Source organism: Oncorhynchus kisutch, linkage group LG25 (genome assembly GCF_002021735.2).
Source record: "Oncorhynchus kisutch isolate 150728-3 linkage group LG25, Okis_V2, whole genome shotgun sequence".
In the NCBI taxonomy this organism is placed as follows: domain Eukaryota; kingdom Metazoa; phylum Chordata; class Actinopteri; order Salmoniformes; family Salmonidae; genus Oncorhynchus; species Oncorhynchus kisutch.
The window spans coordinates 4,002,776-4,124,660 of record NC_034198.2 but is presented as its reverse complement, the minus strand read 5'-3'; the positions used below and the strand labels follow the sequence as shown (position 1 = coordinate 4,124,660).

General features: G+C 43.6%; 1 protein-coding gene across 1 annotated transcript; it reads left to right on the top strand.

Annotated features, from left to right (window-relative positions):
• Window positions 1-23,647: 23,647 nt before the first annotated feature.
• LOC109869940 (potassium voltage-gated channel subfamily C member 1-like) lies at window positions 23,648-105,674 on the top strand. The gene is made up of 4 exons (XM_031805062.1): window positions 23,648-24,275; window positions 84,008-84,980; window positions 86,981-87,166; window positions 101,968-105,674. Exons 1-4 carry the CDS (start codon window positions 23,739-23,741, stop codon window positions 101,979-101,981), a joined length of 1,710 nt encoding a protein of 569 aa, XP_031660922.1. The 5' UTR covers window positions 23,648-23,738; the 3' UTR covers window positions 101,982-105,674.
• The last annotated feature ends 16,211 nt before the right edge of the window (window positions 105,675-121,885 follow it).

Below are 121,885 nucleotides of genomic sequence, written 5' to 3'. Positions count from 1 at the left end.
GCAGTCAGACATGTTGTTTCTCACAAAATCAAAACAAGCAGGGTGCCTCCTATAACGTCACTAGAGGGACCTACTGCTCCTTCTGTGGTGATAGGCCACATAAGCGCTCTCCCGCTGCGAGCCAGCCGGACATGCGCAGTGCGTCGCGGCCTGTCGTACACCCTCCCATCAACAGAGGGTGCTGCTGCAAGAACTGTCGAGTATGCGCAGTGTCAAACTTGGTACAGGGCACAATAAACAGGTGATACAGACTACATTTCGCTGTCACCCAACAACAATTCAAATCATACACACTCAGGCTCAGGAGGAATCAGCGTGTGTCCTCCGGGAGGAAATCACATCACTAATAGGGAAAAGGGCAATAAGAATTGTTCCTCCCGAGCAAAGCCACTGTAGTTTTTATTCAAGATATTTCCTGGTTCTAGGCGTATGCGCCAGGGCGATTGGTTTGTATCTGCCGACCTGAAGGATGCTTACTTTCACATCTCAATATACCCCCTTCACAGGAAATGTCTCAGATTCGCTTTTCAAGGAGTAATCTACCAATGTCTGGTACTCCCTTTCAGCCTCTCACTGTCACCTTGTGTTTTACGAAATATACAGAGGCAGCCATAGCCCTACGCAGAGAGAGGGGCATTTGGCTGATGATGTACATAGACAATTGGCTGCTGTGCACGCAATCAAGACAAGCGGTCTTAGAACACAGTCAGCTACTATTGGAAAACCTGACATTTCTAGGTTTCAGAATAAACACAGTAAAGAGCGTTCTGATTCCCACGCACACAATCTCTTTCCTAGGTTTAATCCTAGATTCAGTTTCATTCAAAGCTCACCTTTCAGTGGAGCGTATAAGAACATTCCAAGATTGCCTAGGCATTGTTTCGCAAATGGAACCTGGTCTCTTTCAAAAGATGCCTGAGGCTGCTAGGTTTGATGGCATCGGCTTTAGTAGTCTTCCCATTAGGACGTTTTGAATATGAGAGGGTTTCAACGCTGGGTCTCTTCCCTAGGTCTGAGCCAAATACGTCACAAAAATCACTGTGTACAGATCTCCATAGACTGCATGGTAGCACTGCACTCCTGGAGACACTGGACATTTCTGTCACAGGGTGCCCAGATGTTTTATCCAGAAATGTAGTCACGACGGACGCATCTCTCTCAGGTTGGGGTGCGATCTACGGAGGCAGAACAGTCAATGGGGTGTGGGGATCCCATCTCCGTTCTACTCACATTAAATGCCTGGAACTCCTTGCAGTGTCCCTAGAATTAAAGTCGTTCCTTCCATTCCTGGAGGGTCGTCAGGCAATACCACTGGTGTGCCTTACAAATAGACAAGGTGGACTGCGATACCCTCACTTACACACACTGGCACACAGACTGATTATGTGGAGCAGTGTGCATCTCCTGACACGGAGATCTTCTCATGTACCGGGAGTACTGATTCTGGGGGAAGATTTACTTTCCAGAGGGAACCCTCTGTACTGAGAGTGGAAGCTCCACCCAGCGGTAGCCAATCATGTTTGGATGCACTTCGGCATGCCTGCAGTGGGTCTTCATGCATCAATGGAAAATACTCGGTGTCCACTGTTCTTTTCCCTGAGGGGATAAACCAATGGGAGTTGATGCATTGGTGCACGAGTGGCCACGCGTCTTCCTGCATGTATTCCCCCCACTGGCCCTGATTTCCCCCACCCTAGCCAGAGTATATTTCTGATACTAATAGCACCACATTGGCCAGAGAAACACTGGCTAGCGGAGATCACTCAACTGCTATGCGGTCATCCGTGACCCCTCCCCCTGCGTCAGGACCTACTGTGCCAGGCGCAATGGGTGATTTTCCATCCTCACCCGGAACGGTTGTCACTCTGGGCCTGGCCCATGAATGATTCAACTTGAACACTGTAATTTGTAATTTAGATGTAATTTGTAATTTAGACTATTCAGAGTGATAGAGCCTCATCCACCAGGTCCCTTCATAATTTGTAAATGGCGGGTGATTGAGGAATGGAGCTCTAAATCAAATCAAATGTATTTATATAGCCCTTCTTACATCAGCTTATATCTCAAAGTGCTGTACAGAAACCCAGCCTAAAACCCCAAACAGCAAGCAATGCAGGTGTAGAAGTACAGTGGCTAGGAAAAACTCCTTAGAAAGGCCAAAACCTAGGAAGAAACCTAGAGAGGAACCAGGCTATCAGGGGTGGCCAGTCCTGTTCTGGCTGTGCCGGGTGGAGACGATAACAGAACATGGCCAAGATGTTCAAATGTTCATAAATGACCAGCGTGGTCAAATAATAATAATCACAGTAGTTGTCGATGGTGCAGCATGTCAGCACCTCAGGAGTAAATGTCAGTTGGCTTTTCATAGCCGATCATTTAAGAGTATCTCTACCGCTCCTGCTGTCTCTAGAGAGTTGAAAACAGCAGGTCTGGGACAGGTAGCACGTCCGGTGAACAGGTCATGGTTCCATAGCCGCAGGCAGAACAATTGAAACTGGAGCAGCAGCACGGCCAGGTGGACTGGGGAGAGCAAGGAGTCATCATGCCAAGTAGTCCTGAGGCATGGTCCTAGGGCTCAGATCCTCTGAGAGAGAGAAAGAAAGAAAGAGAGGAAGAGAGAATTAGAGAGCATACTTAAATTCACACAGGACACCGGATAAGACAGGAGAAGTACTCCAGATATAACAGACTGACCCTAGCCACCCCGACGTATAAACTACTGCAGCATAAATACTGGAGGCTGAGACAGGAGGGGTCAGGAGACACTGTGGCCCCATCCGATGATACCCCCAGACAGGGCCAAATAGGAAGGATATAACCACACCCACTTTGCCAAAGCACAGCTCACACACCACTAGAGGGATATTTTCAACCACCAACTTACCATCCTGAGACAAGACCGAGTATAGCCCACAAAGATCTCCGCCACGGCACAACCCAAGGGGGGGCACCAACCCAGACAGGAAGATCATGTTAGTGACTCAACCCACTCAAGTGATGCACCCCTCCTAGGGACGGCATGAAAGAGCATATGAAAGAGATATTAGGTTCCAGAGTAACGCCGAGGTCCTTCACAGTTTTATTTGAGACGACTGTACAACCATCAAGATTTATTGTCAGATTCAACAGAAGATCTCTTTGTTTCTTGGGACCTAGAACAATCATCTCAGTTTTGTCGGAGTTTAAAAGTAGAAAGTTTGCAGCCATCCACTTCCTTATGTGTGAAACACAGGCTTCTAGTGAGGACAATTTTGGGGCTTCAGCATGTTTCATTGAAATGTACAGCTGTGTGTCATCCGCATAGCAGTGAAAGTTAACATTATGTTTTCGAATGACATCCCCAAGAGGTAAAATATAAAGTGAAATCAATAGTGGTCCTAAAACGGAATCTTGAGGAACACCGGAATTTACAGTTGATTTGTCAGAGGACAAACCATTCACAGAGACAAACTGATATCTTTCTGACAGATAAGATCTAAACCAGGCCAGAACTTGTCCATGTAGACCAGTTGGGGTTTCCAATCTCTCCAAAAGAATGTGGTGATCGATGGTATCAAAAGCTGCACTAAGGTCTAGGAGCACGAGGACAGATGCAGAGCCTCGGTCTGACGCCATTAAAAGGTAATTTACCACCTTCACAAGTGCAATCTCAGTGCTATGATGGGGTCTAAAACCAGACGGAAACATTTCATATACATTGTTTGTCTTCAGGGTGGCAGTGAGTTGCTGCGCAACAGCTTTTTCTAAAAGATCCGATCGTTTTTTATATTTTCTGGGTCAAGGTTTGGCTTTTTCAAGAGAGGCTTTATTACTGTCGCTTTTAGTGAGTTTGGTACACATCCGGTGGATAGAGAGCCATTTATTATGTTCAACATAGGAGGGCCAAGCACAGGAAGCAGCTCTTTCAGTAGTTTAGTTGGAATAGGGTCCAGTATGCAGCTTGAAGGTTTAGAGGCCATGATTATTTTCATCATTGTGTCATTAGATATAGTACTAAAACACTTGAGTGTCTCTCTTGATCCTAGGTCCTGGCAGAGTTGTGCAAGACTCAGGACAACTGAGCAACTGAGCTAAATCACAGACAGTGCCATTCCAGTAGTCTGTCCTGGTAATCCTGTCATTTCTACAGGAATTATTAGAACAAGGAAAGGCTTTTTCTACTATTAAGGTATATCTAACAGCTTTTTGGCTTGTCATGTGGGTTTTGGGAGCACGGCAGTGGGGCAACACCACTTTGTCGCCCGTTTTATGAAGGGTACACGTCGTTTGCGTCCGGCGTCTAAACAGTTTGCCCCATCATGGGATTTATTCATTGTTTTGGATACTCTATGCCAGCTATTCCCCAAACTGGGGTACGCCAAATAAAAATGTGATTCACATTTAAAAAATATATATATATATTTATTTAAAAAAATATATATATATATTTATAATAATAATAATAATAATAATTATAAATCAAATAATTATACATATATAAAAACTATACTATATATATATATATATTTCTTCACATTTTCAAACAGTCCATTTAGTAAGGCTCACGTCCATAGAGACACATACTGCTCTACTGGTAGTACTGCTATTACCAGCAGTAGTTCACCTGCACCTGTCGACGACACAAGTTGTTCTGCTTCCACGAGCACATCCAATGCTAGCATCAGTATTTCTACATTTGTTGTTAGCCCAGCTAGCATGGACACTAACAGTTGTGAATCTGATGCAGCCGAAGAGCTACTGCCCCCTTACCCGGGAAATCTCAGAATGTCACGTCCTGACCGTAGTCCCTTTTGTATGTCTCTATTTTAGTTTGGTCAGGGCTTGAGTTGGGGTGGGCATTCCATGTTTTTGTTCTAGGTTTTGTATTTCTGGTTTTAGCCTGGTATGGTTCCCAATCAGAGGCAGCTGTCAATCGTGGTCTCTGATTGAGAACCATACTTAGGCAGCCTGATTTCCCACTATGATTTGTGGGTAGTTGTTTTCTGTCTCTGTGTCTGCACCAGACAGAACATGGACACGTACCACGCTGCATATTGGTCCGATCCATCTTATTCCTCATCAGAAGAGGAAGAAAACCGTTACACCAAACAGGCATGGATGTTGGACCATTGAAAATTGTGAGAACTACATTGATTTGGGGTTCACTTAAATTGGGAGTAGTGCCTTTCTTCAGCCACAGTGTGCTATATGTGCAAAAGTACTATCTCACAACTCGATGTAACCTTCACTCCAGTGGAGACATTTAGAAACAAAACATGCCAATTTGAAAAATAAGCTACAGGAGTTTTTTGAACAAGAAAAAGTTAACTTTCAAGTAGTAAGACATGTATAAAAGCAACAGATAACCATTAATAAGAAATGGCTAGAAGCGTCTAATATGGTGAACGTCCGAGTGGCTAGGACAGGCAAGCCCCATACTATTGTGGGGAACATAGTTCTTCCTGCCACCGCGGATATGGCTGGGACAATGCTGGGGGAAAAGGCCAATAAAACTATAGAGGACAACGCCTTCATCAAACAACATTGTTTCACGATGCATTAGTGACATGGCAGGAAATGTTTTGAAACAATTGCTGCTTTGAATTCTATGCATTACAGCTGGAGGAGTCAACAGACATAGCTGGCCTGGCACAGCTTCTGTTATATGTCCGTTATGATTATGGGGGGTCAATTCAGGAAGACATCCTCTTCTGCAAACCACTGGAAACCAGGACAAAAGGAGAGGATATTTTTTAAGTACTGGACAGATTTGTGACGTAAAATTGACTTTGGTGGTCAAGATGTGTTGGTATCTGTACTGATGGCGCAAAAGCCATGACAGGGAGACATAGTGGAGTGGTAACGCAAGCAGTTGCTTCTGACGCCACTTGGGTACACTGCAGCATCCACAGAGAGGCTCTTGCTGCCAAGGGAATGCCTGACAGCTTGAAAGACGTTTTGGACACCACAGTGAAAATGCTTCACTTTGTTAAAGCAAGGCCACTGAACTATCGTCTATTTTCTGCACTATGCAATGATATGGGCAGCGACCATGTAATGCTTTTAAAACATACAGTAATGCGCTGGTTATCAAGGGGCAAAGTATTGACACATTTTTTTGAATTGAGAGATGAGCTTAAAGTTTTCTTTACTGACCATCATTTTCACTTGTCTGACCGCTTGCATGATGACGAGTTTCTCACAAGACTGACCTATCTGGGTGATGTTTTTTCTCGCCTGAATGATCTGAATCTATAATTACAGAAACTCTCCGCAACTTATTCAATGTGCGGGACAAAATTGAGGCTATGAATAAGAAGTTGGAGCTCTTCTCTATCTGCATTAAAAAGGAAAACACACATTGTATAATTTTTGTGTGTGCAAATGAACTCAAGTTTACGGACAATGGTAAATGATCCAAAACCAGCTCAGTTAATCCCTACCATTGTGCCAATGAGTCATCATAATGCTGTGTCAAATGTACATGATCTTAGGGGCATTGGCAAACAATGTAAGTAATATAATTTATGTACCCCTAATTGCACCGAATACACCTGTTTGTCCTACAGATATTGTAGGCAGTAATCATGAGCCTATAAACCAGTTACACTGTTAGTACTGAGGCGGTGTGCAATAGTAGGAAAACCACTTTATGCAGCTCATCCTGCACTATCTGCTCCAATGTAAATAACATGAGTAATTCTACCTCTGTTTTTAATGCTTCACTGTGAAGCTTTACAATCAAGCAACCCTGAAAAGGGCTTAAAATAGCCCATATTAACATATACAGTGGGGCAAAAAAAGTATTTAGTCAGCCACCAATTGTGCAAGTTCTTCCACTTAAAAAGATGAGAGGCCTGTAATTTTCATCATAGGTACACTTCAACTATGACAGACAAAATGAATAACTTCTTATTTATTTATTTATTATGTTTTTAAGTACTGGTGACAAATCATGCATTCCGATTCTTGCATAGATTGTAATAGACACGTTATGTGTGTAAAATACTTTTTTAAAGGTTGTACTGATTATGATGAATTAAGCTAATTCCAGCTATGTGTGGAGCCATGTTTGTTGACATACAATGCTTTCTAGACCAAAGATTTTCTAACAAAATGAGATGAGGGAGGATTCACTCATTTTTTGAGTAAACTTCCGGAATTGAATGATGTGAACGATGGTAGATGACACACCCTCTTCAACATGCATACTCTTCTTGTCTCCTCTTATTATCTTTGGTTGATGCGAGAAAAGAAAACATGGCGGTGCGCACAGTCTACCCATCGTTGGTTTATTTTCGATTTCTAGAAAGTGTTTTACTCAAATATTTTGATCAATAGTGAGCTCACCCGTGATGTTATTAATTATAAATAGTAATTGCTATTAGTTAATTCGTATTGTGGTTTCTGTCAGCCGAGAGTTATAAAAATATGACCACTTGTGTTACGTCAATCTTTCCTCAATTAGCGCTAGAACAAATGTAGCCTACATTATCCGGTGTGGATGATTGTGTTATCCTGTAGCTACTTCTGTGAATCTCTGAACATTGCATCCAAAAATAAACTGGTCACATTCTGGACATAACTTTGTAAGGACTGTGTTTGCGCAAAATGTTTCTGTGAAAAAACAGTGTGGCCAGCTCAAATGCTGATTGTTGCGTCAATCGAAACTGGACGTTCCAATCAAGCGTTCTAATCACACCGGTTTGATCGTATGCTACAGGGACCACTGTAGAATGATCACATCCGTTTGTTGGTACGTGTGAAAATGTTCAACTCTGTGAAGCATTTATTTGGGCTGCAATTTGAGGCTGGTATCCTCTGCAGCAGAGGTAACTCTGGGTCTTCCTGTCCTGTGGCGGTTGTCATGAGAGCCAGTTTCATCATAGCGTTTGATGGTTAATGCTACTGCACTTGAAGAAACTTTCAAAGTTCTTGAAATGTTCCGGATTGACTGAACTTAAAGTAATGATGGACTGTAATTTCTCTTTTCTAATTTGAGCTGTTCTTGCCATGATATGTACTTGGTCTTTTACCAAATAGGGCTATCTTCTGTGTACCACCCCTAACTTGTCACAACACATCTGATTGGCTCAAACGCATTAAGAAGGAAAAAGATTCCACCAATTAACTTTTAACAAGGCACACCTGTTTATTGAAATGCATTCCAGGTTACTACCTCATGAAGCTGGTTGAGAGAATGCAAAGAGTGTGCAAAACTGTCATCAAGGCAAAGGGTGGCTACTTTGAAGAATCTCAAATATATTTTGATTTGTTTAACACTTTTTTGAACCAGACTTGTGGAGGTCTACAATTTTTTTTCTGAGGTCTTGGCTGATATCTTTAGATTTTCCCATGATGTCAAGCAAAGAGGCACTGAGTTTAAAGGTAGCCCTTGAAATACATCCACAGGTACACCTCCAATTGACTCAAATTATGTAAATTAGCACATCAGAAGCTTCGAAAGCCATGATATCATTTTCTGGAATTGTCCAAGCTGTTTAAAGGCACAGTCAACTTAGTGTATGTAAACTTCTGACCCACTGAAGTTGTGATAGTGAAATAATCTGTAAACAATTGTTGGAAAAATTACTTGGGTCATGCACAAAGTAGATGTCCTAGCCGACTTGACAAAACTATAGTTTGTTAACAATAAATTTGTGGAGTGGTTGAAAAACAAGTTTTAATGACTGCAACCTAAGAGTATGTAAACTTCCGACTTCAACTGTATATATTAACTCGACTATCCGGTGCCCCCGCACATTGACTCTGTACTGTTATCCGCCTGTATAAAGCCTCGCTATTGTTATTTTACTACTGCTCTTTATTATTTGTTAATTGTTGATGTGTCCCAAAAGGATTGATATTATGTATGTTTCTGACAGGATTGTACATCAGCAAAAAATGTTGTGCAGTGAAAGTTTTCAAACACATTACAACCAACCAGAATCAATTTGGACACAGTAATACATAATGCAGCTTTAATAAATGTATGATTTCTTAGAGTGGGTAAACTGAGCATTATGGAAAGTAGTTAAGTCATGTATGCCAAGGGACTATGTTACAATAAATCCATTTTACAGTAAATATGGACATTTCATTTACATGTGCGGGACAACTTCTGGTGAGACTGGAGGGTGTAAATAAACAATCATAAAAAATAATCATAAAATTATGAATATTAAACATTTAGGTACATACAAGTGTCTTACATCAGTTGAAAGCTTAAATTATTGTTAATTTAACTGTACCATCCGATTTACAGTAGCTATAACAGCGAAAGCATACCATGCGATTGTTTGAGGATGGCACACCACATCAAAATATTTTTCCACAGACACAGGTTTCATAAATTCACAAATAGTGATTAAATATTCACTTACTTTTTGAAAATCTTCCTCTGATTTGTCATCCAAAGGGTCCCAGCTATAACATGTAGTGTCATTTTGTTAGATAAAATCCTTCTTTATATCCCAGAAAGTCAGTTTAGTTGGCACCAGCGAACACGGATTTCCAAGCCAGGGTCCTTGTACTAAAACTGTAATTTCTTATTCGTTATTCAAGTTACAAGCCTGAAACATTGAACATAGACTGCTGACACCCAGCAGAAGCCATAGGAATTGCATCCTGGGAGGTTTGAATTGAGTATGCCCTTATACTCGCCATTGGAAGAGCATGGTCTCTCTCTCAAAACAATTCTGGTTGGTTTTTCTTTGGATTTTTATTATGTTATTCTCTCCTACATTATTTACATTTCTACAAACTTCAAAGTGTTTTCTTTCCAATGGTACCGATTATATGCATATCCTGCTTCCGAGCAATTGTTGTCACGGTCGTCATAAAGAGGAGACCAATGCGCAGCATACTTATTTAATAGAAGAACAAACACTGAACAAAACTCACAAAACAACAAAACGAACCGTGAAGCAAGATGGCTAATGCAGAACAGGCAACTAAACATAGAATAACAACCCACAAAATAACCAAGGAATATGGCTACCTAAATATGGTTCCCAATCAGAGACAACGATAAACCGCTGCCTCTGATTGAGAACCAATCTAGGCAACCATAGACATATAAACACCAAGCCTAGAAAAACCCCTAGACATACAAAAAATCTAACAAAAAAAATCAAACAAACCACCCTCGTCACACCCTGACCTAACCAAATAATAAAGAAAACAAAGATAACTAAGGTCAGGGCGTGACAGCCTGAGTAAAACAAATATCTGGTTTGGTTTTCTTTTGATTTTTTCCTACCATATCTATTGTGTTATTCTCTCCGACATTATTTACATTTCTACAAACTTCAAAGTGTTGTCTTTCCAATGATACCAATTATATGCATATCCTGGCTTCAGGGCCTGAGTAACAGGCAGTTTACTTTGGGCAAGTCATTCAGACAGGAACTGGAGAAAAAAGGAGCCTAGCCTGATGAAGTTAGAGTGGGTAAACTGAGCATTATGCAAAGTAGTTAAGTCATGTATGCCAAGGGACTTTGTTACAATAAATAAATCTAACAGTAAATATGGACATTTCATTTACATGTGTTATGGGAATTTTTGTTTTGCTTACGCTGAGACTGTTGTCCAATCACCTTTATGTCAGGTCCCACAGCTCCTTCGTGTACTCATGATCACTGGTGATCAGGTATGTAAAGAGAACCGTAAGAACAGATTTTTTTTTTTTGGTCATCTTTACTGGCACAGTGTTTTTAAAACCATTTCTAATTGTAGTCACTTTCAATTGATTCATTGACTCCAAGAACCATAGATTGTTTGTAGTTCATAACATTAACACACAACTGACATTAAACGTTGCTTGACTGTAGAGGCTATATACAGGGGGTACAGAGTCAATGTGGAGGCTATGTTTTAATAACATTGGATATTTGATTGGGCTTAATGTTGCATACCATGCGTCGTTGTGCATGCCAACCAGGTGAGAATCACCAGAATTAACTGATACTTGATGAATCAGGTCTTCTCTACTGCTTTATCAGCCTCCCCCTTGCCCACTCCAAGCTCCTCTTCATGGTTCCCTTCTGCAAGACACAATGTGAAAATAAAGAGGAAGGAATGGGAACCCTATTCCTTTGAAGCAGTAATATATAGTACTTTGAAGTTATTTTACCCTAATAAGCTTCAATAGAATATAAATATTTTACAAAACAAAGTGAACATGCACATTAAAGTCTACTGTGTTGACATGTTGTAGATGTTAGCAAAGGTTTTAGAAGGTTGACACTAGCCACATTTGCTTTGTGAGCTTTTCAATGTCTTCATGCTAATCGCGAGCTAGCGTGGCTAATGCTAGCATTGAAATGACAGCCAGTCAGCCTGAAGAAGTTCATTACCTTCAGCTGTTGTTTTGCTTAAAAACAAGGCTTTGGGCTAAAAACATAACTCAAAAACATGTCCTGCTTCAGTACTAGCCGATAAGTCACATTTAGGTAGCTTGTCTTCCTTTGGTTAATGATAAAGCAAAATAAAGACAATAGTCCAAAAATCCAGAACAACCAGGATTTTGAGTTGTCTAATCTATGTATGCCTGGCCCTGCATTCTTGCTAGTATGTAATTTACCTTGATAGTATTAACACAGTCCAATGTGTTTCCGTGGCTGTTATAGTTGACATGTTCTTTTAATAAAACACAAGACTGCTAGCAGTATGACCGGGCAAAGTTTGAGGCTAACTATTTTATATAATATGGCCGAGGTTCGAGACTACCGACGTTAGCTAAATTAGCTAGCAAGTATCTGACTTAGCTTAAGCACTGCTGATCCTGGTGCTAGATTAATGTTAGCTTACTTCCAGTGCCGACAGAGATGGCCGCCTCGCTTCGCGTTCCTAGGAAACTATGCAGTATTTTGTTTTTTTTACATGTTATTTCTTACATTGGTACCCCAGGTAATCTTAGCTTTTATTACATACAGTCGTTAGGAACTACTGGATAAAAGAGCAACGTCAACTCACCATCTAACTCACCACTCACCCTCTAACCACTAGGCAGGGTAGCCTAGTGGTTAGAGCGATGGACTAGTAACCGGTAGGTTGCAAGTTCAAACCCCCGAGCTGAGAAGGTACTAATCTGCTGTTTTGCCCCTGAACAGGCAGTTAACCCACTGTTCCTAGGCCGTCATTGAAAATAAGAATATGATCTTAACTGACTTGCCTAGTTAAATAAATAAATTATTACTTTCCCGAATGGCTCGGATCCCAGCCGGCAAACCAAAACAACGACGCCGTAAAATGGGCAGACGAAGCGGTCCTCTGGTCAGGCTCCGGAGACGGGCACATCGCGCACCGCTCCCGAGCATACTACTCGCCAATGTCCAGTCTCTGGACAACAAGGTTGATGAAATCTGAGCAAGGGTAGCATTCCAGAGAGACATAAGAGACTGTAAACGTTCTTTGCTTCACGGAAACATGGCTCACTTGAGACACGCTATCGGAGTCGGTAGAGCCAGCTGGTTTCTTCACGCACCGCGCCGACAGAAACAAGCATCTTTCTGGTGAGAAGAGGGGCGGGGTGGTATGCCTTATGATTAACGAGACGTGGTGTGATCATAACAACATTCAGGAACTCAAGTCCTTCTGTTCACCTGACTTAGAATTCCTCACAATCAAATGTCGACCGCATTATCTACCAAGATAATTCTCTTCGATTATAATCACAGCCACATATATTCCCCCCCAAGCAGACACATCGACGCATATAAGGCCCTCCCCCGCCCTCCTTTCGGAAAAGCTGACTACGACTCCATTTTGTTGCTCCCTGCCTATAGACAGAGACAAAAAAGGGAAGCTCCCGCGCTAAGGTCTGTTCAACACTGGTCCGACCAATCTGATTCCACGCTTCAAGATTGCTTCGATCACATGGACTGGGATATGTTCCGCATTGCGTCAAACAACAAAATTGATGAATACGCTGATTCGGTGAGCGAGTTTATTAGCAAGTGCATCGGCGATGTCGTACCCACAGCAACTATTAAAACATTCCCAAACCAGAAACCGTGGATTGATGGCAGCATTCGCGTGAAACTGAAAGCACGAACCACTGCTTTTAACCAGGACAAGGAGACCGGAAACATGAACGAATAAAACAGTGTAGCTATTCCCTCCACAAGGCAATCAAACAAGCTAAGCGTCAGTATAGAGACAAAGTAGAGTCACAATTCAACGGCTCAGACACAAGAGGTATGTAGCAGGGTCTACAGTCAATCACGGATTACAAAAAGAAAACCAGCCCCTTCGTGGACCAGGATGTTTTGCTCCCAGACAGACTAAACAAATTCTTTGCTTGGTTTGAGGACAATACAGTGCCATTGAAACGGCCTGCTACCAAAACCTGCGGACTCTCCTTCACTGTAGCCGACGCGAGTAAAGCTTTTTAAACGTGTTAACCCTCGCAAGGCTGCAGGCCCAGACGGCATCCCCAGCCGCATCCTCAGAGCATGCGCAGACCAGCTGGCTGGTGTATTTCCTGACATATTCAATCAACCTTATCCCATTCTGCTGTTCCCACATGCTTCAAGAGGGCCACCATTGTTCCTGTTCCTAAGAAAGCTAAGGTAACTGAGCTAAACGACTACCGCCCCGTAGCACTCACTTCCGTCATCATGTGCTTAGAGAGACTAGTCAAGGACCGTATTACCTTCACCCTACCCGAAACCCTAGACCCACTCCAATTTGCTTACCACCACAATTGGTCCACAGACGACGCAATCGCAACCACACTGCACACTGCCCTAACCCATCTGGACAAGAGGAATACCTATGTGAGAATGCTGTTCATCGACTACAGCTCAGCATTTAACACCATAGTACCCTCCAAACTCATCACCAAGTTCGAGACCCTGGGTCTCGACCCCGCCCTGTGCAACTGGGTACTGGACTTCCTGACGGGCCGCCCCCCAGGTGGTGAGGGTAGGTAACAACATCACCCCGCTGATCCTCAACACTGGGGCCCCACAAGGGTGCGTTCTCAGCCCTCTCCTATACTCCCTGTTCACCCACGACTGCGTGGCCATGCACGCCTCCAACTCAATCATCAAGTTTGCAGACGACACTACAGTGGTAGGCTTGATTACCAACAACGACGAGACGGCCTACAGGGAGGAGGTGAGTGCCCTCGGAGTGCGGTGTCAGGAAAATAACCTCACACTCAGCGTCAACAAAACAAAGGAGATGATCGTGGACTTCAGGAAACAGCAGAGGGAGCAAACTATCCACATCGCCGGGACAATAGTGGAGAGGGTAGTAAGTTTTATGTTCCTCGGCGTACACATCACGGACAAACTGAATTGGTTCACCCACACAGACAGCATGGTGAAGAAGGCGCAGCAGCGCCTCTTCAACCTCAGGAGGCTGAAGAAATTTCGGCTTGTCACCAGAAGCACTCACAAACTTTTACAGATGCACAATCGAGAGCATCCTGCCGAGCTGTACCACCGCCTGGTACGGCAACTGCTCCGCCCACAACCGTAAGGCTCTCCAGAGGGTAGTGAGGTCTGCACAACACATCCCCATTGGCAAACTACCTGCCCTCCAGGGCACCTACACCACCCGATGTCACAGAAAGGCCATAAAGATCATCACGGACAATAACCACCTGAGCCACTGTCTGTTCACCCCGCTATCATCCAGAAGGCGAGGTCAGTACAGGTGCATCAAAGCTGGGACCGAGAGCCTGAAAAACAGCTTCTATCTCAAGGCCAACAGACTGTTAAACAGCCACCACTAACATTGAGTGGCTGCTGCCAACACACTGACTCAACTCCAGCTCACTTTAATATTGGAAAAATGTATGTAAAAAATGTATCACTAGTCACTTTAAAAAATACCACTTAATATCTTACATTACTCATCTCGTGTGTATATACTGTACTTGATACCATCTACTGCATCTTGCCTATGTCGTTCTGTACCATCACTCGTTCATATATCTTTATGTACATATTCTTCACCCTTTACACTTGTGTGTGTATAAGGTAGTTGTTGTGAAATTGTTAGGTTAGATTACTCGTTGGTTATTACTGCATTGTCGGAACTAGAAGCACAAGCATTTCACTACACTCGCATTAATATCTGCTAACCATGTGTATGTGACAAATAAAATTTGTTTTGATTTGAGCGGAACAACAATTTTCAAAGACAAAACCGTTACCTTGTAAAGGTTCATACTCTGCTTGCAGTGGAAAAGGAAGTTCCTTCAAACTCTGAAATCTGGTTGAAAGGAGGAGAAGGGGAATTGTCTAGTAAAATTAGCATATTAAAGAACGCTTTAAGTTAGCGTGTGTAGGTGTATATTTAGCAGCTGTAGACGTTAATTTGAGTGTGCAGGACCGCCTGTAGACATTTATTTAGCACGTCGGATCGCCTGAAAGCATTTTTTGCACAAGCTTTCATATAGGCGTTAACTTAGCGCGTGAAGACGTTAACGCGTGAATGGGTTAATTTGGCGCCTGCACCTGCTTACTTTACACGCCTAGCATTATGAAAGATCGCGTTTTGACCACGTGCTTTAAGACCCAATTGGCGTTCCATAACTGCATTCCAATTTAGGCGTTTCTGCCATTTTCAACCCGTTTACGGGTACGAGTGTAATGTACCCGTTAATGTCCTTTGGACTGTTACTGGTGTCTTTTCTTCTTACCCACCAAGGGGTGCTAAAACATCCTCTCTCATAGAACGCTACATTATTTTTACTCCGTAGTCTCCACACGTCCTATGGGATGCTAAAGGGTTCTCAATGCCACCCACAAGGCTTTGCCGTTATTTATCTACTTATCTACTTAAACCTTTGTTTATGCACTGAGACCAATGTCCCTTTCGAAAGTAAGCTCTGCTCTGCTCTGGAGGGGGTTTTAGTTTACCAATATAAACTAGAACCACTGCCCCCGGTGCTCGGGGTTCTCTGATGCTGTGGTTCTCCATGGGGATTGGTCATGAGAGGCACACCCCCGAGGTGGATGCACTGGTGTCACGTTATAGATAAGCTGGGGCCTCTGGGATATTTCCCAAAATTAATTTCCCTCATGCACCATTATTTGTATATTTTTATTTTACGCACAGTATCATTCCTTACAACACCTCTTGTCTTTGTGTAGCTTGACTTTGTGTTTCTATGCTGACCCAGTGGCCCACTCTTTCAAAAAGGTTCTACGTAAAACAATAAAGGGTTCTTCGGCTTATCTTTTTACCCAACAAATAATATGTTTCTAACACTTTCTTTCACCCATATCCCTTGTCCCTGTCGAACACTCCTTTTAGATGCTTTTTTTTCTGACAGTGTATATTATTCTCTCTCCTCTCTCTATCTTTCTACCCACCTCCCTCTTTCTCCCCCAATGCTTTCTTGTCCGTCCTCATCCATTCATACTATCTCCCGCTCTCTTGTTTCCCCCAAACACTACCCACACACCTCTCTCTTACTTCTCTGATAGGGAAATACAGAATGTAGACCATTAAACACAATGACAGTTGGAGGCAGAGTGGACACTGAACTGTGACACTACACTAAAAGGGGAGGTGACTGCAGCACTTTCCTCTTTCTGCAGTGCCTCCATTTCTCCTGATGGTGTCTCACCAGTACTGGGGATTGTGAGGGAGGGAGAGAGCGAGAGGAAGAGAGAGAGAGGGTGGAGAGAGGCAGATAAATGATGAGGGAGGGTAAAAATGTAGAGAGAACAGCGAGAAACCTTGTGATGAGGAGACGGGTGGCAGAAAAAATGGCTGAACACACTCACACAATGTTTTGAAAATGTATTGAAAATTAAATACAGAAGTATCTAATTTACATAAGTATTCACACACCTGAGTCAATACTTGTAGGAGCACCTTTGGAAGCGATTACAGCTGTGAGTATTTCCGGGTAACCCTCTAATAGCTTTCCACACCTGGATTGTGCAACATTTGCCCGTTATTCTTTTCAAAATTCTTCAAGGTCTGTCAGATTGGTTGTTGATCATTGCTACACAACCATTTTCAAGACTCAGAAGTATTCAATCCCTTTGACTTTTTACACATTTTGTTGTGTTCCAGCCTGAATTTAAAATGGATTAAATTGAGATGTATTGTCACTGGCCTACACACAATACCCTGTCATGTCCAAGTGGAATTATGTTTTTAGAATTGTTTACAAATTCATAAAAATGATTATCTGAAATGTCGTGAGTCAATAAGTATTCAGCCCCTTTGTTATGGCAATGCTAAATAAGTTCAGGAGTAACAACTTGCTTAACAAGTCACATATTAAGATGCATGGACTCATTCTGTGTGCAATAATAGTGTTTCACATGATTTTTGAATGACTACCTCATCTCTGTATCACACACATGCAATTAACTGCAAGGTCCCTCAGTCGAGCAGTGAATTTCAAACTCAACCACAAAGACTTTTCCAATACCTTGCAAAGAAGGGCACCTATTGGTAGATGGGTAAAAAAGAACAAAAGCAGCTATTCAAGATCAAATCAAATCAAATCAAATTTATTTATATAGCCCTTCGTACATCAGCTGATATCTCAAAGTGCTGTACAGAAACCCAGCCTAAAACCCCAAACAGCAAGCAATGCAGGTGTAGAAGCACGGTGGCTAGGAAAAACTCCCTAGAAAGGCCAATACCTAGGAAGAAACCTAGAGAGGAACCAGGCTATGTGGGGTGGCCAGTCCTCTTCTGGCTGTGCCGGGTGGAGATTATAACAGAACATGGCCAAGATGTTCAATGTTCATAAATGACCAGCATGGTCGAATAATAATAAGGCAGAACAGTTGAAACTAGAGCAGCAGCACAGTCAGGTGGAAGTTGAAACTGGAGCAGCAGCATGGCCAGGTAGACTGGGGACAGCAAGGAGTCATCATGTCAGGTAGTCCTGGGGCATGGTCCTAGGGCTCAGGTCAGTTGAAACTGGAACAGCAGCATGGCCAGGTGGACTGGGGACAGCAAGGAGTCATCATGTCAGGTAGTCCTGGGGCATGGTCCTAGGGCTCAGGTCCTCCGAGAGAGAGAAAGAAAGAGAGAAGGAGAGAATTAGAGAACGCACACTTAGATTCACACAGGACACCGAATAGGACAGGAGAAGTACTCCAGATATAACAAACTGACCCCAGCCCCCCGACACATAAACTACTGCAGCATAAATACTGGAGGCTGAGACAGGAGGGGTCAGGAGACACTGTGGCCCCATCCGAGGACACCCCCGGACAGGGCCAAACAGGAAGGATATATCCCTTTGAGCATGGTGAAGTTATTAATTACACTTTGGATGGTGTATCAATAAACCCAGTCAATACAAAGATACAGGCATCCTTCCTAACACAGTTGCCGGAGAGGAAGGAAACCACTCAGGGATTTCACCATGTTGCCAATGGTGACTTTAAAACAGTTACAGAGTTTAATGCTGCGATACGAGAAAACTGAGGATGGATTAACAACATTGTAGTTACTCCACAACAATAACTTAATTGACAGAAAAGCCTGTACAGAATACAAATATTTCAAAACATGCATCCTGTATGCAACAAGTCACTAAAGCAATACTGAAAATAAACTGAATACAAAGTTATGTTTTGGGCAAATCCAATACAACTCATTACAGAGTACAACTCTCCATACTTTCAAACAAAGGGGTGTTTGCATCATGTTATGGGTATGCTATTAATATTTAAGGAATTGGGATGTTTTCAGGATAAAAAGAAACAGAACAGAGCTAAGCATAGCCAAAATCCTAGAGGAAAACCTGGTTCAGTCTGCTTTCCAATAGACACTGGGAGATGAATTCACCTTTCAGCAGGACAATGACCTAAAAACACAAAGCCAAATATATACTGGAGTTGCTTACCAAGAAGAAAGTGAATGTTCCTGAGTGGCCGAGTAACAGTTTTGACTTAAATCTGCTTGAAAATATATGGCAAGACTTGAAAATGTCTGTCTAGCAATGATCAACAACCATTGAATATGTTTTGCAATTATTGTACAATCCCAGTGTGCAAAACTCTCAGAGATCCAGAAAGACTCACAGCTGTCTGCCAAAGGGATTCTAACATGACTCAGGGGTGTGAATACTTATGGAAACAAGCTATTTCTGTATTTCATTTTCAATACGTTTGCTCAAAATGTTTTCACTTTGCCATTATGGGGTACTGTGTGTAGATGGGTAATCAATTGAATCAGTGTTAAGCTCATGCTGTAACAACAACAAAATGTGGAACAAGTCAATACTAGGTGAATACTTTCTGAAGGCACTATACATTTCCCTTTGAAAATGAGCTTTAAGCTATATCAAGCAGCAATTAACTTATATTGGGCGGCAGGGTAGCCTAGTGGTTAGAGCGTTGGACTAGTAACCGGAAGGTTGTGAGTTCAAACCCCCGAGCTGACAAGGTGCAAATCTGTCGTTCTTCCCCTGAACTGGCAGTTGACCCACTGTTCCCAGGCCGTCATTGAAAATAAGAATATGTTCTTAACTGACTTGCCTGGTTAAATAAAGGTAAAAAAAAAATCTACAAAAATGAAATAATGTTCAAAGTAGTTAATCACTTCCATAGGAAAGGTATATGGATTTGATAGTAAAAGTCTATAGGTCTTCTCTGCTTTCTATTCTGTCATTAAGTATCTATAATGGTTAGATGTCTTTAATTACAATGATAAAATCAAAATGTTCTCACCATGTGGTTGTATTGCGGAGAACCATCTTGGCTAGATAGTGTTTAGGATTTATCTGCAGTCTTAATGTTGAAGATTTGTTACTGTTCATGTAGGCTATTAATTATGACCAAATAGTGACCAGATAAACCAAAACTCTACATAACGTAGTCGAATACTGGGACGTTAAATAACAAAGTGGGCCCCATAAAGTAAGCTAACTAAATATGACCAAATAGTGACCAGATAAACCAAAACTCTACATAACGTAGTCGAATACTGGGACGTTAAATAACAAAGTGGGCCCCATAAAGTAAGCTAACTAAATAGGACCAAATAGTGACCAGATAAACCAAAACTCTACATAACGTAGTCGAATACTGGGACGTTAAATAACAAAGTGGGCCCCATAAAGTAAGCTAATTAAAAGTCCCTCCTTTTGAGAAATAGGGTTTGAAAGAAAAACATTGGTCTATGAAGATAGTTCAAGATTCATTGGGTGCCAGGACTAGAACCACTATCTCATCCTATGCATAAACAGTGCCGCTGTCCATGGTGCTGAAATATGATCCCTCAACAATACTGTACATTGATCTACGCATATAGTTCAAGATTCATACTCCCCCTTGGGGTTTGGGTGCAGTAGAGTCTCTATCCCATCCCATGCAAATGTCAGCAGCGCTACTGTCCATGGTACTGAAATCCTATCCCTGAAAAAATCATTGGTCCATCTATGCAGATAGTTTAAAAATGTTTGTTTCCCCCTTTGACTTTGAGTGCACTAGAGTTGACTGGAGCCCCTATCCCATCCCATGCATAGGTAAACAGTAGTGTCTGCTTTCCATGATGCTGAAATGTGATCCCTTAACAATACATTGGACTACTCACATACACTGTAGTTCAAGATTCTTTGTTTCCCATTTTGAAGTTTGGGTGCACTTGACTCAACTAAAACCTTTATCCTTTCCCATGTATTGCAAAAAAACAGCATTATCTGCTGTCCATGGTTCTGAAATGTGATCCCTCAACAATACATTAATTGATCTATCTATTCCATGCGGATAGTTTAAGATTCTCTATTTTGCACCCTAGGAGTTTGGGTGCAGTAGAGACACTATCCCATCCCATGCATAAGCAATGCTGCTCTCCATGGTGCTGAAATCTGATCTCTCAACAGTACAAGCACAGATAGAACAATGAGATAGATATTTCACTGGATGTATAAGTGTGAAGCATCCGGTTGGCGTTTCCACTCACTACCAAATATGGAGCCCACTGGCGGGCAGTGGGAGAAGATGGAACAAGATGGATTTTGGCCGACATTCTGCAAATCTTCTCATCAATTAAACATCTAATCTCAATACAGTTTTCTGTTCCGAACAAAACGGACTAAGTTTTGTAGACTTCACCCTTTGCAAAAGTTTTTTAAATTGCGCTGTTTAGGAGGCGGATTGAGTTACTGCACGTGTGCATCTAACAGAGTTGGTGTTCCCTAACAGAAATATGCAGATGTATAGTAGAACGCGCCAACAGGATATCGCTAGCGCGTGCTTGGCTCTGCCCACCTCCTTGCTTGTTCTGCCCACTATGACTCATTTGTCCCGATTAGACCAGAACTTGTCATTTCCATCTTGGTTTTACCAGTGCTGCTCTGCTGGAATCTCCCTCAGTTCTAAGCTGACCTTTGGTTAGATCTTATTTCTGTTATCATTTTATTTTGGGGGGGGATGCTTATTTGTCAAAATATTTTATTTTAAGTAATTTCATTTCTCTTTCTATCTTGCTTCAAATGTCCTATATATTTACATTGTCATTTGAAATAGTTCATTTCCAACTGCAAGAAACGCAGTAAACACAGAAAAACACTTTGATAGGATATTGGGGTGTTCCTAAATTCAAAAAGCTCCTGGCATTTTTTTGGTGAGCAAGCAAAATAAGTACTACAGTGAAGACTATTGCCATGTTTTACTTTGACATTCAAGACTAAGGGGACTATTAGGGGCTCCAGTGGTGCAGCAGTCTAAGGCACCGCTTCTCAGTGCTAGAGGTGTCACTACAGACCCTGGTTCGATTCCGGGCTGTATCACAACTGGCCATGATTGGGAGTCCTACAGGGCGGCGCACAATTGGCCCAGCGTTGGCCTGGGTAGGCAGTCATTGTAAATAGCGGTCGGTCTCTAATTATTCTACGTAATGTTCTCAGATCTATCTGTGTAACTGAAAAGCCTGTGTGTGAATTTGAGAGAGTAAACATAAAGGTAAAGTCAAAAAATGGACAATGTTGTTGAAGAGAAAAAAAATGCATTAAGCTAAATGTGAATGGGTAAGAAAAAGTCCCAAAAATGAACAGGGGACAAAAAATTAAAGAGCAAAGTGAGAGAAGCTTACTTTGTGAAATAAATACAAAATTAGGGGAAATTAGTAAAAATGGGAAAAAGGATATGAAAATAAGAGTGAGGGAAAAAAGAGAACACACAAGTAAAATGCAGTGAAAAGGAGGAAAAGATAAGAGGAGTGCAGAGATGGGAGTCCAAGTCCAGATTCCCCTTGAATGGAATGTGAATCCTTTATGCGGGATATGAGATTGAGTGAGCGTGGTGGGGAGAGAGAGAGAGCAAGAAAAGGAGATTAGTATACAGCATGTAGAGGTTTTGCAATGAAGAACGCCTCCTTTTTGGAAGCAATGGAGCTGTGCTGATCTAGCGAGGAGAAGGAAAGAAAACACATAACTCTAGCAGTGGAATTCATTAACTTTTATAGCACACTCTCTCTCCCTCTGCCTGACTTTCATCCTCTCCCTCTCTCCCTGACTCTCATTCTCTCTCCTCTCATCCCCTCTCTGTCTCTCCCTACATCTCAATCTCTCTGACTGCCTCTCATTCTCTCTCTTACACCCCCCCCCCCCACACACATGCACACATACAATACAGAAGAAGCTATGGAACATCATGACATAACCGTGCTTTAGTTGAATGTAACTGGAGTAGAGGGATACAGGGATAGAGGGAAGCATGGTGCCTGTAGCAGACTGATTGAGGTGATGTAACATTAGTACGGGCACTGCACTCCTGGGAAGCAATAAACACACACACACACACACATGCAGACACACAAATACACACACATCGAATGCTCCGCCACCTTACATCAGAAAAGCATTAGGGACGAGCGAAAGGAGATGTGAAGGAACGAGTTGTACCCCCAATTTGTTATGCTGTACCTCTTTCCCTTTCTCTCTCGCTTTCACTCTCTCTCATTCTCATTCGTCAGATGCTGTCCCTCTCCCCAGTGACACACACACTCCCCCGCTCTCTCTCTCTCTCTCTCTCTCTCTCTCTCTCTCTCTCTCTCTCTTCTCGCTCTCTCTCCTATTGGGTACCGAGGCAAGCAGATAGCAGAGGAAGGGGGCGGGGGTTGGCTCTGTTGATGTCTTATAGTGGCCTAATTAGAGATACTATTTCAATGAATTGGGAGAAATGTGAATCATTTTGGTATCATGTACACATCATCTTACAGTAACAGCAGCAGGAGGCACAACGTGTAACTAGTCAAATGAGAATGACACCCGGGTGCTGTAATATTACATGGAAGATATTTTGCTTATAGCACATTCATAACACAACATGCATTTTTAACTAAACCATCATCCTTGTTATTAAATCAAACGTGACATTCCCCACATTTCACAAATGGATTACTGTATGTTAGTAAATTGATATTAACTTGGCCTACACCTCTACAGTCTTCTGGTGAATATTGCTTTTCTAAACCAACTTTACAGCCAGCCTGTTTAATCAACTGAAATCGTATAGTTTATGCAACAGCTGCAATGTCATTTACTACACTCTATCCACCTTACATTAGGAATCATAGCATAACTGTAGTGTAGACTATTACTATAACTTCATTGGAATTTGAATGTTCATATTTTATCCATAGATACAATTACATTCCTTTCTCTCCCCGCAGACTCCGCCTCCCTCCTGCTCCCCGGTTTTCTCTCCTCCTCTCGCTCACTCCGTTCCTCTACGCTCAGTTCGGTCTGTGTCTCCTCTTTCAAAGGGTGCAAGAGTGTGAACAACTCGTCCAACAAAGCATGTTACACTGCAGACATGACTTGTCCGTCGGAAAGCGAGAAAATGGTGATAAACTGCGGGGGGATGCGGCATGAAACCTATCGAAGCACACTAAAAACGTTGCCCGGTACCCGCTTATCTTGGCTTACCGAGTCAGACGCCTTTAGGAACTTCGATTACGACCACAGAAACGACGAGTTCTTCTTCGATCGCCACCCATCCGTCTTTTCATTCATCCTCAACTATTACCGCACAGGGAAGTTGCACTGTCCGAAAGATGTGTGCGGCCCGCTGTTCGAAGAGGAGCTGGCATTCTGGGGCATCGATGAGACGGACGTGGAGGCGTGTTGCTGGATGAATTACCGCCAGCACAGGGACGCAGAGGAGGCGTTGGACAGTTTTGAGAATCCCGAACCGGAGTTGGCAGAGGATGACCCAGCGCTACCAGGACATGAATGGGACATGAAAAGACTGTGCTTGCATGAGGACGGAAGGAAAAAGACTTGGTGGGAAATCTGGCGGCCCAGAATGTGGGCTCTTTTTGAAGACCCCTATTCCTCAAAATATGCCCGGGTGAGTGACTGTTTTTTTTCTTAATTGATTGCTTTAAATGTCATATTAGTCATTTCAACTGTGACAACTAACATCTGAGTTACAATAGGTTGTTGAAAGTTTATAACATTAGCTTTCCATGATCAACCTATATGCATAGTTGTTATGAATAATTCATTCTAGATTTTCATTCAAGCGATCATAATCGAGCAGGTAGGCTATGACTTCCTTGACAGTTTGCTTGTGTTAAGTAGCAATATATAGACTCACGGATACAGAATAATTCATTGTGATAGCAAAGGAAAAATGATATGGCTGCTATTTTAGGGTGCTGCCTAATCAAACAGTTGCCATCGATATTAATCACACATTTTTTAAATTCATGATTTCATATTAATATTAGCTACATAATTTAGCCTGCTACAAGAGGTTCCATACCTGCATCCAAGCGAAATGTTTTCTCCGTTTCACTCCCTTATCCTACCTAACCTACCCAACATTCTCCATTAGCCTGTTTAATGATGCGCCTAGGGACGACCTAACCTACCCAACATTCTCCATTAGCCTGTTTAATGATGCGCCTAGGTACGACCTAACCTACCCAACATTCTCCATTAGCCTGTTTAATGATGCGCCTAGGTACGACCTAACCTACCCAACATTCTCCATTAGCCTGTTTAATGATGCACCTAGGTACGACCTAACCTACCCAACATTCTTCATTAGCCTGTTTAATGATGCGCCTAGGTACGACCTAAACTACCCAACATTCTCCATTAGCCTGTTTAATGATGCGCCTAGGTACGACCTAACCTACCCAACATTCTCCATTAGCCTGTTTTATGATGCGCCTAGGTACGACCTAACCTACCCAACATTCTCCATTAGCCTGTTTTATGATGCACCTAGGTACGACCAAACCTACCCAACATTCTCCATTAGCCTGTTTTATGATGCGCCTAGGTACGACCAAACCTACCCAACATTCTCCATTAGCCTGTTTTATGATGCGCCTAGGTACGACCTAACCTACCCAACATTCTCCATTAGCCTGTTTTATGATGCGCCTAGGTACGACCTAACCTACCCAGCATTCTCCATTAGCCTGTTTTATGATGCGCCTAGGTACGACCTAAACTACCCAACATTCTCCATTAGCCTGTTTTATGATGCGCCTAGGTACGACCTAAACTACCCAACATTCTCCATTAGCCTGTTTTATGATGCGCCTAGGTACGACCTAACCTACCCAACATTCTCCATTAGCCTGTTTTATGATGCGCCTAGGTACGACCTAACCTACCCAACATTCTCCATTAGCCTGTTTTATGATGCGCCTAGGTACGACCTAACCTACCCAACATTCTCCATTAGCCTGTTTTATGATGCGTCTAGGGACGACCTAACCTACCCAACATTCTCCATTAGCCTGTTTTATGATGCGCCTAGGTACGACCTAACCTACCCAACATTCTCCATTAGCCTGTTTTATGATGCGCCTAGGTACGACCTAACCTACCCAACATTCTCCATTAGCCTGTTTTATGATGCGCCTAGGTACGACCTAACCTACCCAACATTCTCCATTAGCCTGTTTTATGATGCGCCTAGGTACGACCTAACCTACCCAACATTCTCCATTAGCCTGTTTTATGATGCGCCTAGGTACGACCTAACCTACCCAACATTCTCCATTAGCCTGTTTTATGATGCGCCTAGGTACGACCTAAACTACCCAACATTCTCCATTAGCCTGTTTTATGATGCGCCTAGGTACGACCTAACCTACCCAACATTCTCCATTAGCCTGTTTTATGATGCGCCTAGGTACGACCTAACCTACCCAACATTCTCCATTAGCCTGTTTTATGATGCACCTAGGTATGACCTAACCTACCCAACATTCTCCATTAGCCTGTTTTATGATGCGCCTAGGTACGACCTAACCTACCCAACATTCTCCATTAGCCTGTTTTATGATGCTCCTAGATACGACCTAACCTACCCAACATTCTCCATTAGCCTGTTTAATGATGCGCCTAGGTACGACCTAACCTACCCAACATTCTCCATTAGCCTGTTTTATGATGCGCCTAGGTACGACCTAAACTACCCAACATTCTCCATTAGCCTGTTTTATGATGCGCCTAGGTACGACCTAACCTACCCAACATTCTCCATTAGCCTGTTTAATGATGCGCCTAGGTACGACCTAACCTACCCAACATTCTCCATTAGCCTGTTTTATGATGCGCCTAGGTACGACCTAACCTACCCAACATTCTCCATTAGCCTGTTTTATGATGCGCATAGGTACGACCTAAACTACCCAACATTCTCCATTAGCCTGTTTTATGATGCGCCTAGGTACGACCTAAACTACCCAACATTCTCCATTAGCCTGTTTAATGATGCGCCTAGGTACGACCTAACCTACCCAACATTCTCCATTAGCCTGTTTTATGATGCGCCTAGGTACGACCTAACCTACCCAACATTCTCCATTAGCCTGTTTTATGATGCGCCTAGGGACGACCTAACCTACCCAACATTCTCCATTAGCCTGTTTTATGATGCGCCTAGGGACGACCTAACCTACCCAACATTCTCCATTAGCCTGTTTTATGATGCGCCTAGGTACGACCTAACCTACCCAACATTCTCCATTAGCCTGTTTTATGATGCGCCTAGGTACGACCTAACCTACCCAAAATTCTCCATTAGCCTGTTTTATGATGCGCCTAGGTACGACCTAACCTAACCAACATTCTCCATTAGCCTGTTTTATGATGCGCCTAGGTACGACCTAACCTACCCAACATTCTCCATTAGCCTGTTTTATGATGCACCTAGGTACGACCTAACCTACCCAACATTCTCCATTAGCCTGTTTTATGATGCACCTAGGTACGAGCTAACCTACCCAACATTCTCCATTAGCCTGTTTTATGATGCGCCTAGGTACGACCTAACCTACCCAACATTCTCCATTAGCCTGTTTAATGATGCGCCTAGGTACGACCTAACCTACCCAACATTCTCCATTAGCCTGTTTTATGATGCGCCTAGGTACGACCTAACCTACCCAACATTCTCCATTAGCCTGTTTTATGATGCGCCTAGGTACGACCTAACCTACCCAACATTCTCCATTAGCCTGTTTTATGATGCGCCTAGGTACGACCAAACCTACCCAACATTCTCCATTAGCCTGTTTTATGATGCGCCTAGGTACGACCTAACCTACCCAAAATTCTCCATTAGCCTGTTTAATGATGCGCCTAGGTACGACCTAACCTACCCAACATTCTCCATTAGCCTGTTTTATGATGCGCCTAGGTACGACCTAAACTACCCAACATTCTCCATTAGCCTGTTTAATGATGCGCCTAGGTACGACCTAAACTACCCAACATTCTCCATTAGCCTGTTTAATGATGCGCCTAGGTACGACCTAACCTACCCAACATTCTCCATTAGCCTGTTTTATGATGCGCATAGGTACGACCTAAACTACCCAACATTCTCCATTAGCCTGTTTAATGATGCGCCTAGGTACGACCTAACCTACCCAACATTCTCCATTAGCCTGTTTTATGATGCGCCTAGGTACGACCTAACCTACCCAACATTCTCCATTAGCCTGTTTTATGATGCACCTAGGTACGACCAAACCTACCCAACATTCTCCATTAGCCTGTTTTATGATGCGCCTAGGTACGACCAAACCTACCCAACATTCTCCATTAGCCTGTTTTATGATGCGCCTAGGTACGACCTAACCTACCCAACATTCTCCATTAGCCTGTTTTATGATGCGCCTAGGTACGACCTAACCTACCCAGCATTCTCCATTAGCCTGTTTTATGATGCGCCTAGGTACGACCTAAACTACCCAACATTCTCCATTAGCCTGTTTTATGATGCGCCTAGGTACGACCTAAACTACCCAACATTCTCCATTAGCCTGTTTTATGATGCGCCTAGGTACGACCTAACCTACCCAACATTCTCCATTAGCCTGTTTTATGATGCGCCTAGGTACGACCTAACCTACCCAACATTCTCCATTAGCCTGTTTTATGATGCGCCTAGGTACGACCTAACCTACCCAACATTCTCCATTAGCCTGTTTTATGATGCGTCTAGGGACGACCTAACCTACCCAACATTCTCCATTAGCCTGTTTTATGATGCGCCTAGGTACGACCTAACCTACCCAACATTCTCCATTAGCCTGTTTTATGATGCGCCTAGGTACGACCTAACCTACCCAACATTCTCCATTAGCCTGTTTTATGATGCGCCTAGGTACGACCTAACCTACCCAACATTCTCCATTAGCCTGTTTTATGATGCGCCTAGGTACGACCTAACCTACCCAACATTCTCCATTAGCCTGTTTTATGATGCGCCTAGGTACGACCTAACCTACCCAACATTCTCCATTAGCCTGTTTTATGATGCGCCTAGGTACGACCTAAACTACCCAACATTCTCCATTAGCCTGTTTTATGATGCGCCTAGGTACGACCTAACCTACCCAACATTCTCCATTAGCCTGTTTTATGATGCGCCTAGGTACGACCTAACCTACCCAACATTCTCCATTAGCCTGTTTTATGATGCACCTAGGTATGACCTAACCTACCCAACATTCTCCATTAGCCTGTTTTATGATGCGCCTAGGTACGACCTAACCTACCCAACATTCTCCATTAGCCTGTTTTATGATGCTCCTAGATACGACCTAACCTACCCAACATTCTCCATTAGCCTGTTTAATGATGCGCCTAGGTACGACCTAACCTACCCAACATTCTCCATTAGCCTGTTTTATGATGCGCCTAGGTACGACCTAAACTACCCAACATTCTCCATTAGCCTGTTTTATGATGCGCCTAGGTACGACCTAACCTACCCAACATTCTCCATTAGCCTGTTTAATGATGCGCCTAGGTACGACCTAACCTACCCAACATTCTCCATTAGCCTGTTTTATGATGCGCCTAGGTACGACCTAACCTACCCAACATTCTCCATTAGCCTGTTTTATGATGCGCATAGGTACGACCTAAACTACCCAACATTCTCCATTAGCCTGTTTTATGATGCGCCTAGGTACGACCTAAACTACCCAACATTCTCCATTAGCCTGTTTAATGATGCGCCTAGGTACGACCTAACCTACCCAACATTCTCCATTAGCCTGTTTTATGATGCGCCTAGGTACGACCTAACCTACCCAACATTCTCCATTAGCCTGTTTTATGATGCGCCTAGGGACGACCTAACCTACCCAACATTCTCCATTAGCCTGTTTTATGATGCGCCTAGGGACGACCTAACCTACCCAACATTCTCCATTAGCCTGTTTTATGATGCGCCTAGGTACGACCTAACCTACCCAACATTCTCCATTAGCCTGTTTTATGATGCGCCTAGGTACGACCTAACCTACCCAAAATTCTCCATTAGCCTGTTTTATGATGCGCCTAGGTACGACCTAACCTAACCAACATTCTCCATTAGCCTGTTTTATGATGCGCCTAGGTACGACCTAACCTACCCAACATTCTCCATTAGCCTGTTTTATGATGCACCTAGGTACGACCTAACCTACCCAACATTCTCCATTAGCCTGTTTTATGATGCACCTAGGTACGAGCTAACCTACCCAACATTCTCCATTAGCCTGTTTTATGATGCGCCTAGGTACGACCTAACCTACCCAACATTCTCCATTAGCCTGTTTTATGATGCGCCTAGGTACGACCTAACCTACCCAACATTCTCCATTAGCCTGTTTTATGATGCGCCTAGGTACGACCTAACCTACCCAACATTCTCCATTAGCCTGTTTTATGATGCGCCTAGGTACGACCTAACCTACCCACATTCTCCATTAGCCTGTTTTATGATGCGCCTAGGTACGACCTAACCTACCCAACATTCTCCATTAGCCTGTTTTATGATGCGCCTAGGTACGACCTAACCTACCCAACATTCTCCATTAGCCTGTTTTATGATGCGCCTAGGTACGACCTAACCTACCCAACATTCTCCATTAGCCTGTTTTATGATGCGCCTAGGTACGACCTAAACTACCCAACATTCTCCATTAGCCTGTTTTATGATGCGCCTAGGTACGACCTAAACTACCCAACATTCTCCATTAGCCTGTTTTAATGATGCGCCTAGGTACGACCTAAACTACCCAACATTCTCCATTAGCCTGTTTTATGATGCGCCTAGGTACGACCTAACCTACCCAACATTCTCCATTAGCCTGTTTTATGATGCGCCTAGGTACGACCTAACCTACCCAACATTCTCCATTAGCCTGTTTTATGATGCGCCTAGGTACGACCTAACCTACCCAACATTCTCCATTAGCCTGTTTATGATGCGCCTAGGTACGACCTAACCTACCCAACATTCTCCATTAGCCTGTTTTATGATGCGCCTAGGTACGACCTAACCTACCCAACATTCTCCATTAGCCTGTTTTATGATGCGCCTAGGTACGACCTAACCTACCCAACATTCTCCATTAGCCTGTTTTATGATGCGCCTAGGTACGACCTAACCTACCCAACATTCTCCATTAGCCTGTTTTATGATGCGCCTAGGTACGACCTAACCTACCCAACATTCTCCATTAGCCTGTTTTATGATGCGCCTAGGTACGACCTAACCTACCCAACATTCTCCATTAGCCTGTTTTATGATGCGCCTAGGTACGACCTAACCTACCCAACATTCTCCATTAGCCTGTTTTATGATGCGCCTAGGTACGACCTAACCTACCCAACATTCTCCATTAGCCTGTTTTATGATGCGCCTAGGTACGACCTAACCTACCCAACATTCTCCATTAGCCTGTTTTATGATGCGCCTAGGTACGACCTAACCTACCCAACATTCTCCATTAGCCTGTTTTATGATGCGCCTAGGTACGACCTAACCTACCCAACATTCTCCATTAGCCTGTTTTATGATGCGCCTAGGTACGACCTAACCTACCCAACATTCTCCATTAGCCTGTTTTATGATGCGCCTAGGTACGACCTAACCTACCCAACATTCTCCATTAGCCTGTTTTATGATGCGCCTAGGTACGACCTAACCTACCCAACATTCTCCATTAGCCTGTTTTATGATGCGCCTAGGTACGACCTAACCTACCCAACATTCTCCATTAGCCTGTTTATGATGCGCCTAGGTACGACCTAACCTACCCAACATTCTCCATTAGCCTGTTTTATGATGCGCCTAGGTACGACCTAACCTACCCAACATTCTCCATTAGCCTGTTTTATGATGCGCCTAGGTACGACCTAACCTACCCAACATCTCCATTAGCCTGTTTATGATGCGCCTAGGTACGACCTAACCTACCCAACATTCTCCATTAGCCTGTTTTATGATGCGCCTAGGTACGACCTAACCTACCCAACATTCTCCATTAGCCTGTTTTATGATGCGCCTAGGTACGACCTAACCTACCCAACATTCTCCATTAGCCTGTTTTATGATGCGCCTAGGTACGACCTAACCTACCCAACATTCTCCATTAGCCTGTTTTATGATGCGCCTAGGTACGACCTAACCTACCCAACATTCTCCATTAGCCTGTTTTATGATGCGCCTAGGTACGACCTAACCTACCCAACATTCTCCATTAGCCTGTTTTATGATGCGCCTAGGTACGACCTAACCTACCCAACATTCTCCATTAGCCTGTTTTATGATGCGCCTAGGTACGACCTAACCTACCCAACATTCTCCATTAGCCTGTTTTATGATGCGCCTAGGTACGACCTAACCTACCCAACATTCTCCATTAGCCTGTTTATGATGCGCCTAGGTACGACCTAACCTACCCAACATTCTCCATTAGCCTGTTTTATGATGCGCCTAGGTACGACCTAACCTACCCAACATTCTCCATTAGCCTGTTTTAATGATGCGCCTAGGTACGACCTAACCTACCCAACATTCTCCATTAGCCTGTTTATGATGCGCCTAGGTACGACCTAACCTACCCAACATTCTCCATTAGCCTGTTTTATGATGCGCCTAGGTACGACCTAACCTACCCAACATTCTCCATTAGCCTGTTTATGATGCGCCTAGGTACGACCTAACCTACCCAACATTCTCCATTAGCCTGTTTTATGATGCGCCTAGGTACGACCTAACCTACCCAACATTCTCCATTAGCCTGTTTTAATGATGCGCCTAGGTACGACCTAACCTACCCAACATTCTCCATTAGCCTGTTTTATGATGCGCCTAGGTACGACCTAACCTACCCAACATTCTCCATTAGCCTGTTTAATGATGCGCCTAGTACGACCTAACCTACCCAACATTCTCCATTAGCCTGTTTTATGATGCGCCTAGGTACGACCTAACCTACCCAACATTCTCCATTAGCCTGTTTTATGATGCGCCTAGGTACGACCTAACCTACCCAACATTCTCCATTAGCCTGTTTATGATGCGCCTAGGTACGACCTAACCTACCCAACATTCTCCATTAGCCTGTTTTATGATGCGCCTAGGTACGACCTAACCTACCCAACATTCTCCATTAGCCTGTTTTATGATGCGCCTAGGTACGACCTAACCTACCCAACATTCTCCATTAGCCTGTTTTATGATGCGCCTAGGTACGACCTAACCTACCCAACATTCTCCATTAGCCTGTTTTATGATGCGCCTAGGTACGACCTAACCTACCCAACATTCTCCATTAGCCTGTTTATGATGCGCCTAGGTACGACCTAACCTACCCAACATTCTCCATTAGCCTGTTTTATGATGCGCCTAGGTACGACCTAACCTACCCAACATTCTCCATTAGCCTGTTTTATGATGCGCCTAGGTACGACCTAACCTACCCAACATTCTCCATTAGCCTGTTTTATGATGCGCCTAGGTACGACCTAACCTACCCAACATTCTCCATTAGCCTGTTTTATGATGCGCCTAGGTACGACCTAACCTACCCAACATTCTCCATTAGCCTGTTTTATGATGCGCCTAGGTACGACCTAACCTACCCAACATTCTCCATTAGCCTGTTTTATGATGCGCCTAGGTACGACCTAACCTACCCAACATTCTCCATTAGCCTGTTTATGATGCGCCTAGGTACGACCTAACCTACCCAACATTCTCCATTAGCCTGTTTTATGATGCGCCTAGGTACGACCTAACCTACCCAACATTCTCCATTAGCCTGTTTTATGATGCGCCTAGGTACGACCTAACCTACCCAACATTCTCCATTAGCCTGTTTTATGATGCGCCTAGGTACGACCTAACCTACCCAACATTCTCCATTAGCCTGTTTTATGATGCGCCTAGGTACGACCTAACCTACCCAACATTCTCCATTAGCCTGTTTATGATGCGCCTAGGTACGACCTAAACCTACCCAACATTCTCCATTAGCCTGTTTTATGATGCGCCTAGGTACGACCTAACCTACCCAACATTCTCCATTAGCCTGTTTATGATGCGCCTAGGTACGACCTAACCTACCCAACATTCTCCATTAGCCTTGTTTTATGATGCGCCTAGGTACGACCTAACCTACCCAACATTCTCCATTAGCCTGTTTTATGATGCGCCTAGGTACGACCTAACCTACCCAACATTCTCCATTAGCCTGTTTTATGATGCGCCTAGGTACGACCTAACCTACCCAACATTCTCCATTAGCCTGTTTTATGATGCGCCTAGGTACGACCTAAACCTACCCAACATTCTCCATTAGCCTGTTTTATGATGCGCCTAGGTACGACCTAACCTACCCCAACATTCTCCATTAGCCTGTTTTATGATGCGCCTAGGTACGACCTAACCTACCCAACATTCTCCATTAGCCTGTTTTATGATGCGCCTAGGTACGACCTAACCTACCCAACATTCTCCATTAGCCTGTTTATGATGCGCCTAGGTACGACCTAACCTACCCAACATTCTCCATTAGCCTGTTTTATGATGCGCCTAGGTACGACCTAACCTACCCAACATTCTCCATTAGCCTGTTTTATGATGCGCCTAGGTACGACCTAACCTACCCAACATTCTCCATTAGCCTGTTTTATGATGCGCCTAGGTACGACCTAACCTACCCAACATTCTCCATTAGCCTGTTTATGATGCGCCTAGGTACGACCTAACCTACCCAACATTCTCCATTAGCCTGTTTTATGATGCGCCTAGGTACGACCTAACCTACCCAACATTCTCCATTAGCCTGTTTTATGATGCGCCTAGGTACGACCTAACCTACCCAACATTCTCCATTAGCCTGTTTTATGATGCGCCTAGGTACGACCTAACCTACCCAACATTCTCCATTAGCCTGTTTTATGATGCGCCTAGGTACGACCTAACCTACCCAACATTCTCCATTAGCCTGTTTTATGATGCGCCTAGGTACGACCTAACCTACCCAACATTCTCCATTAGCCTGTTTTATGATGCGCCTAGGTACGACCTAACCTACCCAACATTCTCCATTAGCCTGTTTTATGATGCGCCTAGGTACGACCTAACCTACCCAACATTCTCCATTAGCCTGTTTTATGATGCGCCTAGGTACGACCTAACCTACCCAACATTCTCCATTAGCCTGTTTTATGATGCGCCTAGGTACGACCTAACCTACCCAACATTCTCCATTAGCCTGTTTTATGATGCGCCTAGGTACGACCTAACCTACCCAACATTCTCCATTAGCCTGTTTTATGATGCGCCTAGGTACGACCTAACCTACCCAACATTCTCCATTAGCCTGTTTTATGATGCGCCTAGGTACGACCTAACCTACCCAACATTCTCCATTAGCCTGTTTATGATGATGCGCCTAGGTACGACCTAACCTACCCAACATTCTCCATTAGCCTGTTTTATGATGCGCCTAGGTACGACCTAACCTACCCAACATTCTCCATTAGCCTGTTTTATGATGCGCCTAGGTACGACCTAACCTACCCAACATTCTCCATTAGCCTGTTTTATGATGCGCCTAGGTACGACCTAACCTACCCAACATTCTCCATTAGCCTGTTTTATGATGCGCCTAGGTACGAACCTAACCTACCCAACATTCTCCATTAGCCTGTTTTATGATGCGCCTAGGTACGACCTAACCTACCCAACATTCTCCATTAGCCTGTTTTATGATGCGCCTAGGTACGACCTAACCTACCCAACATTCTCCATTAGCCTGTTTTATGATGCGCCTAGGTACGACCTAACCTACCCAACATTCTCCATTAGCCTGTTTTATGATGCACCTAGGTACTGACCTAACCTACCCAACATTCTCCATTAGCCTGTTTTATGATGCGCCTAGGTACGACCTAACCTACCCAACATTCTCCATTAGCCTGTTTTATGATGCGCCTAGGTACGACCTAACCTACCCAACATTCTCCATTAGCCTGTTTAATGATGCGCCTAGGTACGACCTAAACTACCCAACATTCTCCATTAGCCTGTTTTATGATGCGCCTAGGTACGACCTAAACTACCCAACATTCTCCATTAGCCTGTTTTATGATGCGCCTAGGTACGACCTAACCTACCCAACATTCTCCATTAGCCTGTTTTAATGATGCGCCTAGGTAACGACCTAACCTACCCAACATTCTCCATTAGCCTGTTTTATGATGCGCCTAGGTACGACCTAACCTACCCAACATTCTCCATTAGCCTGTTTTATGATGCGCCTAGGTACGACCTAACCTACCCAACATTCTCCATTAGCCTGTTTTATGATGCGCCTAGGTACGACCTAACCTACCCAACATTCTCCATTAGCCTGTTTAATGATGCGCCTAGGTACGACCTAACCTACCCAACATTCTCCATTAGCCTGTTTTATGATGCGCCTAGGTACGACCTAACCTACCCAACATTCTCCATTAGCCTGTTTTATGATGCGCCTAGGTACGACCTAACCTACCCAACATTCTCCATTAGCCTGTTTAATGATGCGCCTAGGTACGACCTAACCTACCCAACATTCTCCATTAGCCTGTTTTATGATGCGCCTAGGTACGACCTAACCTACCCAACATTCTCCATTAGCCTGTTTTATGATGCGCCTAGGTACGACCTAACCTACCCAACATTCTCCATTAGCCTGTTTTATGATGCGCCTAGGTACGACCTAACCTACCCAACATTCTCCATTAGCCTGTTTTATGATGCGCCTAGGTACGACCTAACCTACCCAACATTCTCCATTAGCCTGTTTTATGATGCGCCTAGGTACGACCTAACCTACCCAACATTCTCCATTAGCCTGTTTTATGATGCGCCTAGGTACGACCTAACCTACCCAACATTCTCCATTAGCCTGTTTTATGATGCACCTAGGTACGACCTAACCTACCCAACATTCTCCATTAGCCTGTTTTATGATGCACCTAGGTACGAGCTAACCTACCCAACATTCTCCATTAGCCTGTTTTATGATGCGCCTAGGTACGACCTAACCTACCCAACATTCTCCATTAGCCTGTTTAATGATGCGCCTAGGTACGACCTAACCTACCCAACATTCTCCATTAGCCTGTTTTATGATGCGCCTAGGTACGACCTAACCTACCCAACATTCTCATTAGCCTGTTTTATGATGCGCCTAGGCACGACCTAACCTACCCAACATTCTCCATTAGCCTGTTTATGATGCGCCTAGGTACGACCTATCCTACCCAACATTCTCCATTAGCCTGTTTTATGATGCGCCTAGGTACGACCTAACCTACCCAACATTCTCCATTAGCCTGTTTTATGATGCGCCTAGGTACGACCTAACCTACCCAACATTCTCCATTAGCCTGTTTATGATGCGCCTAGGTATGACCTAAACTACCCAACATTCTCCATTAGCCTGTTTTATGATGCGCCTAGGTACGACCTAACCTACCCAACATTCTCCATTAGCCTGTTTTATGATGCGCCTAGGTACGACCTAACCTACCCAACATTCTCCATTAGCCTGTTTTATGATGCGCCTAGGTACGACCTAACCTACCCAACATTCTCCATTAGCCTGTTTTATGATGCGCCTAGGTACGACCTAACCTACCCAACATTCTCCATTAGCCTGTTTTATGATGCGCCTAGGTACGACCTAACCTACCCAACATTCTCCATTAGCCTGTTTTATGATGCGCCTAGGTACGACCTAACCTACCCAACATTCTCCATTAGCCTGTTTTATGATGCGCCTAGGTACGACCTAAACTACCCAACATTCTCCATTAGCCTGTTTTATGATGCGCCTAGGTACGACCTAACCTACCCAACATTCTCCATTAGCCTGTTTTATGATGCGCCTAGGTACGACCTAACCTACCCAACATTCTCCATTAGCCTGTTTTATGATGCACCTAGGTATGACCTAACCTACCCAACATTCTCCATTAGCCTGTTTTATGATGCGCCTAGGTACGACCTAACCTACCCAACATTCTCCATTAGCCTGTTTTATGATGCTCCTAGATACGACCTAACCTACCCAACATTCTCCATTAGCCTGTTTAATGATGCGCCTAGGTACGACCTAACCTACCCAACATTCTCCATTAGCCTGTTTTATGATGCGCCTAGGTACGACCTAAACTACCCAACATTCTCCATTAGCCTGTTTTATGATGCGCCTAGGTACGACCTAACCTACCCAACATTCTCCATTAGCCTGTTTAATGATGCGCCTAGGTACGACCTAACCTACCCAACATTCTCCATTAGCCTGTTTTATGATGCGCCTAGGTACGACCTAACCTACACAACATTCTCCATTAGCCTGTTTTATGATGCGCCTAGGTACGACCTAACCTACCCAACATTCTCCATTAGCCTGTTTTATGATGCGCCTAGGTACGACCTAACCTACCCAACATTCTCCATTAGCCTGTTTTATGATGCGCCTAGGTACGACCTAACCTACCCAACATTCTCCATTAGCCTGTTTAATGATGCGCCTAGGTACGACCTAACCTACCCAACATTCTCCATTAGCCTGTTTTATGATGCGCCTAGGTACGACCTAACCTACCCAACATTCTCCATTAGCCTGTTTTATGATGCGCCTAGGTACGACCTAACCTACCCAACATTCTCCATTAGCCTGTTTTATGATGCGCCTAGGTACGACCTAACCTACCCAACATTCTCCATTAGCCTGTTTTATGATGCGCCTAGGGACGACCTAACCTACCCAACATTCTCCATTAGCCTGTTTAATGATCCACTTAGGGACGACCTAACCTACCCAACATTCTCCATTAGCCTGTTTTATGATGCGCCTAGGTACGACCTAACCTACCCAACATTCTCCATTAGCCTGTTTTATGATGCGCCTAGGTACGACCTAACCTACCCAACATTCTCCATTAGCCTGTTTAATGATGCGCCTAGGTACGACCTAACCTACCCAACATTCTCCATTAGCCTGTTTTATGATGCGCCTAGGTACGACCTAACCTACCCAACATTCTCCATTAGCCTGTTTAATGATGCACCTAGGTACGACCTAACCTACCCAACATTCTCCATTAGCCTGTTTAATGATGCGCCTAGGTACGACCTAACCTACCCAACATTCTCCATTAGCCTGTTTAATGATGCGCCTAGGTACGACCTAACCTACCCAACATTCTCCATTAGCCTGTTTAATGATGCGCCTAGGGACGACCTAACCTACCCAACATTCTCCATTAGCCTGTTTTATGATGCGCCTAGGTACGACCTAACCTACCCAACATTCTCCATTAGCCTGTTTAATGATGCACCTAGGTATGACCTAACCTACCCAACATTCTCCATTAGCCTGTTTAATGATGCACCTAGGTACGACCTAACCTACCCAACATTCTCCATTAGCCTGTTTTATGATGCGCCTAGGTACGACCTAACCTACCCAACATTCTCCATTAGCCTGTTTAATGATGCACCTAGGTACGACCTAACCTACCCAACATTCTCCATTAGCCTGTTTAATGATGCGCCTAGGTACGACCTAACCTACCCAACATTCTCCATTAGCCTGTTTAATGATGCACCTAGGTACGACCTAACCTACCCAACATTCTCCATTAGCCTGTTTTATGATGCGCCTAGGTACGACCTAACCTACCCAACATTCTCCATTAGCCTGTTTAATGATGCACCTAGGTACGACCTAACCTACCCAACATTCTCCATTAGCCTGTTTTATGATGCGCCTAGGTACGACCTAACCTACCCAACATTCTCCATTAGCCTGTTTTATGATGCGCCTAGGTACGACCTAAACTACCCAACATTCTCCATTAGCCTGTTTAATGATGCGCCTAGGTACGACCTAACCTACCCAACATTCTCCATTAGCCTGTTTTATGATGCGCCTAGGTACGACCTTACCTACCCAACATTCTCCATTAGCCTGTTTAATGATGCGCCTAGGTACGACCTAACCTACCCAACATTCTCCATTAGCCTGTTTTATGATGCGCCTAGGTACGACCTAACCTACCCAACATTCTCCATTAGCCTGTTTAATGATGCGCCTAGGTACGACCTAACCTACCCAACATTCTCCATTAGCCTGTTTTATGATGCGCCTAGGTACGACCTAACCTACCCAACATTCTCCATTAGCCTGTTTTATGATGCGCCTAGGTACGACCTAACCTACCCAACATTCTCCATTAGCCTGTTTAATGATGCACCTAGGTACGACCTAACCTACCCAACATTCTCCATTAGCCTGTTTAATGATGCGCCTAGGTACGACCTAACCTACCCAACATTCTCCATTAGCCTGTTTTATGATGCACCTAGGTACGACCTAACCTACCCAACATTCTCCATTAGCCTGTTTTATGATGCGCCTAGGTATGACCTAACCTACCCAACATTCTCCATTAGCCTGTTTTATGATGCGCCTAGGGACGACCTAACCTACCCAACATTCTCCATTAGCCTGTTTTATGATGCGCCTAGGTACGACCTAACCTACCCAACATTCTCCATTAGCCTGTTTTATGATGCGCCTAGGTACGACCTAAACTACCCAACATTCTCCATTAGCCTGTTTAATGATGCACCTAGGTACGACCTAACCTGCCCAACATTCTCCATTAGCCTGTTTTATGATGCGCCTAGGTACGACCTTACCTACCCAACATTCTCCATTAGCCTGTTTAATGATGCGCCTAGGTACGACCTAACCTACCCAACATTCTCCATTAGCCTGTTTTATGATGCGGCTAGGTACGACCTAACCTACCCAACATTCTCCATTAGCCTGTTTAATGATGCACCTAGGTACGACCTAACCTACCCAACATTCTCCATTAGCCTGTTTAATGATGCGCCTAGGTACGACCTAACCTACCCAACATTCTCCATTAGCCTGTTTAATGATGCGCCTAGGTACGACCTAACCTACCCAACATTCTCCATTAGCCTGTTTAATGATGCGCCTAGGTACGACCTAACCTACCCAACATTCTCCATTAGCCTGTTTTATGATGCGCCTAGGTACGACCTAACCTACCCAACATTCTCCATTAGCCTGTTTTATGATGCGCCTAGGTACGACCTAACCTACCCAACATTCTCCATTAGCCTGTTTAATGATGCACCTAGGTACGACCTAACCTACCCAACATTCTCCATTAGCCTGTTTTATGATGCGCCTAGGTACGACCTAACCTACCCAACATTCTCCATTAGCCTGTTTTATGATGCGCCTAGGTACGACCTAACCTACCCAACATTCTCCATTAGCCTGTTTTATGATGCGCCTAGGTACGACCTAACCTACCCAACATTCTCCATTAGCCTGTTTTATGATGCGCCTAGGTACGACCTAACCTACCCAACATTCTCCATTAGCCTGTTTAATGATGCACCTAGGTACGACCTAACCTACCCAACATTCTCCATTAGCCTGTTTTATGATGCGCCTAGGTACGACCTAACCTACCCAACATTCTCCATTAGCCTGTTTTATGATGCGCCTAGGTACGACCTAACCTACCCAACATTCTCCATTAGCCTGTTTTATGATGCGCCTAGGGACGACCTAACCTACCCAACATTCTCCATTAGCCTGTTTAATGATGCGCCTAGGTACGAACTAACCTACCCAACATTCTCCATTAGCCTGTTTTATGATGCGCCTAGGTACGACCTAACCTACCCAACATTCTCCATTAGCCTGTTTTATGATGCACCTAGGTACGACCTAACCTACCCAACATTCTCCATTAGCCTGTTTTATGATGCACCTAGGTACGACCTAAACTACCCAACATTCTCCATTAGCCTGTTTTATGATGCACCTAGGTACGACCTAACCTACCCAACATTCTCCATTAGCCTGTTTAATGATGCGCCTAGGTACGACCTAACCTACCCAACATTCTCCATTAGCCTGTTTTATGATGCACCTAGGTACGACCTAACCTACCCAACATTCTCCATTAGCCTGTTTTATGATGCGCCTAGGTACGACCTAACCTACCCAACATTCTCCATTAGCCTGTTTTATGATGCGCCTAGGGACGACCTAACCTACCCAACATTCTCCATTAGCCTGTTTTATGATGCGCCTAGGTACGACCTAACCTACCCAACATTCTCCATTAGCCTGTTTTATGATGCGCCTAGGGACGACCTAACCTACCCAACATTCTCCATTAGCCTGTTTTATGATGCACCTAGGGACGCTTTATTTCATGTTATTTATTAAAATCAAATCAAATTGATTTATATAGCCCTTCGTACATCAGCTGATATCTCAAAGTGCTCACAGCAAGCAATGCAGGTGTAGAAGCACGGTGGCTAGGAAAAACTCCCTAGAAAGGCCAAAACCTAGGAAGAAACCTAGAGAGGAACCAGGCTATGTGGGTTGGCCAGTCCTCTTCTTGCTGTGCCGGGTGGAGATTATAACAGAACATGGCCAAGATGTTCAAATGTTCAGACCATTCCATAAAAATGGAGCTCTATAGGAGAAAGCCCTGCCTCCAGCTGTTTGCTTAGAAATTCTAGGGACAATTAGGAGGCCTGCGTCTTGTGACCGTAGCGTACGTGTAGGTATGTTTAGCAGGACCAAATCAGAGAGATAGGTAGGAGCAAGCCCATGTAATGCTTTGTAGGTTAGCAGTAAAACCTTGAAATCAGCCCTCTCCTTGACAGGAAGCCAGTGTAGGGAGGCTAGCACTGGAGTAATATGATTTAAAAAATGGTTCTAGTCAGGATTCTAGCAGCCGTATTTAGCACTAACTGAAGTTTATTTAGTGCTTTATCCGGGTAGCCGGAAAGTAGAGCATTGCAGTAGTCTAACCTAGAAGTGACAAAAGCATGGATTAATTTTTCTGCATCATTTTTGGACAGAAAGTGTCTGATCTTTGCAATGTTACGTAGATGGAAAAAAGCTGTCCTTGAAACAGTCTTGATATGTTCTTCAAAAGAGAGATCAGGGTCCAGAGTAACGCCGAGGTCCTTCACAGTTTTATTTGAGACGACTGTACAATCAATAAGAGTAATTGTCAGATTCAACAGAAGATCTCTTTGTTTCTTGGGACCTAGAACAAGCATCTCTGTTTTGTCCAAGTTTAAAAGTTTAAAGTTTGCAGCCATCCACTTCCTTATGTCTGAAACACAGGCTTCTAGCGAAGGCAATTTTGGGGCTTCACCTTGTTTCATTGAAATGTACAGCTGTGTGTCATCCGCATAGCAGTGAAAGTTAACATTATGTTTTCGAATGACATCCCCAAGAGGTAAAATATATAGTGAAAACAATAGTGGTCCTAAAACGGAACCTTGAGGAACACTGAAATTTACAGTTGATTTGTCAGAGGACAAACCATTCACCGAGACAAAGTGATATCTTTCCGACAGATAAGATCTAAACCAGGCCAGAACTTGTCCGTGTACACCAATTTGGGTTTCCAATCTCTCCAAAAGAATGTGGTGATCGATGGTATCAAAAGCAGCACTAAGGTCTAGGAGCACGAGGACAGATGCAGAGCCTCGGTCTGATGCCATTAAAAGGTAATTTACCACCTTCACAAGTGCAGCCATTTCCATTCCAATTTTCTGGAAGCTTGCTTCAGAGCTCGGGTATTTTCTGTATACCAGAGAGCTAGTTTCTTATGAGATATGTTTTTAGTTTTTAGGGGTGCAACTGCATCTAGGGTATTGCTCAAGGTTTAAACTGAGTTCCTCAGTTAGGTGGTTAACTGATTTTTGTCCTCTGGCGTCCTTGGGTAGACAGAAGGAGTCTGGCAAGACATCAAGGAATCTTTGTGTTGTCTGTGAATTTATAGCACGACTTTTGATGCTCCTTGGTTGGGGCCTAAGCAGATTATTTGCAATTGCAAACGTAATAAAATGGTGGTCTGATAGTCCAGGATTATGAGGAAAAACATTAAGATCCACAACATTTATTCCATGGGATAAAACTAGGTCCAGAGTATGACTGTGACCGTGAGTAGGTCTAGAGACATGCTGGACAAAACCCACTGAGTCGATGATGGCTCCGAAAGCCTGTTGGAGTGGGTCTGTGGACTTTTCCATGTGAATATTAAAGTCACCAAAGATTAGAATATTATCTGCTATGACTACAAGGTCCGATAGGAATTCAGGGAACTCAATGAGGAATGCTGTATATGGCCCAGGAGGCCTGTAAACAGTAGCTATAAAAAGTGATTGAGTAGGCTGCATATATTTCATGACTAGAAGCTCAAAACACGAAAACCTATTTTTTTGTTGTTGTAAATTGAAATTTGCTATCGTAAATGTTAGCAACACCTCCGCCTTTGCTAAATGCACGGGGGATATGGTCACTAGTGTAGCCAGGAGGTGAGGCCTCATTTAACAAAGTAAATTCATTAGGCTTAAGCCATGTTTCAGTCAGGCCAATCACATCAAGATTATGATCAGTGATTAGTTAATTGACAAAAATTGCCTTTGAAGTAAGGGATCTAACATTAAGTAGCCCTATTTTGGGGGCCAAGGTACAGGACAGCAGGAAGGCTCAGGGTCAGTGGCAGGCAGAGTAGGCAGGCGGGCTCAGAGTCAGGACAGGCAGGGGTCAAAACCAGGAGGGTGAGAAAAGAGAGACTTGAAAAAGCAGAAGAAGAGACACAAAATGCTGGTGGGCTTGAACAAACAAGAGGAACTGGCACAGACAGACAGACAGAAAACACACATGGTGATAAGTGGGGAAGATGGGCGACACCTGGAGGGGGGTGGAGACAAGCACAAGGACAGGTGTAATAGATCAGGGCGTGACATTAGGTTGAGGTTGGGTGATTGTGGAGGCCAGGCCATCTGATGCAGCACTCCATCACTCTCCTTCTTGGTAAAATAGCCCCTACACAGCCGTGTTGGGTCATTGTCCTATTAAAAAAAAAAATGATAGTCCTACTAAGTGCAAACCAGATGGGATGGCGTATCGCTGCAGAATCCTGTGGTAGCCATGCTGGTTAAGTGTGTCTTGAATTCTAAATAAATCACATACAGTGTCACCAGCAAAGCACCCCCACATCATCACACCTCCTCCTCCATGATTCACGGTGGGAACCACACGAGGAGATCATCTGTTCACCTACTCTGCGTCTCACAAAGACACAGCGGTTGGAACAAACATCTCCCATTTGGACTTATCAGACCAAAGGACAGATTTCCACCATTGCTCGTGTTTCTTGGCCCAGGCAAGTCTCTTCTTGTTGTAAGTGTCCTTTAGTAGTTGTTTCTTTGCAGCAATTTGACCATGAAGGAGTGATTCACTCAGTCTCCTCTGAACACTTCAGTCTCCTCAGTCTCCTCTGAAACACTTCTGCGAGCAGGCCTTTCTAATCGACCTGGCCGGGGTATCCTGGAAGGATATTGATCTCATCCCGTCAGTAGAGGATGCCTGGATATTTTTTTTAAATGCCTTCCTAACCATCTTAAATAAACATGCCCCATTCAAGAAATTTAGAACCAGGAACAGATATAGCCCTTGGTTCTCCCCAGACCTGACTGCCCTTAACCAACACAAAAACATCCTATGGCGTTCTGCATTAGCATCGAACAGCCCCCGTGATATGCAGCTGTCCAGGGAAGCTAGAAATCATTATACACAGGCAGTTAGAAAAGCCAAGGCTAGCTTTTTCAAGCAGAAATTTGCTTCCTGCAACACTAACTCAAAAAAGTTCTGGGACACTGTAAAGTCCATGGAGAATAAGAACACCTCCTCCCAGCTGCCCACTGCACTGAAGATAGGAAACACTGTCACCACTGATAAATCCACCATAATTGAGAATTTCAATAAGCATTTTTCTACGGCTGGCCATGCTTTCCACCTGGCTACTCCTACCCCGGACAACAGCACTGCACCCCCAACAGCAACTCGCCCAAGCCTTCCCCATTTCTCCTTCTCCCAAATCCATTCAGCTGATGTTCTGAAAGAGCTGCAAAATCTGGACCCCTACAAATCAGCCGGGCTAGACAATCTGGACCCTTTCTTTCTAAAACACCCCTATTACTAGCCTGTTCAACCTCTCTTTCGTGTCGTCTGAGATTCCCAAAGATTGGAAAGCAGCTGCGGTCATCCCCCTCTTCAAAGGGGGGGACACTCTTGACCCAAACTGCTACAGACCTATATCTATCCTACCGTGCCTTTCTAAGGTCTTCGAAAGCCAAGTCAACAAACAGATTACCGACCATTTCGAATCTCACCATACCTTCTCTGCTATGCAATCTGGTTTCAGAGCTGGTCATGGGTGTACCTCAGCCACGCTCAAGGTCCTAAACGATATCTTAACCGCCATCGATAAGAAACATTACTGTGCAGCCGTATTCATTGATCTGGCCAAGGCTTTCGACTCTGTCAATCACCATATCCTCATCGGCAGACTCGACAGCCTTGGTTTCTCAAATGATTGCCTCGCCTGGTTCACCAACTACTTCTCTGATAGAGTTCAGTGTGTCAAATCGGAGGGTCTGCTGTCCGGACCTCTGGCAGTCTCTATGGGGGTGCCACAGGGTTCAATTCTTGGACCGACTCTCTTCTCTGTATACATCAATGAGGTCGCTCTTGCTGCTGGTGAGTCCCTGATCCACCTCTACGCAGACGACACCATTCTGTATACTTCCGGCCCTTCTTTGGACACTGTGTTAACAACCCTCCAGGCAAGCTTCAATGCCATACAACTCTCCTTCCGTGGCCTCCAATTGCTCTTAAATACAAGTAAAACTAAATGCATGCTCTTCAACCGATCGCTACCTGCACCTACCCGCCTGTCCAACATCACTACTCTGGACGGCTCTGACTTAGAATACGTGGACAACTACAAATACTTAGGTGTCTGGTTAGACTGTAAACTCTCCTTCCAGACCCATATCAAACATCTCCAATCCAAAGTTAAATCTAGAATTGGCTTCCTATTTCGCAACAAAGCATCCTTCACTCATGCTGCCAAACATACCCTTGTAAAACTGACCATCCTACCAATCCTCGACTTTGGCGATGTCATTTACAAAATAGCCTCCAATACCCTACTCAACAAATTGGATGCAGTCTATCACAGTGCAATCCGTTTTATCACCAAAGCCCCATATACTACCCACCATTGCGACCTGTACGCTCTCGTTGGCTGGCCCTCGCTTCATACTCGTCGCCAAACCCACTGGCTCCATGTCATCTACAAGACCCTGCTAGGTAAAGTCCCCCCTTATCTCAGCTCGCTGGTCACCATAGCATCTCCCACCTGTAGCACACGCTCCAGCAGGTATATCTCTCTAGTCACCCCCAAAACCAATTCTTTCTTTGGCCGCCTCTCCTTCCAGTTCTCTGCTGCCAATGACTGGAACGAACTACAAAAATCTCTGAAACTGGAAACACTTATCTCCCTCACTAGCTTTAAGCACCAACTGTCAGAGCAGCTCACAGATTACTGCACCTGTACATAGCCCACCTATAATTTAGCCCAAACAACTACCTCTTTCCCAACTGTATTTAATTTTTATTTATTTATTTATTTTGCTCCTTTGCACCCCATTATTTTTTTATTTCTACTTTGCACATTCTTCCATTGCAAAACTACCATTCCAGTATTTTACTTGCTATATTGTATTTACTTTGCCATCATGGCCTTTTTTGCCTTTACCTCCCTTCTCACCTCATTTGCTCACATTGTATATAGACTTGTTTATACTGCATTATTGACTGTATGTTTGTTTTTACTCCATGTGTAACTCTGTGTCGTTTTATCTGTCGAACTGCTTTGCTTTATCTTGGCCAGGTCGCAATTGTAAATGAGAACTTATTCTCAACTTGCCTACCTGGTTAAATAAAGGTAAAATATAAAAAAATAAAAAAAAACAGTTGATGTTGAGATGTGTCATTTATTTGGGCTGCAATCTGAGTTGCAGTTAATTGTTGATTTCTGTGGCTGGTAATGAACTTATCCTCTGGGTCTTCCTTTCCTGTGGCGGTCGTCATGAGAACCAGTTTCATCATAGCGTTTGATGGTTAATGCTACTGCACTTGAAGAAACTTTCAAAGTTCTTGAAATGTTCCGGATTGACTGACCTTTTTGTCTTAAAGTAATGATGGACTGTCATTTGTCTTTGCTTATTTGAGCTGTTTTAGCCATAATCTGGACTTAGTCTTTTACCAAACAGGGTTATCTTCTGTATAGCACCCTCTAACTTGTCACAACACAACTGAATAGCTCAAACACATTAAGAAGGAAAGAGATTCCACAAATTAACTTTTAACAAGGCACACCTGTTAATTAAAATGCATTCCAGGTGATTACCTCATGAAGCTGGTTGAGAGAATGCCAAAGCATGTGCAAAGCTGTCATCAAAGTCAAAGGGTGGCTATTTTGAAGAATCTCAAATATAGAATATACTTTGATTTGTTTCAAACTTTGTTGGTTACTACATGATTCCTTATGTGTTATTTCATAGTTTTGCTGTCTTCACTATTGTTCGACAATGTAGAAAATAATAAAAAATAAAGAAAAACCCTGGAATGAGTAGGTGCGTCCAAACTGTTGACTGGTACTGTAAGTATACAAATATACATCATTACATGCATTCTCAACAAAACATGCCAACATACAGAACCAAGTAGCACATACGCACACACACATCCACCCCTGCACACACACCCCATCCTACACATACTGCATCTCTCTCTCTAGTACAGTCTAACCTGGCTGTAGAAACATTGTAGCTGTCCAGGTCCAGTATCTGGTCTCTGCACAGGAAGAGCTCCGTGTCAGGGTTAGATAGATACATTAGTCTGGATTGGGTCACCTGATCTTTTCCTGTGGCTTTAATGTAGTGTAACAGGAAGTGCCTCTCTATTGGGTGCTCTCGCTGATGACGGAGACTACACGAATGGGATTGATTCCCGACCGTCACCCCTAAGTCCAGTGTTCCTTGAACCGGGACATATGGGTGACATGCTTGAACTTATGGATCTACATATGTCTCATTGTGTGTGTATGCGCGTGTGTGTGTTTGTTGACCATGCACTGGTAGACTCAGAGGGTAGTGGATATGTGGACAGAGCTACACTGATGCATTTCTGACAAATGGATATACAGTAACCTTAACCTTGTCTTGCAGTTGACTGTTATTATATCTATATTCTATCTACGTGCCTCACATGTACATACTACCTCAATCAGCCTGACTAACTACTTTTATAGCCTCGCTACTGTATATAGCCTGTCTTTTTACTGTTGTTTTATTTCTTTACATACCTATTGTTCAACTAACACCTTTTTTGCACTATTGGTTAGAGCCTGTATTCAGCATTTCACTAAGGTCAACTACACCTGTTGTATTCAGCATTTCACTGTAAGATCTACTACACCTGTTGTATTCAGCATTTCACTGTAAGGTCTACTACACCTGTTGTATTCAGCATTTCACTGTAGGGTCTACTACACCTGTTGTATTCAGCATTTCACTGTAAGATCTACTACACCTGTTGTATTCAGCATTTCACTGTAAGGTCTACTACACCTGTTGTATTCAGCATTTCACTGTAAGGTCTACTACACCTGTTGTATTCAGCATGTCACTGTAAGGTCTACTACACCTGTTGTATTCAGCATTTCACTGTAAGGTCTACTACACCTGTTGTATTCAGCATTTCACTGTAAGATCTACTACACCTGTTGTATTCAGCATTTCACTGTAAGATCTACTACACCTGTTGTATTCAGCATTTCACTGTAGGGTCTACACCTGTTGTATTCAGCATTTCACTGTGAGGTCTACTACACCTGTTGTATTCAGCATTTCACTGTAAGGTCTACTACACCTGTTGTATTCAGCATTTCACTGTAGGGTCTACTACACCTGTTGTATTCAGCATTTCACTGTAAGGTCTACTACACCTGTTGTATTCAGCATTTCACTGTAGGGTCTACTACACCTGTTGTATTCAGCATTTCACTGTAAGGTCTACTACACATGTTGTATTCAGCATTTCACTGTGAGGTCTACTACACCTGTTGTATTCAGCATTTCACTGTAGGGTCTACTACACCTGTTGTATTCAGCATTTCACTGTAAGGTCTACTACACCTGTTGTATTCAGCATTTCACTGTAGGGTCTACTACACCTGTTGTATTCAGCATTTCACTGTAAGGTCTACTACACATGTTGTATTCAGCATTTCACTGTAAGGTCTACTACACCTGTTGTATTCAGCATTTCACTGTAGGGTCTACTACACCTGTTGTATTCAGCATTTCACTGTGAGGTCTACTACACCTGTTGTATTCAGCATTTCACTGTAGGGTCTACTACACCTGTTGTATTCAGCATTTCACTGTAAGGTCTACTACACCTGTTGTATTTGGTGCACGTGACAAATACACTTTGATTTGATATCCAGTTATTATACTGTAATAACTATATTTCAGTAACTAAAACATATACATTGTATGGTAAACTATTCTGTACAGCACCATACATCTTTGTTGCATATGTGCATGTGTACAACCTAACCTGCCTGCATCTCATTACACCCATTTCCCTCTCCATGGTTGTCTATATTTTACTGATGATGGTCTGTGTGTTAAAGCATGTCAGTCTGTGTTATATAAATCAGAGGGTAGCTTGTTGACTGTATTCATCATACCAGCCAAGATCTATTGGTGGGCTGAACACAGCCCCACCCAGGGCCAACGTTTTGGCCGGCCTTAGGAGGCCTGGCCCGCCCGACCATACCTCCTTGCCAGTCAAAATAAAATATTTAAATATTGATAATATATTAGACCAAGATTAAGCATCCGAGTGAGCGAAATTTCCCCCTTTGTCTCAGTATGTGTATCCCATGTAACTGATGGTGTCTGGACAAAAAGAGTAGGGCATACTCTATTTGTCCAGACAGCATCAGATACATGTGCTACGTGCAGTATAGTAAGACAGCTCACTCAGATGCTTTATCCCGTGAGACAGTTTCAGCCAGGATATAGTGATGCCGTAGTGCGGGGGAGAGGTGCAGAATACACCGAGCTGTAAAAATATGTCTAAAAAATGCATTCTGATAAATTCAAAATAAATGTTTGAATTTCTACAAAAATTCCATGAAAACGATAGAATGACAAACTAAATAAATATGTAGGCTATAGCAGCCTATAGGTATGTATATTGTGGTTTCTTCCATGTCTTCTCTCTCACTCTCTGGCGGGGTGCAAATGGTGAATAACTGTAGGCCTGTCGGTTGGAGGCGTGACCATTTTGAGCGGGCCAAATCCGATGTTACAAGAACAGCCACAGACAGAAAACTCTACCAAGGAGTTGCTAAAACGGCTGTCCTCAAAACAGTTTGTTATGGACTTGGGGCTCATGTACGATGCACTTGAACTCGCTCTACTGCTTAGCTTACAGAAACGCACCATCTGTATTGCATATGCAGACAAACTGATCCATCGCATTAACCTTCTAATCACACCAATGAGATCGAGGATCCAAATTCACCACGTCTGCCATGATGTTGATAGAACTCCATGGACCCCCGCTGCGCAGTGTAACCGAGAACGATATGTGACCACTTGGTTGCGGTCTTGTCCTTTCAGGACCACGATTCAAAGGGTGCTCAAATCGCTTAAAATAATCCCAATCAAGTTCTATCCTATTCATCGCTTATTATTATTATTATCACAAATATAAGATTAGCACTTCTCACAATGGTACTCGTTTAGTAAGGTTAAATCAAAGCTGAATCAATGTCTCACAAGATCACAATGATTCATTAGTATTTGAGATAACAAAACCCGAAGATAACAGCATACAGTATACTGCCTGATAGTAGGTCTATAATACTGTATGTTACACCAAAACACATCCTCAGTCATTTCTTATCTGAAGCTGAATAGTCAATTGTTTTCCCTTATGCGGCCAAAACTAAACAGCACGCCACTAGGCAGGATACAGTTGAAGCCGGAGGTTTACATACACTTAAGTTGTTGTCATTAAAGCACGTTTTTCAACCACTCCACACATTTCTTGTAAACAGACTTTAGTTTTGGTCATTTTTCCAACAATTGTTTAGAGACAGATTATTTCACTTATAATTCACTGTATCACAATTCCAGTGGGTCAGAAGTTTACATACACTAAGTTGACTGTACCTTAAACATCTTGGAAAATTCCAGAAAATTATGTCATGGCTTTAGAAGCTTCTGATAGGCTAATTCAAATCAAATCAAATTTATTTATATAGCCCTTCGTACATCAGCTGATATCTCAAAGTGCTGTACAGAAACCCAGCCTAAAACCCCAAACAGCAAGCAATGCAGGTGTAGAAGCACATAATTGACATCATTTGAGTCAATTGGAGGTGTACCTGTGGATGTATTTCAAGGCAAACCTTCAAAAAAAGGTACCTCTTTGCATCATGGGAAAATCAAAAGAAATCAGCCATTTTTTTTTAGACCTGGTTCATCCTTGGGAGAAATTATCAAATGCCTGAAAGTACCACGTTCATCTGTACAAACAATAGTACGCAACTTTACACACCATGGGACCACGCAGCCGTCATACCGCTCAGGAAGGAGACTCGTTCTGTCTCCTAGAGATGAACGTACTTTGGTGCGAAAAATGGCAATCAATCACACAACAACAGCAAAGGACCTTGTAAAGATGCTGGAGGAAACAGGTACACACATCTCCCATTTGGACTTATCAGACCAAAGGACAGATTTCCACCATTGCTCGTGTTTCTTGGCCCAGGCAAGTCTCTTCTTGTTGTAAGTGTCCTTTAGTAGTTGTTTCTTTGCAGCAATTTGACCATGAAGGAGTGATTCACTCAGTCTCCTCTGAACAGTTGATGTTGAGATGTGTCATTTATTTGGGCTGCAATCTGAGTTGCAGTTAATTGTTGATTTCTGTGGCTGGTAATGAACTTATCCTCTGGGTCTTCCTTTCCTGTGGCGGTCGTCATGAGAACCAGTTTCATCATAGCGTTTGATGGTTAATGCTACTGCACTTGAAGAAACTTTCAAAGTTCTTGAAATGTTCCGGATTGACTGACCTTTTTGTCTTAAAGTAATGATGGACTGTCATTTGTCTTTGCTTATTTGAGCTGTTTTAGCCATAATCTGGACTTAGTCTTTTCCCAAACAGGGTTATCTTCTGTATAGCACCCTCTAACTTGTCACAACACAACTGAATAGCTCAAACACATTAAGAAGGAAAGAGATTCCACAAATTAACTTTTAACAAGGCACACCTGTTAATTAAAATGCATTCCAGGTGATTACCTCATGAAGCTGGTTGAGAGAATGCCAAAGCATGTGCAAAGCTGTCATCAAAGTCAAAGGGTGGCTATTTTGAAGAATCTCAAATATAGAATATACTTTGATTTGTTTCAAACTTTGTTGGTAACTACATGATTCCTTATGTGTTATTTCATAGTTTTGCTGTCTTCACTATTGTTCGACAATGTAGAAAATAGTAAAAAATAAAGAAAAACCCTGGAATGAGTAGGTGCGTCCAAACTTTTGACTGGTACTGTAAGTATACAAATATACATCATTACATGCATTCTCAACAAAACATGCCAACATACAGAACCAAGTAGCACATACGCACACACACACATCCACCCCTGCACACACACCCCATCCTACACATACTGCATCTCTCTCTCTAGTACAGTCTAACCTGGCTGTAGAAACATTGTAGCTGTCCAGGTCCAGTATCTGGTCTCTGCACAGGAAGAGCTCCGTGTCAGGGTTAGATAGATACATTAGTCTGGATTGGGTCACCTGATCTTTTCCTGTGGCTTTAATGTAGTGTAACAGGAAGTGCCTCTCTATTGGGTGCTCTCGCTGATGACGGAGACTACACGAATGGGATTGATTCCCGACCGTCACCCCTAAGTCCAGTGTTCCTTGAACCGGGACATATGGGTGACATGCTTGAACTTATGGATCTACATATGTCTCATTGTGTGTGTATGCGCGTGTGTGTGTTTGTTGACCATGCACTGGTAGACTCAGAGGGTAGTGGATATGTGGACAGAGCTACACTGATGCATTTCTGACAAATGGATATACAGTAACCTTAACCTTGTCTTGCAGTTGACTGTTATTATATCTATATTCTATCTACGTGCCTCACATGTACATACTACCTCAATCAGCCTGACTAACTACTTTTATAGCCTCGCTACTGTATATAGCCTGTCTTTTTACTGTTGTTTTATTTCTTTACTTACCTATTGTTCAACTAACACCTTTTTTGCACTATTGGTTAGAGCCTGTATTCAGCATTTCACTAAGGTCAACTACACCTGTTGTATTCAGCATTTCACTGTAAGATCTACTACACCTGTTGTATTCAGCATTTCACTGTAAGGTCTACTACACCTGTTGTATTCAGCATTTCACTGTAGGGTCTACTACACCTGTTGTATTCAGCATTTCACTGTAAGATCTACTACACCTGTTGTATTCAGCATTTCACTGTAAGGTCTACTACACCTGTTGTATTCAGCATTTCACTGTAAGGTCTACTACACCTGTTGTATTCAGCATGTCACTGTAAGGTCTACTACACCTGTTGTATTCAGCATTTCACTGTAGGGTCTACTACACCTGTTGTATTCAGCATTTCACTGTAAGGTCTACTACACCTGTTGTATTCAGCATTTCACTGTAGGGTCTACTACACCTGTTGTATTCAGCATTTCACTGTAGGGTCTACTACACCTGTTGTATTCAGCATTTCACTGTAAGGTCTACTACACCTGTTGTATTCAGCATTTCACTGTAGGGTCTACTACACCTGTTGTATTCAGCATTTCACTGTAAGGTCTACTACACATGTTGTATTCAGCATTTCACTGTAAGGTCTACTACACCTGTTGTATTCAGCATTTCACTGTAGGGTCTACTACACCTGTTGTATTCAGCATTTCACTGTGAGGTCTACTACACCTGTTGTATTCAGCATTTCACTGTAGGGTCTACTACACCTGTTGTATTCAGCATTTCACTGTAAGGTCTACTACACCTGTTGTATTTGGTGCACGTGACAAATACACTTTGATTTGATATCCAGTTATTATACTGTAATAACTATATTTCAGTAACTAAAACATATACATTGTATGGTAAACTATTCTGTACAGCACCATACATCTTTGTTGCATATGTGCATGTGTACAACCTAACCTGCCTGCATCTCATTACACCCATTTCCCTCTCCATGGTTGTCTATATTTTACTGATGATGGTCTGTGTGTTAAAGCATGTCAGTCTGTGTTATATAAATCAGAGGGTAGCTTGTTGACTGTATTCATCATACCAGCCAAGATCTATTGGTGGGCTGAACACAGCCCCACCCAGGGCCAACGTTTTGGCCGGCCTTAGGAGGCCTGGCCCGCCCGACCATACCTCCTTGCCAGTCAAAATAAAATATTTAAATATTGATAATATATTAGACCAAGATTAAGCATCCGAGTGAGCGAAATTTCCCCCTTTGTCTCAGTATGTGTATCCCATGTAACTGATGGTGTCTGGACAAAAAGAGTAGGGCATACTCTATTTGTCCAGACAGCATCAGATACATGTGCTACGTGCAGTATAGTAAGACAGCTCACTCAGATGCTTTATCCCGTGAGACAGTTTCAGCCAGGATATAGTGATGCCGTAGTGCGGGGGAGAGGTGCAGAATACACAGAGCTGTAAAAATATGTCTAAAAAATGCATTCTGATAAATTCAAAATAAATGTTTGAATTTCTACAAAAATTCCATGAAAACGATAGAATGACAAACTAAATAAATATGTAGGCTATAGCAGCCTATAGGTATGTATATTGTGGTTTCTTCCATGTCTTCTCTCTCACTCTCTGGCGGGGTGCAAATGGTGAATAACTGTAGGCCTGTCGGTTGGAGGCGTGACCATTTTGAGCGGGCCAAATCCGATGTTACAAGAACAGCCACAGACAGAAAACTCTACCAAGGAGTTGCTAAAACGGCTGTCCTCAAAACAGTTTGTTATGGACTTGGGGCTCATGTACGATGCACTTGAACTCGCTCTACTGCTTAGCTTACAGAAACGCACCATCTGTATTGCATATGCAGACAAACTGATCCATCGCATTAACATTCTAATCACACCAATGAGATCGAGGATCCAAATTCACCACGTCTGCCATGATGTTGATAGAACTCCATGGACCCCCGCTGCGCAGTGTAACCGAGAACGATATGTGACCACTTGGTTGCGGTCTTGTCCTTTCAGGACCACGATTCAAAGGGTGCTCAAATCGCTTAAAATAATCCCAATCAAGTTCTATCCTATTCATCGCTTATTATTATTATTATCACAAATATAAGATTAGCACTTCTCACAATGGTACTCGTTTAGTAAGGTTAAATCAAAGCTGAATCAATGTCTCACAAGATCACAATGATTCATTAGTATTTGAGATAACAAAACCCGAAGATAACAGCATACAGTATACTGCCTGATAGTAGGTCTATAATACTGTATGTTACACCAAAACACATCCTCAGTCATTTCTTATCTGAAGCTGAATAGTCAATTGTTTTCCCTTATGCGGCCAAAACTAAACAGCACGCCACTAGGCAGGATACAGTTGAAGCCGGAGGTTTACATACACTTAAGTTGTTGTCATTAAAGCACGTTTTTCAACCACTCCACACATTTCTTGTAAACAGACTTTAGTTTTGGTCATTTTTCCAACAATTGTTTAGAGACAGATTATTTCACTTATAATTCACTGTATCACAATTCCAGTGGGTCAGAAGTTTACATACACTAAGTTGACTGTACCTTAAACATCTTGGAAAATTCCAGAAAATTATGTCATGGCTTTAGAAGCTTCTGATAGGCTAATTCAAATCAAATCAAATTTATTTATATAGCCCTTCGTACATCAGCTGATATCTCAAAGTGCTGTACAGAAACCCAGCCTAAAACCCCAAACAGCAAGCAATGCAGGTGTAGAAGCACATAATTGACATCATTTGAGTCAATTGGAGGTGTACCTGTGGATGTATTTCAAGGCAAACCTTCAAAAAAAGGTACCTCTTTGCATCATGGGAAAATCAAAAGAAATCAGCCATTTTTTTTTAGACCTGGTTCATCCTTGGGAGAAATTATCAAATGCCTGAAAGTACCACGTTCATCTGTACAAACAATAGTACGCAACTTTACACACCATGGGACCACGCAGCCGTCATACCGCTCAGGAAGGAGACTCGTTCTGTCTCCTAGAGATGAACGTACTTTGGTGCGAAAAATGGCAATCAATCACACAACAACAGCAAAGGACCTTGTAAAGATGCTGGAGGAAACAGGTACAAAGTATCTATATCCACAGTAAAACGAGTCCTATATCGACATAACCTGAAAGGCCGCTCAGCAAGGAAGAAGCCACTGCTCCAAAACCGCCGTAAAAAAGCAAGACTACGGTTTGCAACTGCACATGGGGACAAAGCTCGTACTTTTTGGAGAAATGTCCTCTGGTCTGAAACAAAAATAGAACTGTTTGGCCATAATGACCATCGTTATGTTTGGAGGAAAAGGGGGAGACTTGCAAGCCGAAGAACACCATCCCAACCGTGAAGCAGCATCATGTTGTGGGGGTGCTTTGCTGCAGGAGGGACTGGTGCACTTCACAAAATAGATGGCATCATGAGGCACGTAAAATTATGTGGATATATTGAAGCAACATCTCAAGACATCAGTCAGAAAGTTATAGCTTGGTCGCAAAGGGGTCTCCCAAATGGACAATGACCCCAACCCTACTAACCCCAACCCCTGTGGCAAAATGGCTTAAGGACAATAAAGTCAAGGTATTGGAGTGGCCATCACAAAGCCCTGACCTCAATACTATAGAAAATGTGTGGGCAGAACTGAAATTAGCTTGTGCGAGCAAGGAGGCCTACAAACCTGACTCAGTTACACCAGCTCTGTCAGGAGGAATGGGCCAAAATTCACCCAACTTATTGTTGGAAGCTTGTGGAAGGCTACCTGAAACTTTTGAGCCAAGTTAAACAATTTAAAGGCAATGCTACCAAATACTTATTGAGTGTATGTACACTTCTGACCTACTGGGAATGTGATGAAAGAAATAAAAGCTGAAATAAATTATTCTCTCAAATATTATTCTGACATTTCACATTCTTAAAATAAAGTGGTGATCGTAACTGATTTAAGACAGGGAATTTTTACTGGGATTAAATGTCAGGAATTGTGAAAAACTGAGTTTAAATGTATTTGGCTAAGGTGTATGAAACTTCTGACTTGAACATCTTTGGCCTTGCCCATTCATGCTCTTAATGGCACAAATACAAAATTAAAAATCCTTCTTTAGCCTGTCTCCTCCACAAGTTACATCAATAAGGGATCATAGCTTTCACTTGGATTCACTTCGTCAGTCTATAGTATGTCATGGAATGTTTGGCCAGGTTTTAGAACGGCTGTCATGTTAATGCCTTTATTCTCAACATTTTGGCTGTGTAACAATATGAAAGCGCCTGCGACAATTCCCTGTGAAATTAACCGCTTTAAACAAGCAAAACCGAACAGGGGATTTAACAGACTATTTATTGATTATCATTCAGGATAATGTGTATCCAAATCTGTACTGTGTTGTTGTGTCAACAAAATCCATATCTGCTTTCACTGAACATCTTCATAGGTTTTGGAAAACGATCATAAATTAACAGCACAACGTGGAAGTGTCAATTGTCACTTAGCACCGACTATGGAGGGGAAAGTGTCGCTCTCGGAACATTCAGGCAGAAACTGCATAGGCCCAACTCTCTCTCTCTATATGCCTCTGGGTTACACTAATTCAAGAAATGACTTGAACCAGGCCCATTTAAAAAATAAACCATGACTAATGAGCAGGGGCGCAACTTTGGGTTTAGAAGTGGGGGGGACGTAATTGTTATTTATTTTTGTTTGTTTTTATCCAGTCGGATAAACACTCCAAACAGCCTACCTGACCGCTCGGAGGCGTCCGCATGGTCCTAATGCACACCGTTGACTTGGCGGACAAAAATGCAATTTCAGAATGTTGAATAGTATGATTGTTTGTCAGTAACTACTGGTATATCTAATTTGTTGTTTATTATGTACATCATATATTTTGAACCATGGTTGGGCTCATTTAGAATTGAAGGCAGTCAATTCAGGAAGTGATTTGACTTGATTATTTATTGTTGTTGTAAATAAGTAGTGGCGCAGCAGTCTACGGAACTGCATTTCAGTGCTTGAGGTGTCAATATAGACCCGGGTTCGATCCCAGGCTGTGTCACAACCGGCTGAGGCTGGGAGTTCCTTTGGGCAATGCACAATTGTCCCAGTGTCGTCCGGATTAGTGGAGCGTTTTTGGCTGGGGGGGCTTTACTTGGCTCATCATACTCTTGTGGCGGGCTGGGCGCCTGAAGGCTGACTTCGGTCGTCAGTTGAACAGTGTTTCCTCTGACACATTGGTGCAGCTGTTTTCTGGGTTGATCGGGCGGGTGTTAAAGAAGAGCGATTTGGCAGGTCATGTTTTGGAGGACGCATGAGTTTGCCTCCCAAGCCCATTGGGGAGTTGCAGCGATGAGACAAGATTGAAATATGGGAGAAAAAGGGGTAAAATACAACAAAAAATAAACTTTTCAAATTTTCATAATTAGCTTCTACTTTTCAGTTACTTTTTCAACACTATTGTGTTCTCCCATCCAAAACTATGATGTCTCTGATATAATCTTATGGCATTGTTCCCTCTCTCAAGCCTCACACATACAGTATGACTGTATGTGGCTGTGTTGGCTATATGTGTTGTTGAGGCAGCGTTTGCATACCAGTTGAGTGTTCAGACCCCCTGATCTCGTGGTTCATTGTTTGCTGTTCTTTTCCACTGTGTTCAGTGTCAGAACGCAACATTGCTGTCATAAACACAGGTATGACCCAGCGCAGCACCAGAACAGGGTGTATCTAGAAAACACTGACCAGAAAATGAAAAGGTAGCCTGTCAATAGGGTTTATTGGACAAAATGCTTGGGGAAGGGTTTGGGTGACTTAGCCATTTTTCAGTGAGGGACATTGTGTTCATTTTCGGGGATCTCGGGACTTGGAAGCTTGAATTCTCAAAGGAGAGAATGAGTGAATGGTATGTTTGGGACAGAAGTGGAGGCTTTCAAATAAAATATAATTGGTGTAGATATCTAAATTGGCGTAGAATCTGAAAGCACTCGTACTTCCACCCAGCATGTACAATAACATCCTTCTGTCCTCGTTTAGCATAGACTGCTTGTGGGCTCTCTATTTTTTACTGGGTCAGATCCTATTTTGCATAGTCTTATGAGTTTTTTTCATACCATATTTCTGCCCTGAAGCAACTCCACCTCCTACTCCGTGAAGTCTGGGTTTGTTGCGACACGTGCTGAAGGTGACTGGGGATTGTTTGAGAGTTAGCGAATCATGGTGAGCCTCCCAGCCAATCATGGTGTGATCTCACTCTTCTCCTCTCCTCACTGCATTGTGATTGGAGGAGATCCCCAAGGACCCCTGCTCTGATTTCCATGACATCACCATCAACATCATCAAGGGACTCCAGAGCCATTAGAAGGGAACCACTCACTCAAGATCATAATTGTGACATTAGTGCTAGTATGAACTCGGACCCAGGTGCAAAAAAAACACAGCAGGCAGAGGTAAGGGTACATCCAGAATATTTAAATAAGGACTTCATAGCAAAACAACAACGCAAGGGCACACAATAACACTGAACTAAACATGAGACCTAAGCACCTGGCCCAGTCCACAGAGGAACCTAAATAGTCATCCAGCAGGTGATCCCAATAACCCCAATCAGGGTCACCTGGATACTAGATGTAACCCAAGGATGCTCTCCAGTGGTAACCTCAGGTAGCACACTCAAGGGAGAAAACCTGACCTGTGACAGGACCCACACCCTTCAAGGAATGGATCCCAACGTTTCACCAGCTGAACGTCGACGGAAGTCCCGGGTTCCAGGCTGGCTGTCCCGCTATCATGCGAGGTGGTGGCCGAGTGGCCGGAACCAGAGGACTGAGTCTGGAGATGTGGAAGGTGGGATGAACCCTCATGGACCGGCGGAGGCAAAGGCAATAGGCCACTGGATTGATGCATCGTAGAACCTTGAATGACCCAACGTACTGGGGAGCCAACTTCCTAGATTCCACGCGTAGAGGCAGATCCCTAGTAGACAACCAGGCCATCTGACCTGGATGCAGGAGGGGACTCGGCGGTGATGATGTTTGGGCTGTCATAGAACATGAGCTGAGGACCTCAAGAGTGCTGACCGAACCCTCTTCCAGGTCCGGCGGCAACGAGAGATGAGGCGTTGAGCGGACCGAACTGTCACTTCAATCTCCTGATCTGGAAACAGATCTGGGGTTGGGGGGGGGGGGGGCTGGTAACCGTACAACACCTGGAATGGTGGCAGGCCAGTGGAGGAACACTAGAGAGTGTTGTGTGCATACTCCAACCAGGGAATGTGCTGGCTCCAAGTGGCGGGGTTTGCGGACACACAGCACCGTAAGGTGGTCTCCAGATCCTGGTTCACCCGCTCAGTTTGACCGTTGGACTAAGGGTGATAACTCGAGGACAGACTGGCTGATGACCCCAGAATAGTACAGAATCCTACTGGAGGCAAATTGGGAGCACAGGTCAGAGACTATGTCCAGAGGAAGTCTGTGAAGGCGGAAAACATGCTGAATGACTAGCTGAGCATAAAATGAATGAAATGTGCCACCATGGAAAAGTGGTCCACAATGACCAGAATGACCATGTGTCCCTCTGAGAATGGAAGGCCCGTGATGAAATCCATAGAGAGATGGGACCAGGGTCGAGAAGGTGTTGGCAGCAGATGAAGAAGCCCCAGAAGCTGCTGACGAGGAGTCTTGTTCTGGGCGCATGTCGGACAGGCAGCCACAAAGGTTCGAGTGTTCGCCTCCGCCGAGGGCCACCAAAACCTCCTTCTCAAAAACTCTAGGTGAGATGCAACGAGTGAGCCCACTGAAGTTGGACCGGGCCCCAAGAGGACCGGGCCCCAAGAGGAACAAAAAGTCTGTTAAGTGGACAGCCGTCTGGAACTGCCTCCCTACCTTGCACGTCCCTCATTACATTCTCTATACCCCAGGACACCGGCGTGAGGATGAGCGTCCTGGGGGTGATGGGTTCAAGCAGCCGATCCTCACTGGAGCTGGGGAACTGGTGAGAAACGGCATCCGGCTTCACGTTCCTAGACCCCGGACGGTAAGATAACGTGAATCTGAATTGAGTGAAGATGAGAGCCCAACGAGCCTGTTGGGGAGTGAGGTGTTTAGCCTCCTTGATGTAGGCCAGGTTCTTGTGGTCAGTCCAAACCGTAAAGGAATGTTCTGAGCCCTCCAACCAGTGCCCCCACTCCTTCAAAGCCAGTTTGACTGCAAGAAGCTCTCGATTGCCAACATCATAGTTCCTCTCTGCTGGAGTGAGACACCTGGAGAAGAAGGCACAGAGACTAAGCTTTTGGTCTTTCGCCGAGCGCTTTGACAGAACCGCCCCCGCGCCAACTTCAGAGGCTTCCACCTCTACCATGAAGGGAAGAGAAGGATCCGCATTAATGAGAAGAAGAAAACTGGAACGCCTTCTCAGCAGCAGGGGTCCAATATACATGCCCAGACGAGCCCTTGGTGAGCATTGTCAAATGCGTTGCCACAGCACTAAAGTTTCTCACAAATCTCCGGGAAAAATTAGCAAAACCAAAAAAACTTGCTTGACCGTGCTGGGTCGTGGCCAGTTGACCACTGCTCCTACCTTCTGGGACTCCATCATTTCACAGCCCTGAGACACGATGTACCCCAGGAAGGAGATCTGAGGAACGTGAAACTCACACTTTTCGGGTTTCACGAACAAGTGTCAGAATATGATCTGGGTCCGGTTTCCCGATAGCAATGGAACTTAGGCTTACGAGTGTTTTAACAATGTATCTTTCCTACAATGGCCAAAGATGTAACATGCATTTCCCAAAACACCACACAGAGAATTGTCACTAAGTGCATCGTTGGGGCATGTGTCGATACTGATAGGATCGAAAGAAAAGGAGTGCTGCTCTCGGATCAGCTTTTTCCAATCAAATCTTTACTTAACATTTGAATTTTTTCACAATATTGATGACAATCAGCTCCTAGAGAGATATTACCACCTACTGCTGCAAATAGTGGGCAACAATATGGTTAGAGCGTTGAACTAGTAACCGAAAGGTTGCAAGATCGAATCCCCGAGCTGACAAGGTGAAAATCTGTCAATCTGCCCCTGAACAAGGCAGTTAACACACTATTCCTAGGCCATCACTGAAAATAAGAATTTGTTCTTAACTGACTTGCTTAGTTAAATGAAGGTTAAAAATAAATATTGAGGCTTTTTTATAATGCTAAATCCACTAAATCACAGATTTGGCAGATCATTGCACGATGTTAGGCTACACATCATGAAATATGTTGAGACAAATTACAGACAGTAGCTTACAAGTAGAAACTCATGAAATGTATTTCAATATGATGGGAAACACCTACAGCCTACTGTTAATATTTTACTGCAGCCATCTCAGGTTTTCATTTGAAGCATATTTTTAAACGTCACTTGTTTGTATCAATTGCAAAGACATTGCCAACTTTGTATTTGTAGTGAACTTCGTTCTGAAGTTATTGGCATTCACAGAGAGACGGATAAACCATTTGATTCTATGTTTAGTGGAAATATTCTGTAAAAAGTGACGCGGGACAGCAAAAAAGCCTCTAACGACCCACTTGGTTGTTCTACGAGTGGTCTGTGGCAGGCATTAGATTACGAGAGTTTCAAGTGCAAAGTAAATAACCATGGTTTTGGGAAACAGATTTAAAGATGCTCCTACAAATTTTGTGGCGATGAACTTAGCCTTAAGATGCATAGCCATGACTCCACAGGAAATGTTTTGCTGCCCTGGAATAGGGTTGTTAATTTAGGAGACACTCTCAGTACCAAGCAAGTTTCTTAAGGTACACGGCGTGTCATGAGAGGAGTCTTGGGAAGGGCATGACTAATGATTAGCTAACTTCCCTTTTCGGTGCCTGCGTTTGGGAAATCCATCGTGTTCGGTCTCAATTTACCTTGACGAAGTATTGTGCCCAGGTCTTCACATCTTGTGTTCGGATCAACCTGGCATTCCCAACCCTGTATTTAGTGTAGAGACAATATAATTCTCTGTCTGTTGTTGCTATTTTAGTGGATGGATGCATGACATCATAGCAAAGAAGAAAAGTGGACACAACAATCACACGATTTGCAACTGATTGGGAACTTACTGTAAACAAGCTTTTAAAAAACTCAGTGTTTTTAACTTAACTTTTGTACTATCCTTATAAGTATTATGGTTATTAAAATACTGGATACAACATTTTGATGACAATACCAAAACACAACACCAAATCTTCCTCTACAGTAACTGAAAACAACAGCCTCTGAATACCCCATCTACTCATGATAAGCCCAGTGTTGTTAGCCATTTTGTAATTGGAAAACTCAACCCTCGCTGCCAGAATCCCCACCAGCATTCCCACCACATCCACAGACCCTTGTCCCCAAATACTATTCTTTTGTGTCTTCCAAATTGCTAATTTAGATAACCGTGACACAAATTTAAGCAAGATAACTACACCCCTTCAACTAAATGTGTACTTTAGCCAAAATATTAACTATTGGGAAGAAAAAACCTCTCCCAGAGTTGAGAACCAACTAGTGATCAGGTCAATCATCCCGACCAACCTGAGACAATGTAAGAACAGATGTCCCAGTTTGACTCTGGCACAGAATGGACACCACTCCCAACAGTAGGATCCAGGTGTACCAGATGCATTTTGGTGGCTATGGCTCCATGTATTATCCTCCATTGAAGGTCAGCTGTCCTCTTTTCAATAGGCAGTTTATGTAAAGACTTCCAACAGCCTTTTGGGGAGGCACCTGGACCAAACACACCCGCCCACCTCGTCGATTTTATCGCTTCGAGGGAAGAAGCATGGGAAACTTTTACACAGATTTTGTACATGGCTGTGATTGATGGGGCGGTGAGTCGGTAGCAGAAGCAGGTGAAATGTTTTAATAAAACAACAAAACCAAGAACACGACACTAACATAAGGCAGTACGCCAAGACACAAGTACTACCAACTGGTGAGTGAACCTGGGAGAGTGACATATAAAGGGGAGGAAAAGATGAAGGTAAAGGAGTCCAGGTGTGAATCATAATGATTCACAGGTGCACGTAATGATGAGTACCAGGTGTGCGTAATGATGAATCCCAGGACCGGTGGTTAGTACTCTGGCGACATCGTATGCCGGAGGGGAGGAGCAGGAGCACACATGACAATGGCCTTCTTTCCCACCTTCTTGAACTCCCCCAGCTCCGGGGTACTGAAGGAAAGCATCATCCCCCCTCCTCCTCAAATGCCCCCGCCGCAGCACTAACATTCAGCGCAGTGAACACATAATCCAGACCCTCCGTCCACCAATCAGAATTGTAAGTATCAGTCACATACTGCCGATGAGGTACTGGCAAGGAATCACAGATCTCAGCTACGACCTTCCTGAGTAGTTGTTTCTCCCAGCTCCTCCAACGATCTGCTCAGATGACCCAGCTTAGTACACCCCACACCTAACAGGCATGAACATAGGCTGGCTGAACCCATAGCATGGGACTGGATGGCAGTATTATAAAAAATATGTTCTTCAAAAAGCCAAATCCCTTGTGGCATGCCGGCCTTACAGGACATGACGAAAACTCTCCAAGCCTTCATAACAGACTCATAAAATGAAGTCAGGCCAGACAAATCACCCCCTCTAGCTTTAAGAGCAAAAGATGCTTGTCTAAGCCCAAACAGCTCGTTCTCCTCATTCATGTGTAGGCTGTGTCGACCAAGCTAGAACCGTCACTGTACAACAGTCTCTGGGCTGCTTGAAGCTGGAAAGCCATGATCCTGGAGTAATGTCTACCAGGCCTTGCTCACTCTTGTGCAGTGGCAGGTACAGGGCTGCAGCTTTAATCCAATGTTGTCCAGACCAGAGGAAATTGACAAGGGTCCTCTGAAGCTCTTGTATCAGACTGTGGCTGTAAAATCATTAGTCTGTGCCACAGGGTAGAGGCGGCTAGGTTATTGGCTACCAGCACCCTTCCCCTATAAGGCCGCGGGGGTAGTACCCATTTCCACCTTGACAATCTGGCACGCACTTTCTCCACTACACCCTCACAGTAATATTTTTGAAAGACATCGGAACCTAGGAAAAAAAAAATTTCATCCCATCTCTGCCTCACTGAATCCGCCCTGCTAACCGTGGAGTGGACCCCGTCTGAAGCTGACCTGCCCATAGCGATTCCCTCTTTTCCCAATTGACTCTCGCTGAGGAGGCCCCCTCATACACATTTAAAACGTTTGAGAGAACCTTAACATCTTCACCCTCTGTAATAAAAACTGTCACCCTTCATTATCCCTGGCACAGAGGAACCAGTAAGCCTCGCTCTTAAAACTTCTTTGGGCTGAGATCCCGCTAACAGGATCGATATGACAACAGCCAGTGAAAGTGCAGGGCGCCAAATTCAAACAGCAGAAATCTCATAATTAAAATTCTTCAAACATACAAGTATCTTATACCATCTTTTACCGGGCACAAGGACACAAAATTACCAAAAGTCCCACAGTACAGACAGCTCCTTGTGCTGATCCGGTGTGGCTGTTCTGCTGGCGACAGCTCAGCCCTGCCTAGTAGCATGGGCTTGTGAAACAGTGCTTCAGCCCTCCTCAGTGACTCTCGAGGAAGGTCGGGAAATCTCTGGTGCTCTCGGCCGTCAGGGACTTCCGGGGTGACTAGGAGGCGAGATGGAATCCCTGGACGTATGAGTGAAATCGAATTTCCTCTCCATCCATCGTTACTGCAATCGGCCATCGATGTGGATGGTCAAAGCGATGAGGGAGTCAAAATCTGTGGGTAACTCCCAAGCCGCAAGCTCGTCCTTAACCTTCTCTGAGACACCGTGCAAGAACATGTCAAACAGTGCTTCTGGGTTCCACGCACTCTCGGCTGCCAATGCATGGAAATCCAACGCATAGCTGACTATAGTGCGGGTGTCCTGTTGGAGCTGGATTAGCTGCCGGGCAGCTTCTCTCCCGGAGAACGGGGCATCAAAGACCTTCCTCACCTCTCCCACGAACCCCTCCAGGCTCACGCATATGGCCGGCTGCTGTTCCCATATGGCGGTAGCCCAGGTGAGAGCCCTTCCAGACATCAGCGTGATGAGGTAGGCTATTTTGGAGCGATCCGAGGGGAAGGAGACTGAAGTTCGAAAATGAGGGCACACTGAGCTAAAAACATGCCACAGTTTCTCGGCTCTCCATTAAAGCGTTCCGGAGGAGGTAACCAGGGCTCCCGGGAAGGTGGAATGGCGGCGCTGCTAACCGCCAAGTTGCTGAGGGGCATGGCAGGCTGCCCCCCAGATGACCCACGGAATTGCTCCAGCTGTAACGGCTCTCGTGGGTTGAAGAAGGTGAAGACCAAGGTGCAGCGTGGTACGTGTTCATCTTTTATTATGAATTGAACACTGAATGGATAAACAACAAAAGAGAATGAACGAAACCGAAACAGTTCTGTCTGGTACAGAATACAAAAACAGAAAACAACTACACACAAACACAGGTGGGAACAGGCTACCTAAGTATGGTTCTCAATTAGAGACAACGATTGACAGCTGCCTCTGATTGGGACCCATACCAGGCCAAACACATAGAAAAACAACACACAGAACAAAACATAGAATGAAAAACATAGATTGCCCACCCCAACTCACGCCCTGACCAAACCAAAATAGAGACATAAAAAAGGAACTAAGGTCAGGATGTGACACCAGCAGCATGTCATGGCGCTCAGCCAACGTTTGGACCCCCTCCATCAGCTCACGAAGCAATTCCTCATGCCTACCAATGTAGGCTCCTTGGGTGGACATGGCGTTGTGCAGCTGGTCCTGGTCTGCTGGGTCAGTCATGGCCAGTTTGTACTATCAGGTATGAAGGTAAGACCCAGATGCAGTACATCTGTACATCTGGACTTGTGAGTGAGTATGCATGGTTTGACTATGCTTGACATTCGGTTCCGCTGTACTGTAGCTCTCTGTGGCACTACAAGAGTCAAGCTGGAGTCCTGCTCATTCCAATGGAAAATTACATTAGTGGGGAGGGTGCGACACTAGAACAATTCCTGTGTGACCATCTGCTAGCTCACGATGGTTCCAACACGTAAGTCGCTGTAGAGGAAAGAGCGAGCAAGCAAACAAAATATTGTGTCATATTGAAGGGTTATTCAAATGTCCCAGGAAGGATTTAAATTGTACAGTCTCAGATCGACCACCTTTTTAACACAATGGGCTAATCAGGGTCATACAGAATGATTCTTGGTAGTCTTAAACAAATCTACTTTGAAACAAAAGTATACACCTCACACACATTATGAGCTTTAAAAAAAGACACCTGTACCATGTCAGATATAGAGTTGAGGTGTATTCAATGTTGAGTTTGCATCCCAATACTAAGCTTTATTCATCACAGAAGCCTGAAATATAACAAATCTGTTTGATATAAAAACACAGGATTTTCATAATTAATTTTTTTTTGTTAATGATGAAATAGTGAAAAATATGAATAACATTCCACATGAGGCCGAAGATGGGGCTTTAGATCATCGGATGCAGGAAAGGGGCTACAGGGTTCATGGTCCTCACACAATTCTGAGTGTTCTCACAACGTAGGCACTAGGATTACGAGGACATTTTTATTCACCTGGAGATTTGCCTATTTTTAACTCTTCATTGGCTTTTGGCCGGTGAAGGTTGGGGTGGCGAGTGAGTGGGCTGATTCTGGTTAGATCTCTGAAATGTAACAGGTGGCTCATAAACCCTGGGAATCTGCAGTTCATCTGTGTGCCCAATGTCTTTTCTGACAGACACTCGGTCATCCCAGGTAATAGAACAGTGACAGCTTTGCCAAACTAGCTTTCAGACGATGTAAGCAGGGGGACGGGGAGAGGGGCAGGGGGACGGGGGGAGAGACGAGGTGGGTTGGGAGAAGAGAGGTGGAGGATGAAGGGATGAAGAGGGCAAGGGGGGCTGTGTCATAAGGACAAACTACGCATAGTACGCTCCAAACTCATTTGCTTGTTATGTTGGACTCCACAGTAAAAAATGAAATGGACATGTGACGTGTTAATCATTGAGTACGATTTGTGTGTGTGTCATTTAACAACATAGTAGAGACTAGCATGTAAGAGGACTGATTTATTAGTAACATCCTGTGGCTACCATCCAGTCTACTTCTCTCTACTCATGTCCTTGGTGTGTGTCTCCCGTGTACAGTACATATACAGTACACGTGCACACACACGTGTAGGTTACACACTCACACACTCGTGTAAATACACACACACATGTAACACACACACGTATTCTTAAGCCCAAACACAATATTTTGAAACACACAAACTCACGTGCGTATGCCAGTCGCCACTCACACACACACACATCTCAATCACACCCCACGTTGAGTGACCCCTGCCTGAGTTTCCAGTCTCAGTCTCGCTCCACTGCTGGGTCTTCTTCCTCTCCCCCTCTTCGGTCTAGTCTACCTGGGGTGCTGACCTTGCCAGTGCTCCTTCCTCCACACTTCCTCCAGTATATACAGTATATCTGGTGCTGCTCTGCCCTGCGTTTTCCCTCATTTCCCCCCAGGTAGCTGTCACCAGATCCCCCTTACCACCAAGGTAAGAGGCAGGGGTGGTGGGGGTGTGACTGGCAGCAGAGGAGTGGCTGGCGGCAGAGGGGTCCCTGTCTACCACTTGAATGGAACCCAATGGGAACTGTTTTTCTGCTTACTACAGTGTTTTACCAACACAACAAATGTGTGCCTTCCAGTTAATGCATGTATTGGGCATGCATTCTAAGTGGTAGGTGGCTAGTACGGACATTGGAACGTAGCCAAATCTGGTGTCTCCATTGTTATGGTTTCCCGTGTCTTCATATTGTGGAGCTATGGCACTTCATCATCCTTGCTGTCTTACTATTCAAATGTATAAATGCGCTTGAAAGTTTGCTTTCGTTGTGGTATTGAGAAAAGTGCACACTAATAATACAGTATCTAAACTCAGCAAAAAAAGAAACGTCCTCTCACTGTCAACTGCGTTTATTTTCAGCAAATTTAACATGTGTAAATATTTGTTTGAACATAAGATTCAACAACTGAGACCTCACAAGTTCCGGAAAAGGAATAATGTGTCCCTGAACAAAGGAGGGGGTCAAAATAAAAAGTAGCAGTCAGTATCTGGTGAGGCCACCAACTGCATTAAGTACTGCAGTGCATCTCCTCCTCATGGACTGCACCAGATGTGCCAGTTCTTGCTGTGAGATGTTACCCCACTCTTCCACCAAGGCACCTGCAAGTTCCCGGACATTTCTGGGGGGAATGGAGGGCCATTCCCTTCGATCCAACAGGTCCCAGACGTGCTCAATGGGATTGAGGTCCGGGCTATTCGCTGGCCATGGCAGAACACTGACATTCCTGTCTTGCAGGAAATCATGCACAGAACGAGCAGTATGCCTGGTGGCATTGTCATGCTGGAGGGTCATGTCAGGATGAGCCTACAGGAAGGGTACCACATGAGGGAGGAGGATGTCTTCCCTGTAACGCACTGCGTTGAGATTGCCTGCAATGACAACAAGCTCAGTCCGATGATGCTGTGACACATCGCCCCAGACCATGACGGACCATCCACCTCCAAATTGATCCCGCTTCAGACCACAGGTCTTGGTGTAATGCTCATTCCTTCGATGATAAATGCGAATCTGACCATCACCCCTGGTGAGACAAAACCGGACTGTTATGTGTTCAGATCCTAAACACTTGGTTTTACAGTGTTGGCAGAGTCTTGCTTCCTAAAACCCAGCAGTGTTAGGCAGTGGAGGAGCAGTATTTGGCTAATAATCCCTGTCCTTGGTGCTGAAAGAAGAGAGGGTCTAGCTCATGCAGTGGTTGTCATGGTGACACAGGCAGGTCCTGGTAATACTGAGGCTTGAAGGTCATTGGACTACATTCCTGCAATGTATATTACCCGCGTTATTCCCACAGGGAACCGTAGAGCATAGTATGCTAATTCACTGCACTTTCTCATAGATTCTATTTTATTTACCTTTATTTAACTAGGCAAGTCAGTTAAGAACAAATTCTTATTTTCAATGATGGCCTAGGAACAGCGGGTTAACTGTCTTGTTCAGGGGCAGAACGACAGTATAAAAAGGGATGGGCGGGGTTCTGGACAAAACCGACATTGGACGGACATTGAGAAAGCTCAGTGAATTGGCATACTATGATCTACGGTTTCCTGTGTGGGTTGGGCAGAGAGAATGCCTCTGGAGGTAAAAGTATGAAGTGACAGAGTACTGTTTCAACTTTTATCTTCCACTACTCTTTTCCTTCTCTTCTACTCTCCCATCATCTCTCCTACCTCTGTCCATCCTTCATGGTTGCCTTAATGCAGTGTTCATGTAGCTACCAGGATGTTTATCTTCTTTCTACTAGACACACATGTGCGACAGCACGCTCACACATACTGTTCACACACACACTTCACACGTACACACCTAGGCCTACACAGATACACACTTGGAGGCCGTGATTCCGACCCAAGTTAAGAACGATATTCCCTTTTTATGCACCTTTCTATCTGCGCATTTTCTGACCTTGAAATGAATCATGAGAATAGCATGCTATTCACCCACTATTAGTTTTGTATTTGTACCTGCCAAAGCAGCAGCTACTCTTCCTGGGGTCCGACAAAATTAAAGCAGTTATACAATTTAAAAAACATTACAATACACTCACAGATTTCACAACACACTGTGTGCCCTCGAACTCCACCACTACCACATATCTACAACACACTGTGTGCCCTCGAACTCCACCACTACCACATATCTACAACACACTGTGTGCCCTCGAACTCCACCACGACCACATATCTACAACACACTGTGTGCCCTCGAACTCCACCACTACCACATATCTACAACACACTGTGTGCCCTCGAACTCCACCACTACCACATATCTACAACACACTGTGTGCCCTCGAACTCCACCACTACCACATATCTACAACACACTGTGTGCCCTCGAACTCCACCACTACCACATATCTACAACACACTGTGTGCCCTCGAACTCCACCACTACCACATATCTACAACACACTGTGTTCCCTCGAACTCCACCACTACCACATATCTACAACACACTGTGTGCCCTCGAACTCCACCACTACCACATATCTACAACACACTGTGTGCCCTCGAACTCCACCACTACCACATATCTACAACACACTGTGTGCCCTCGAACTCCACCACTACCACATATCTACAACACACTGTGTGCCCTCGAACTCCACCACTACCACATATCTACAACACACTGTGTGCCCTCGAACTCCACCACTACCACATATCTACAACACACTGTGTGCCCTCGAACTCCACCACTACCACATATCTACAACACACTGTGTGCCCTCGAACTCCACCACTACCACATATCTACAGTACTAAGTCCAGATTTCACAACACACTGTGTGCCCTCGAACTCCACCACTACCACATATCTACAACACACTGTGTGCCCTCGAACTCCACCACTACCACATATCTACAACACACTGTGTTCCCTCGAACTCCACCACTACCACATATCTACAACACACTGTGTGCCCTCGAACTCCACCACTACCACATATCTACAGTACTAAGTCCAGATTTCACAACACACTGTGTGCCCTCGAACTCCACCACTACCACATATCTACAGTACTAAGTCCAGATTTCACAACACACTGTGTGCCCTCGAACTCCACCACTACCACATATCTACAACACACTGTGTGCCCTCGAACTCCACCACTACCACATATCTACAACACACTGTGTGCCCTCGAACTCCACCACTACCACATATCTACAACACACTGTGTGCCCTCGAACTCCACCACTACCACATATCTACAACACACTGTGTGCCCTCGAACTCCACCACTACCACATATCTACAACACACTGTGTGCCCTCGAACTCCACCACTACCACATATCTACAACACACTGTGTTCCCTCGAACTCCACCACTACCACATATCTACGACACACTGTGTGCCCTCGAACTCCACCACTACCACATATCTACAACACACTGTGTGCCCTCGAACTCCACCACTACCACATATCTACAACACACTGTGTGCCCTCGAACTCCACCACTACCACATATCTACAACACACTGTGTGCCCTCGAACTCCACCACTACCACATATCTACAACACACTGTGTGCCCTCGAACTCCACCACTACCACATATCTACAACACACTGTGTGCCCTCGAACTCCACCACTACCACATATCTACAACACACTGTGTGCCCTCGAACTCCACCACTACCACATATCTACAACACACTGTGTGCCCTCGAACTCCACCACTACCACATATCTACATGTGTGTGTGTGTGTGTGTGTGTGTGTGCATGTGTCTGTGCCAATGTTTGTGTTGCTTCCCAGTCCCCACTGTTCCATAAGGTGTTTTTTAATTAGTTTTTTTAGACCTCTAGTCTCTTCACAGTCTTGGGTGAAGATCAAATAAATGAAGGTGTGGCGGAGGTGAGAGACGCCGTATTCTGACCTTGAATGAATTCCCTCATAATTCTACCACCTTTACGTGAGGTGAAACAATGAATGAGGTCAAGCAACCCGTCGGTTCCAAGCACAACATCATCCATGCACTGTCATTTACAAATTGCTAAGAGCTATTGCTAAGAGCTATTGCTAAGAGCTATTGCTAAGAGCTATTGATAAGAGCTATTGCTAAGAGCTATTGATAAGAGCTATTGATAAGAGCTATTGCTAAGAGCTATTGCTAAGAGCTATTGCTAAGAGCTATTGATAAGAGCTAGCCGTTTGGATAAGTGGATTGTAAATATAAATGACAATTGTTTAATATCTATACTGAACAAACAAGAAATTACACAACACTCAATCATTTCAACGAATTTACAGAGTTCATATAAGAAAATCAGTCAATTGAAATAAATTCATTAGTCCCTAATCTACTGTATGTATTTCACATGACTGCGCAGATGTGCATCCATAGGTGGGCCCACCAACTTGGGAGCCAGGCCAACACACTGGGGAGCCAGGCCCAGCCAATCAAATGAATTTTTCCCCACAAAAATGGCTTTATTAAATAGAAATACTCCTTCAGTTTCATCAGCTGTCAGGATGACTGTTCTCAGACGATCCCACAGGTGGAGAAGCCGGATGTGGTCCTGGGTTGGCGTGATTACAGTGATTGCAGTTGTGAGGCCAGTTCAACGTACTGCCAAATTATCAAACACTACATTGGAGGTGGCTTATGGTAGAGAAATGAACATTCAATTCTCAGGCAACAGCTCTGGGGAACATTCCTGCAGTCAGCATGCCAATTTCCTGCTCCTTCAAAACTTGAGACATCTGTGGCATTGTGTTGTGTGACTAAACTGCACACTATTGAGTTGCCTGTTATTGTCCCCAGCACAAGGTGTAATGATCATGCTGTTTAATCAGATTCTTGATATGCCAGAGAAATGCTCACTAACAGGGACGTAAACAAATCTGTGCACAGAATTTGAGAGAAATATGATTTTTGTGCATATGAAAAATATTTTATTTCAGCTCATGAAACATGGGCCCAACACTTTACATGTTGTGTTTATATTTTTGTTCAGTATACTTTACCATATGATCACTGGAGACAACTGTGAAGCCAATCACATGGCAGCAAACTGAAGCATACAAACATATCACCTTTTTCACAATGAAGTTTATTAAATGCTGGCCTTATATCTTGCAGATATGAAATGTGGAGACTCAAGCTATAGGCTTCTGTAGCCATAAGCAAATGACAGTATAGCGCCAAACCTACTGAGTTGATTTATGATTTCTAGAATGTTTTAATTATATGCCTGTTCTTTTTCACATAATTTTTATACTATTGTTAAATATAAGCCACTATCGGTGTCCACCGTCAGTTAAACCAACATATATTTATAACTGTCACTATAGTGTTAGTTTCCTTACATTTTGCATCATTCCATTACATGGTTCATTTACCATTCTTTCCTCTGTCACGTTTGTGTGGTTGTTCTTAAGGATCGCTAGCAATAGTGGACCATATCACGTATTACAAGTTGGAACATGACTAATTCTGGCACACAAACCACACGTAGCAGCTTGCCGCATGGTTCATGACGACTGGAAAGTTGTCATCACAGTTTCATGATTAGTGAGGATTATTAGGTTAAATTTATAGGACTACGGGTCAACCTATTGTATACTTTTCTACCCTTCCAGGATTTCATGGATTGAACAACTGAATATGGCAACTTTCAAGATGAATCAAACCACTGCTCTCCAAACCTGTTTGTGTATAATTCCTAAATACTTTCCTAAACCTAAAATATATATATATAAGATCCGAGAATTTTTTTAATCTACCAATTGGTGCTGAAAAGGAGACGAATATATGTCTATTTAGAGTTTCCTTTCATTGATCACTATTCTGAAACCGTTCTCTTGATATATAGTAGGTCGAGAAGAATCTAATTAAAGGTACACCGCATTTAAAGGGAAGGCTTTTGATAAACGTACTGAAAAACGTATTGAATGAAAACTCCACGAGAAAATCTGTTCGCCAGAATGTGGCAGGGTTTTGAATGGTTGAATTCAATTTATTCAGCGTCGCAAGGGAGCCACACCTGCAAAGCCCGTTACGCACCTGCATACGATAAGTCTTGAATAGCAACTACGGAGAAACGCTTAAATCAAAATGATTTAATAGATTTCTGAATCGGGCCAATGATGAATAGCTTGAAGTACATATTATTAGAGGTCAAGCCATGGGAGTATTTCAGTGTATTATCACTTCACAAGCACAATAGAATAGTATAAAGGAATACTATATATACAGTTGAAGTTGGAAGTTTACATACACTTAGGTTGGAGTCATTAAAACTCGTTTTTCAACCACTCCACAAATTTTTGGTTGACAAACTATAGTTTTGGCAAGTTTTAGGACATCTAGTTTGTGCATGGCACAAGTAATTTTTCCAATTCCTACTTTTTTTCAACAAAAGTATCTATATCCATAGTAAAATGAGTCCTTTATCGACATAAGCTGAAAAGGTCGCTCAACAAGGAAGAAGCCACGGCTCCAAAACCGCCATAAAAAAGCCAGAATACGGTTTGCAACTGCACATGGGGACAAATATTGTACTTGTTGGAGAAATATCCTCTGGTCTGATGAAACAAAAATAGAACTGTTTGGCCATAATGACCATTGTTATGTTTGGAGGAAGAAGGGGGAGGCCTGCAAGCCAAAGAACACCATCCTATCATGATCGTCGTTGGAAGCATACTTGGACCGAAGCGCAGCGTGATCTGTATTCCACATCTTATTTATTGAAGTAAGAGAACCGAACAAAATAAATAATAATAATAATAAACGTGACGTACTGGCGTGCTCACAGGCAGCTACACACAAACAAGATCCCACAAAACACAGTGGGGGAAATGGTTGCCTAAATATGATCCCCAATCAGAGACAACGATAAACAGCTGCCTCTGATTGGGAACCATACCAGGCCAACATAGAAATCAACAACCTAGATAGGAACACCCCCCCTAGTCACACCCCGACCCAACCAAAATAGAGAATAAAAAGGCTCTCTATGTTCAGGGTGTAACACATCGCAACTGTGAAGAACGGGGGTGGCAGCATCATGTTGTGGGGGTGCATTGCTGCAGGAGGGACTGGTGCACTTCACAAATAGATGGGATCATAAGGTAGGAAAATGATGTGGGTATATTGAAGCAACATCTCAAAACATCAGTCAGGAAGTTAAAGCTTGGTTGCAAATGGGTGTTCTAAATTAACAATGACCCCAAGCATACTTCCAAGTTGTGGCAAAATGGCTTAAGGACAACAAAGTCCTAAGGTGTATGAAATCTTCTGACTTCAGCTGTACTGCATGTAATCACATCCGGACTGGTGTGATGCTTTTATCTTTTGATCTGGTGTACAGATCTACATTTTTATCATTGAGGAAATAATGCATACTATTACTACTGTATGAGTGTTATAGTTTATACAGCTACTACTGTGGCAGGGTAAGTTTTACACCACTTTTGTAAACACGACTGATAAAAGCATAGCTTTTAGAATGTTTAAATCTCACCTTAGTGTATATGACATATACAGTACAGTAGGGTATTACTATAAACTTATACAGTACAGTAGGGTATTACTATAAACTTATACAGTACAGTAGGGTATTACTATAAACTTATACAGTACAGTAGGGTATTACTATAAACTTATACAGTACAGTAGGGTATTACTATAAACTTATACAGTACAGTAGGGTATTACTATAAACATATACAGTACAGTAGGGTATTACTATAAACTTATACAGTACAGTAGGGTATTACTATAAACTTATACAGTACAGTAGGGTATTACTATAAACATATACAGTACAGTAGGGTATTACTATAAACATATACAGGTTGTTGCATTGTATGCTAACCATTGTTTGACCGTTTCTTATGATTCAAAATGTGTTAATGGCATACGTTACTACTATAAGATTTACGTATTGTAATTGACCCCATTACCTTTCAAACAATTTTAGGAATTTGGTCAACCATTTTTGGTAAACGATAGGTATTTTTAAAATCTACCTCCATCTTTTCCTGTCTTCCCTGGTGTTGCATGTTGTTGTTTTTTACCACTAGCCTAATAACTAGTCTAACCTAGCCCTGGACCAATGCCTTGCCTAACCTATGCTAGCTCTGGGCCAATGCCTAGCCTAGCCTAACCTATTCTAGCTCTGGGCCAATGCCTAGCCTTCCGCTAACACGTCCTACCCGACTTTAGTAATACAGGCACGAGAGGATGTTCAGATTGTCCGGTCTTGTCCTCTGGTAACACATCCATTTATCTTTTGGTCATGTTTTTGTGTTTTGTTTTCCTCTATTCCATTTATATCCTCCTAACCCCCTCTCATGTTCTCCTGTCATTCCCTGCATGTGGTTGTTACATCAACTGGTCCCCCCACTCCCTCCCTCTTGTCTGCCCCCCTGTATAGCCTACATACAAGATCAGATGTTCGACCCATTTTACTGTGTTAGGCTTTTTTGTTGCTATGTGTACCCAAGTCTACTGTGTGCATGTGTGTGTTAGAGAGAGTAGTAGAGAGAGAGACTGAAAGAGAGAAACAAACAGAGAAGGTAAGTGCCTCTCAGGTAAGGCTAGCATACCTTGATGGTAAAAACATCTACTGTATAATGTTTTCCATACACATGAAAATGATGGTGACTGTAAAGTGCTATGACCAGCAGTACTTTGAATAGTATTACTAAATATCATCCCCATTACCATCATCATCTCCGAATCAGAAAACGTTTATTGTCCTACGAGAAGAAAATCTTGCCTCCCCCATAATCACTATCACCAACACCATCAAATTAACACTACAGCTAAAACTCTCAGAATACGGTTTGCAACTGCACATGGGACAAAGATTGTACTTTTTGGAGAAATGTCCTCTAGTCTGATGAAACAAAAATAGAACTGTTTTGTCATATTGACCATCGTTATGCTTGGAGGAAAACGGGGGAGGCTTGCAAGCCAAAGAACACCATCCCAACCATGAACCATGGGGGTGGCAGCATCATGTTGTGGGGTGCTTTGCTGCAGGAGGGACTGGTGCACTTCACAAAATAGATGGCATCATGAGGTAGGAAAATTATGTGGATATATTGAAGCAACAATACAAGAGATCAGTCAGGAAGTTAAATATTGGTCGCAAATGGGTGTTCCAAATGAACAATGACCCCCAAGCATACTTCCAAAGTTGTGGCAAAATGGCTTAAGGACAACAAAGTCAAGGTATTGGAGTGGCCATCACAAAGCCCAACCTCAATCCTATAGACAATTTGTTGGCAGAACTGAAAAAGAACTGTGTGAGCAAGGAGGCTTACAAACTTGACTCAGTTACACAAGCTCTGTCAGGAGGAATGGGCCAAAATTCACCCAACTTATTGTGGGAAGCTTGTGGAAGGCTACCCGAAACGTTTGACCCAAGTTAAACAATTTAAAGGCAATGCTACCAAATACCAATTGAGTGTATGTAAACTTCTGACCCTCTGGGAATGTGATGAAAGAAATAAAAGCTTAAATAAATCATTCTCTCTACTATTATTCTGACATTTCACATTCTTGTATTTTGCTAAGGTGTATGTAAACTTCCGACTTCAATTGTTTATTATATACACTGAAGAAATAAAATGTTCTTAAATGCTTCTTCCTCAGCTCTTAAGGTTCCTTGGAGAATTCTTGCCAGATTAAAAACCTTTGAGTTAGCTGTGGGGTCCTTGACGTGGCATCTACAGGTCTTCGGAATTCTTAAAGGTTCTTGAAATGTATGGAAGCCTGCAGATGTGGCCCTTTCATAGCACATACCACATGTAAAGAGATAAATTAACACCCAGAGATGAACCGAAACCACACCTATCTTTATCATATTTCCCAGAATGCTTAATTGCAGTTGATTTTTTTTGAATTGTTTGCTTCAACATCTATGTTTTTGCATGCTGTCACGCCCTGACCTTAGAGAGCTTTTTATGTCTCTATTTTGGTTTGGTCAGGGTGTAATTTGGGTAGGCATTCTATGTTCCCTTTTCTATGTTTTCTATTTCTTTGTTTTGGCCGGGTATGGTTCTCAATCAGGGACAGCTGTCTATCGGTGTCTCTGATTGGGAACCATACTTAGGTAGCCTTTTCCCACATGGTTTTTGTGGGTAGTTATTTTCTGTTTAGTGTTTTCTGCACCTGACAGGACGGTTTCGTTTCTCTCTGTTATTTTGGTATAGTGTTCGGTTACAATAAAAAGGCATGAACACTTACCACGCTGCGCTTTGGTCCGATTCCTCTTCTTCAGACGACGACTCCCGTTACACATGCACAATGATTGATTCATTAACCTTATGCTACTCAATTTTTTCTAAACTATTCTAATCTGTTACTTGAATTTATTGGACTCATTACTGAAATGTTTGTTCCAGTTTAGATGTTTAAAGTATTCTCATAACTTAGTCTTCCCAACGCTGGCAGTCATTCTGAGTGCCACTTGCGGGTGAATAAAAATACCAAATGTTGGATATCCCCACACTGGCTGGATTCCAATAGGAACTACACATGACTTTGCAAGCTATCATAATGTGACTTGCAGGTGTAGAATGGAGTTTCAGGCCACTGTATTAGTGTAATAATAGGCCCTCAATGACATTTTAATGACAACATATTTACTTAGGATATCACTTGGTGAAGGCCACAACGATGAAACTGAATGAATGCATCAACTATTTCTCCGTCACTAGCAAACACAGTAACTCTAAAATTCACTCAAAAGGCACTCTGGGAAATGTGCAAATAAGGCTTATAACCATACAGCAGGGCTATTCAATTCCGGCCCTGGAGGGACAAAACAGTTCTGGTTTATATGGTTCTTCAAAGAGCAATCACATGTATGGTTCTTCAGAAGCCCTAAAATGGTTCCCCTATAGCAGTGGTTCCCAAATGTTTTATAGTCCCGTACCCCTTCAAACATTACCTCCAGCTGCATACCCCCTCTAGGACCAGGGTCAGCGCACTCTCAAATGTTGTTTTTTGTCATCATTGTAAGCCTGCCACACACACACACTATATACGATGCATTTATTAAACATAAGAGTTTGAGTTTTTGTCACAAAAAGTGACAAAGTGACAAAGAGCAAAGACCAAGGCACAAATAATAAAAAAGAATAATCAATAATGTAGCTCTTTATTTAACCATCTTACATATAAAACCTTACTTGTTCATCGAAAATTGTGAATATCTCACCCCTGGTTAATGAGAAGGGTGTGCTTGAAAGGGATGCACATAACTCTGCAATGTTGGGTTGTATTGGAGAGAGTCTCATTCTTAAATCATTTTCCACACAGAGTCTGTGCCTGTGTTTAGTTTTCATGCTAGTGAAAACTAAACACAGGCACATAGGTACATGGTTGCAATGGGCATCAGTGTCATAACAGCGCGATTTGCCGAAGCAGGATACTCTTGAGTGCAGCCCAATCCGTAAATCTGGCAGTGGCTTCTGGTTAAATACAATTTTCACAGAACCGCTTGTTGCAATTTCTGATGAGGCTCTCTTGTTCAGATATTGGTAAGTGGACTAGAGGCAGGGCATGAAAGGGATAAAGAATCCAGTTGTATGTGTCCTCCGTTTCAGAAAAGTACCTGCGTAATTGCACACCCAACTCACTCAGGTGCTTCACTATATCACATTTGACATTGCCCGTAAGCTTGAGTTCATTTGCACACAAAAAATCATACAATGATGGAAAGACCTGTGTGTTGCCCTTGTTAATGCAGACAGAGAAGAGCTCCAACTTCTTAATCACAGCCTCAATTTTGCCTTGCACATTGAATATAATTGCAGAGAGTCGTATGCGTAGAGGTGGATCAGAGAATCACCAGCAGCAAGAGCGACATCGTTCGATATATACAGAGACAAGAGTCGGCCTGAGAATTGAACCCTGTGGCACCCCCATAGAGACTGCCAGAGGTCCGGACAACAGGCCCTCCGATTTGACGCACTGAACTCTGTCTGATAAGTAGTTGGTGAACCAGGCGAGGCAGTCATTTGAGAAACCAAGGCTGTTGAGTCTGCCGATAAGAATGAGGTCGATGAATACGGCTGCACAGTAATAGCGGTTATGATATCGTTTAGTACCTTGAGCGTGGCTGAGGTGCACCCATGACCAGCTCAGAAACCAGATTGCATAGCTGTTTGTTTGAATTATCTGATGATAATATGTGCCATTTACCAGATGCTTTTATCCAATGCGAGTGACATTACAGTGGAGTACATACATTTTTAGTTGGTGTCTGTGATCCCTGTGGGAATTGAACAAATGACTCTGGCATTGCTAACAACACAGTCTTACCAACTGAGCCACACAGGACCACTGCAACCATATATGGTTAAATGACTATTGTTATAAACTGGATGTTGTCGTTTAGTTTTAGTACATATAGGGCGACCTATAATACAGTTTGAAATTAAGTCTGCCTGTTTGGTTATCTCAAATGAACCCTTCGGAGGGTGCTTCTACACCTGCATTGCTTGCTGTTTGGGGTTTTAGGCTGGGTTTTCTGTACAGCACTTTGAGATATCAGCTGATGTGCGAAGGGCTTTGTAAATAACTTTGATTTGATTCATTCAGTTTGAGGTCTTGTTGGAATGTCTCTGACTGATTGTACTCATGTTGTACCGTCTGATTTTATCAATGGTTAATAAATAATAAGTACCTGTTTTTAGCACCCATGTCGTATAATAAATGTGCTTATAAGGTATTATGAAGAGGATCTTACAGGAAGTATTGATATTTACTCAGTTAGCAATCATACAATGCTTTATACAGTAGCACCATAATAGTGGTAGTGGTATTACAAGGAGTATACGGAGTACCTATCTGGCTAATTGGAGGGTGATTGTAGGGTGTTTTAGACATTTTTGCATTTGCAGAACTCTTTAAAAGTAGGGGGTTAATTACATGACTGAATGGGGAGTATTGGCTGCTCCCCATTGCTGTTACCTTGAAATGAAGTGTTAAAATAGAACACTATCTCAAGCACTTTGGGCTTTAGGGATTTCCACTGTATGATTAATATAGTAGTTGTAAGGGTCCAAATGATGGCCAATACATAATGTACAATAGGGCTGTCAGTCCTTTCACTTTGTGTGAATTGTTATTTCAACATGACATTTTCAAATAATCTGGCTAGTTATTGGAACATGAATTGGGACCACAATGAATCATGCTGGGCCACAAACAGACTCAATGACACATGTTTCAGGCCCTTTATGTTGAACATTCAGTATGAAGGGGCCCCATCCTGATTTTGAAACCCATTCAGTGCACTCTGAGATACATGGATATTTATAATTCATCCGTTTAATCCTTTTACGACGATATTTTCTGTTTCCCCGTCACTTTCTTCTGTGTCCTCTCCACCTTTCTTTTACTCCCCTTTACTCTGTGTCCTCTCCATCTTTCTTTTACTCCCCTTTACTCTGTCCTCTCAACCTTTCTTTTACTCCCCTTTACTCTGTGTCCTCTCCATCTTTATTTTACTCCCCTTTACTCTGTGTCCTCTCCATCTTTCTTTTACTCCCCTTTACTCTGTGTCCTCTCCACCTTTCTTTTACTCCCCTTTACTCTGTGTCCTCTCCATCTTTCTTTTACTCCCCTTTACTCTGTGTCCTCTCCACCTTTCTTTTACTCCCCTTTACTCTGTGTCCTCTCCATCTTTCTTTTACTCCCCTTTACTCTGTGTCCTCTCCACCTTTCTTTTACTCCCCTTTACTCTGTGTCCTCTCCACCTTTCTTTTACTCCCCTTTACTCTGTGTCCTCTCCACCTTTCTTTTACTCCCCTTTACTCTGTGTCCTCTCCACCTTTATTTTACTCCCCTTTACTCCGTGTCCGTGCTGCGCCAATGAAACAGTAGTCATCTGTATTCTCATTCCAGCCAGGTCTCCTCCTGCTTTCCTCCATTCCACTGCTTTTCCTTGGGCTGTCATGCCGATGACCGTTATGATTGTCAGATTGAGTATCCCTCAGTGCTCAGTCCAGTTTGACCCTGCAGTCACCCTCAAGGTCAGCATTATCCCACTTAGGAGTCTAGTCCAGTTTAATAATCTGGCCTCATCTCATCTGATCGAGCAATGCCCTGCAGTGTCCTGTAGGGGCTGACAAACTGTTGAACAATACACCATCTGTTTTTCTAGCTCTGTTGTTTGTATATGACTGTAAACCTTCTCTCCTTCCTCTTTCTTTTCTCCTTTACTGTCCCTCTATCTTCAACTTTCTCTTTGCCTTCTGTCTGTTGGTCTTTCCCCTTGCTCTCTCTGTCCCTCCACTCTCTGTTTCTTTCTGTTCCTCTCCTCCAGTACTGCGCATTCGTCTCCCTTCTGTTCATCCTCATCTCCATCTCCACCTTCTGCATGGAGACGCACGAGGCCTTCAACACCATCTACAACAAGACGGAGAACGTGACGGAGGGAAACGTGACACGCGAGGTGATTGTCTACGAGGTGGTGACCGACAGCTGGCTTACGTACGTGGAGGGCATGTGCGTCATCTGGTTCACCATTGAGGTGATGGCACGCGTGGTCTTCTGCCCGGATAAGGTCGAGTTCTTCAGGAGCACCCTCAACATCATCGACTTCATTGCCATTATGCCCTTCTACCTGGAGGTGGGGCTGAGCGGCCTGTCCTCCAAAGCCGCCAAGGACGTATTGGGGTTCCTGCGTGTGGTCCGCTTCGTGCGCATCCTGCGTATCTTCAAGCTGACCCGCCACTTCGTGGGACTTCGCGTCCTGGGCCACACGCTCCGCGCCAGCACCAATGAGTTCCTCCTGCTCATCATCTTCCTTGCTCTCGGAGTGCTCATCTTCGCAACCATGATCTACTATGCCGAGCGCATCGGCGCAGACCCCGACGACCCTACGGCTGCCAAACACACAAACTTCAAGAACATCCCCATTGGCTTCTGGTGGGCTGTGGTCACCATGACCACTCTGGGCTACGGGGACATGTACCCCGAGACGTGGTCGGGGATGCTGGTGGGTGCGCTGTGCGCCCTGGCGGGGGTGTTGACCATCGCCATGCCTGTGCCCGTCATTGTCAACAACTTTGGCATGTACTACTCACTGGCCATGGCTAAGCAGAAGCTGCCCAAGAAAAAGGGCAAGCACATCCCCCGGCCCACCATGCCAGGCTCGCCCAACTACTGCAAGCCCGACGCCCTCGCCCTGGCCACTGCCTCGCCCCATAGGATCCTGGGTAATGTATTCGGCGAGGTGATCTGGTCCGGAGGCCTTGACTGCCCCCTCGCTCAAGAGGTCACAGAGATCAACCGAGGTGAGACATTTCTATTTTTAATCCTCAGCCCCCTATTTTAAGACACAGACTGCAAGTTAACAAAATTGCTTCGACCTTGACTCATAAGATTGGTATGAGTTTGTAAACACAACATGGAGCTTCGCTGAGCATCTGGGCACACCACCACAGGCCTCCAACAAGTGCGTAGAACTCAAATTACCCCAGCAAAATATTATATTTTTGGCAAAGATGTTGTCAAATTGTACAGTTTAGTGTCAATAGATATCCATTCAATCAAACTTGCGACAGGGATTTTCACAGTTTGTGGGGGACTCTGATAGGGATGGGGGGGGGGGGTCTGATTCTGAATCTGCCCTTGAGAGAGGGGGGCTGATTCTGAATCTGCCCTTGAGAGATAGCTAACCCATCAGAACTCATAGGTAATTTAACTGGTGAGCCCACTTTTGCCGACAGGCCTCCATCTGTCTGCATTAAACAAACACAGTACTTTAAAATCTAATTTGGATCTCTTCACAACAGCCTAATATACATACATTTGGTTCAATGGTTTGGTTTAAATGTTAGACCAAAAAATGTAGAAAAACTGAAGAAAAAAAAAAATATATTGAAATATTTAGTATGTAATATGTGCAGTACTTCCTATTTCATTTGGCATGATTGTGTATGACCTATGAACCCAATATCCACACACGACAATATGGCACCTGTTGTGTATTTTGTTGAGAAATCAACAGTGAGTCTGCAGTTATAGTATTTTATTGCATCAGCACCTATAGTACCCCACCACTTTCTCTCTATCTTTCACACTCTCTTTTATAAGAGTTTTGTTGTAGGATGTCAGTAAGTTTATGAGCAGGAAGTCATGGGAGAAGATTTGACAGCTGTGTCTGAGCATATACGCACCAGCCACCCTGTAGCATCAACTCGCACCCCGAACCACCACTTCTATCACTACGTCCAGTGTTTAGTTTACCATGCTGTCTTGCTAAGCCAGGATAGACATGAACTTTGACACATTGGCAATTATCAATTACATATCATAGTAGAATGTATATGTGGATGTTTGAGAAAACACAGTAGCTTAAGATGGTACTCGACCCTGAGCTCTAAACTTCATTGAGCCACAGGAGGTTGGCGGCACCTTAATTGTGGAGGATGGGCACGTGGTAATGGCTGGAGCGGAATAGGTGGAATGGTATCAAATACATCAAACACATGGTTTCCATGGTTTCCGTGTTTGATGCCATTCCATTTGCTCCGTTCCAGACATTATTATGAGCCGTCCTCCCCTCAGCAACATCATGTGCATTTAGCCTCCATTTGAAACGACTGCTCTTCACTAATGCCATTTACTTTATCACACACAGTGAAAAGATCACTTGTGTTTAAGTCCTAATAAAATAGTCTATTGCATTGTGTTTTTGTTTAGTAGGACACCATAGTTTGGGATTAGATTTGGCCCAGTTGGAGGCTATTTTACTGACTCTGTCTCTGATTATGTATCTCATCTGCAGAATTCAATTGTGATCAGTAGCTTGTAGTAACACCTCCTCTCCCTATTCCTTTGACTATTTTCTTACACACTTTTTTCCAGTGATGGGAGACTGGGGATTCATGATTTCTGCATGATTTTACCTTGGTGGGCCAAGGTGCCAAAACAAAACCTCAGATATAGCAGCCAATCAAAGCCCCTAAGCTCACAACAGCAAGCTCTGATTGGATCAATTTCATCATCAAGTAAGCAACTGCTCCCCTCGGGCTATGTTCCAATACCCATACTAACATACTATGTAGAATGAAGCAATGTAATGGGCATGCATCCTAAGTGGTATGCTAGTGTGGATATGGAAACACAGCCCAGTTTGGCCTCAGTCTCCCATCACAACCTTCATCATCTACTATCCAGATACCTCACTTCACTCCTACTCTCCTATTCCTTCTTTCTCCTTTACTCTCTCCTTCTCCCTTGCTCTCCCCTCCCCTCCCCTCTTTCCCCATCTCCCCTTCTTTTCCAAAAGAGTCCAAGCAGAACGGCGACGCGGCCGCTGCGGTCCTGGCGAACGAGGACTGCCCCACCATTGACCAGGTGCTGTATCCGGAGCGAGAGGGCGCCCGAACCACACGGGAACGCTACCAGCAGGACCGTGCTTGCTTCCTGCTCAACACCAGGGAATTCCGTGCCACAGATGGGAATGTGCGGAAAGGTATGTCGGTCCCGCAGCGGACTGAACTGTAAACACACACCACGTAGTCAACAGAGCTACACATAAGATGCCATAAGGTACAGGCACTGATACAGATACTCCCTATATAGAAGATGCCAACAGAGAAGGTGCACAAGACACAAATACATACACACTAATTATGTATACATGATCAAATGCAGCATATATGGGAACACACAGGCAGACACAAGCAACGGCCAACAGCATCATGGGAAGAGACATGACTGTGTGTGTTTCATATATGGGAACTGATTTGTGGTTCATTAGAGAGAACACACAGGCAGACACATGCAACGGCCAACAGCATCATGGGAAGAGACATGACTGTGTGTGTTTCATATATGGGAACTGATTTGTGGTTCATTAGAGAGAACACACAGGCAGACACAAGCAACGGCCAACAGCATCATGGGAAGAGACATGACTGTGTTTGCGTGACAGGGAGGAACTGTTCTGACAGGACACAACAACGCCTTACCTACACCAACACCTTTACTCTTCCGCTCTATGTTTCCACTTATTCACCTCCATACTGTCCTTGTTTTCATCCACTTGGTAACCGCCTTTTCTTTCCTCCTATCTGTATTTTCCGTCCCCCTTTCACGGCCTCAAATTGTCATCCTCCATTTTGTCCTTGTATTTATTTCGGTCTCCTCGCCTTCTCTCACTCTCGTTGTTTCTCTCTATCTCTGTCTCTTGGACCCAGACAATTGACCGTGCATTCGTTTACCTCTCGTCACTTCTGTTTCATGCTCTCCCTCTCCCTCTCGTCTCCCCTCCGCCTCCTTGTTTGGCTTTGACTCCCACTTCATGCTCTCCCTCTCCCTCTCGTCTCCCCTCCGCCTCCTTGTTTGGCTTTGACTCCCACTTCATGCTCTCCCTCTCCCTCTCGTCTCCCCTCCGCCTCCTTGTTTGGCTTTAACTCCCACTTCATGCTCTCCCTCTCCCTCTCGTCTCCCCTCCGCCTCCTTGTTTGGCTTTGACTCCCACTTCATGCTCTCCCTCTCCCTCTCGTCTCCCCTCCGCCTCCTTGTTTGGCTTTGACTCCCACTTCATGCTCTCCCTCTCCCTCTCGTCTCCCCTCCGCCTCCTTGTTTGGCTTTGACTCCCACTTCATGCTCTCCCTCTCCCTCTCGTCTCCCCTCCGCCTCCTTGTTTGGCTTTGACTCCCACTTCATGCTCTCCCTCTCGTCTCCCCTCCTCCTCCTTGTTTGGCTTTGACTCCCACTTCATGCTCTCCCTCTCCCTCTCGTCTCCCCTCCGCCTCCTTGTTTGGCTTTGACTCCCACTTCATGCTCTCCCTCTCCCTCTCGTCTCCCCTCCGCCTCCTTGTTTGGCTTTGACTCCCACTTCATGCTCTCCCTCTCGTCTCCCCTCCTCCTCCTTGTTTGGCTTTGACTCCCACTTCATGCTCTCCCTCTCCCTCTCGTCTCCCCTCCTCCTCCTTGTTTGGCTTTGACTCCCACTTCATGCTCCCCCCCCACCCTCTCTCTTTGGCCCCCATTCTTTTCCCCCTTCATGTTCTTCTTTCTCTCCAAAACACACCTTATTTAACCCTGTTTACCCCATGTATACTCTTGTGCTCATTCTGAAATCCAACACCGCATTCCATTTCTTTATCGCTGCAACAAACCTTTTTTTTAAACCACCTACAACCACCACCACCAAACCTGCATCAAACACTTCTCCTTTACACTCCTCCCAAACCCTCCACATCCCTGTTGACACTAAACTACAGGCACCAGCCCTGTCAGCCGGCCCAGACTCCCCTTTGGCTGAAGAATGGTATAAGCTGGAAGGGTCTCTGCTATAGCAGGACCTCAATGCAAACTCCACCTCCAAAACTATAGGCCAAGAGGTAACACCTTAAAATCACAGGTAACCAAAATGGAACCCTGTTTTTTCATCATTTTTTAAAACTTAATCCGTCAGCCAAACATTTAATGTTCTGTCAGCTCCATTACATTGATTGTTGGCAGTTGCCACTCAAACATACCACCCACAGACACACTTGGACACAGAACACACTCACAGATACACTAGATGACTGCAAATCACAATTATTACCCACTGTGTTCACTGTGTTGTGTTTGTACAGTACGCGTTTCAATATCACCCATGAATTGCATTCTGTGTGAATGTAAGTGAGTTTGAATAGTGGAATCAACAGATAGGTAGGGAAGAAACATCACCAAGCTATTGAGCTAAGGTTGGGTAAAACTGTCATTTGAATATCAAAGCCAATTGCATTCTATGGCTCAGAGTATCATCCAATCAGAATAATCTATTATTCAGAATAACCTGATCTTTTTTATTGTTAACTAAACCTCTGCCTGATGCGCCACAATTACATCATATGAAGTATGAACTCAATGACATTCTTATAATAACTGGTCATATACTGTACATACACCAACCATTTGTCCATACATGTACAAAGAGTAACAAAAGTCATGTTTTGAAACAACGATCTACGTTGTGTTTTCCATATTTAATGCAGGGTATCAGGAACAGCGGGTCACCTGTTGTCTAATGTGCTCTGTGTTGTTGTCTCTCTCTTCAGGTTGTATCATTTCACACATTTGTATGTTGGCTTATTCCTTCTTACACTTTACACTGTGTCTCTGTCCTACTCCGAATCAAATCAAACGTTTTATTGCCATCTGAGTGTTTGTGTTGCTGTTGTCTGTGGCTTTTACTATGTTATTTCTTTGTGTCACTGGTGCCCTCTCTACCCAGCTGACATTCACCCTGACAGACAACAAAAGACACATCGCTCTTTGGAGAAATCTCCCTTTGCATTGGCCGAAATGTTCAGTCTCAAATATTTATAGCATGAAACGACATGTACATATTCTAGCTATGCGTGCATAATGGATGCTTTTGAATACGATGATGAACAGGGGCCATCTTTCAACGGCCAAAGGTCAGTGGGGTCAGCAGAGCCTCCGAGGTCACAGGACTAGAACAACATTTTCAGTCATATTATCATATGTCTGTAGTGTAGTGACCTGAATAGTTCAAAAGCAATACAGTAAGCTGCACCTACTGACTGAAACACTGATTGGCTCTGACATCACACTGCCAGACAGACAATAATTGTATTTATTTAATTTATTTAACCTGTATTTAACTAGGCAAGTCAGATAAGAACAAATTCTTATTTACAATGATGGCCAAACACGAACGACGCTGGCCCAATTGTGCGCCGCCCTATGGGAGTCCCAATCACGGCCGGATGTGATACAGCCTGGATTCAAATCAGGGACTGTAGTGACACCTCTTGCACTGAGATGCAGTGCTTTAGACAACTATGCGACTCGGCACTATGACAGTCCGATTGACTGACAACTTGCTAATAAGTAAGGCAGTGTTTCCCAACCCTACCCCCAACAGTACACATTTTTGTTGTAGCCCTGGACAAACACACCTCATTCAGCTCATTGAGGGCTTGATGATTAGCTGACAAGTTGAATCAGGTGTGCATGTCTGTACACATGTGTACTATTGGGGGTGCTCAAGGACCAAGGTTGGGATACACTGATTTAAGGTACGCAAGCCTTGAGTTGGTAAACTCCTGTCTTGGAAGCCTCTGACTGCTTTAGTGATGGATAAAAAAATAAAAAAAGTATAACATTTGTATAAAACATACATTTAATTCCTCTTTAAAACCAAAAAAGGAGGCCATTTTAAGCAGGAAGCCGTAGAGAGTGTTAGGATGCCACTCAGTGTTTACTGAATTAATGTTCTTGTTATCGCGGTACAAGGGTTTGGTTTGAGAGACGGCTATAACACCCAGAACATTTTAGGAGTTAGTTCTTCCCCATTACGATATTTGTGCCAATTCTATATGCCAACCTTCAGCCCTCCATTTCTTAAAGTATTGATATCTGGAGGGTGATTCAAGGACCACAGAACCTTGACCTCCCTCTATAACCTGAAATGTGTAACATTTAATACTAGTGAAATATCATTGCATCCATGTGAACCTGAACCAACAATGAAATGCCTCTGAGCAGCATTGCTCTTCAATCTCATATTGACCAAAAATGGAATTGAATACCAAACGGCTAGAAATGAGGTGAACAAACCCAAAGTGAACACTTAAATCAGTAGAGGTTGGATGGCCATATTTGCCTCAGCTGAAATAATAATGGCTTAACGTGGTGTTCCCTTCTTTGTTATAACGTGGGATTCCCTATTGCGCTCTCAAACTGGTGAGCTTTGCCCATGGTTTCTTTCTTAGATCTTTGCATATGCAGTCCTTAAATTATTTTAGTAGCATTTTAAGTCTCTCTACATCAGTGTTCGCTCAACCCTGGTCCTCGAGTACTACTCATTCATTACTGCTGCACCGTTTGTTGTAGCGCTGAGTGGAAATAGGAAAAACGCGCATTTTATGGGTTATGAAAGTGTTGACAGTGCTGAGTAAGAACTGAAACATGAACTCAAAAAAAAAACAGCAGCTATTTGCTGTATTCGTTGATAGTCACGGTTTTGAAATCTCACAGTATCAATTTTGCCGTAGTTTTCTTTGATACCTAGTTTTCTTTGATACCTGCTACGTTACTGCAGACTCGGTCATCTGCACAGTCTGATTGGCCAGCGGTGGCATATTGCACTTGAATTCCTCTCCAGGCCCACCAGGAAGGCACCTTCAGACACATGAAATGGCAACAGTTTGCCGACCCGGTGCGCAGGGCAGCTGAATTGGCTGCACTTACCACCAACAGCTTGAGACTCATTTAAAAAAATGGGAACACAAAGCTTTATCGTTGTTTTTTTACAGAAATGTTTGGCGATCGACTAGAAATGCATGGATATGGACAAGTCGACCGCGATCGGCCAGTTGGTGACCAGTGGTGGGTATTGTTATTTTAGTAACCCTGGCAACAATACTGTAGCCTAACCGTACCCTTTGTTCTGAGAGTGGGGGTCCATTTAAATCACCTGATATTAGATATGTCTTTCCATGTCAGTTTACCCAACTTCTAACGAGGGTCAAACTGACAAGTAAATATGTCTCTTGTGTTACCCATACTAGTTAACTTTTTTCACTCTACAAGTGTTACCAAAGTCTTAGACTCAGTGTAAAGAAAGCTACAGTGGAAAAATATATTTCTAGGTTCAGATGATCTATTAGCAGACCACATTAAGCAGATATTTTTGAAAGACTTCAAATGATCCTTTGAAGTCTTTCAAAAATATCTGCTTAATTGGGTTTGCTGAAAGATATTGTAACTTAGGTCTGAAAAGACATGGCATAATATAGTGTTTCCATGTACAATCAGTTTATTTTAGGATCATGACAAGTTTGTCTCTCCTTGTCTTTCCCATGGTTATTTTATTTAACCTTTATTTAACTAGGCAAGTCCGTTAAAAACACATTCTTATTTACAATGACGGCCTACCAAAAGGCAAAAGACCCCCTGCGGGGACGTGGGCTTAGATTTTAAAAAACAACATAATTATAGGACAAAACACACATCACGACAAGGGCGACAACACAACACTACATATAGAGACCTAAAGATAACAACATTTCAATGCAGCAACACATGGTAGCAGCACAAAACATAGTACAAACATTAGTGGGCACAGACAACAGCACAAAGGGCAAGAAGGTAGAGACAACAATACATCACACAAAGCAGCCACAACTGTCAGTAAGAGTGTCCATGATTGAGTCTTTGAATGAAGAGATTGAGATAAAACTGTCCAGTTTGTGTGTTTGTTGCAGCTCGTTCCAATTGCTAGCTGCAGCGAACTGAAAAGACGAGCGACCCAGGGATGTGTGTGCCTGACATTTAACAGAATGTGACTGGCAGAACGAGTGTTGTATGTGGAGGATGAGGGCTGCAGTAGATATCTCAGATGGGGAGGAGTGAGGAGTGAGCATCAACCAGTGAGTCGTGCGATGGGTATACAGAGATGACCAGTTCAGAATGTGACTGGCAGAACGAGTGTTGTATGTGGAGGATGAGGGCTGCAGTAGATATCTCAGATATATAAAACATGTAAATAGGAGTGAGGCCTAAGAGGGTTTTTATAAATAAGCATCAACCAGTGGGTCTTGCGACGGGTATACAGAGATGACCAGTTCACAGAGGAGTATAGAGTGCAGTGAAGTGTCCTTATAAGGAGCATTGGTGGCAAATCTGATGGCCGAATGGTAAAGAGGCACCCTTGGCACCCTTACCTGCCGATCTATAAATGATGTCTCCGTAATCTAGCATGGGTAGGATGGTCATCTGAATCAGGGTTAGTTTGGCAGCTGGGGTGAAAGAGGAGCGATTACAATAGAGGAAACCACTAGATTTAACTTTAGCCTGCAGCTTTGATATGTGCTGAGAGAAGTACAGTGCACTGTCTAGCCATACTCCCAAGTACTGGTATGAGGTGACTACCTCAAGCTCTAAACCCTCAGAGGTAGTAATAAACACATGTGGGGGAGAGGGGCTTTCTTCTTACCAAACCACATTACTTTTGTTTTGGAGGTGTTCAGAACAAGGTTATGGGTAGAGAAAGCTTGTTGGAAACTAAGAAAGCTTTGTTGTAGAGCATTTAACACAACATCTGGGGAGGGGCCTGCTGAGTATAAGACTGTATAATCTGCATGTAAATGGGAGAGCTTCCTACTGCCTGAGCTATGCTGATGTAAATTGAGAAGAGCGTGGGGCCAGCCCACAAGAATGGAATGGTCTACCGTATCAAAAGCTTTGGCCAAGTCAATAAAAATAGCAGCACAACTTTGCTTAGAATCAAGGGAAATGGTGACATCATTGAGGACCTTTAAGGTTGCAGTGACACATCCATAACCTGAGAGGAAACCAGATTTCATACCAGAGAGAATACTGTAGACATCAAGGAAGTATGCATTGCATGCTAGATGTTTTCCACCTAGCAGTAGGAGAAAATCCCAAGTATACACTGTATTCGGGAAGCATTTAGACCCTTGACCTTTTCCACATTTCGTTATGTTTATTCTAAAATTGAATACATTTGAAATAAAATAGATGAAAACATTTTTCTTTTCTCATCAAACTACACACAATACCACAAAATGGCAAGGCAAAAACAGATCTCATTTGTACTCCAATCAAATTGTAGAAACAGCTCAATGATTATCAATGGAAACCGGATGCACCTGAGCTCAATTTTGAGTCTCATAGCAAAGGGTCTGAATACTGTAAATTAGGTATTTAAGTTTATTTGAGGAATTTGTAAAAAAATAAAAAAATAAAAAAATAAACGTAAGTCTGTATTGTGTCTAGATTGGTAAGGCAAAATAATTAATTTTAGAATAAGTCTAAAAGGGAATGGGTCTGAACACTGCCCGACTGCACTGTACATGCTCTTTGTGTACCTCTCTATACTTCCACAGTAGCAAACATAGACTGTCAATGACTCATGCAGGAACCTATAATATATTTGTCATCGTTAGTCATAAGTAGTGCACACTGGTTAAAAACAAATTACCAGTAAAGCACCATCACACCATCTCAAATCAAATGTATTTGTCACATACACATGGTTAGCAGATGTTAATGCGAGCGTAGCGAAATGCTTGTGCTTCTAGTTCCGACAATGCAGTAATAACCAACGAGTAATCTTAACAATTCCAAAAACGACTACCTTATACACACAAGTGTAAAGGGATAAAGAATATATACATAAAGATATATGAATGAGTGATGTTACAGAACGGCATAGGCAAGTTGGAGTAGATGGTATAGAGTACAGTATATACATATGAGATGATTAATGTAGGGTATGTAAACATTATATTAAGTAGCATTGTTTAAAGTGGCTAGTGATATATTTTTTTACATCAATTTCCATTATTAAAGTGGCTGGAGTTGAGTCAGTGTGTTGGCAGCAGCCACTCAATGTTAGTGGTGGCTGTTTAACAGTCTGATGGCCTTGAGATAGAAGCTGTTTTTCAGTCTCTCGGTCCCTGCTTTGATGCACCTGTACTGACCTCACCTTCTGCATGATAGCGGGGTGAACAGGCAGTGGCTCGGGTGGTTGTTGTCCTTGATGATCTTTATGGCCTTCCTGTGACATCGGGTGGTGTAGGTGTCCTGGAGGGCAGGTAGTTTGCCTCCGGTGATGCGTTGTGCAGACCTTACTACCCTCTGGAGAGCCTTACGGTTGTGGGCGGAGCAGTTTCCGTACCAGGCGGTGATACAGCCCGACAGGATGCTCTCGATATTGCATCTGTAAAAGTTTGAGTGTTTTTGGTGATAAGCCGAATTTCTTCTGCCTCCTGAGGTTGAAGAGGTGCTGCTGTGCTTTCTTCACCACGCTGTCTGTGTGGGTGGACCATTTCAGTTTGTCCGTGATGTGTACGCCGAGGAACTTAACTTACTACCCTCTCCACTACTGTCCCGTCGATGTGGATAGGGGGGTGCTCCCTCTGCTGTTTCCTGAAGTCCACAAACATCTCCTTTGTTTTGTTGACGTTGAGTGTGAGGTTATTTTCCTGACACCACACTCAGAGGGCCCTCACCTCCTCCCTGTAGGCCACCTCATCGTTTATGGTAATCAAGCCCACTACTGTTGTGTCGTCTGCAAACTTGATGATTGAGTTGGAGGCGTGCATGGCCACGCAGTCGTGGGTGAACAGGGAGTACAGGAGAGTGCTCAGAACGCACCCTTGTGGGGCCCCAGTGTTGAGGATCAGCGGGGTGGAGATGTTGTTACCTACCTCCACCACCTGGGGGCAGCCCGTCAGGAAGTCCAGTACCCAGTTGCACAGGGCGGGGTCGAGACCCAGGGTCTCGAGCTTGGTGACGAGTTTGGAGGGTACTATGGTGTTAAATGCTGAGCTGTAGTTGATGAACAGCATTCGCACATAGGTATTCCTCTTGTCCAGATGGGTTAGGGCAGTGTGGTTGCGATTGCGTCGTCTGTGGACCTATTTGGGCGGTAAACAAATTGGAGTGGGTCTAGGGTGTCAGGTAGGGTGGAAGTGATATGGTCCTTGTCTAGTCTCTCAAAGCACTTTTCATGATGACGGAAGTGAGTGCTACGGGGCGGTAGTCGTTTAGCTCAGTTACCTTAGCTTTCTTGGGAACAGGGACAATGGTGGCCCTCTTGAAGCATGTGGGAACGGTATACACGGATAAGGATTGATTGAATATGTCCGTAAACACACCAGCCAGCTGGTCTGCGCATGCTCTAACGTGGCTGGGGATGCCATCTGGGCCTGCAGCCTTGCGAGGGTTAACACGTTTAAATGTTTTACTCACATCGGCTGCTGTGAAGAAGAGTCCCCAGGTTTTGGTAGTGGGCTGTGTCAGTGGCACTGTATTGTCCTCAAAAGTTATTTAGTCTGTCGTGACGGGGCTGGTTTTCTTTTTGTAATCCGTGATTGACTGTAGACCCTGCCACATACCTCTTTGAATTGCGACTCTACTTTGTCTCTATACTGACGATTAGCTCGTTTGATTGCCTACAATGTTTGTATTCGGTCATGTTTCCGGCTGGGAGCAACAAAATGGAGTCATGGTCAGCTTTTCCGAAAGGAGGGCGAGGGAGGGCCTTATATGCGTCGCGGAAGTTAGAATAATAATGATCTAGGGTTTTACCAGCCCTGGTTGCGCAATCGATCTGGTGATACAATTTAGGGAGTCTTGTTTTCAGATTAGCCTTGTTAAAATCCCCAGCTACAATGAATGCAGCCTCAGGATATGTGGTTCCCAGTTTGCATAGAGTCAAATAAAGTTTGTTCAGGGCCATCGATGTGTCTGCTTGGGGGGGAATATATACGGCTGTGATTATAATCAAAGAGAATTCCCTTGGTAGATAATGCGGTCGACATTTGATTGTGAGGAATTCTAAGTAAGGTGAACATAAGGACTTGAGTTCCTGTATGTTGTTATGATCACACCACGTCTCGTTAATCATAAGGCATACCCCCCCGCCCCTCTTCTTACCAGGAAGATGGTTGTTTCTGTCGGCGAGATGCTTGAAGAAATCAGCTGGCTGCACCGACTCCGTTAGCGTCTCTCGAGTGAGCCATGTTTCTGTGAAGCAAAGAACGTTACAGTCTCTGATGTCTCACTGGAATGCTACCCTTGCTCGGATTTCATCAACCTTGTTGTCAAGAGACTGGACATTGGCGAGTAGTATGCTAGGGAGTGGTGCGCGATATGCCCGTCTCCGGAGCCTGACCAGAAGACCGCTTCGTTTGCCTCTTTTACGACGTCGTTGTTTTGGGTCGCCAGCTGGGATCCGATCCATTGTCCTCGGTGGAAGGCAGAACACAGAATCCGCTTTGGGAAAGTCATATTCCTGGTCGTAATGATGGTGAGTTGACGTTGCTCTTATATTCAGTAGTTCCTCCCGACTGTATGTAATGAAACCTAAGATTACCTGGGGTACCAATGTAAGAAATAACACGTAATAAAACAAAATACTGCATAGTTTCCTAGGAACGTGAAGCGAGGCGGCCATCTCTGTCGGCACCGGAAGTATATATAATGTCCTTTTTGCATGGGAACCACATGCGGAGATCATCCTTTCACCCACATTGCATCTCTCAAAGACATGGCTGTTGGAACCAAAAATCTCACATTGGACTCATCAGACCAAAGGACAGATTTCCACCAGTTTAATGTCCATTGCTCGTGTTACTTGGCCCAAGCTAGTCTCTTCTTATTGGTGTCCTTTATTAGTGGTTTCTTTGCAGCAATTCAACCATGAAGGCCTGCTTCATGCACTCTCCTCTGAACAGTTGCTGTGTGTGTTACTTGAACTCTGAAGAATTTGTTTGGGCTGCAATTTCTGAGGCTGGTAACTCGAATGAATTTATCCTCTGCAGCAGAGGTAACTCTGGGTCTTCCTTTCCTGTGGCGGTCCTCATGAGAGCTAGTTTCATCATAGCTCTTGATGGTTTTTGGTACTGCACTTGAAGAACTTTCGAAGTTCTTAATTTTCTGGATTGACTGACCTTCATGTCTTAAAGTAATAATGGAATGTCTTATCTTTGCTTATTTGAGCTTTTCTTGCCATAATATGAACTTGGTCATTTACTAAATAGGGTTATTTTTGTATACCACCTCTACCTTGTCACAACACAACTGATTGTCTCAAACGCATTAAGAAGGAAAGAAATTCCACAAATGAACTTTTAACAAGGCACACCTGTTAATTGAAATGCATTCCAGGTAACTACCTCATGAAAATGGTTGAGAGAATGGCAAGAGTGTGCAAAGCTGTCGGTACGATCACGAATATCCTACCAACCAAACATCAAACTGTATAATATCCTATGTTTCACGGAATCGTGGCTGAATGACGACATGGATATTCAGCTAGCGGGATACACGCTGCACCGGCAAGCTAGAACAGCAAGACGAGGGGGGGGGGGGGGGGGGGTCTATGCCATATTTGTAAATAACAGCTGGTGCATGAAATCTAAGGAAGTCCCTAGATTTTGCTAGCCTAAAGTTTTGTATTGTGAAAAATTGCAGGCCACACTACTTGCTAGAGAGTTCTCAGCTATACTTTTCGTGGCTGTTTATTCACCACCACAGACAGATTCTGGCACTAAGACCGCACTCAGTCAGCTGTATAAGGAAATAAGCAAATAGGAAACCACTCACCCAGAGGCGGCACTCCTAGTTGCCGGAGAGTTTAATGCAGGGAAACTAAAATCAGTTCTACTATCAACGTATTAAATGTGCAACCAGAGGGGATTTTTTTTTAATCATCTGTACTCCACACACAGACATGTACATAGTTCCCTCCCCCTATTTGGTAAATCCAACCGCAACTCTATCCTCCTGATTCCTGCTTACATGCAAAAATTTAAGCAGGAAGCACCAGTGACTCGGTCTATAAAAAAGTGGTCAGATGAAGCAGATGCTAAACTACAGGACTGTTTTGCTATCAGACTGGAACATGTTCCGGGGTTAGTCCGACGGCATTTAGGATTACACCACATCAGTCACTGGCTTTATCAATAAGTGCATCGAGGACATCGTCCCCACAGTGACTGTACGTACATACCCCAACCAGAAGTCATGGATTACAGGCAACATTCACACTGAGCTAAAGGGTAGAGCTGCCGTTTTCAAGGTGCGGGACTTTAACCCGGAAGCTTACAAGAAGTCCTGCTATGCCCTGTGACGAACCATCAAACAGGCAAAGCGCCAATACAGGGCTAAGATTGAATCTTACTACACCGGCTCTGACGCTCGTCTTATGTGGCAGGGTTTGCAAACTATTACAGACTACAAAGGAAAGCACAGCCACGAGCTGCCCAGTGACACAAGCCTTCTAGACGAACTAAATCACTTCTATGCTCGCTTCGAGGCAAGCAACACTGAGGCATGCAGGAGAGCATCAGCTGTTCCGGACGACTGTGTGATCATCCGTAGCCGACTTGAGTAAGAACTTTAAACAGGTCAACATACACAAGGCTGCGGGGCCAGATGGATTACCAGGATGTGTGCTGACCAACTTGCAGGTGTCTTCACTGACATTTTCAACATGTCCCTGTCTGAGTTTGTAATACCAACATGTTTCAAGCAGACCACCATAGTCCCTGTGCCCAAGAACACAAAGGCAACCTGCCTAAATGACTACAGACCCTTAGCACTCACGTCCGTAGCCATGAAGTGCTTTGAAAGGTTGGTAAAGGACCAGATCAACACCATTATCCCAGAAAACCTAGATCCAGCTCCCCAGGGGTGTGTGCTCAGTCCCCTTCTGTACTCCCTGTTCATCCACGACTGCATGGCCAGGTACGACACCAACACCAAGTTTGCAGACCTCACAACAGCCTGATCACCGACAACAACGTGACAGCCTATAGGGAGGAGGTCAGAGATCTGGCCGAGTGGTGCCAGAATAACAATCTATAAAATAACAATCAGAATAACAATCCTCAACGTAACCAAGACTAAGGAGATGATTGTGGACTACAGGAAAAGGAGGACCGAGCATGCCCCCATTCTCATCGATGGGGCTGTAGTGGAGCAGGTTGAGAGCTCTTCAAGATAGTCATGAAGAGGGCACAACAAAGCCTATACCCCCCTCAGGAAACTAAAAAGATTTGGCATGGGTCCTGAGATCCTCAAAAGGTTCTACAGCTGCACCATCGAGAGCACTGGTTGGTTGCATCACTGCCTGGTACGGCAATTGCCGCAAGGCACTACAGAGGCTAATACATCACTGGGGCTAAGCTGCCTGCTATCCAGGACCTCTACACCAGGCGGTGTCAGAGGAAGGCCCTGAAAATTGTCAATGACCCCAGCCACCCCAGTCATAGACTGTTCTCTCTACTACCGCATGGCAAGCGGTACCGGAGTGCCAAGTTTAGGACAAAAAGGCTTCTCAACGGTTTTTACCAGGACTATTTGCATTGTGTGCCCCCCCCCATCCCTTTTTTACACTGCTGCTGCTCTCTGTTTATCACATGCATAGTCACTTTCCACACTAGCTTCTCTCTCTGCAAAAATGATTTCTAAGGCCCTCTGAGCAGAGAATATTTTTGCCATAATGATTTGTGGTAAGGAGCCACACATGCAAAGCTGTTTATCTGTTGTGTCCCTTCCCCAATTTGCACCTGGCTGGGGTCGAGTGTCGGAACAAAACTGAATTGTTTATGATGTATTGTAATAACATTGTGGAGGTTCCCGCAAGACATTGTGTAGTTTCACACTTAACAATGGGTAAAGAGTGTGAGAAAAGAGGGAGACAGGCAGGTTCTTGGTGCTATAATGAAACAGCAGGCCCAGAGTGAAACGGCAAACCTTTTTCTGTTGAATTTGTACTTGTTTTCACACACACACACACACACATGTATTACCCTCGGGTCCAGTGGACCCAAACACCACATATGTAATATAGATGTGTAGGGGGGTGCACTCAATGAAAATGTGTTCTTGTACATGTTCTTCACTGAAAATTAACCAAGGCCAATGAGTCTCAGGTTGAAAGAATTATTCATTCTTATTTTAGTAAAGATTGTAAATCCAGCCTGTCACATCCGGCCTTGACTGGGAAGTCCCATAGGGCGGTGCACAATTTGCCCAGCGTCGTCCTTGGTAGGCCGTCATTGTAAAAAAGGATTTATTCTTAAATGAATTGCCTAGTAAAATAAAAAAATGCCACGAACACCTCAAGGGTTAAGCTTGCCTAATTGGAGGGGCTGAATACTTCTGCAACAAATATTGTAGTTATTTATTTTTTAATTCTTCTTAAAGGGGAAATTTCCAAATGTTTCTACTTCATATTCATCTCCACCGCCACAGGTCAACATATGTGAAAATGAAGCGCTTCTATGTTTTGTAGTGAGGAAGATGAGGGGTTCCAGTGATGAGTACATCATGTGATCATCATTTAACCAATTATGAGTAGGCATTGCAAAATATAGAAACGCACCATTTCCACGTGTTGGTCTGGGGATGGTGCTGGATAATAATATGAAGTAGATAATTTTTTTAATGTTCCTTTAAAATAAATGTCTTTATTCTTCCATTTTTGACAGAGTATTTTGTGGAAATTGACAATTTTTATTTATTTTATTAAATCATTTTATTCCCATTTGTGGAGAAATCTAAGGAATACTTTAGATTCTGTAATACTATGTTGATGATGCAACAGTTGAATGCCTTATTTAACCTTTTATATTCAGAAATACACACTGTAGCATTGATAGCACACAAATTTCTAATACTACTGCCCAAATGCATTACTTTTCTTAATTGTAATCCTATTTGATCTTAGTGTACAACATTAACAGCTGTTTATTCTTGTCTTTGCAGTGTTAAGTTTCTAGCATCGGCCTTTTCTCTGAAGACATACTGAGTCAGTTAATCAGAAATTATCGGAGAGAGCCACTTTACCAAGACGTGTGACACAGATGGACAGTTAAAAGGAGGATCTTTGGTGTGACGAGCAATACCGGAGGGGAATCAAGATGAACATTAGGTTGGATCTTTATGTGCTGTTTCCAAAGCAGCCTCTTGGCAACTCCGACCACCCTTTTGAAGACTGTCCAACAGATCACAATAACTGACTGAGCATTGCAGAGAAAAGGACTCCTACTGCAACATTCCAGAAGATGTTATATTGCGACGCTCAACCATCTCATACAGTAACAAATAACCGACTGCCGTGCTGATCTACTGAGTAACTTAGAGAATCCATGAATTATCACTCACCTATACACGAGGGAGCAGGTCTAACTGACTTTGTAGCACCTCTGCTAACACTGTAGCATTTGTTGGTAGGGAAATTATTGTCATGACCTTATCCATCAACAGTTTGAACAGAGTGATGTGAAAATACGCACCGAAATCTCAACTTTACATGCCTTTTTCCTCTTGTGTTACTTACCTTTACAAGAAATTATTGTACATGAGAGACAAAGACAGGTTCCACCTCAAATGTTTATTTGTAAAATGTGTAACAACAACTAAACCGGTTAAATGAACAGAGAACTGAATTTAGACATGTCTGTTCTCCCACCTCATGAGTTCATGACTTGTGGAGTTAAAGGCTTGAATGATAACCAATCTCTATGTATTCCATTCAATTTGGAACAATGATCCCAGGACACCAACATATGTACTTATTACACTATGATACAGTGCATACTGTATGTCGATGACAATACCAAATGGATGTAGCATCAACCGAGAACCTATTAGTACTATATATATATATATATATATATATATATATACACAAAAGTATGTGGCCTTCCCTTCAAATTAGTGGATTCGGCTATTTCAGCTACACCTGTTGCCAACAGGGGTATAAAATAAAGCACACAGCCATGCTATAGCCATCTATATAGCCATCTCTATAGCCATCTCTATAGCCATCTCTATAGACATCTCTATAGCCATCTCTATAGCCATCTCTATAGACATCTCTATAGACATTGGCAGTAGAAGGGCCTTACTGAAGAACTGTGACTTTCAACGTGGCACCATCATAGGATGTGATCTTACCAACATGTCAGTTTGTCAAATGCCCTGCTAGAGCTACCCTGGTCCACTATAAGTGCTGTTGTTGTGAAGTGGAAACATCTAGGTGCAACAACAGCTCGGTGGTAGGCCACAGAACGGGACCGCCGAGTGCTGAAGCGCATAAAAGTCATCCTCAAACACTCAGTACCAAGTTCCAAACTGCATCTGGGAAAGGGGATACATAGTCAGTTGTACCACTGAATGCATTCAACTGAAATGTCTTCAGCATTTAACCCAACCACTCTGAATCAGAGAGGTTTGGGGGGGCTGCCATAATCAACATCCACGTCTTCAGCACCCAGGGAACACTGGGTTAACTGCCTTTCTCAGGGGTGGAACAACAGATTTTTACCTTGTCAGCTCAGGGCTTCAATCCAGCAACCTTTCGGTTACTGGCCCAACGCTCTAACCACTAGGCTACCTGCCGCCCATCTGGAAGCAATGTCTGCACAAGAACTGTTCATCGGGAGCTTCATGAATTGGGTTTCCTTGGCCGAATGGCCGCACACAAGCCTAAGATCAACATGCACAGCTGGAGTGGTGTAAAGCCATTGGACTCTGGAGCAGTGGAAACACAAGAATCATGCTTTGCATCTCGCAGTCCAACAGACTGGCTTTGGCGGATGCCAGGAAAACGCTACCTGTCCCAATGCATAGTGCCAACTGTAAACTTTGGTGAAGGAGGAATAATGGTCTGGGGCTGTTTTTCATGGTTTGGGCTAGACCCCTTAGTTCCAGTGACGGGAAAACAACGCTACAGCATACAATGACATTCTAGATGATTCTGTGCTTCCAAGACACTGGCCCGTGCACTAAGCGAGGTCCATACAGAAAGTGTTTGTCGAGATCGTTGTGGACGAATTTGACTAGCCTGCACAGAGCCCTGACCTCAACCCCATCGAACACTTTTGGGATGAATTGGAAAGCCGACTGTGAGCCAGGCCTAATCGCCCAACATCAGTGCCCGACCTCACTAATGCTCTTGTGGCTGAACGGATGCAAGTCCTCAGTAATGTTCCAACATCTAGCGGAAAGCCTTCCCAGAAGAGTGGAGGCTGTTATAGCAGCACTGTTCCAACATCTAGTGGAAAGCCTTCCCAGGAGAGTGGAGGCTGTTATAGCAGCACTGTTCCAACATCTAGTGGAAAGCCTTCCCAGAAGAGAGGAGGCTGTTATAGCAGAAATGTTCCAACATCTAGTGGAAAGCCTTCCCAGAAGAGTGGAGGCTGTTATAGCAGCAATGTTCCATCATCTAGTGGAAAGCCTTCCCAGAAGAGTGGAGGCTGTTATAGCAGGGGTTGGGACAACTCCATGATTTTGGAATGCGATGTTCCACATACTTTTGGTCATGTAGTGGTTTCCCCCTAGAAAAAATGGTTAAACAAGACTGTATGACCAGCCTATAAAGTAACAGCAGCCCATACTGTTATGGGATGAACATTCCATATATCTAGAGCAAAGCTTTGAACTGCCTTTGGTACCTTGGCTATCGCCTTGCTTTCGTACAAAAGTACAAGTAAGAAATGCCATTAATGTATATAACAGAGGTAATTGCTGAGTATTTTTTTTTAACGGATTGAATTGACTTATTTATTACAATTACATTCTTCTTGAACAAAAACCCTTAATGCACATGTATGACAGATCCTGCTATCGGTCACTAGAAATGGACTAACTACAGCTCAAGTCAATCAGCTCAAGTGGAGCACAGACTGACTGAGGTCAAGTCCCATACAGAGACCTGCCAACAGCGGGATTACGGTTCTAACTTAACTACAGCACAGAGGACGTCTCCACAATAAGGACACCTTGAAGTCCCATCAAAATGTGTCCGGTGGTGGAATAAGGTCTCTGCTGGTGTTTTTGCAAGAACCAAACATGCACTTGTTACTATTATTCCAGATGCATATATACTGCCAATGAGGAAAATATGACCCCTAATGCTTATACTGCCCCCGTCTCTCTCGTTTCCCTTGCTGCCAATCAATGATCAATGACTGCATTAGGGGTCAAGCTTCTAACAAGATAGGGATGGCCCTCCAAAGGAGACCATTTCATAAAGGAAAACCGAGGACCAATGGACCAAGGAAAATACAAAGGTGGGGGTGTGTACAAAGAGAACAAATGTATATTTTGATAAACTATCCATGGCTTCAGATGGAGAAAACGAGGCAAAAAAAATGCTATTTGGAAAATCAGTTGCAAATGTCTGTTAATATTATAAAGATCTATATCGGAAACTGGTTTTGCAAGAAGTAAAGAGGGAAAGGTGAAGGAATAATATACGAAAATTACTTTTTTGGAAAGGTGATGTGGTGGGTGGACATTAGTATCTGTGTTCCAACAGGAAAGAGAATAATGGACTCGTGAGTGAGAAAAGATGTGGGGATGGCCAGAGTGGGTGGACACTGAGATTTCAACAAATGAACTTTGTTTACCAGCATGTTTACTCTGCATGACTTTCTTTTCTGCAAGCCTTTAGTTGAAGACAAGGGTGCTAGAGATACAAAAAAATACATTTCAAATAAATTAGATAAAAATGTAAAATTGCAATTCATATAAAAAAATATATATAATGAAAGAGCTCTATTTTGTTTTGAAATAATAAAAAATGTGAATATTAAAACATGTATTTTTGCAAAATACACACTGAACTGTTTTGTTAGATTTAAATCTCTGCTACTACTGCCCCACATTCTGCACTCATTCATTCCACTTTATTGATCTCTGCAGTACTGTCTGCTTTAATTAAGCTGTACTTAAGCATTTTTTTAAATCATTCTATCGAAATGGAGCATTTCAGGGTTAATTTGAATCTTCATATTTGTAAACTGATCTTAACCCTCTTCATTGATTCAAAAACCACGTTTCCCGGCCTTGAATCATTTTCACCACAACTGTAGCAGCCATTTTTAAATGATCGCTTTCCATACTATATGTTCGAAGGGTGTATACATTGCAACTATACCACGATTTCTGTTTTGTTTGGCAATAATACAGAAGTTGTCATGATTGTAGCAGGGCAAATTGATTCCATCAAATCGATACTACCTTCTATGCCTATTTGTTTGGAGATGTTTGTAGACGGTTGTTATTGGAAGTGGCTGGGTTGGTATGTTCAGAGGAAGGCAATCTTCTTCCATTACTCAGGGGAGAGAAGGTGAAACAGGAGTTATGCCGGAATTCAATCCGATCAGCTGTAGATTAACGTTACGTTGACATTTAAAGGGAAATTATGATTGAGCCGACATATGCAGAGTATCTGACAAAGTGTGATCCGATTGAATCCAAATAGATTGAACAATAGATATATGTCCTGTGCACTGGGATTTAAATTTTTAAAGATGATTTAAACTGCTTGAGTCGACATCTGCGGCATTTACAGCGAAAGTGATCTATGCTTTTAAAAGTCCACCGCTGTGTGCAGGTCGTTAAGAGAGTCATAGGAGAGTTAGGTTGGTCAAAAAGATGTCGTTAGTCAAGAGTTTTCAGGTTTGCATGGAACAAACTGCCATTCCAAAGTCGTGTCTGTTTAAAAAAGAGACTCCGGTGTGTTGGGGGGGGGGGGGGGGCATATAGATACAATAATGTGAATACCTCACAGTGATGGGAAATGCATGCATTATGACTTGATTGTTGATCTGAGGGAACGCGGTATCGACACCTTAAGCTCCTTTTATTTGTCATGAAACCAGTCCTGATTATTATATACACTGTGCCGTGTTGTAGAGCAGCCACATCTAGAGGTAGCTTGTCCTTGTTGTTAGGTGGTCAGGTCTTCCATTCATCCATCGAGAACCATCCAGCTTACAGTCGTCGCGGCGACAGCTCATGGTAGCACACGTCATGTTATAACACGCTTCATACAAAGACCCAGAGCTTCCAAACTAATCTAAACGAATTACTTTTAAAATGGAGGGGTGAGAGTGAAAGAAGCAGTTGCCACTACTGTGCAGGTTGGGTAGATGTAGAAATGTGTATTTCACCACAGTTTCCCACTGTTGAACAGGTTGGCTGAATGTTGGTTTCCCACACTATCTTTAATAGCAGTGGCTTACTCTGAGGGTGTAGGCCCTGGCAGGTCCAGGATCAGCCCAGGCAGCTTTAAAAGATTATCTCTGGCCATCCCTAGTCTTGCATTCTAATTGGACTATAACCACTAGACTAGACTCAATGGAATGAACTACAGAGGCTACACACTTATTTAGTTGGGTCTATGTTGGTTTGTACAGGGTTTACAACATTGTCCACTTTTTGCTAAAATGTGTCTATTTTTTAAAACTTTCAAACTAAGATATTAAGCCACTTATGCTTTGGGTGTTGTGAAGTGTTGATAACCTCCTGAAATATTTCACTTCCAGCAACCGTGATTCATTAACACACTTGCAAAAGCTTTGTGCTTCATCCAAGTTATTACATAGCCTGGTATTGTTAATACTTACTCTGTTACTAACAGATGAGTTTGCCATTCCTTTTAATGATTATTATACGTTTTCTTTGACTTGTGACTACCCACGTCGGGCTAAAAACAAGATGTCTTTCCTTTTTTATTGCACTCTACTGCCATTTGATTTAGCCGTGTTGAACGTAATGGGTTACAATGGTAAGAATGGTAAGTCTCTGTTTTATGTTCCATTTACAACATACATGTTTATAACCAAGGGATACACTAATTATGGACTATAGAACACTTTCTTAACCAATGCTCAACAACAGCTACTGTAGATGACCTATAGTGTCACCCACACCTGTATTGAGTTAAGTGACTGGGACAGCTTAATGATAGTAACCAGAGGCAACTATGTGGTTTAACTACTTTATGGGTATAGGGTACCACAGTACAAGTCATAATACCCATACAACCTAGTGTTAAAACAAGGAAATGGTTCCAATAGTTTTTCCACCATTCATTTTTCCCGTAGGAGATTTTAGTAACACTTTAAATAAGGGCTGTGGTTTCTTGTAGGCTTACCCTGGTAAGACATTTTGATAACCATGTAAACGTCACGCCAGGGTAAGCCCAGACGAAACACAGCCCTTATTTTAAGTGTTTCTAAAATCCCCCATGGGGAAAAATGAATGGTGGAAAAACGATTGGAACCATTTCCCTGTTTGACCTCTAGGTTTTATGGGTATTATTAGACCTCCATTGTGGGGATCTATACTATGGGTAAGGCGAAAGATTAGCCTTTTAAAATGATAAACTTGGATTAGCTAACACAACGTGCCATTGGAACACAGTAGTGATGGTTGCTGATAATGGGCCTCTGTACGCCTATGTAGATATTCCATACAAATCAGCTGTTTCCAGCTACAATAGTAATTTACAACATTAACAATGTCTACACTGTATTCTTGATCAATATTATGTTAATTTAATGGATTAATGTGCTTTTCTTTCAAAAACATGGACATTTCTAAGTGACCCCAAACTTGAACGGTAGTGTATGTAAACCTAGTCGTCAGCATTCCAAAGACAAACAAACATTGTATCCACACTCATCTCACATTTCACAACAATTTGTAAAACAGACTTAGGAATTATTGTTTGCTACCATGGTAGGAGAATCAAAAGGAGAAAGAGGTGGTCACTGGAATACATGGTTGAGACTAAAGCTGGATTGTGTTTAAATGTTGGAAACTCAAAGAATAATTATTTTAATAAACTGTATAAAATATATTTATTTCAAAAGTTGATCTATCTTTTTATATTTTGAAGAAAGAAATTAACATATCAACAGTGTCATAATTTAGACTATTGAGACTTAAAATGTATGTGAACAGAAACAGCTTGAATTAATTATTAAAGTCATAATGCTTTTTCAAACCATTTGAAATTAACTTCAAATAAATTACAAATATTTCAAATCAATAAAGTACAAAACCTTGTTGGATTTTTTATGAATGACCCTGTGTGTTTGCTTTGTGTCAGCATTACTTGAATATTGTATCGGTCATCATAACTATGATCAGTGTCGGTTTCATTTAAATTTGTGTTTCCTTTTTCAGAAGAAACAGAGAGGTTTCAAAACATGCTGAAGTAGTGCAGTCAGTTCGGGTTTGGTTAAATTATTAACGAATAATCATGGTTTCGATAGTTAAAAAACAAATGCACTTTGAATTATGTGGGTTGAATACTGTAACACAGAATAAGTCCCATGATGGCAGTGACTGCTTATCACAAATTATATCAAAATCAAATGTATTTATATAGCCCATCTTACATCAGCTGATATCTCAAAGTGCTGTACAGAAACCCAGCCTAAAACCCCAAACAGCAAGCAATGCAGGTGTAGAAGCACGGTGGCTAGGAAAAACTCCCTAGACAGGCCAAAACCTAGGAAGAAACCTAGATTATAACAGAACATGGCCAAGATGTTCAAATGTTCATAAATGACCAGCATGGTCAAATAATAATAATCACAGTAGTTGTCGAGGGTGGAGCAAGTCAGCACCTCAGGAGTAAATGTCAGTTGGCTTTTCATAGCCGATCATTCAGAGTATCTCTACCGCTCCTGCTGTCTCTAGAGAGTTGAAAACAGCAGGTCTGAGACAGGTAGCACCTCCGGTGAACAGGTCAGGGTTCCATAGCCGCAGGCAGAACAGTTGAAACTGGAGCAGCAGCACGGCCAGGTGGACTGGGGACAGCAAGGAGTCATCATGCCAGGTAATCCTCGAGGCATGATCCTAGGGCTCAGATCCTCAGAGAGAGAGAGAGAGAGAGAGAGAGAATACTTAAATTCACGCAGGACAGCGGATAAGACAGGAGAAGTACTCCAGATATAACAAACTGACGCTAGCCCCCCCACACATAAACTACTGCAGCATAAATACTGGAGGCTGAGACAGGAGGGGTCAGGAGACACTGTGGCCCCATCCGATGATACCCCCGGACAGGGCCAAACAGGAAGGATATAACCCCACCCACTTCGCCAAAGCACAGCCACAACACCACTAGAGGGATACCTTCAACCACCAACTTACCATCCTGAGACAAAGCCAATTATAAACTGGGTTGTTCAAGCCCCGAATGCTGATTGGCTGAAAGCCATGGCATATTAGACCGTATACCACGGGTATAACAAAACATAATTTTTTACTGCTCTAACCATGTTGGTAACCAGTTTATTTTAGAAAAAAGGCACCTCAGGTTTGTGGTATATGGCCAATACACCCCAGCTAAGGGCTGTATCCAGGCACTCCGTGTTGTGTCGTTCATAATAACGGCTTAATTAAACAATTTATTCACGTTACTTTACTTTAATAAAATATTTCAGTTGTGTATATTACATTTGTTTTATTTAATGACTTTATTTCATTCCAAGTCATCTCATCTCTATAGAGATGCTGGCTTTGCTGTCTGACAATCACTATTTTAGTAGTTCTTTAAATTAAATAAGGCATCATTTTATGACTGCTGAATACCAAATACCGATCGCTTAGATCATGTATTTTCAGGTAGAGATACCTCGCGAAGCAACTGCTCCCTATCCATCTCGCTCTCCCTTTCCGTGATTGCCCTAAACTAAGCTAATGTAGCATGCGTAAAAGAAACACACAGACAGGACAAGTAGGTGCACAATGGATTATGGTCCTTTTAGTTCATTACCAGGTTTTCTGCACTAAACAATGTGGAATATTGGCCTGTTGGAAACAACAACTCCCTACTACATCGCACAATTAGGGCTTGATCTGATTAAATTCTAGAGAAACTAGGCAGTGACCCAGAAAAAATAAACATGTCAGTCAATTAGTTTAAAAAACAAATAACAGACATTTCAGTTAATTGCTCAGTACTATGTTGAAGACATATACATACTTTTGTATATACAGTAGCAGTCAAAAGTTTGGACACACCTATTCATTCAAGAGTTATTCTTTATTTTATTTTTTACTATTTTCTACAGTGTAGAATAATAGTGGAGACATCAAAACTATTAAATTATACAAATGGAATCATGTAACTAAACAAGTGTTAAACAAATCAAAATATATTTTAGATTCTTCAATGTAGCCACCCTTTGACTTGATGACAGCTTCACCTGGAATGCTTTTCCAACTATCTTGAAGGAGTTCCCACATATGCTGAGGACTTGTTGGCTGCTTTTCCTTCACTATGCATTCCAACTCATCCCAAACCTCAATTGGGTGGAGGTCGGGTGATTGTGGAGGCCAGGTCATCTGTTGCAGCACTCCATTACTCTTCTTCTTGGTCAAATAGCCCTTACACAGCCTGGAAGTGTGTTTTGGGTTATTGTCATGTTGAAAAAATAAATGATAGTCCCACTGTAAATAAAACCTCTGTAAACTTTCTCACTGACCGTCGGTGATGTCATCTGAATGGTCACTTCTCACTGACCGTCGGTGATGTCATCTGAATGGTCACTTCTCCCTGACTGTCGGTGATGTCATCTGAATGGTCACTTCTCCCTGACCGTCGGTGATGTCATCTGAATGGTCACTTCTCACTGACCGTCGGTGATGTCATCTGAATGGTCACTTCTCCCTGACTGTCGGTGATGTCATCTGAATGGTCACTTCTCCCTGACCGTCGGTGATGTCATCTGAATGGTCACTTCTCCCTGACTGTCGGTGATGTCATCTGAATGGTCACTTCTCCCTGACCGTCGGTGATGTCATCTGAATGGTCACTTCTCACTGACCGTCGGTGATGTCATCTGAATGGTCACTTCTCCCTGACTGTCGGTGATGTCATCTGAATGGTCACTTCTCACTGACCGTCGGTGATGTCATCTGAATGGTCACTTCTCCCTGACTGTCGGTGATGTCATCTGAATGGTCACTTCTCACTGACCGTCGGTGATGTCATCTGAATTGTCACTTCTCACTGACCGTCGGTGATGTCATCTGAATGGTCACTTCTCACTGACCGTCGGTGATGTCATCTGAATGGTCACTTCTCACTGACCGTCGGTGATGTCATCTGAATGGTCACTTCTCACTGACCGTCGGTGATGTCATCTGAATGGTCACTTCTCACTGACCGTCGGTGATGTCATCTGAATGGTCACTTCTCAATGACAGCTAGCAGTGGCAGTGTGTGGCACTGATAGCTTCTCTAGATGGCACCTATCTCAAAATCGCTTCAACAGAACCAGCTCAAAAGAGACAAAAATGTGTTTTTACTCTATAGCCCCAGGCTGTAATAATGAATTTTACAGAACAGAAGGAGTCCACTACCATGCCCTACCACTCAAGCAACAATCAGGGTTGCAACAATGGCTTGTGACTATGAAGCGCCAAAGCCCACCTCTTACTCACAAATTCATAGTTTGCAGTGCCCACATCAAATACTCAGATTGTGAATTAAAAAAAAGTGAAATGCCTCTGGGATGCTAAAGATGAAGACCCATAACCTGAAACCAGATGCAGTACCCTCCATATTCAACTTTTCAGGGTACAGTATTGGAAACACAGACCGGTAGTCAACACAGCAACGGGCAACTCTGTTCGACACAGGGAGTGAGCGTGAAACGCGGTAGCAAGCTAGTGGAAAGAAAGGTAAGGTCAATTTCACTACCAACATAAAATGTCTTGTTTACACTGAAAACACCTGCTGCAATGTAGTGAGATTGTCACACCCTGACCATAGTTTGCTTTGTATGTTTCTATGTTTTGTTTGGTCAGGGTGTGATCTGAGTGGGCATTCTATGTTGTGTGTCTAGTTTGTCTGTTTCTGTGTTTGGCCTGATATGGTTCTCAATCAGAGGCAGGTGTTAGTGGGAACCATATTTAGGTAGCCTGTTTGGTGTTGGGATTTGTGGGTGATTGTTCCTGTCTTTGTGTTTGTTACACCAGATAGGGTTGTTTTAGGTTTTTTCACGGTTTCTTGTTTTTTGTATATTGTTCTATTTTCATCTTTATTAAAGATGTATCACAATAACCACGCTGCGTTTTGGTCCGCCTCTCCTTCAACAGAAGAATCCCGTTACAGAATCACCCACCACAACATGACCAAGCGGCGTGGTGACAGGCAGCGGCAGCAGGAGCAGGAGCAGCGAAGTATGGACTATACTACTTGGGAGGAAATAGACAGGTGGGCGGTCGACCCAGGGAGAGTGCCGGAGCCCGCCTGGGATTCGCTGGAGCAGTGCGAGGAGGGTTATAGGAGAATGGAGTTGGAGAGACGAGCACGGCGACGCGGACGGAAGCCCGAGAGTCAGCCCCAAAAATGTATTGGGGGAGGCACACAGGGAGTATGGCGAAGCCAGGTAGGAGACCTGCGCCAACTTCCTGTGCTTACCGGAGGGGCTAGAGAGACCGGGCAGGCACCGTGTTATGCTGTAGAGCGCACAGTGTCTCCAGTGCTGGTGCATAGCCCGGTGCGGTACATACCAGCCCCGCGTATCGGCCGAGCTAGAGTGGGCATTGAGCCAAGTGCCATGAAGCCGGCTCTATGCATCTGGTCTCCTGTGCGTCTCCTTGGGCCGGCTTAAATGGCACCAGCCTTGCGCATGGTGTCCCCGGTTCGCCTGCATAGCCCAGTGCGGGCTATTCCACCTCGCCTCACTGGCAGGGCGACCGGGAGCATTCAACCAGGTAAGGTTGGGCAGGCTCGGTGCTCAAGAGCTACAGTGCGCCTGCACGGTCCGGTCAATCCAGTACCACCTCCACGCACCAGCCTCTCCAGCGCTGCCAGAGCCTTCCTCCTCTACAGTGCTGCCGGAGTCTCCCACCTGTCCAGCGCTGTCAGAGCCTTCCTCCTCTACAGCGCTGCCGGAGTCTCCCGCCTGTTCAGCGCAGCCAGAGCTGCCAGTCTGCAAGGAGCAGCCAGAACTCCCAGTCAGCATGGAGCAGCCAGAGCTGCCAGTCAGCATGGAGCAGCCAGAGCTGCCAGTCAGCATGGAGCAGTCAGAGCCGCCAGTCAGCATGGAGCAGCCAGAGCCGCCAGTCAGCATGGAGCAGCCAGAGCCGCCAGTCAGCCAGGATCTGCCAGAACCGCCATTCAGCCAGGATCTGTGTGCTCTCAATCTCCGTGGCCAATGCGAGTAAGGCATTTAAGTGTTAACCCTCTCAAGGCTGCCGGCCCAAAACAAAATCCCTAGCCGCATCGTCAGAGCATGCACAGACCAGCTGGCTGGAGAGTTTACGGACATTTTCAATCTCTCCCTATCCCAGTCTGATGCCCCCACTTGCTTCAAGACGTCCACCATTGTTCCTGTACCCAATACAGAAAAGGTAACTAAACTAAATGACTATCGCCCCGTAGCACTCACTTCTGTCATCATGAAGTGCTTTGAGAGGCCAGTTAAGGATCATATCACCTCCACCTTACCTGACACCCTAGACCCACTTCAATTTGCATAACGCCACAATAGATCAACAGATGATGCAATCGCCATCACACTGCACACGGCCCTATCCCAAGAATGCTGTTTGACTACAGCTCAGCCTTCAACACCATAGTACCGTCCAAGCTCTGGGGTCCTGGGTCTGAACCCAGCCCTGTGCAACTGGCCACTGGAATTCCTGATGCGCCGCCCCCAGGTAGGGAACAATACCTCCACTACACTGATTCTACACACAGGTGCCCCACAAGGGCGTGTGCTCAGCACCCTCCTGTACTCCCTGTTAACCCATGACTACGTGGCCACGCATTTCAATCATCAAGTTTGCAAATGACACAACAATAGGCCTGATTACCAACAATGATGAGGGAGAAGGTGAGAGCCCTGGCGGAGTGGTGCCAGGAAGATAACCTCTCCCTCAACATCAACAAAACGAAGGATCTGATCATGGACTTCAGGAGAAAGCAGAGGGAGAACACCCACGTTCACATCGACGTGGCCACAGTGGAGAAGGTGAAAAGCTTCAAGTTCCTTGGCGTGCACATCACTGACAATCTGAAAGGGTCGAGCCATAAAGACAGTGTGGTGAAGAAAGCAAAACAGCGCCTCTTCAACCGCAGGAGGCTGAAAAATGTTTGGCTTGGCCCCTAAGACCCTCACAAACTGTATCACCGCCTGGTTTGGCAACTGCACCACCAAACACCTATCTCAAGGCAATCAGACTGTTAATAGCCATCACAAGCCAGCTTCCACCCAGAACAATGCCCTGAATTTAGTCAATATCTCTAGCCGGCTACCACCCGGTTACTCAACCCTGTACCTTAGAGGCTAATGTCCTATGTACAGTTGAAGTCGGAAGTTTACATACACTTAGGTTGGTGTCATTACAACTCTTTTTTCAACCACTCCACAAATTTCTTGTTAACAAACTATAGTTTTGGCAAGTCAGTTAAGACATCTACTTTGTGCATGACACAAGTAATTTTTCCAACAATTGTTTACAGACAGATTATTTCGCTTATAATTCACTGCATCACAATTCCAGTGGGTCAGAAGTTACATACACTAATTTGACTGTGCCTTTAAACAGCTTGGAAAATTCCATAAAATGATGTCATGGCTTTAGAAGCTTCTAATAGGCTAATTGAAATAATTTGAGTCAATTGCAGGTGTATCTGTGGATGTATTTCAAGGCCTACCTTCAAACTCAGTGCCTCTTTGCTTGACATCATGGGAAAATCCAAAGAAATCCAAGGTCCAAAGACCTCAGAAACAAATTGTAGACCTCCACAAGCCTGGTTCATCCTTGGGAGCAATTTCCAAATGCCTGAAGGTACCACGTTCATCTGTACAAACAATTGTACGCAGGTATAAACACCATGGGACACAGAGCCGTTATACCGCTCAGGAAGGAGACGCATTCTGTCTCCTAGAGATGAACGTACTTTGGTCGAAAAGTGCAAATCAATCCCAGAACAACAGCAAAGGACCTTGTGAAGATGCTGGAGGAAACCGGTACAAAAGTATCTATATCCACAGTAAAACGAGTCCTATATCGATATAACCTGAAAGGCCGCTCTGCAAGGAAGAAGCCACTGCTCCAAAACTGCCATTAAAAAGCCAGACTACGCAGTGCTAGCTGTGCCACCAGAGACTCTGGGTTCGTGCCCAGGCTCTGTTGCAGCCGGCCGCGACCGGGAGGTCCATGGGGCGACACACAATTGGCCTAGCGTCGTCCGGGTTAGCGAGGGTTTGGCCGGTAGGGATATCCTTGTCTCATCGCGCGCTAGCGACTCCTGTGGCGGGCTGGGCGCAGTGCACGCTAACCAAGGTCGCCAGGTGCACGGTGTTTCCTCCGACACATTGGTGCGGCTGGCTTCCGGGTTGGATGATCGCTGTGTTAAGAAGCAGTGCAGCTTGGTTGGGTTGTGTTTCGGAGGACGCATGGCTTTCGACCTTCGTCTCTCCAGAGCCCGTATGGGAGTTGTAGCGATGAGACAATATAGTAACTACTAACAATTGGATACCACGAAATTGGGGAGATAAGGGGGTAAAATAAAAATTAAAATAATAATATATATTTTTAAAGACAGACTACGGTTTGCAACTGCACATGGGGACAAAGATTGTACTTTTTGGAGGTCCTCTGGTCTGAAGAAACAAAAATAGAACTGTTTGGCCATAATGACCATCGTTATGTTTGGAGGAAAAAGGGGGCGGCTTGCAAGCCGAGGAACACCATCCCAACCGTGAAGAACGGGGGTGGCAGCATCATGTTGTGGGGGTGCTTTGCTGCAGGAGGGACTGGTGCACTTCGCAAAATAAATTGCATCATGAGGTAGGAAAATAATGTGGATATATTGAAACAACATCTCAAGACATCAGTCAGGAAATTAAAGCTTGGTCGCAAATGGGTCTTCCAAATGGACAATGACCCCAAGCATACTTCCAAAGTTGTGGCAAAATGGCTTACGGACAACAAAGTCACAAAGCCCTAACCTCAATCCTATTGAAAATTTGTTGGCAGAACTGAAAAAGCATGTGCGAGCAAGGAGGCCTACAAACCTGATTCACTTACACACCGTATGTGAACTTCTGACCCACTGGGTATGTGATGAAAGAAATATAAGCCAAAATAAATCATTCCCGCTACTATTATTCGGACATTTCACAGGTTGGATGGGGAGCATCGCTGCACAGCTATTTTCAGGTCTCTCCTGAGATGTTCGATTGGGCTGGGCCAATCAAGGACATTCAGAGACTTGTCCCAAAGCCACTCCTTTGATGTTGTGGCTCTGTGCTTACGGTCATTTTCCAATTGGAAGGTGTATGTTCACCCCGGTCTGAGTTCCTGATAGCTTTGGAGCAGGTTTTCCTCAAGGATCTCTCTGTACTTTGCTCTGTTCACCTTTCCTTGATCCTGACTAGTCTCCCAGTCCCTGCTGGAGGGACTGCTCTCAGACCCTTCAGCTCTAGGAAGAGTCTCGGTGGTTCCTGACATCTTCCATTTATGGATAATGGAGGCCACTTTGTTTTTGGGGACCTTCAATGCTGCAGAAATGTTTTATTATCCTTCCCCAGATCTGTGCCTCGACATAATCATGTCTCAGAGCTCTACGGATAATTCATTCGACTTCATGGTTTGGTTTTTGATCTGAAATCCACTATCAACTGTGGAACCTTATATAGACAGGTGTGTACCTTTCCAAATCTTGTCCAATGAACTGAATTTACCACAGATGGTCTCCAGTCAACTTGTAGAAACATCTCAAGGATGATCAATATAAACAGGATCGCCCTGAGCTCAATTCCGAGTCTCATTGCAAAAGGTCTGAATATATTTTTTAATATTTGCTAAAATATCTAAAAACCTGTTTCGATTTGTCATGATAGGGTACTGTGTGTGTATATTGAGGGAAAAAATGAATTGAATCAATTGTAGAAGGCTGGAACGTAACTGTCACGAATATTACCGAAGGTGACTCCCCTTCTTGTTCGGGTGGCGCTCGGCGGTCGTCGTTGCCGGTCTACTAGCTATCGCCGATCCGTTGTTCTGTGTTCCGTTGGTTTTGTCTGATTGGTATCAACAGTTTCTTGTTTGGTTGTTAGGGGAGGGATATATATAGTTTGTTCAGCCCACTTCTGTTTCGTGCGGGCTTGTTAGTCTGTTTTGTTGTTTGAGTGTATTTTGTTTGTATTTGGGTTTCACGCTGTCCGTTTATATTTCTGTTCATTTGTTTTTCTACTTTTGGTTCATGTTATGTTTCCGGGACATTACAGCGTGTTTTTTCCCACATCTTTTGCTCTCTGCTCCTGACTCCACACCTCCTCACTCATTTCTCGTAACAGTAACAAAATGTGAAAAAAGTCAGGGGGTCTGAATCATTTCTGAAAGGAACTCTATACACATTAACAGTCAAATGTTTGGACACACCTACTCATTCAAGGGTTTTTCTTTATTTGTACTATTTTCTACACTGTAGAATAATAGTGAAGACGGCAAAACTATGAAGTAATCAAAAAAGTCTCTAATAAATCTAAATATTTGAGATTTGACATTCTTCAAAATAGCCAACCTTTGCCTTGATGACAGCTTTGCACACTCCTGGCATTCTCTCAACCAGCTTCATGAGGTCGTCACCTGAAATGCATTTCAATTAACCTGGTGTGCCTTGTTGTAAGTGTATTTGTGGAATTTCTTTCCTTCTTAATGAGTTTGAGACAATCAGTTATTTTGTGACAAGGTATGGGTGGTATACAGAAGATAGCCCTTTTTGGTGAAAAACCAAGTCCATTAAGAAGGAAAGAAATTCCACAAATGTGACCTGTTTGAGGAAACACCGACATATGTCGTGGTTCACTACTACATTTTTTTTATGTATCATGTAGTAAACCTGAATAAGTGTTGCTCTCCACATTCTGGAGGACCGAGTTTTCGAGTATTATAGCTAAGGAGATGGAGAAAACACCTGGATTACATCTTCAAACTAAGGTCAACCATGGCATCCGACAGGAGACACGTCTATCCATGAATGATAGCTACATTTTCACATATTACACGTTTCTAATTCTGACAGAAAGTGGTTTCATTTCATTAGTAGCTAGCTAGCTAACATTAGCTGGCTGGATCGCTAGCTAACAATATGTGTATGATCTTATTATTCATATCTCAGAGCTATTTGCTTGGCTAGCTATAGCCTAATGTTAGCTAGCTAACATTGAACCTGGTTGGTTAGCTACCTGCAGATTCATGCAGAGTAGTAACATCATGAGTTGGGATTATGGTTAATTGTTTATCTAGCTAGCTAGCTACGGTTAGCTGGCTGACTCGCTAGCTAATGTTATTGTAAGATGTTATTATTTGCATCTCAGACACATTTGCTTGGCTAGCTATAGCCAAATGTTAGCTAACTAACATTGAACCTGGTTGGTTAGCTACCTGCAGATTCATGCAGGGTAGTAACGTCATGAGTTGGGATTATGGTTCATTGTTTACCTAGCTAGCTATCTACACGTCTTAACAAAAGACTCCACTATGCATGTAACTATTTTGGGTCCGTTCGTAACTTCAGTCTCGCCATCGACTCCAATTTCAGAAAACTCTTATCTGAGTGTGCCAGAGTGCAAAAGAACTCATCTATGAGCAAGGTAGCAATGTTAGCCAGTTAGCTTGGGTGCTTGACTGCCAGGTCAGAACTTTCGGATCATCCCAACTCATCGGGATGATGTGTCCAGTGTGCGCTTTGAACGCGAAACGCTCTGAATTTACGAACGGAGAACCTAACAGCATAGTTGCAGTCACCAACGCTCTGGACAACATAACAGCCTAACCAGCTCTGCTAGGGTGAGTAATGTTCAGTGAGCTGTTCTCTCATTTGTGTCTGGAAGTAGCCAGCAAGTTAGCTTGGGGGCTGGGCTGGGCTGCTGTTGTTAGTACAGAACGCTCGGATCAACGAATTAAAGAGATGGGTGGGGCTAAAGATTGAGAAGGTGTGAATGATGCTGAATGGGTCTAGACAAAGGGCTCTCCAGTAGTAGTACCAAATATTCATAGGCTATTTTCTCACAAGTGAGTTTAGAAGTTTATTAACTTTCAAAGCAGAATTACTTTCCCATTGTCCCTCAACTATAGTGTATGATATACCATTTTGTAGCTCCGAGTCTCTACTTTTATTTAATGTAAAAAACACAACTTCAAATTTTGCTACATAAGTCCAATTTGAGCCGGTCGGTCACATATTAACTTTGAACAAGGCACACCTTTTAATTGAAAGGCATTCCACTACCTCATGAAGCTGGTTGAGAGTGTGTAAAGCTGTCATCAAGGCAAAGGTTGGCTACTTTGAAGAAACTCATATATAAAATATATGGTTACTGCATGATTCCATTTGTGTTATTTTATAGTTGTGATGTCTTCACTATTATTCTAAAATGTAGAAAATAGTAAAAAGAAAGAAAAACCCTTGAATGTTCCCAAACCTTTTACTGGTACTGTATATACATTTATACACCGGACTCCGACTGTCACGCCTTGGTCTTGGTATTTTGTGTTTTCTTTGGTTGTTTGTTCGGGCCAGGGTGTGACATGGGGTTATTGTATTGTCTTGTTGGGGTTTTTGTAGGCATTGGGATTGTGGTTGATTAGGGGTGTGTCTAGTGTAGGCTTGGCTGCCTGAGGCGGTTCTCGATCAGAGTCAGGTGATTCTCGTTGTCTCGGATTGGGAACCGTATTTAGGTAGCCTGAGTTTCACTTTGTATTTCGTGGGTGATTGTTCCTGTCTCTGTGTAGTTCACCAGATAGGCTGTAATTAGGTTTCACGTTCCGTTTGTTGTTTTCTATTTTTGTATAGTTATTTCATGTGTCACTTTTCCATTAAAGTCATGAGTAACCACCACGCTGCATTTCGGTCCTCTCTTTCTACAAACGAAGAACGTCGTTACACCGACATTGCTCATCCTAATACTTATTATTTAACTTTTAGATCTGTGTGTATTGTTGTGAATTGTTAGATATTACTTCACTGCTGGAGCTAGGAACACAGGCATTTCACTACACCCGTAATAACATCTGTGTTGTTATTTTGCTGAACACTTGATGGTTACATTTTTTGGGGGGCAGTGAAACAAGGCTACTCAGGCGAGAAAAAATCTCGCCCAAATGTATAGCCCCGTTGGAAAATATGAATGGACTGTTTGAAAATGTGAATATTTTTGTTGTTAAGTACTATTTTTTTTTTTCATTTTTTAAAATGTGAATCACATTTTTATTTCACCTACCCCAGTTTGGGAATACCTGGTCTAGATCAATCAGTGCAGAATTGATTACATCACAGAGTTTTCCAAATGTTCCATTTCATTTCACCAAAACGCCTTGACCTCAAGATGCATAGTTATCTCACCATGCAATTGTTTTTATTGTGTACATTAGAAGCTTCTAAGCACCAGCTAGGCGATTGCCTAAAGTATAGCAGTTTACCCCACTAACCCCATGTTTTATCTTTTCTATATCTCAACTGTCTGAGGGGGCCCTCTTCCCAACACCTGAATGTGTGAGGCCACCCCCTCCCACCTGCTGCTTCTTCTTCTTCTTCTTTAGAGATTGGCAACCAACTTTAAGACACGTTACCACCACCAACTGGACTGGAGTGTGAACCGAAATCCTACCTAATATTCTTCTCTCCCTAAGGAAACTAAATACATAATTAAGTACTTTATCCCCTGAAGATTTCCCCAGCAGTTCACTTAATCCTGGCTCTTCAACACCATTACTCCTCAAATCTAATAACATTCACTCCCTTTCCCTCGCATATTTCTGGCACTGAAATAGAAAGTTTCACTGTTTCCGTCTCCTCCTGACAATGATCACATCTCCCAGTCAGATGTGTCCCCACCAACAT

What these genes read in the sequence shown, in the direction of transcription:
- LOC109869940 (XM_031805062.1), top strand. Translation starts at nt 23,739, where the DNA reads ATGACTTGTCCGTCGGAAAGCGAGAAAATGGTGATAAACTGCGGGGGG. An exon ending in ATTCCTCAAAATATGCCCGG is followed by an intron (nt 24,276 to 84,007) that starts GTGAGTGACTGT and finishes CCTCTCCTCCAG; the next exon opens with TACTGCGCATTCGTCTCCCT. An exon ending in GGTCACAGAGATCAACCGAG is followed by an intron (nt 84,981 to 86,980) that starts GTGAGACATTTC and finishes CTTTTCCAAAAG; the next exon opens with AGTCCAAGCAGAACGGCGAC.